General features: G+C 42.4%; 3 protein-coding genes across 3 annotated transcripts; 1 reads left to right on the top strand and 2 right to left on the bottom strand.

The window, feature by feature from the left end:
* Window positions 1–25,006: 25,006 nt before the first annotated feature.
* shcbp1 (SHC binding and spindle associated 1) lies at window positions 25,007–52,672 on the bottom strand. The gene is made up of 15 exons (XM_033036423.1): window positions 52,634–52,672; window positions 52,449–52,576; window positions 43,766–43,819; window positions 40,813–40,980; window positions 39,612–39,727; window positions 38,055–38,263; window positions 36,270–36,365; window positions 33,888–34,121; window positions 33,377–33,551; window positions 32,036–32,156; window positions 29,463–29,594; window positions 29,022–29,140; window positions 27,979–28,065; window positions 26,927–27,071; window positions 25,007–26,405 (listed from the first exon to the last, which is right to left on the bottom strand). The coding sequence occupies exons 2-15, from the start codon at window positions 52,558–52,560 to the stop codon at window positions 26,050–26,052; spliced, it is 2,124 nt and encodes a 707-aa protein (XP_032892314.1). The 5' UTR covers window positions 52,561–52,576; window positions 52,634–52,672; the 3' UTR covers window positions 25,007–26,049.
* A 3,072-nt stretch (window positions 52,673–55,744) lies between these two features.
* Window positions 55,745–98,348, bottom strand: vps35 (VPS35 retromer complex component). The gene is made up of 17 exons (XM_033036422.1): window positions 98,240–98,348; window positions 85,064–85,162; window positions 83,696–83,792; window positions 82,738–82,861; window positions 81,757–81,939; window positions 78,893–79,106; window positions 75,756–75,839; window positions 74,768–74,877; window positions 73,001–73,097; window positions 71,333–71,481; window positions 70,981–71,188; window positions 69,524–69,679; window positions 67,670–67,792; window positions 65,641–65,820; window positions 64,896–65,135; window positions 59,664–59,807; window positions 55,745–58,778 (listed from the first exon to the last, which is right to left on the bottom strand). Exons 1-17 carry the CDS (start codon window positions 98,240–98,242, stop codon window positions 58,599–58,601), a joined length of 2,391 nt encoding a protein of 796 aa, XP_032892313.1. The 5' UTR covers window positions 98,243–98,348; the 3' UTR covers window positions 55,745–58,598.
* Window positions 98,349–98,578: 230 nt separating this feature from the next.
* orc6 (origin recognition complex subunit 6) lies at window positions 98,579–107,213 on the top strand. The gene is made up of 7 exons (XM_033036432.1): window positions 98,579–98,693; window positions 102,465–102,594; window positions 103,402–103,565; window positions 104,570–104,659; window positions 105,841–105,953; window positions 106,052–106,123; window positions 106,658–107,213. The coding sequence occupies exons 1-7, from the start codon at window positions 98,596–98,598 to the stop codon at window positions 106,780–106,782; spliced, it is 792 nt and encodes a 263-aa protein (XP_032892323.1). The 5' UTR covers window positions 98,579–98,595; the 3' UTR covers window positions 106,783–107,213.
* The last annotated feature ends 1,399 nt before the right edge of the window (window positions 107,214–108,612 follow it).

Here is a 108,612-nt window from a genome sequence, read left to right as displayed (position 1 = left end):
TCATTTGTAGGATGTACAAAGTTGAATACATTTTGGAGCGATATATTTGATATATTTACAAAGCTCTTCAAGTCAAGAATAGAACCCAAAATGGAATGGATTATATTTGGAATAATAGGAGAAGATACCAATTTAAATAAAGACCAAAATGTTTTTTTTAATTATGGGTTAATAATTGGAAAGAAATTGATACTTAAATTTTGGAAAAATACAGCTATACCAACTGTTAAAATGTGGATTAGGAATATGATGGACATAGCACGCCTTGAAGAAATGAGACTCCGACTAATAGATAAATATGACCAATTCTTAAGGAGTTGGTCTCCTTTCATCGACTTTTTGGAATCATGTGATGCAGCGGTACCATAAGGATTGCTGATTTCAGTTCATGACGTGGATAGATCTACATCTCCGAATATAGATTTGAAAAATTCTCTTTTAAGGGGCCTTCTCTTCTATTTCTACTTTCCACTTTTTCTTTTTTATTTTATTTATTTATTTTTTATATACACACTTCACGTTTTTCTATTCTCTACCATCTATTTTTCCACTTTTTCCCCTTTCTATTGTTTTCTTTTTCTTGTCTTGCTTACTTCCTTCTCATAACATAAAACTAGAGGTTGTACATGGAATGGATTACGGTATGACATAGTTGGCACCTAAAATTAGGTTCCACTGTATTGTTTTGTATTGTATTAACTTCTAATAAAATAAACAACAACAAAAAAAAGAAGAAAAAAAAAGAGACTTTTGGACAGGCACGTGGATATGCAGGGAACGGAGGGATAGCATGTGCAGGCATCAGTTTAGCTTGGCATCATGTACAACATGGGCATTGTGGGCCGAAGGGCCTGTTCCTGTACTGTTCTGTTCTATGTTCATACAATAGTGGGAGGGAAATCCATTCTAATTTAGGTAGTGTAACCACATTCACAAAGTAATCATTAATCAGTTTGAGAATGTGATATTTATGTAAACAGTTTTATGTGACATTTCTCTTATTTTAAATTTGGAAAATATTTATAGATTTTTTTTAATCATCCCACTACATAGTAATAGAAGTAATTTCAAAGTTAGCCTTTGTTATCCCCCGTGATCCTTCCTCCGGCTTCACAAATCGTTCCTCTTCTCTCCTTATCTCACGATTTTTGTCTTTTCATCTCTTGCCTTTATCCACCCATCTGCCAATCACACCCCCCCTCACCTGTATCCACCCACCTGCCAATCACACCCCCCCTCACCTGTATCCACCCACCTGCCAATCACACCCCCCTCACCTGTATCCACCCACCTGCCAATCACACCCCCCTCACCTGTATCCACCCATCTGCCAATCACACCCCCCTCCCCTGTATCCACCCATCTGCCAATCACCCCCCCCTCACCTGTATCCACCCACCTGCCAATCACACCCCCCTCACCTGTATCCACCCACCTGCCAATCACACCCCCCCTCACCTGTATCCACCCACCTGCCAATCACACCCCCCCTCACCTGTATCCACCCACCTGCCAATCACACCCCCCTCACCTGTATCCACCCATCTGCCAATCACACCCCCCTCACCTGTATCCACCCATCTGCCAATCACACCCCCCTCACCTGTATCCACCCATCTGCCAATCACACCCCCCTCACCTGTATCCACCCATCTGCCAATCACACCCCCCTCACCTGTATCCACCCATCTGCCAATCACACCCCCCTCACCTGTATCCACCCATCTGCCAATCACACCCCCCTCACCTGTATCCACCCATCTGCCAATCACACCCCCCTCACCTGTATCCACCCATCTGCCAATCACACCCCCCTCACCTGTATCCACCCATCTGCCAATCACACCCCCCTCACCTGTATCCACCCACCTGCCAATCACACCCCCCTCACCTGTAGCCACCCACCTGCCAATCACACCCCCCTCACCTGTATCCTCCCACCTGCCAATCACACCCCCCTCACCTGTATCCACCCACCTGCCAATCACCCCCCCCTCCCCTGTATCCACCCACCTGCCAATCACACCCCCCTCACCTGTATCCACCCACCTGCCAATCACACCCCCCTCACCTGTATCCACCCATCTGCCAATCACACCCCCCTCACCTGTATCCACCCACCTGCCAATCACACCCCCCTCACCTGTATCCACCCACCTGCCAATCACACCCCCCTCACCTGTATCCAACCACCTGCCAATCACACCCCCCTCACCTGTATCCACCCACCTGCCAATCACACCCCCCTCACCTGTATCCACCCATCTGCCAATCACACCCCCCTCACCTGTATCCACCCACCTGCCAATCACACCCCCCTCACCTGTATCCACCCACCTGCCAATCACACCCCCCTCACCTGTATCCACCCATCTGCCAATCACACCCCCCTCACCTGTATCCACCCATCTGCCAATCACACCCCCCTCACCTGTATCCACCCATCTGCCAATCACACCCCCCTCACCTGTATCCACCCACCTGCCAATCACACCCCCCTCACCTGTATCCACCCATCTGCCAATCACACCCCCCTCACCTGTATCCACCCATCTGCCAATCACACCCCCCTCACCTGTATCCACCCATCTGCCAATCACACCCCCCTCACCTGTATCCACCCACCTGCCAATCACACCCCCCTCACCTGTATCCACCCATCTGCCAATCACGCCCCCCTCACCTGTACCCACCCATCTGCCAATCACACCCCCCTCACCTGTACCCACCCATCTGCCAATCACGCCCCCCTCACCTGTATCCACCCATCTGCCAATCACACCCCCCTCACCTGTATCCACCCATCTGCCAATCACACCCCCCTCACCTGTATCCACCCATCACTTGCCACACTCCTGCACACTGCATCTTTTTTTTTGTAAACCAGCATCTACAGTTCCTTGTAAATTCACACGTGTATGTGTTATGTACACTCCGGCCTCCACCTCTCTTCCAGCTTTCTTAACCCCCCCCCCCCCCCCGATCCTCCCACCACTCACCCCGATCCTCCCACCACTCACCCCACCAAGAAGGGTCACAACCTGAATCATCACCTATCCATGTTCTCCACAGATGCTGCCTGACCCACTGAGTTACTCCAGCACTCTGTGAAACGTCACCTATCCATGTTCTCCACAGATGCTGCCTGACCCGCTGAGTTACTCCAGCACTCTGTGAAACGTCACCTATCCATGTTCTCCACAGATGCTGCCTGACCCGCTGAGTTACTCCAGCACTTTGTGTCTTTTTTTGTGTAACCCAGCAACTGCATTTTCTTCCATCTCTCTGTCTGTCATTGTTCCTTTTGCCTTTCAAAGTACCTGAGCATCATTGATCGGTGGAACTCTGGCATTGCAACCAAACAGGTTTTAAATATAATCATAATAGCAACATCATAATCTGAGCATCACTGTGATAGCAATGGGCAGCACGGTGGCACAGCGGTAGAGTTGCTGCCTTAAGGCACCAGAGACCCAGGTTCGATCCTGACTACAGGTGCTGTCTGTGTGGAGTTTGCACCTTCTCCCCGGGTCACAGTTTAAGGATAAGGGGGAAATCTTTTAGGACCGAGATGAGGAAAACATTTTTCACACAGAGAGTGGTGAATCTCTGGAATTCACTGCCACAGAAGGTAGTTGAGGCCAGTTCATTGGCTATATTTAAGAGGGAGTTAGATGTGGCCCTTGTGGCTAAAGGGATCAGGGGGTATGGAGAGAAGGCAGGTACGGGATGCTGAGTTGGATGATCAGCCATGATCATATTGAATGGCGGTGCTGGCTCGAAGGGCCGAATGGCCTACTCCTGCACCTATTTTCTATGTTTCTATGACCTGTGTGGATTTTCTTTGGCTGCTCTGGTTCACTCCCACACTCCAGAGACGTGTGGGTTTCGACATGCTGAATCTCCGTAATCTCCTTCGGAAGTAGATGCGCTGATGTGCTTTCTTTACGATTGCATCAGTGTGCTGGGTCCAGGAAAGATCTTCGGAAATATGCACGCCTAGGAATTTGAAGTTTTTGACCCTCTCCACCATCTGTTGATATAAACAGGACTGTGGGTCCTCATCCTTCCCCTTGGTCTTACTGATGTTGAGAGCCAGGTTGTTGTGCGTGCACCATTTGGTCAGACACTATCCAACACACACTAGGGACAATTTACACTTATACCAAGTATACAAACTCAGGCCAATTCACCTACAAACCTGCACGTTTTTGGGGTGTGGGAGGAAACCGAAGATCTCGGAGAAAACCCACGCAGGTCACGGGGAGAACGTACAATCTCCGTACAGACAGCGCCCGTAGTCGGGATGGAACCCGGGTCTCTGGCGCTGCAAGCGCTGTAAGGCAGCAACTCTACCGCTGCACCACCGTGCCGCCCTGTTGCCACGACCTGCGCCTCCCAAAGAATAACGAAAGGGCAAGATGTTTAATTGTCATCGGACTGAGAGCAACTCGGCAACTGTAGCGCAGATTTCACTGATATACACAAGGGGCGGCACGGTGGCGCAGCGGTAGAGTTGCTGCCTTACAGCGCCAGAGACCCGGGTTCCATCCTGACCACGGGTGCTGTCTGTACGGAGTTTGCACGTTCTCCCCGTGACCATATGAGTTTTCCCCGGGATCTCCTGTTTCCTCCCACACTCCTAAATCATCCAGGTTTGTAGGTTAATTGGCTTCTGTAAATTGTCCCTAATGCATAGGATGGAACTAGTGTGAACGGGTGATAGCTGGTCGGTGCAGACTCGGTGGGCCGAAGGGCCTGTTTCCACACACTATCTCTACACTAAACTATACAGATACAGCAGAGAAACAGGCCCTTCGGCCCACCAAGCCCATGCCGACCATCACACTGTTATCCCACATGAAGGGCAATTTACAGAGGGCCAATTAGCCTACAGACCTGCACGTCTTTGGGGTGTAGGAGTAAACCAGTCACATGGAGAACATGCAAACTCCACACCGACAGACAGCACAGGAAGTCAGGATCGGACGCGGGTCTCTGGCCCTGTGAGGCAGTGACTCTACGCGCAGCGCCACACTGTCGTCTGTGTGCGTCGTGAATCGACAATCTTCTAACGGTGAGGCAAATGCATTTACACCTGATCAGAGGCTGACAGAGTCTTTAATCTAAGACTGTGGCCCCCTTGTTAAGAATTATCTTGAAGGCATTAAACTAAAGGGCCTGTCCCACTTGCAATCGATTGCGTGCGTTTGGTGCGACCAAACGGAAGCGGAGTTCACGCTAAGTTCGCGCGTGACGTCATTTGCGTCATGCTTACCAATCAGCTGGGCAGGAGGCGGGCGGGCCGACTGAATTTGGGCGTCGCACGGCGTCGTGCGCTAGGCGTACGCCGTCAAGACGCTGCGTTCTCCGTCAAGACGCTGCGTACGACCACAATGCGCCTGCATGCCGACAGGCCGTTGGCGCGCAAAGATTTCGGCCACTGCAAGAATTTCGGAGTCCCGCGCGATGTCGGGAACAGTCCCGCACAACTCTGCGCTTCTAAGTGGGACCGGCCCCATACGGCCATTCGGTGCCCGTACGCCTCAAGCGACCACGAGGTCGCGTAATTTGCAAACCAAGGTCGCGTAAGTGGGACAGGCCCTTAACTTCAAATTGTTCCAGCGCCTTCATTCACACTTTAAAGAGCAGGAAACTCCATTCATATGATGGGTCCTTCAATGCCCAAAAGCACCTTGTGGCCACATGACCAAATGAATGTTGGCCAAGGCCCACAGCATGATTAATGACCAACAGAGTTACATCTTAAAAGGGAAAAAATAAATGTGAGAGATGGTGGAGATATAAGGTGCCCAATCGTTTAACTTATGAAGTCTATTCATTTATTTTACATTAGAGTGTGTGATTCGTATAAGGGGGTGAAAAAAGCCGCAAGAGTTCTTGTTCATTAATAAGCAGGCAGTGGCCAGAAAATTGAAACGTAATTGCTGTATTTCCAGCAAATTGCCCAGCGCAAATTGGAGGAACAGCACCTCATATTTCGCTTGTGCAGCTTACACCCCAGCGGTATGAACATTGACTTCTCTAACTTCAAGTAACCCTTGCTTTCCCTCTCTCTCCATCCCCTCCCCCTTCACAGTTCTCCCACCAGTCTCACTGTCTCCGACTGCATTCTATCTCTGTCCCACCCACTCCCCTGACATCAGTCTGAAGAAGGGTCTCGACCCGAAACATCACCCGTTCCTTCTCTCCAGAGATGTTGCCTGTCCCGCTGAGTTACTCCAGCATTTTGTGTCTACCTTCAGTTTAAACCAGCATCTCAAGTCAAGTCACTTTTATTTCTATGGCACATTTACAAAACAACTCTCGTTGGCCAAAGTGCTTTACATTGGTGGAGGTACTAACGTTATACAACATTGGTTCATAGATTACGTACGTACATAAATACACACATATAGCCCTCACTTAGAGGACGTCAAGAAAGGCTTGGGAGTAAAGATGAGTTTTAAGTATCGACTTAAAGGAGTCGATGGAGGGGGCAGTTCTGATGGGGAGAGGGATGCTGTTCCACAGTCTAGGAGCTGCAGTTATATCCCACACACTTGCTATATTTCCTGTTTGTTTATAACTGGAGAACTGGGCGATAATAAAGTAATAGAGAACTTTATGTTTTTCTGCCACATTATATGGAACAGCACAAATTTAGTTATAAATGAAGGACATTTTAAAATCACGGGACGTACACCAGAACTCCCGCCTGGTTTTACGAAGCTCAAAGTTGTTTTTTAATGTTCTAATTCTCAGTGGATATGGACTTTAATCTATAAATAGCCACACACTACTAACAAAGCCCGTACAGAAGAGGAATGGATTTCAATCACTTCTCACTGCCTCTTGGTGTACAATATGCAAACTTTTGTTCTTACGGCCTTGCCCTATCAGTTCTAAAGGTTGAAAGAGCATTGGACATTAATCATCGTGATTCAGTAGTCAATAGACGATAGGTGCAGGAGTAGGCCATTCGGCCCTTCGAGCCAGCACCGCCATTCAATGTGATCACGGCTGATCATCCCCTATCAGTACCCCGTTCCTGCCTTCTCCCCATATCCCCTGACTCCCCTAAAGCCAGTAAAGTCCGATCAAGGATAGTTTGAGGGTCCCCGATGAGGTAGATAGTAGTTCAGGGCTGGTTGTAGTTGGATGGTTCAGTTGCCTGACTTCTCAGATGAGAACACAGAACAGGCCCTTCGGTCCACAATGTCCATGTTGAACATGATGCCAAGTTGAGCTAATCACCTTGCCTGCACATCAACCACATCCCTCCATTCCCAGCATATCCATGTGCCTGTCTAAAAGCCTCATAAAGGCCCCAGTCATATCTGCCTCCACCACAACCCCAGGCAGCGCGTTCCAGGCACTTACAACTATCTGTGTAAAGAAATACTGCACATCTCCTTTATACTTTGCCCCTCCCTAAAGCTACACCCTCTAGCCTTTGATATTTAGACAGATGCAAGGATAGGAAAGGTTTAGAAGGATATGGGCCACACAGGGCAGGTGGGACTAGAGTAGATGGGGCATCTTGGTCGGCATGGGCAGGTTGGGCTGAAGGGCCTGTTTCCATGCTGAATGAATCTACAACTCAATGCTCCTCTTTGTGCCAGGTGCTATACTAATGCAATGGGTTGTTGTGAATGGTGATATTCCACATTGAACACTAAAGGGCCTGTCCCACTTAAGCTATTTTTAGGCAACTGTCACAGTTGTAGCAGGTCGCCGAAAATCCAGCCATTGGACCCCCCCCCCCCCCCCTTCGACATAAAGTAATTTCAAATTTTAATAACACCAAAAAACCCAAAGTCAGCAACCTCCGTCACGTGGCGACAACCTACGACAACACCTACCTACGTCAGGAGAAGTCAAGCTTCGCTCATTGCCGTCAAACCCACTATCGCCGAAACATTTTCAACATGTTTAATATCCAGCGGCGACCAGAAAGACGCTACAACTCTTTGGGCGACTGAGGAGACGACTCACGACCATACAGGCGACACCCCGGCAGACGCCTAAAAAAATCCTCTAAGTGGGACAGGCCCAGAAGAACATTTCTCAGGTAATGCCTTGCCTTAAATGCCGGCTTTTTCACAGATAGAAATTTAAATGCTGATCGTAGTGTACCCTGGGGAGTTGATTATTGATTTGCAATCATTAATAATTCATGGCAGAAAGAGCCATCATTCTTAATAATGTCTAACATTGGAAGCAATGTCCTGCAACATTACAGTATCATGGGGCAGTAATAACAGCTCATTGACCAGAGATGGCATTCAGCTGTTCACAGTGCGAGCAATCAAAGCAAGTCCACACACACACACACCAAGCAATGGACTGGAGACGAGATTCCCAAATCATGGACATTTCAAAAAACAATTTCATTCCCCTCACCGTTCCTTATTCTATTGTTATGCCTCTGAGCAGTTGGCTGGATCTGTGGTATTGTACCCCATAGAACACTTAAAGTGTGTAGAAAGGAGTTGTGGATAGACACAAAATGCTGGAGTAACTCAGCGGGACGGGCAGCATCTCTGGAGAGAAGGAATGGGTGATGTTTGGGGTTGAGACCCTTCTTCAGACTCAGACCCATTCCTTCTCTCCAGAGATGCTGCCTGTCCCGCTGAGCTTGATAGGGTTCGCTACTGCCAATAACACAATGGGTTAAGGCAAACCAAACAGGCTTTCCTTTCATTTCGTCAGATAGGAGTGGTCGGGATTACTTCAATATTATTCAAGAATATTTACCACAAAGGCTTGGTAAATTGTCCCTAGTGAGTGGAGACTAGCGTTAATGTGCGGTGGTGGCTGGTCGCTGGTCGGCACGGTCTCGGTGGGCCCAGGGACCTATTTCCGCGCTGTATCTCTAAACTAATCTAAACTGAACTCTATTGCCACGATCTTCGTGGTTGTGGCCGCTATATTACACATAGGCCCTGGGCCAATATGAAAACGGAGCAGAACGCTGAGGGACCTGGTTCACATCATTCACAGTCTTCTCCTCGCTCTGAGGAGCTTGGCACTGCAGCAGAACATGTCACAATCCCTCCCATTCTCAATAATTCACCTTAAATAGCCGGAGCAGGCTCCGAGCTGTGTGAATGTTCCACGGAAACTATCCCTGCACTCGACTTTCAAGCAGGATTTGATATCAGCTGTTTCATTAAAGACCTCTAAACTAGCAACCATTGCTAAACTAATGTGTCGGAAGGAACTGCAGATGCTGGGTTACAACAAAGGGGGTCAGGCAGCATCTCTGGAGAAAAAAGGAATAGGTGATGTTTTGTGTCTGAAGAAGGGTCTCGATCCCAAAACATCACCTATTCTATTTCTCCAGAGAAGCTGCCTGATCCGCTGAGTTACTCCAGCACTTTGTGTCTATTCTCAGTGTGAATCTAGTGTTTAGAGTGGGTGGGAGAATCCAGGACCAGAGGGCACAGCAGCAGAATTAAAGGACGTACCTTCAACAACGAGATGAGGAAAACATTATTTAGCCAGAGGGTGGTGAATCTGTGGAATTCATTGCCACAGATAGCTGTGGAAGCTAAGCCATTGGGTATTTTTTACGCGGAGATTGACAGATTCTTGATTAGCACGGGTGTCGATGGGGAGAAGGCAGGAGAATGGAGTTAAACATAGAACATAGAAAATAGGTGCAGGAGTAGGCCATTCGGCCCTTCGAGCCTGCACCGCCATTCAATATGATCATGGCTGATCATCCAACTCAGTATCCTGTACCTGCCTTCTCTCCATACCCCCTGATCCCCTTAGCCACAAGGGCCACATCTAACTCCCTCTTAAATATAGCCAATGAACTGGCCTCAACTACCTTCTGCGGCAGAGAATTCCACAGACTCACCACTCTGTGTGTAAAGGGAAAGATAGGCCAGCCATGATTGAATGGTGGAGTAGGTTTGATGGGGCAAATGGCCTAATTCTGCTCCTATGACTAATGAACCTATGAAAATACATCTTGTCAAACTGCAGATGCTGATTTACAAAATAAAAGACACAAAGTGCTGGGTTGTGGGAGGAAACCGGAGAAAACCCACGCGGTCACAGGGAGAGCGTGCACACTCCCTACAGACTGCACCCGTGGTCGGTCAGGATCAAACCCAGGTCACTGGCGCTGTGAGGCAGCAACTCTACCTCTGTGCCGTCCTTCAAATGAGAGATTTTGTTGCCATAACAATTGTGAAAGGATTTATAGTGTGCATTTATATGAACGCAATACAACTCAAAACGCAAACCTGCTCTAAAAATATATTGTTCCACATTAATTCATCTCCTATTCCACAACAACCTTCTACAAATCAAAACCGCTTTAATTTTACAAGCTGAATGAATAAAGCTTACCTTTAGTGAACATCTGTACAACAGTAAATCTGACATTTATTTCCCCCCACGCTACATTATCAGATGAATTTTACTACATCTGGAGCCCATGTACAGAACTAATTGGCAGCACTAAAGTGTAAGTAAGTAAGTAAGTAAGTTTATTGGCCAAGTATTCACATACAAGGAATTTGCCTTGGTGCTCCGCCCACAAGTAACAACATGACATGCAGTGACAGTTACGAATGACTCAGAAAACACTAAACATTAATAATAATAAAACATTCATGATAAAACACCATTGATCAAGCATGTGAACCAACAAAATACCAGATCAAAGGGAGGCTACAGATTTCTGGCTGTTGAGTAGAGCAACTACTCGTGGATAAAAGCTGTTTTTATGTCTGGCTGTGGCAGCTTTGACAATCCGGAGTTGCCTTCCAGAGGGAAGTGATTCAAAGAGTTTGTGGCCAGGGTGAGAGGGGTCAGAGATGATCTTGCCCGCTCGCTTCCTGGCTTGAAGCTAACAATGTAAGAAAAACTCAAATTCCAGTCACTGTTCACTATTCACTATTACTGGTCAGACTGCAAGCAAGTTGACGATTCGCAATAACAATAAACTCACATTTATTTGGGATCCATTTCTACGAAATTAATCGTGCTGGCTCGAAGGGCCGAATATAATAATAATAATAATAATAATAATAATAATAATAATAATAATAATAATAATAATAATAATAATAATAATAATAATAATAATAATAATAATAATAATAATAATTTGTTTTTATAGGGACAGTGCATATTAATGAACATTTGCATGTAAATATGCGAGATTGTAGCCAATCAGTAGCTAATTTCCGTCTCTAGTCCCAGGCAAAGGTAGGTGAAGTGTCTTGCCCAAGGACACAACGACAGTACACACTCCAAGCAGGATTCGAACCGGCCACCTTCAGGTTGCCAGCCGAACACTTAGCCCATTGTGCCATCTGTCATCCTATAAAATAGGAGAATGGCCTACTCCTGCACCTATTGTCTATTGTCTATTGAAATGCAAAGAAAAGCATTCCGTTTCTCATTAAAGTGTAAAATATTTTGCTGATTCCAAGAATATTCTGTGTCCAACACGTGACAAACATCCTTCATACTTCAAGGTCATACATGGCAGTAATGTAGTAATCTTCCAGCATCAAATGTAAGTTGCAACACAGCCCTTGAGGAGTATGGACCTCCGAGCAGGCTGAAGGACTCGATGCCAATTCGAGCATGTTGTAAATGTGAACTTGTACCTCACAAGGGATCGCACGCTGCAGTTGCCTGAGGGGTATCCTGTGCTGGCTCCTTAAGAACACCCAAACTCAGTCTCGACTTTCTAATATAGTCTCAGAGCAAAGCAGCTGCATTTTGATCAATTGAGGCTTGATTTAATTATTGTGCAGATGCAACTTTAGAACTTGTACATTTCAACATTATGAAGTATTTAGTCTAGTTTACTGTCACGTGTACAGTGAAAGGTTTTCTTTCCAACCAGTTTAGCTTAGTTTAGAGACACCACGGAAACAGGCCCTTCGGCCCACCGAGTTCGCACCGACCAGCGATCCCCGCACACTAACGCTATCCTACACACACCAGGGACAATTTACATTTTACACCAAGCCAACAAATCGACATACCTGCACGTCTTTGGAGTGCGGGAGGTAACCGAAGATCTCGGAGAAAACCCACGGGGAGAACATGCAAACTCCGTACAGACAGCACCCGTAGTCGGGATGGAACCCGGGTGTCTGGCACTGAAAGCGCTGTAAGGCAGCAACACTCCCGCTGCGCCACCTTGTTGCAGTCTGCGGAAGGACAACACACGATTACAATCGAGCCGTCCACAGTGTACAGATACAGGATAAAGGGAATACAATTTAGTGCAAGATAAAGTCCAGTAAAGATAGACCAATGAGGTAGATAGTAGCTCAGGACCGCTCTCTAGTTGTTGGTAGGATGGTTCAGTTGCCTGATAACAGCCGGGAAGAAACTGTCCCTGAATCTGGAGGTGTGCGTTTTCACACTTCTGTACCTCTTGCCTGATGGGAGAGGGGTGAAGAGGGAGTGGGCCGGGATGGAGACTGGTTCTTGATGCTGCTGCTGGCCTTGCCGAGGTGTAGATGGAGTCAATGGAAGGGAGGTTGGTTTGGAGTCAGTTATACAGCATGGAAACAGGCCCTTCGGCCCAACTTGTCCATACCTGCCGGTTTATGTCATGGCATGAAACTTTAATATTACAAAACACATGCCTTCAACACTGCCTCGTTTCAGCAGACCATGAGAACTGATTACTTTTCAAGATGAGTTCAGATCTGAAAGCAGCTGACTGTACTAAACTAGCTTTCTTTTTTTTTTTTTTTTTTTAATATTTTATTTTATTAGAAGTAAGTACAGTCATATGGCACCAAAGTGCCTAATATATATTTTCATAATACATTTTATGTACAACTTCTTTTTTTTTTTTGTTACACTGAAAAAAGATTAGAATAAGAAAAAGAAGTTAGATAGTAAAGGATAGAAAGATGTGAAATATATAGTGTGTGAAAAAAGAAAACGAGTAAATGAAAAAAGTTGAGAGAGAGAATAGAGAGAAGAAAAGAAAAAAAAAAAAAAAAAAAGAGGAGATCATTATTTATAGTCTTGACCAACCCTCGTCCAGTCCTGAAACAGTTATTTTTTACTAGCTTTCAAGCTGAAATAAACGTTTCCTTGGAATTCACTTGGTGTCTGCCTCTGTAGCTGATAATACAAATAAATATGTTCAGCTTTACAAGCCGTCTGCTTCTGAGCGCTTCTCGAAGGCAGAGGGACACTTGGTTGAAGTCAATCAGCATCAGAGATTGAAAACTGGTTTAAACAAATAGCTGGGAGTCTCTAACATTGAAATAGATTTTGATTGGGACCCTTGATAAAGTGAGTCAATTATTCTATCCAGCCTGAAGAAAGGTCCTGACATCAAAAGTTGCCTATCCATGTCCTCCGGAGATACTGCCTGACCCGTTGAGTTACTCCAGCACTTTGTGTTTTTCACAAGATTCCAGCACCTGCAGTTCCTTGTTTCCCAATTATTCTAATCAGGTTGTTTTGTTTAAGAGTGTCCAAATGTGGGCGAGATATGTCAGCTGTTCTTGAACTGTTGTCCCCATTGGAGGTTGTAGTAGCCAGTTAGCTTAAAGGGCCTGTCCCACGAGCATGCGGTTGCGTGCGTTTGGCGCGACCAACCGGAGGTGGAGTTCAAGCTAAGTTCGCGCTAAGTTCGCGAGTGATGTCATTTGCGTCATGCTTACCAATCAGCTGGGCAGGAGGCAGGCCGACTGAATTTGGGCGTCGCACGGCGTCGGGCGGTGACGTCATCATGCAACGCCACGCCGGGCGGTGACGTCATCGCGCAACGCCACGCGCTAGGCGTACGCTGTCAAGACGCTGTGTACGTCAAGACGCTGTGTACGACCGCAATGCGCCTGCGTGCCGACAGGCCGCTGGCGCGCGAAGATTTCGGCCACTGCAAGAATTTCGGAGCCCCGCGCGATGTCGGGACCAGCCCCGCACAACTCCATGCTTCTAAGTGTGACCGGCCCCACGTGGCCATATGGTACCCGTACGCCTCAAGCGACCACGAGGTCGCGTAATTTGCGAGCCATGGTCGCGTAAGTGGGACAGGCCCTTAACTCAGTATGTTATAGTTATAACCAGTTACCTTTAATTTTATCCGCCTGTAATTACGTGGGTGGGATTTCGTCTTGGGCGTGGTTTGTGGCTACGATTCTGGCGCAGACTCCCAAGGAGTTTAGTTTAGTTTGATGAAGATCGTATGGAGAGACATAGTTTTCGACAGTGCACGAGCATGAGGAGTATGATTGAAACGTCCTTGTACACGAAGAAGCTTTGATGAATTATTTTACTGCTTTGTACTTCAATAAAAAACTATTCGTCAAGAGTTTAAGAAAGAACTGCAGATGCTGGAAAAATCGAAGGTAGACAAAAATGCTGGAGAAACTCAGCGGATGAGGCAGCATCTATGGAGCGAAGGAATAGGTGACGTTTCGGGTCAAGACTCTTCTATCAGTCTGAAGCTTTTTTTTCCCAACCCTTCCCACTCACTAACACCCTCTAATGCAGGCATCATTCTGGTGAACCTCCTCTGCACCTTTTCCAAAGCCTCCACACCCTTCCCGCAATGGGGTGACCAGCACTGCGGAGTTACTGCACCACTATTTAGAAAGAGCTTCCCAATGCAACAGAATTCAGTCACCGTTCATATTACTTTTAGAATATAGATACAAAGTGCTGGAGAACAAGTTTCTCCAGAGATGCTGCCTGACCTGCTGAGTAAAGGGTCTGTCCCACTTTCACCACCTAATTCACCACCTTTCTTACTCGTGGATATTTTTCATCATGCTAGAAAAAACGCCGCGACCTACTTGATGCCACGAGTACCTACGACTAGCACCACGACCTGCTACTACCTACCTACGACCTCGTGACGACCATGCTGCCAGTATGAGTCAAGGGCAATAGACAATACACAACAGACAATAGGTGCAGGAGTAGCCATTTGACCCTTCGAGCCAGCACCACCATTCAATGTGATCATGGCTGATCATCCCCAATAAGTACCCCGTTCCTGCCTTCTCCCCATATCCCCTGACTCCGCTATTTCTAAGAGCCCTACCTAGCTCTCTCTTGAAAGCATCCAGAGAACCTGCCTCCACCGCCCTCTGAGGCAGAGAATTTCACAGACTCACCACTCTCTGTGAGAAAAAGTGTTTCCTCGTCTCCGTTCTAAATGGCTTACTCCTTATTCTTAACCTGTGGCCCCTGGTTCTGGACTCCCCCAACATCGGGAACATGTTTCCTGCCTCTAGCGTGTCCAAACCCTTAACAGTCTTATGTTTCAATGAGATCCCCTCTCATCTTTCTAAACTCCAGAGTGTACAAGCCCAGCTGCTCTCAGCAGACTCTGCAGAGGTCGTGAATTAGGTCGTGAAAGTGAGACAGCCCCTTCACTCCAGCACTTTGTGTCTATCTTCGGTATAAACCAGCATCTGCAGTTCCTTTCCACTCATTTTATTTTTGCTGCATGCAGGCATTACTCATTGGTGTACGAACACTCAATATTCAAGACCCTGTTATCTGGTGCTGCATGGGGACTTAATTTGATTAATGTCTCAATTGTTGTTTGATAGCTAAATCTTTTACTCCTGCTTTCACTGGAGATAGCAAAAAGGCATTTAACAGTTTGGGAACGTACATCTTAAGGACTGATGCATATTGAAAGATTTAGTGTGAAATTTTTATCATTCAGTTTGAACATAACAAAATCTCAAGGAAAGAGGAACGCATCAGAGACAAAGCTGTTAAAATATATATTGTTTAAGAAGGAACTGCAGATGCTGGAAAATCGAAGTTAGACAAAAATGCTGGAGAAACTCAGCGGGTGCAGCAGCATCTATGGAGCGAAGGAAATAGGCAACGTTTCGGGCCGACACCCTTCTTCAGACTTCTTCAAAAAATATATTACTTTCATGCAGGGGGTGGCACAGTGGTGCAGCTGGTTGAGCTGATGCCTCGTAGTGCCAGAGACACAGGTTCGATCCTGACCTCGGGTGCTGTCACAAGTTTGTCAGGCATAGGAGCAGAATTACACTGCAGTCCATTCAGCCCATTGAGTCTGCCACTCCGTTCGATCATGGCTGATCTATCGTATACAAAAAAGCTGGAGAAACTCAGTGGGTGAGGCAGCATCTATGGAGCGAAGGAATAGGTGACGTTTCGGGTCGAGACCCTTCTTCAGACTGATGAAGGAATAGGTGACGTTTCGGGTCGAGACCCAGAAGGGTATCGACCCGAAACGTCGCCTATTCCTTATCTCCATAGATGCTGCCTCACCCGCTGAGTTTCTCCAGCATTTTTGTCTACCTTTTGTATTACTGAATGATCCGAAACGTCACCTATTCCTTCTCTCCATAGATGCTGCCTCACTCGCTGAGTTTCTCCAGCTTTTTTTAGCTACCTTCGATTTTTCCAGCATCTGCAGTTCTTTCATAAACACGGCTGGTCTATTTTTCTTTTTGTCTATGTGGAGTTTGCACATTGTCCCTGTGGTGCAGGGGGTAGAGTAGCTGCCTCATAGCGCCAGAGACCTGGGTTTGATCTGAATTACGGGTGATGTCTGTACGGAGTTTGCACGTTCTCCCTGTGGGTTTTCTCCCACATCTCAGACGTTTAGGTTTGTAGGTTAATTGTGCTCCTCCAACCTCATCTATTGCATCCGCTGCTCTAGATGTCAACTGATCTACATCGGTGAGACCAAGCGTAGGCTTGGCGATCGTTTCGCCGAACACCTCCGCTCGGTCCGCATTAACCAACCTGACCTACCGGTGGCTCAGCACTTCAACTCCCCCTCCCATTCCGAATCCGACCTCTCTGTCCTGGGCCTCCCCCATGGCCAGAGTGAGCACCACCGGAAATTGGAGGAGCAGCACCTCATATTGGGCAGTCTGCACCCTAGCGGCATGAACAATGAATTCTCCCATTTCCGGTGGCCCTTGCTGTCTCCTCCCCTTCTCAGCTTTCCCTCAGCCCTCGGGCTCCTTCTCTTCCTTTTCCCTTTCTTCTCCCCCTCCCCCCCCCCTGATGGATTAGAGGGGTGTAAGCTGGTAGAAAATAGAGATATGGGGAAAGGGAAGGGCTTGCTAGTAATAGGTGGATCCAGGCAAGGCGGGGGTTGATGTACAGATGAGTGAGATGGGGGGGGGGGGGGGGGCGGGGAGGAAAGGATGGAGGTGATGTGGGAAAGATGAAGGGCTGAAAAGCAAGTACGTTTATTGGCCAAGTATTCACATACAAGGAATTTGCCTTGGTGCTCCGCCCACAAGTAACAACATGACATACAGTGACAGTTACGAATGACTCAGAAAACACTAAACATTAATAATAATAAAACATTCATGATAAAACACCATTGATCAAGCATGTGAACCAACAAAATACCAGATCAAAGGGAGGCTACAGATTTTTGGCTGTCGAATAGAGCAACTACTCGTGGATAAAAACTGTTTTTATGTCTGGCTGTGGCAGCTTTGACAGTCCGGAGTCGCCTTCCAGAGGGAAGTGATTCAAAGTGTTTGTGGCCAGGGTGAGAGGGGTCAGAGATGATCTTGCCCGCTCGCTTCCTGGCCCTTGCAGTGTACAGTTCATCAATGGAGGGAAGGTTGCAGCCAGAAATCTTCTCTGCTGATCGGACGATTGGCTGCAGCCTGGTATCAGGTATCTGGCTGCAGCCAAATGGTGGTCGCTGAAAAGAAAGGAAGGTGTTTAGCTTAGTTTTATTGTCATGTGTACCGAGGTGACGGTGAAAAGCTTTTTAGGTGCCTGCTATCCAAACAGCGGAAAGACTATACATGATTACAATCAAGCCGTCCACAGTGCATAGTGTATTAGTGTAAGATAAAGTCCAGTTAAGTCCGATTAAAAATAGTCAGAGGACTTAATTGTCAAATCAGAGGGGGAGTAGGAGCGGAGTCGGAGGGAGCTGGGTGGGGTTACACAGAGGATGAGGAAAATGAAGAGAAAGCAAAATATTCTGCCCCACATTTTTGCTGAATCAAGAGTCATCAATGCTCTTAGCAGGAAATGCCATTACCTAAAAATGATATTGAATTGGTATGCAGAGCAGAAACGTTTTTGTTCTAAACAGCACTTAAACCATTACTTGAAATTCAAGCTAATTTGATCTCACTTGGAAAAAGCCAATATTTTCTTCATCATCAATAAATCATTTTAACAGCTGCCGAGGAGAAAACCTTCAATAAAAATGCAGAATATTAGAGATACAAGGAACTGTAGATGCTGGAATCTTGGGCAGAACACAACTCAGATGGTTTAACACAGAGGCTGGTCGTATTTAAGTCTTCCAAACACTTGCTGGGTGTATTGTTTAAAGGAATACGAGTACCCTTGATACAGAGTGGAGCAACTGGGCATCACGGTAGTGCAGCGGGTAGAGCTACTGCCTTACGGATGCCAGGTTCGATCCTGACTACAGGTGCTGTCTGTACGGTTTGTACGTTCTCCCCGTGACTGCTTGGGTTTTCTCCCACACTCCAAAGTCGTACAGGTTTGTAAGTTAATTGGCTTGGTATAAATATAAATTGGCCCTAGTGTATGTAGGATTGTGATCATGTGCGGGAATCGCTGATCGGCAGGCACAGAAATCGCTATCAAAACATGGGAGGGGAGGGACACAATTTCTTGGCGCTTCAATCGGCCCGTTCGCGGGTCCTTTCATCGAACGGCGGGGGCTTCAACATCGGGAGCCTCGATCGCCTCGATGCAGCTGTTTGATTTTAAGCCGCGCCGAGCGCTGAAAGGCCCCGCAAACGGGACGATTCAGCCCTTAGAAAGCATCTGATAAATTCCGGATGACAAAGCATGGGGGGGGGGGGGGGGGAATTGTCCCTCATCTCTCAAAGCAGGAGGTCGTGCTCCCCGTCCCCTCCAGGATTTCCGCCCATGCTGATCGGTGCCGGCTCGGTGGGCCGAAGGGCCCGTTGCCGCACCATATTTCTAAACTAAACTAAATACTGTTGCCTCAGAGCGCCAGAGACCCGGGATCGATCCTAACTTCGGGCGCTCCCTGTGTGGAGCTTGCACGTTCTCCCTGTGACCACGTGGGTTTCCTCCCACATCCCAAATATGTGCGGGTTTGTAGGTTAATTGGTCTCAGTAAATTGCCCTTAGTGTGTAGGGAGTGGATGCGAAAGTGGGATAACATAGAACTAGTGTGAACGGCTGATCAATGGTCGGCATGGACTCTGTGGGTGAAGGGCCTGTCTCCGTGCTGTATCTCTAAAAGTATAACTCAAAAACATTGACGTGAGGACTCAGTTAATGTAAAGCACCATCTACACTGATTGAATTTCCTTTACGTATTTATTTTTTTGGTAAATTATACTTTGGAACTAAAGAACACTAAATAAAAGCAGAGGGCTTGCAGGAAATGAACATTTTCCATCACTGGCATTTTGGGAAAATCTTCAGGCAGATGGGTTGTTGAAGATTGCAATTCCAGTGACAAAACAAATCACATCATTCTAGTTCCAAAATGATGCAATCTGAATGAAGGATCAGACATATTTAAGCACAAGAAGACAGACACAAAATGCTTGAGTAACTCAGCGGGACAGGCAGCATCTTTGGAGAGAAGGAAAGGGTGACATTTCGAGTCCGCCATTCTGTCTCTGGTACTTGCCTCGCTGAGTTACTCCCGCATTTTGTGTCTATCTTCGGTGTAAACCAGCATCTGCAGTTCCTTCCTACATATTTAAACACAAGTTGACTCTGCCGAAGTACCATTAAGTACCATCACATGTCACATAGCTGTATAGTAAATTAAATATATTTTTGATCATACAAGAGCATATTCACAGAAACAAATGATTGAAATATCAATGTCCAATACAATTTATATACCGATGTGCTGAATGCCAATGCATGTTTATATTTTATATCTTCTTGTAACCAATTTTGAACAAATTCAAACTGAAATTTGCCTGCCTGCTTTATGGCCCTGTCCCACGGTACATGTTCCAAGAGCTCTCCCAAGTTTAAAGAAAATCAAACTCGTGGTAAGCACGGAGAATGAACGTAGCGGGTACGTCGGAGCTCGGGGACGTCTCTTAGCGGCTCGTAACGCTAACGGCAGGTACTCGGGAAGACTAGCTAATGGCAGGTAAGCTCGGAAAGACGCGTGAAGATTTTTCAACATGATGAAAAATGTCCACGAGAGCCCTGAGTACCGACGAGTGGCCATTACCGTAAATCTCCGAGTTCGAATCAGGGCAAACTCGGGAGAACTCTTGGAATGAACTCGTACCGTGGGACAGGGCCATTATTCTATGGCGGATACTGATGGAGACTTTAATAGAGATAGGGTTAGTGGAGATAATGGGATTGATAGATTTGGGATTATTAGGGATACTGAGGTCAATAGTGATTGAACAGAGATAATGGGTTTAATAGAGATGGGGTTCCATGTTACAGCGGCTTTTTTGAACACATTATTTATACCATCAGCTCCCTTCAATGTGAATTTGAACGTGATCACAGAAGTGCTGGAGTAAATTCTTACATCTATTATGAAACCAAAGAACAAGTGGCAGGCATTTAAATGGTGGACTATTGAAATTACTTATTTTAACAAGTCACGATACATTGTACACAAGTTGCAATGTACAATACAGAGGAGAACTGCAGATGGTGCTTTACTCAATGGCAAGATTCTATAAATACAACTTATTGGTTCAAATGGTTTTGAAGGTTTCCTTCAGAAAATGCAATGTCTTTACAAAACATGCAAAGTATCGAATATATGCTAGACCTTACTTAAAATCTTTAGGTTCCATTCACTTAAACTTCCATTGATAACTTAAACTTGGATACAGTTTGGGAATAACACCAAATTAGAGTTTATGGCAAATAGTGGCAGATCAGAGAGGATACTGGAAGATGTAGACTTCTAATGCAATGGGCAAATAGGCAGTAGATGTTGTTGAAGGCAGAGAGTAGAATACACATAATGGGGAAGAAAATAAGAAATATTCTAGACTTTACACACATAGCAGTGACAATGTATAAAACGTTGAATTTCTACATGACCTTGCTTGGACCACAGTTGTACTATTATGCGAGGCCCTTTATAGTAAGATTGAAAGGAAGATCAAAGTCATAAATAAAATTATCAGAACATGAGGATATAGTTATGTAGGATTTTTTTTCATGGATAGGGCGACAGTGGCGCAGCGGTAGAGTTGCTGCCTTACAGCGCCAGAGACGCAGGTTCAATCCTGACGACGGGTGCTGTCTGTACAGAGTTTGTATGCTCTCCCTGTGTCCGCGTGGGTTTTCTCCGGTTGCTCCGGTTTCTTCCCACACTCCGAACATGTGCAGGTTCGTAGGTTAATTGGTTTCGATAACTTGTTTAAAAAAAAATTCCCTCGTGTGTAAGATAGTGTTAGTGTACGGGGTGAACGCTGGTTGGCACGGGTGTCAACAGTTATGGGGAGAAGGCAGGAGAATGGGGTTAAATGGGAAAGATAGATCAGCCATGATTGAATGGCGAAGTAGACTTGATGGGGAATGTGGCCTAATTCTGCTCCTATCACTTATGTACTTATGGCTTCGATGGGCTAAACGGCCTGTTTCCGCGCGGTATTTCAAAAGTCTCAAGTAATGACTAAAACAAATCTGGTGCTGGACACAGAGGACCTATGAGAGGTTTGATTATGAAACGCTAAATGATGTTTCTGAGAGTTGGCGAATTAGAAACGAGGCATTATTGACTGTTGATTACTAAAGGGGAGGTGGAAAATAAAAACTAATAATTAAAACAAATTTTAATCAGTTTTTAAAGCAGACATATAGCAATTAAACACAAAGTGCTGGAGGAACTCAGTGGGTCAGGCAGCATATGTGGAAGATTTGGGTCAGGACCCTTCTTCAGTCTGAGTTAAAACAAGCTGAGTTACTCCAGCACTTGGCGTTTAACTCAAGATTCCAGCATTAGCAGTTCCTTGTGTCTCTAATATGACAACCAACATGGACTTATACAAGTAATAAAGTATATATAATACAAGAAAATAACATGGAAGAGAAATTTGGTTAAGTAGCAAATGAATTGCTGGTGGAGTCATGAATCTCAGATAGTTTCCTTCTCTGCTGTAATGTCTATAATTCAACATGACACCTTTATAGGAAGATTGAACTGTTATCTTGTTTTAACTTTCATAGTGAAGTCATAAATACCCATCTCAAATGCAAAGTACTAAAGCAAACATTACAAAATGTCTTGCAGATCTCAAATTTAAGATGTAACACAGGATGTAATCACGCATATTTATAAACTTCAACTAGGTGTACTTGAAAGCTAATTTATTCAGATTTTAAGATGCACATTTTAAGTCACAAAACCAATAAGCTGTTTCTTGCTAATTTACATTCAGAAATCAGTAGAAATGAGACAGCGTTTTAGTCTCAAGCTCCCACATTTTTTAGCATATTGAAAACCTTGCAAGCATGACAAATTGAATCCTTTTCCAACTTGTGTTATAGAATTTTAAAGATGCTGCACACTACATGCGGGTATGAAAATAGTTACGTAAAAAAATCTAGTCCATCACTCCTTCTTTCCCATATGGTTTTTACAAGAACCCCTTTCACAGATTTCTAGCTTGTTCTTAAATATTCCCACTGTTTCCTATTCAATTAGTTTTATTATCATCATCGTTGAAAACATTAGTGACGCAGTGGTGCTGGTTTCCGCCAGACACGGTGACGGACGCACTACACATCTCTGTCCTCCGTGCATCTGGCAAGCTCCTCTTTTGTCTCTACACGTGCGTCTTCCATCAACGTATTCAGCATCGTCTTGATTGGCCGTCCCGGGTCACGTCTTCCATGGGTGGGGTTCCCACAGCACAATCTTGTTCGCTGGAATCTCTGGGTGGCGGTGGCAGTGACCACAGTGAGCCTCATCCTTCTCCACCTGATCTTCTCGGTCAGAGGTGGAATCTCCCCATAGAGCTGGGGAGATTCACCAACTCCAATTATACATTTCATGTTCTTTGCGGATTAGATTGTTTTCTCTGGACCATCGGAGGCCAAAGGGAGATCTGATAGAAGTATATACAATAATGAGCACAGATAGAAAGCCAGAACCTTTTTCACCCAGGATGGAAATGTCCATTACTAGAGGCATAACTTTAAGGTCAGAGGGGCAAAGTTTAAAACAGATGTACATGTTTTTGTTTTAAACAGAGGATGGTGGGTGCCTGGAACATGCCGGTGACGTTTAAGAGGCACATGGATATGCAGGGAATGGAGGGATTGTGGATGTGTAGGCAGATGAGATTGACATCATGTTCAGTTCAGACATACTGAACGGGGTATAGATTGTGGACGATCAGCCATGATCATATTGAATGGCGGTGCTGGCTCGAAGGGCTGAATGGCCTACTCCAGTACCTATTGTCTATTGTCATGGGCCAAAAGACCTGTTGCTGTACTGTTCAATGTTCATCACCAATGTACTTCCCTTGTCATTTTCCCCGGCACAAGTTTATTTCCATGTTAAAGGAACATTACGCACACTTATGCACACCCAAGTTTCTGCCTGTTGTAAGTGATCATTGTTTAACTTCATTACTTTTCTGTTATCAAGAGAACTTGCAACATTTTTACAAAGACGAACATTAAGAAATTTACTTCCTTCATTGCTCTTAACTCCTTGCATATAAAACAATAATCTAAACTGTATACTTACGGTTTAAGCCGTGATCATCTTGTGCTACATTTTAAAATCATTAGATTATTGATTTTCATCACGTTTAATATTTTCATTAATAATAATTACTTACCAGGAATTAGAATTAAAATGCTGGAGTAACTCAGTGGGGCAGGCAGCATTTCTGGATAAAAGGAATGGGCGATTTCTTCCCATTCGGGTCGAGGTCGAGACCCTTCTTCAGACCGAGTGAGAGGAGAGGGAGATACAGAGATAAGGACGTGTCAGGTGTGAAAACGAGCCAAAGGGGGTGGAGATCACGGAAAATGTAGAATAGATCATTGTTAGCTTGGAGAAGATAATAACGAAGCATACGGAGATAAATTTTAATCAGGGGGACTGTCAGACTAGTCGGAGAACTGGGAAGGTGGGGGGGGGGGGGGGGGAGGATGGAGATAGAGAGAGGGAAGGCAAGGGTTACTTGAGGTTAGAGAATTCTGTAAGTTGCCCAAGCGGAATATGAGGTGTTGTTCCACCAATTTGCACTGGGCCTCACTCCGACAATGGAGGAGATCCAGGACAGAAATCTACCTGATCTCCCGGTTGCTAAATACTTTAACTCCCCCCTCCCATTCCAACACTGACCTTTCTGTCCTGGGCCTCCTCCATTGTCAGAGTGATACCCAGCGCAAATTGGAGGAGCAGCAACTCATATTTCACTTGGGAAGCTTACACCCCAGCGGCATGAATATTGACTTCTCTAACTTCAAGTAACCTTTGCCTTCCCAGTTCCCAGGCTGGTATGACTGTCCTCGGTTACATTTTATGTGTTTGCTTTGTTGTTACTTTCTTCTAGCTAACAATGATCTATTCCACATTTCTTCAGCTTCATTCCCTTCGTCTCGTTTTCACACTACACTTCCTTATCTCTGTATCTCCCCCTCCCCTGACTCAGTCTGAAGAAGTGTCTCGACCCAAAATGTCAACCCATTCCTTCCATCCAGAGATACTGCCTGTCCCGCTGAGTTCCTCCAGCATTTTGTGTCCATCTTTGGTTTAAACCAGCATATGCAGTTCCTTCCTATAACATTAGAACTAAAAAATATCGTGAATCTTTCAAACTTGCTGTCAAATATAATTGCAAATCAATTAAAAAATTAGTTCTAAAAGAAAACCAATTGAATACTTAAAACTTTATTCTGAATAAGGATCTCAGTAATTAAACCAATACAAATTTGTAATCAATTGCAGCAGGCTGTAGTAAAAGTATGAAGTGAAATAAATAATTGTTGACTAAGTAAATTGGTCACATTTGGAAATAAAAGCATAAATACTGCAGAATATGTACTTTCATGTTTATTTCAACTTTATGTACCACATAAGTGTGACAAGGAATCAATTTAATGTTAATGCAAAATTACATGATTTCACCCGAGGTTATGTGGAATCTTCCTTCCTTCAATACAAATATAAATTCATGCATGCAAATATAAATATAGGATAATTGTGCAATGAGGATAAATAAAAATAAATTGACAGGAACTACTTCCAGCCACAAATGGGATATGTCGGTTATGTGATAAACTATTCTCAAAACATCGGCCCCGAACCACATCAGGGCAGATGGAATATAGCTAAATGAATGCAGTTTTAAATAAACACATTAAAAATTAATGAAGTCCCAAGAGCCTATAGAGGCTGTAATCTGGAGCATATGGCAAGCTACTGCGGGAACTCAGCAGGTCAGGCAACATTTGCAAAGCAGGGGGGGGGGGAGGGGGATGGCCGGCGTATCAAATAGTTTTCCTACATCAGGATTAAGGCAGGGTTCTTGACCCAGAATGACAACCAACCCTCTGCCTCCACAGAAGCTGCCTGACTAACAAACATCCTCCAGCATTGTGTTTTTTCCTCCAAAAATTAAAAATATAGAAAGGAAGTGCGGATATAAAATAACCGCTTAACTGTTGGCTCTTTAGGCACGTTGGAGCTTTTGAGCAAAGAAGCTGTCTGCCAAGTGCTATACATTTTGGGGCTTAATGTTTACAGCAATGACATGTCATAAATTCTGAGATTAACCCCTTGTAATCTTTATAGAAATTACATTTTACACAGCTAAATGACCTGTGACAAGAAGTGCCATTTTGTGAAGAACTGTGGGCTGCAAGCATTTTTAATTGAACAGATAGGTTCATGGCTAAACTAATTATACATCTGCCGATAAATATTTACCGCCAAGACAGCTCTTGGACTCCAGGACTATCGAGAATGGAAGCACTTTTTCATTTGCTGGGAATTGTGAGTGCGATTTTAGAAATACACATTTTTAAAAGCAGCTGTACAATGTCTGTACAAATATATTTCATATATAGGATAGGAAATTAACAGTATACAATTCCAAAACTTCCTTTGCCATTTTTCTTAAAATGATTACCTACAATTGATGGGAATATTTCTTGTGGCATGACATTATCCATCTCACTGTCTATGGTTTCATTCAATCTACTTCTGGTCTGTTCCCTCTTTGTTGCAGAAGTGGAAATGAGTTCATTAGTAATTGCCTCATCACATTCAGCCGTGTTGAGGGGGTTGAAGACCACTATTTCTTCACTCGCAGCAGGATCACACTCCTCGATTAATAAATCTGGTACTTGCTGCGAAACGCAACTGCCAGAATCTAACTCCAAATTTTGTTCATTTAAATCACATTGTAAATTTGTCGTTGGCCCCACGTCACCTACAGAATAGAAAAACAAACGAACCGTTAGATTTATTTTGTTGCTAATTTTGCATTTTCAAGCTATGATAAAAGACCACAGTAATTCAATATTAATTTTTAAGTAATTGAGCTGACTTTTCAACAGGTAAACAAGGATGCTTGAACTTTTATTTCCAGACGATAATTAAACTACAAAAAACAACTTGGCATTGAGGAAGTACTCAATAAATTATACCAATAATGAAACATTAATTCCCCAAGCATTCAGAAAATATTGCTGTACTGTGGAAAACTAATTTGAAGAATAATCAATGGTATGCAGTGGTTATAAACTTCAAATAAACAAGTCCACCTATTGTTTTTGCCCAAATGCAGGTTCCATATGGAAGAATTCTGACAATAATAAAAGAATTTAAAACATCTACCCAGAGATGCTGCCTGTCCCGCTGAGTTATTCCAGCATTTTGTGTCTATCTCTGGTGTAAACCAGCATTTGCAGTTCCTTCCGACACAACTTACAAGCATTCTTTTCCACTTACTTGTATGATGCAGTACAAAAAATGGTTTCTTTTTTGTGAAGTTTATTGCAAATTTAGACATTGTAATACCATAGTCTTCGTGATTATGTATAAGATTGTTCATCATTGTAATTTTTGGCACCTCGTATAGTTCTTCCATGAAATTCTGCAACATTCAAATAAATTACATTAGGATTCTTGTGCAACATTTTATTCCACATGTACATGTTACATCCAATTTCAGGACACCTAGTTATCGGACACTTTCTGGCACATACCAAACCATTTTCCAAACAAAGTATGGATATGCAAGGACTTATTTATTTTTCCTTCAAAGGACTTTTATTGTCACATGCATTTTAACACATACTATTTAAACACAAAGAAGGAAAGGACAGACAGACTGTTGGCGAGGCAGCCATTGCTGGCGCCACCCGGTGGTTACTTGACGTGTTCAAGTAACTATTTCAGAAGTTACAAAAATAAGGTTTTGAAACCGCTGGGGCATAAAAACAGTAACGGGTTGATCACTGAAATCACCCTATTGAAATGAAGATGAAAATGATATTTCACTAATGCAGACGGCCAATCCACAAAGAGCACTGCTCAATTGGCAAGTTGAAAAATGATTTCATGATATATTAAACAAAAATGCAATACTTTCATTGCTAATGATAATTGTTTCAATATATAACAATGAGCAGGAACAGAGATAAGGATTTTTTTTAAATCTGCCACATTACCTATGCACAATATTGACAGTTTTAGGTAGTAATGCCAATATATTGCTATCATACCATGGGTTGTTTCAATAGTGCCTGCCTCATTATGAAACCATTTCTATTTGTTGATTAATTCCAGCTGCAACCATAGAACATTTCCCTACACCCTCTTTTTCTATCATTATCTATTGCCAGCACATTTTTTGGTCAAATGTCTGGCCAACTATCTTCTTTTATTTAAATCTCTCATCTCATTTCTATTTTGTGCTTGGATTGCTTTCTTCATATTTAATTATTATATAATTGCATGTTACGACTGCTGTACTGTTCATTAAGTACTACTGAACTTACCTTAATAAGTATTCCCTCCTTGCAGTGATGTATATCATTGCCAAACAGCTCACATATACTGCTGGGATAAATTTCAATGCCTGCCCCCTGTGGAAAATGACAATGTTAATCTTTTGCTTTGGCGGTGACAAAGCCTTGCAGCTTAGATGCATTCAAACTTTCAATTCACACACATTTATATGTCTCATATAGTACTCTTTTCTTACATTTTATTTCAATACCATATGGCTGAATGCAACAGAGTTAATGAATATTGCCCTTAACAACTGTGTTCTTTTACATCTACTCTTGTTTAACTTTTGGAGAGAAAAAATCCTAATCTATTGGAGTTTTGGTTTTTGTGACCTAGTTCTTCCTTTGACTGGTGACTATTGGAATTAAATGAGGTGGCATGTACTTAATTTTGAGGTGCTAAATAGTAGGGGAATGTTGCTATTTGTTTTTAAACTCATTCCTCAAGACAGCATTTTTTTTAAAAAGTTAATTGATCACGGAAATATTTTGAGAAATTAAAAATTAACCTCTCCACTTCCTTTAGAAAATAAGGCCAAATAGGAACTGATTTTATTTCCGGTCTGAACAGTTCCTCTTCCCATAACGGATTTCCTATTTGTACAAGTTATTCATATATATTTCCTTTGGTTAAAATACCATTAACAAATTTATAACTTGTTTTCAAGAATACCATTTTTGAGTCTGCATGTAACATGCAAATCCATATTTTTTGTAAAAATATACAGAAGAACTTAACACTTTTATGCTTCCTCACATAACTTCAAGATCAAAAGAACGGAGGAAGAAGAAGAAAAGCAGATTAGGTTAATCTACACCACACTTGTCATGTAAGATACATCCATCTCATCTCTTCATATAGTAGCGCACTACTAAATTACTATTTGAAAACCACAAATTGTATTAAAATCAAGATTAGAACGGTATTTTATACTTTAATCAAGTTGAAATTTCCTACTGCAGCACAATATGTTGAAAGCTAAAACAACGTTGAGATAGTTACACTTCTGAAGTATGCAATTAGACTATACCTTTGCTCCATATACGTCACAGTTTTTCATATGCAGTTGTGCTGAGGTTCTCAACACAACCCCTGTAGAATCACATTGTAATACACAGCCTTCAAGAATAGTTCGGCCTTTACGGACACCTAGGTAGTTAAAATAGCGAAGTTAGTTGAATGCAAGACCAATATTTTTCAGCAGAGTCTAAAACTAAAATACATGTTTCATATTTCAATGATAATAATCGAATAATCAATGTTATTGGTAAAAAAAATAACATGAAAATGTTAATATGTTTAAGACATAAGAATAATCAAGCATCAATCATGAAACAAATTAACGCCTTTGTAATAAATAGTTCAACTGAGCAGAATTAAAATATTGGACATCTAGTAATCATTTAATATTGTTTAAAGTCCTAGATTCTTCTGCCCTTACACACATTATGCAAAATTATATCATACTTACATAAAATACCTTCTGTAGCATCGTGCTGAATAATTTTCAAATTGGATATTTTGACACAACTTGCTGTGCAATCAACAAAGGCATCTCCTTTGCCTTCTTTCACTAGAACAATGTCATCAGGAAGTCCATACCCTGGGCAGTGGGAAGGAAAACAGAACCAAATGTCAGTTAATGGAATAAAGGAACAACATATTTGTATGATAGAAACGGTTCTAAAGACCAAGGAAACACCACAACATTCATGGTGCAGGACTACTTGCTTGAGTAGCAAAGAATTTCGAAAATATTATGCTTCCACTTCATGCTATTCTGCTCTATGCAAATCGTGAACTACCATTTTGTAAAAGTTGATAAACAAAATTTATTTAAAACTATATTAAAATTCAAACGATCTACTCGTACTGAGTTGATAGCGCATGCCTGTTTGCAGGTGGAGGTTTGTGTACTTGAGGTTCCTGCACCATCACTCTTCAGATGGTTCACTTCCACCAAAGCCACTAGTTCCAACAAAGCTCAGTGCAATCTTTGTGAAAATTAGATGGAATACCACACTCCCCCTCCCAGAGTTCTAATCCCCAAGGATTTCTTCTTTTCCATATGACTTGAGCATGTTAAACAAAATTCATAGACCATCTATCACAGATGATATCTACGACCTTTGCCTCCAGACCCTAACCCTCTAGTCCTTGCTTTCTCTTCAATATACACTGTATCAATCTCCTCAGAGCAAAATAATTTCCCTTGTCTGCATGTTTAAGAAATAACTGCAGATGCTGGGAAAATCGAAGGTAGACAAAAGTGCTGGAGAAGCTCAGTGGGTGAGGCAGCATCTATGGAGGGTCTCGACCTGAAACGTCGCCTATTCCTTCGCTCCATAGATGCTGCCTCACCCGCTGAGTTTCTCCAGCACTTTTGTTTGTCTGCATTATTATTTGTTATTTCAAAAATATTCACTTTAAAATTAGTGTTAATATCCCAGTATTAGTGGATTTTGTTCAGAAGATTAACAAAATGACACAAGCAAGCACATGATTCCTCTGGCATGCAAATGAGCAAGACAAAAGATCTTATACATCACAACCACAATCCCAGGAAAACGATTGCAGTATTAATCATGAAAGTATATCAAGACAAATGTCACTGCAAAAAAAATGATCCATTACAATAATATCATTCTAACATACATAGCTGGACACAAGTTGAAAATAATTGGTGATGGTCATGTTCATTCATTCATGGAAAGCTAATGTAGGACTAAACTTACTAAAAAAAATGTAAAAGTCAGACAGGGTTTGAAGGACAGAAAGGCAAGTACAAGTATAAAAATAACCACAATCATGACTTTGATGAATAGGACTAAAGAACATTGACATGGAAAGCAACAATCAAAACAAATTGACCAGGAGTTTAACCCTTTTGATTTCATTGATATCTGTAAGTTTGTGTTTTATCACTCGATGCACAAGCACAATGATAGCAATGGTGTTATAGTCACAGAAATACAAATACAATTGATCTTTGCATGAATAGTAACTCGTACTACTCTTACCACTGATGTATCAGATAGATTTCTCCAACTAATTCAATTATATTTCCAAATAATATCTTCCCAAATATAACAAACCATACCTTTCAAACACTACCTCCTCAAAACTATTCATATTTAGCTGCAGTTATTGAATTAATATCAGACCTGTAGAAAGCTAATTCATATTAATTTATGGAAGTACTTTGAGAAAATCACCCAGAGATTTTTAGAAATTACCATATAAATGTAAGTATTTGGGATCTTCAGAGTTGTATGTGACCCAAATTGGTGCTGAATATCTTTAGTGTGCGGGTACGCACACAACACCCAGCTCTACCACAGCTGCCTCTCAACTAATTAGCTTGTTTTAAAATGATCAAGCATTTAATCAGGTGTGCAACAATGATGAGCAACAGTTCTCTCCAACTAAAAACTGGGAGACGGATGCAATAGATTTTGTCCTCCATCACAAATTACTTTTGCCAGCTGTTGACACATCCTCCATCCATTGTCCAAACAGGAAGCAGGCTGTTATATTTCCCCTATGCTCTATCATACTTGAGTTTGACTTGATGGTTTCAATTATCTTTTTTGAGTTTAGTTTAGAGAAATAGTGGGGAAAACAGGCCCTTTGGCCCATCAAGACCAGCGATCCTTGTTACACTAGCACACACTAGGGACAATTTATAATTTTTACCAAAGCCAATTAACCTACAAATCTGTACGTCTTTACAGTGTTGGGAAAACTGGTGAACACCGGGGGAAAACCCACGCAGGTTACAGGCAAGACCTACAAACTCCATACAGACAGCACCAATAGTCAGGATGGAACCCGGGTCTCCGGCGCTGTGAGGCAGAAACTCTACCGCTGCACCACTGTACCACACCCTATCTGTTTGGATAGCATGCAAAACAAAGCTTTTCACTGTACCTCAGTATGTGACAATAATAAACCCAAACCTAAATACATATTATCATCCCTTTCCTCGTATATGTGGTAGAGAGAACCTGCTATGGTGCAATATATTTTTCCTTATGCCCTTACCTTCTACTTGAATAGAATCAGCAATTGTGAAATAGCCATTCACGCTGTAACGACCAGGACAGATAATAACAATATCTCCTTCATAACATGCATTTATTGCTGCAAGTGGGTCGCTATGAAACTGACAGAAGGAAAAGTAGTTAAAGTAAATCATTTACTTGTACATTCAGAACATATTCCACGTCAATATTAAGCATTTCCTATACCAGTAAGCTTCAGGCTCCCTTCATTAGGCAAGTATCACGTGGCCCTTTGTTCCTTTCAAATTTATTTATACTAACCCTGGGTGATATATTTTCCTGAAGGCTCTAAAATGCTGAACATTTGATGATTAGACCTACAAATGAAAGAAACATCAAATACTTCCCAACAAAGCTATTTGGCATCAGAGGATGTTGGAAAATGCCAACCGTTCCACTGCCAACATTTAACCCTGATTGACATTGACATCTTCACAGCGTGCACACAGCAAAGGCATGCTGAATTTGCGGAGGCCCGACAAAGAAAACAAGCTGGCTGAAGTATCCAGTATTTTTGCTACCGCCAGGATAGAGTTAGTGTAGCAGCAGCAACAATCGATGAATGGAAAGTATGTTTGTTTTGATGTTTTTAATTATTTAAATGCATGCAATTTTAAAAATATTTTAATTTTTTCTTAATTGATCAATGATCTTGAATATTCCCGAATGTCAGGGACAAAGCTGGTGATGGGGCTCTGTTGGTTATTTTCCCTACAGCCATTTTGGAGGCAAGTCTGACTCAAATGACACAACTCTATAGCAACATCATGTCACCCGATGTCCTACTACAAACTATGTTATGCTTGTTTGGTTAAAATTGAAATGAATGAAAATGTTAAATAATTACAAATTCATAAGCATTACCATTACAGGATCATTCCAATTTTAGGCTATGCCATGCAATTTTTGAACCTGTATGCCACTTAACTAATTAAACACATACTGTAATCTGTTTTGGGTGAAAATTAATTAATCAACAAGTCAAATTAAATAAATTCACTAAGACAGTTATGAACTTGCCACTTACATGAAATTCTTGCCAGTTAAAAAATTGCTAAACTGTCCACTCAAGTGTTTCCGAATTTTAGTAATCTATAAATCAGTTTGTTAAAAACAATATGGCATTGGCACCTACATAACAACAGTATAGTCAAAGTAAATACTATACAACTATCGGACATCCTTCTGGTGCCAAAGAAATACTATTTTAAACTGTTTCACAAGGCTAAGCACTTTACATTATAATAATCAAAATCAATCACTCAACGTTTGTTTATTCAACTAAAATTGCATTGCCTCAATGGTCAGTGAAAATCATTACCTCCATTGCTTGTTCCTGAATAAAAGAGTCTGGGTTTAGTTTCTCCTTCAACAAAGACTTCAGTAGAGTAATAGTCATGGAGCTTGAAACAACATGAATGATTTTTTCACCTGATGGACGAGTTCCTTTGGCCTGCTTTCCTGGCAATCCATAGCCATCTTGGCGTAGCACATACCTAAAAGATCATTTTTCTTAAAGGTTACTGATTTCAGCTACGCAAAGCTTTATACACATTTCTCTGTTGTGTTTACCTAACCATTCTCTTTCAATGTCAATATTTTGAAATCAAAGATTTTATATTATTCCCTTTGTGCGATACAATATCTAATCATATACATGTTATTATTAAATGGAATGCAGGTTTGAAGACTGCATGACGTAACAAAAAATTGGCATTGCATGATCTTGGGGTGGTAATACTTATATATTTGTAATTATTTAAAAAATGTATGACCAATGCCAACTGGAAAAGCATATCGTTTGTAGAAGACTGAATCAAAGTAAGGGTTACCTGTAAAGTGGAGACTCCATTATTCGAAGTTTATATTTTAGCTTGTCCAGCTCTTCGCAAAGTTTAACACCTTCCACCATAGAAACATTGTTCAATTCAGATTCAGAATCACTAGCAGAGATATCATTTCTCACTTTTATAAATTCTTTGTACGTCTCCTCAGACTTAGACAGCAACTGATTATATTCAGCGATGAGATCAACAGGAACGCGATCCTCAAGAATATCATAATACCTGAATTGAAAAGAAATTAATGCTGTCTCCATTAGTACAGATTATCTTGTGTTACCAGTACTGAACAAAAACACCTACATGCCTTTATTACTGCAGTAACAAATATTTTCAGTTTATTATTATTAGGTTACCCTTTAATTGATATAGTAAAACTTCAATAATTTAGTATCAGACTACTAAGGGCCTGTCCCACTTAGGCGATTAGTTTGGCGACAGCTGAAAAATACGTTGTCGCCACATGGTCGCGGCGTGACGCCTGTATTGTCGTGAACGGTCTCCTCAAGTGTTGCTACTTATTTATTGTCGCTGCTGGATTTTGAAATCTTCAAAACTACTCTGCGACATTGGGCTTGGCGTTGCCTGCCTTCTCCTGTCGTAGGTGCTGTCATAGGTTGTCGCCAGGTCATGAACTTGGGTTAAAACATATTAAGTACATTGGTGCAATAATAGAAACAATATCCATTAGTTTGATAAATCTGCTAGTCCGTAGACCCCATTGTGCCCGATTAATTGTACATTATTGAATATTATTGTACATTATGTGAATATTGCAGAATGCATATTCAGTCATTCCAATGCAACTAAGTTTCAAATGTTTCTAAATGTAAAATTGCAACAGTTTATTTTTATATTTCAATGATGTTTGCTGTGTTTGTTGATCAAGTTCAGGTGCCAACTTCTGCAATCTTGTTTCCATATAAAGACACAATTTCATTGAATTGATTAAGTGAGGAAACGAGCCACAAAATAAACAAAACCAATTCAACCTTCCATTTGCTTGAAATTAGCCTGCATTGAAGATTGTCAACAGTAGAACAAGCTACAAGCAAGACCACACAGCCAGCTAACATCAGCTGCTGGATATCAATACATGGATGGGCCAGCACACGATGTCCACTGTCTAAAAACACTGTTAAAATTCATTCCCAAACCTTAAATAAGAACATAGGACAGAGCCAGATACATATGGCTCTGGGATAATGTGTCATGGCCATTTTCACAAGGATAAAGAAAGAAAAAGTTGGTGTCAGAGTGAAAAACAACAGATAACATTATTGAAGCAAAATACAGAAATCCTGCAATTCATTTATTAAAATCCCCTTTAATCAGGCAGGTTAAAAATAGCCTTGTCGTCAAAAGCAGATCAAATTTCAGTTTGCTTAGAGCACCATCTGGTGTCAAGAATCAGTCAAATTACAAAATAGCTAACGAACAGTGAAGCTCACAATGGTGCAGCAGAGTTTGTGACTCCGAGTGGAATGAGATGTAGACTGCCAGAATGTGGAGAATATAATGTACTGTCAATACAGCTATGAATTAATTATAAAGTTCACACAAAGCAAAATTCATTCCATCTATTTCACCAACAGGTATACTTAAGTACAATTGGTTAACATTTAAATATTAAACAAAAAAAAGACTAAATTCAAATTCAAGAGTGATTGTATATAATTGACAATGTTCAAAGTTTCTTTCAAATTAACCATATACAAAGACGATACAGAAAGTGGCATACTATATTTGAATGTACTAAATGTATGTAATATTTACGGTACAGTGTAGGTGACCTATAGTGGGGAAGTGCAGATCCTGGCACCTCAGTTAATTGATTTCTGCCCTGTAAGGAATCAGAGCAACTTTACTGTGGGATTTACAAATTTGAACCCATTTCGAGGTTACAACACCTTAGTGGTTACGTCATACGATTAGTATCGAGAAGCTCGACTATTGATCTGGAGACACAAGTTTCAGTCCCAGCACATCAGTGGGAATTTGAATTCAGGTAATTCAATAAATCAGGTGACTGTGAGGTAACACGTGTTGATAAATACCCATCGGGTTCACTTAAGTAACTATACTCTCTAAATGCAGGAGGAAAGTAGGCATAGGCAATAAACACCGACTTTGCCACCAACAACCTTGTCCCTCACAAATATATATATATTTTTTTTTAATCAAGTTTACAATTTCCATTTGAACCAAGATGAGAAATCATAATCACAATTCCTAAAAACTATTCCAAACTTTGAGATAATTTATCCAGTCATCAGAAATAGCATGATATAATATAATCACTAAAATAGCTGAATAAATTCTCAATATCTGGCAACATATAGCCTACATTAAAATTAGACAATATATACCTACAGCTTTAATCTTGGTTCACAACATCTGAGAAAGTAATCAAAATCATCATCATCGTCATCTTCATCCCAGATTCTCCAAATATGTTGGAAGAAAAATCTGCAACGTATAAAACATTACGCAATTCACACTGTGTAAGAAGGAACTGCAGATGCTGGTTTAAACCGAAGACAGACACAAAACGCTGGAGTAACTCAGCAGGACAGGCAGCATCTCTGGAAAGAAGGAATGGGTGACGTTTCGGGTCGAGACCCTTCTTCAGACCAGTTAGGGATAAAGGAAACAAGAGATATTGACAGTGATGTGGAGAGATAAAGAACAATGAATGAAAGATACGCAAAAAAGTAACGATGATAAAGGAAACAGGCTGTTTGTGGGGTGAAAATGACAAGCTAGTGTGACTTGGGTGTATGAGGGAGGGATAGAGAGAGGGAATGTCAGGGCTACCTGAAGTGAGAAAAATCAATATTCATACCAATGGGCTGCCAGCTGCCCAAGCGAAATATGAGATGCTGTTCCTCCAATTTGCGTCTAGCCTCACTACGACAATGGAGGAGATCAAAAACTGAGAGGTCTGTGTAAGAATGGGAGGGCCCAGCAACCGGGAAATCAGGTTGGTTCAGACGGGCTGAGCGAAGGTGTTCCACGAAACGATCGCCCAGTCTGCATTTGGTCCAGTGTTATGAATATTGCTTTCTCTCACTTCAGGTAGCCCCGGCATTGCCTCTCTCTACATTGCCACGCCCAAGTTGCACTAGCTTCTCATTTTCACCCTACAAACAGCTTACAATCCTGTTTCCTTTATCATAGTTACTTTTTTGCATATCTTTCATTCATTGTTCTTTATCTCTCCACATCACCATCTATATCTCTCGTTTCCCTTATCCGTAACCAGTCTGAAGAAGGGTCTCGACCTGAAACGTCACACAGTCCTTCTCTCCACAGATGCTGCCTGTCCTGCTGAGTTACTCCGGCTTTTTGTGTCTAAACAATTCACACTACTTGCAATTAATTATATTAAATACATAAACTAATTCATTGATAGGCTGAAAACATCAAATTGATCATATACGGTAGTTTTGATTCTTCTACTTTGAATAGTTTGAACTGATTCTCTTACTTTGATTCTCTTACTTGAAGAACCCGTTCCTGAATCTGGTGATGATCTTTTAAGCTTTTTGATCTTCTGCCCGATGGGACAGGAGAGAAGAGGGAATGGCAGACTTAATGACTATGAGATGTTTTTTTTTGTAGCCTCTGCCTGACCCTCCACAGGGGATGGTCTCCCCTGCCATTAATATATATATATATATATATAGGTATAATAATATATAGTTTAAATGGACTGCAACACGGAAATAGGCTGCCCATCGTGTAATATGGGCATTGGCCACTAGATGGCGCTTACTTTCCCGATCTCATTTTCTAATTAGTTTAATTAATTAATGTGCAACTTTCGGCAATGACGAGTTATGACATCCTTCTCAATTATATTTCATCTAAATCTGTGGAAAATGTCATGTAGTTCTGTGATTTGGGTCACGAAAACTGATTTCTAGACACATTTTTGGTGCTCGGCCCACAGCCTACATACACCACATTTAACATGTATAATGAGCCTTTGTTAAAATAATACAGCTCTTCTACTGACCAACAAGCAACTGAATATATTTTGATAATTTTCCAATAATGGCTCAAATTAAAGGGAGAGACTGATCACAAATATTCAATGGTTTGAATACTTGTTTGTTTGGAAAATGTAACAATAAATTTAATTAAATCTATTACCTGAGATGCTCAATAGCGAGGGCCGTTTGTTCGAATTCTCCTGATTCATCAAAAGCCACGTAGAGTTCTTGTAGAGGGACTTGGTGATTTTTTGCTTCAAGGAAACTTTCCATTCCTTCCATGTTCAGAGAATATGTTTCAGACTCATAACGGAATGGTTCTGTTAGTTTCACCACTGCTCTGAGGTTTGAAGTCTCCAAATCAGTCACCTGAAATTATTTTGATGCAAACTAAGTGTATTATTTTCTAAATATGTTTAACCAGCATGAATTAGAATGCAAAATTATGTTTTTGATTGTGTAATGGTTAATATAAGTATCATATATTTGATCACAATGACCAAATCAAGTCAAAATGATGGACAATGCTGAAGTCTCTCAAGGTGCAGAAGATAGTCTTCTAAGTGAAGTATAAATTGGAGCCAAAAATGATAATCTAATCCCAGGGAACATGATAAAGCGAAAAGATTTTGTCTTTTAGTTTATAAGTTTAGACTAAAACTAAAATTAGTGTCATTATTAGTATCGTGTTTGTGAATGTTTGTAGTAAACTGTTTTAGTTTCTAAGCAAAAAATCCTTTCAACTTAATCTTTCAGTCCAAACTGTATTTTGAATGCTTTTGCTTCTATGGAAACCCTCTAGTTAACCTTATTCCCCAGTCACCTTTTTGCCAAGCCCAGGGGTAATATTAAACCCACTTCATAAGTCTTTCAATGAGATTAAAACCACATAATTCACACAATGAGCAACACACACCATCAATGTACGTTCTAAATAACTCTGCATTTGTCAGCACTGTGACAACTGTAAAGAAAAATTGAGTTGCACCTCCTGAAGGGAAATTCACAGTTCAAGTTATACATCCCGGCGATATTCCTGCTTTTCGGATTGTACTCGTACATAAGTGTTATTTTCTGCTTCCGATGAGAACTGGAGAAGATGCCAAGCAGGTACACAAAATTGCTGGGGAAACTCAGCGGGTGCAGCAGCATCTATGGAGCGAAGGAAATAGGCGACGTTTCGGGCCGAAACCCTTCTTCAGGCGCTCCATGCCAAGCACTCCATTTACTTCCAGGTCAAAAAGAGCAGTATGATAGTGCGTTTCACAGTACAGTCTTTGCAAGGTTCGAGCATCTTTCTATGGCAGGAAAGTGACGTCACAGTAAAGGAAATGGCAATTTAAATTAAAGGGCGACGCGGTGGTGCAGCAGAAGAGTTGCTGCTTTACAGCGCTTGCAGCACCGGAGACCCAGGTTCAATTCCGACTACAGCTGCTGTCTATACGGAGTTTGTACATTCTCCCTGTGAATGCGTGGGTTTTCTCCAAGATCTTCGGTTTCCTTCCACACTTCAAAGACATACAGGTTTGTAGGTTAATAGGATTGGTATAAGTGTAAATTGTCCCTAGTGTGTGTAGGATAATGTTAATGTGTGGGGATCGCTGATCGGTGTGGACTCCGTGGGCCGAAAGGCCTGTTCCCTTGCAGTATCCTGCTTCGTTCTACTAGAAATATCAAAATGCAGTAGTTGCCACAAAAATTCCAATGAGTTATTTACCTCAACAAGCACCTCAAACATATCATTGGACCAGATTGCTTGCCATCCATATGGTTCGAGAACTTTCTCCAAATATTCTGCTATGAAATCCTGTACTTCTGATGGCTTTGTATCACCTTTTGGTTAAAAGAGTGACAATCAACTACTAAATAGTAGATTCTCAATTACTTCAAAATTTTGAATAAAAATTATATTTTATTTCAAGACATGTTGCAGTGTGAGAACAATTGAGAAATAAGTATTGACATAAGTAACTGGATGCCATTTTTCTAATCCATCTCATTTATTTTGTAAAATGCATTTTAATAACAGATATCACCCAATTATTAAAAATGATTAATTTTTATATTTTAAATCTCTTCTCAGTCTCCAAAATATCGACTACATATTTTGGGACATCTTTGCAGCCCAGATAACTGTATTTCATCAGCATAGGAGCATCAGTGGCCCACAGAACTTCACATCACTTGGATGTACACTTTAGGACAAAACTCACAATTCCTTTCACTACCAGATATGCAACTCCGCAACTGTCAAATTATTTAAGCGTTTCTAATTACTGATGTAAGAACCATTCTCCCTTCTGTTGCTTTTAACTGTCATTATTGAGTTAAACACTGCCCAGTAGCTACAGTCCATGTTTTCTTTTTAAAGATCTAGATCTCAATGTAGCATCAATTATACCTTGTGTTTAAGAAGTCAATCAATCAAATCAACCAAAGACTTTACTGTCATTCAAAAATACACCAATGATGCAAGCCTGAACAAAATGTTGTTGCCATCTGGCTCACCGTGCAACATAAAACAACAAAAGGATAAAATGGCTAAAAAGATTAAAAAAGATATAATAGATAATAGTGGCGGCACATTATGTGGAATTCAAGTCTGATGGCTCGGGGGAAGAAGTTGTTGCAGAACCTGGCCGTTCTGCTCCTTATACTGCGGATGCTGGAAAATCGAAGGTAGACAAAACTGCTGGAGAAACTCAGCAGGTGAGGCAACATCTATGGAACAAAGGAAATAGGCAACGTTTCGGGCATCAGTCTGAAGAAGGGTTCAGCCCGAAACGTTGCCTATTTCTTCGCTCCACAGATGCTGCCTCACTCGCTGAGTTTCTCCAGCATTTTTGTCTACCATCAATTGTACCGTACTACTTTTAGAATTTAAAAAGTTTGAAATACAATTGAATGCGATTACATACCCAAGATGTAGTCCTGGTAAGCCTTATATCTTTCATAGTATGACAGTTGGGTTGTCTCAACAACTTCCGGAAAACTCGACCTTCTCCCATTGAGAATTCTTTTCAAAGTTATGCCTTTATTAGAACTGTCACAATTGACAAGACTTTCCTTTTGACCTTGAAAAAGACCTGAATATAATTAAAAAAACATTATTTACTCTCAAGCACATACTCACATACAGTTGGAATGAATACATAGATGGTCCAAAACACAACAAGCTCGAGGAACTCAGCAGGTCAGGCAGCATCTGTGGAGGGAATGGATCAGTGATGTTTCGGGCTGGGACCTTTCTTCAGACTGATTGTAGTGTGGGTGTGGGAGGGGTGGAAGAGAAAGCTAAAAAAGAGAAAAGGTAGACAAAAATGCTGGAGAAACTCAGCGTGTGCAGCAGCATCTATGGAGCGAAGGAAATAGGCGACGTTTCGGGCCGAAACCCTTCTTCAGACTGATGGGGGGTGGGGGGGGAGAAGGAAGGAAAAAGGGAGGAGGAGGAGCCCGAGGGCGGGGGGGATGGGAGGAGACAGCTCGAGGGTTAAGGAAGGGGAGGAGACAGCAAGGGCTAGCAAAACTGGGAGAATTCAACGTTCATGCCATCCGGACGCAAGCAACCCAGGTGAGGTGCTGTTCCTCCAATTTCCGGTGTTGCTCACTCTGGCAATGGAGGAGACCCAGGACAGAGAGGTCGGATTGGGAATGGGAGGGGGAGTTGAAGTGCTGAGCCACCGGGAGTTCAGGTAGGTTATTGCGGACTGAGCGGAGGTGTTCGGCGAAACGATCGCCCAACCTCCGCTTAGTCTCCCCGATGTAAATCAGCTGACATCTAGAGCAGCGGATGCAGTAGATGAGGTTGGAGGAGATACAGGTGAACCTTTGTCGCACCTGGATCGACTGCTTGGGTCCTTGAATGGAGTCGAGGGGGGAGGTGAAGGGACAGGTGTTGCATTTCTTGCGGTTGCAACGGAAAGTGCCCGGGGAGGGGGTGGTACGGGAGGGAAGGGAAGAATTGACAAGGGAGTTGCGGAGGGAGCGGTCTTTGCGGAAGGCAGACATAGGGGGAGATGGGAAGATGTGGCGAGTGGTGGGGTCACGTTGGAGATGGCGAAAATGGCGGAGGATTATTTGTTGTATTTGCCGGCTGGTGGGGTGAAAGGTGAGGACTAGGGGGACTCTGCCCTTGTTGCGAGTGCGGGGATGGGGAGAGAGAGCAGTGTTGCGGGGTATGGATGAGACCCTGGTGCGAGCCTCATCTATGGTGGCGGAGGGGAATCCCCGTTCCCTGAAGAACGAGTACATTTCCGATGGCCTGGTGTGGAACGTCTCATCCTAGGAGCAGATGCGGCGTAGGCGGAGGAATTGGGAGTAGGGGAATGGAGTCTTTACAGGCGGCAGGGTGGGAAGACGTGTAGTCCAGATAGCCATGTGAGTCAGTTGGTTTGTAGTGTATGTCGGTCAGAAGTCTGTCCCCTGCGATGGAGATGGTGAGGTCAAGGAATGGTAGGGTTATCAAACCAGCCGACAAGGGAGGTGCCGTGGAAATTGGAGGAACAGCACCTCATATTCCGCCTGGGTTGCTTGCGTCCGGATGGCATGAACGTTGAATTCTCCCAGTTTTGCTAGCCCTTGCTGTCTCCTCCCCTTCCGTAACCCTCGAGCTGTCTCCTCCCATCCCACCGCCCTCGGGCTCCTCCTCCTCCCTTTTTCCTTCCTTCTCCCCCCCACCCATCAGCCTGAAGAAGGGTTTCGGCCCGAAACGTCGCCTATTTCCTTCGCTCCATAGATGCTGCTGCACCCGCTGAGTTTCTCCAGCATTTTTGTGTACCTTCGATCTTCCAGCATCTACAGTTCCTTCTTGAACAACAAGCTAAAAAAGAGAGGTGGGGGCAGGACAGAGCAAGTGATGGGTGTGTATAGGCGAGGGCAGGGGGAGTTTGATGAGTGGAGTCGGTGATGAAGGTTAGAGGTGAAAAGAGTGTCAGATAAGGAGAGAAAATAAGTGAAATTTAGCCAGGGGGAGGTATATAGGAGGATGGGGAGAGTGTGATATGGGGGGCGGGGGTGGGGGGGGAAGAGAGCAGAAAAAAATGGGGGATGAAGGGGAAATGAAAGATTCTGGGACGGGAGATGAGTGTATGAAGGAGGGTAAAGGAGCAGGGTGACTTGGCAAGTGACGCCCTTGGCCGACAGGGCGTAATCGTTCAGCAAAACTGCCGCTTAGTCTATGCTTGGTCTTGCCAATATAAAGGAAGCTACATCAGCAGCACCAAATGCTGTAGAGTTGCAGTACTACCCAATGGTAATAAGCATTCAGTAAAACTATTCAAATAGATATACATAAATTAAAGTAGCAATTAAATTTAAAAATAAATACATTTCAGGATATCTAAAATTACAAACAAATAATTTGGACATTAAAATAAAGCAACATTTTTCACAAACTACCCCTCTCCACATTTTCTTCAAACCTTTCAAATAAATTGGGTTGCCTTGCATCCCAGGGATAAAGTTGAAGGTACTGTAGATGTTAGATACATCCAGTCATCTTCAGCATGCCACTGATTTACCCTGGACTTGATAACGTCGTGATGGTACAGAACAGGTCCAACTGCAATCAATAACCCATTTTTTCCTAAAATATTACAATATTAATGCAGCAACAGTATTTACCTACAGAGTCTGCCAAGAATTTTGTTTAGGAAATAACAGTTGCCCTTGAAACAGTAGCTGACTTTCTTTCTTCAGAGTGCAATCCGACTTGCTATTGCAGATGCTCAGCTTCTAAAGGTTTTTTTTTGCCTTTAGCTTGTTCTTTAAGCATGGCCGACATAAAATCTTGCAGAATCAACTGTTAAAATAATCTATACCTGAAAGTAATTTGCCTGAAATTCACAACTCCCCATTCTGCTTGATACTTACGTGTGGATACTTGATCAATAGATCCATTAGACTCATCAGGATCATCACAGTCAACTGCAGGAAATAGTTAAGAAGTTGCATTAGTATTCTCTAGCATTAATAAAAGAACATATTTTAAAATCAAAATGTCATAGTTCGAGGAATATCTGTAACCGTCACCACCCTTCTGTAACTAATGGGGACATCAATTCATTGAAATTGAAGGAGAGGTGTGAGAGCTAAATGGTCATTATCATTATCTTACTCAATTTGTTACGTGAAACCACTTTTCAGCATTAACTATAAAAGAACATATTAGAAAAGAACAGCTTTCAATACATAAAAATGTATATATTGGAAAGAGCCATGCTCTAGGATCCCCACCTGCACCCGCACATAATTGGAACAGATTTGGAGACATTTTGCTGAAGCATCTTTAAAGCCCTGCCCCACGGTACGAGTTCATTCCAAGAGCTGTCCCGAGTTTAAAAAAAATCAAACTCGTGGTAAGCACGGAGAATGAACCTAGCAGGTACGTCGGAGCTCGGGGACGTCTCTTAGCGGCTCGTACCGCTATCGGCAGGTACTCGGGAAGATTCGTTAATGGCAGGTAAGCACGGGAAGATTTGTGAAGATTTTTCAACATGTTGAAAAATGTCCACGAGAGCCCCGAGTACCGACGAGTGGCTATTACCATAAATCTCCGAGTTCGAATCAGGGCAAACTCGGGAGAACTCTTGGAATTAACTTGTACTGTGGGACAGGGCTAGTACACATACCCCGCAGCATGTTGTGGATGGTGACAAGGCTGCAGATGGCATAACATGGAGCCCATGATCCGAAACGTCATCCATTCCTTCTGTCCCGCTGAGTTACTCCAGCATTTTGTGTCTATCATCGGTGTAAACTAGCAACTGCAGTTCCTTCCTACACAATAAAAAAGAGCTGTTCTCTAACACCTCCTTTGGGCGTCAGTTTTCAGCCAACCAAGACAACTCACAGTAACAACCATCAATGTTATAAACTCCATCAAGCTCAAATTCACACAAAAAACACCATTGGATGATGATGATGCACCATCATCATCCAAATACCAGTAACAATTCTGCCTCTCATTTGTCCCACTACCATCTTAACAATGCACACCATCAATTTGGAATTAGCCATGCAATTGTTCCCATGCGTTTTGTTGCAACAATTTGACATTAGTCACAAGAGGCCACAGAAACAGATGTAATCCAAGAATGAGAAGAAGAGGAATGAGAGGAAGAGGCACTGACCCAGACATAAATATTGAGTCTGACCCAGTCACTGTCACACAGGGCCTTAGAACAGAGGCCGTGCTCCTAAGTTTGACCTAGGTATCATACAGATGTGTACACACAGCCTTGCACACATCGCTTACACACAAACACATTGAAGGACAGCGCAGAAGCACAGCTGATGGAGTTGCTACTTCACATGGCAAGCAAGCTAGGTTCAAATTTGATCTCAGGTGCTGTCTGTATGTTTGCACAATTCCCCTGCAACCATATGAAATAACATAGGAAAATTTACATTTACTTTGACAGTTAATGCATTTTTTTTTAATTATAACAAGTTAGCCAGAATTTTAATCATGCTGTTAAATAATCGAAAAGAGTACATGAATGACCTAAAGGAAAACATTTTTCTTTTGAATAGTTCAATGAAAATGCTTTGGCCCAATAAACTTTAAAAGTGTACGGCAAAATTGTCACAATATTCAAATTCCTCTACTGGCCTGCCCCATCCCATCTCTACAGTCACAAGCCCTTCAATTCTTGTTTGCTGCACATCAAAAATTCCCTTTGCCTCGCCCTTGGTGATCAACTGACCCGTTATCAAGCAGCTTGCTTACACTCATTACTCAGCTTGTGCAAATAAGAAAACATTAAGAGCTGTTAGCGCAAAGGGAGAGGAACGATGAACCAGTTTAGCAGGTTTGGGTGAAGTCATTATTTGACCATACCACACTCTCCAATCTTTCTCCCCACTCTTTGCTCCCTCTTGAACCTAAAAAATTATCTATGCTGATATCTCCTGAGCTTTTTCAGGCACAAACCTTTTCTCAGCCAGCAAATATATTTTGACATTTCAAAAGTGATTGACTACTACATAGACATAATTCCAGCCAGGTTTTAGTAAAGCAATTTCCAACATTAGAGATAGAAACATAGAAATTAGGTGCAGGAGTAGGCCATTCGGCCCTTCGAGCCTGCACCGCCATTCAATATGATCATGGCTGATCATCCAACTCAGTATCCCGTACCTGCCTTCTCTCCATACCCTCTGATCCCCTTAGCCACAAGGGCCACATCTAACTCCCTCTTAAATATAGCCAATGAACTGGCCTCGACTACCCTCTGTGGCAGGGAGTTCCAGAGATTCACCACTCTCTGTGTGAAAAAAGTTCTTCTCATCTCGGTTTTAAAGGATTTCCCCCTTATCCTTAAGCTGTGACCCCTTGTCCTGGACTTCCCCAACATCGGGAGCAATCTTCCTGCATCTAGCCTGTCCAACCCCTTAAGAATTCTGTAAGTTTCTATAAGATCCCCTCTCAATCTCCTAAATTCTAGAGAGTATAAACCAAGTCTATCCAGTCTTTCTTCATAAGACAGTCCTGACATCCCAGGAATCAGTCTGGTGAACCTTCTCTGCACTCCCTCTATGGCAATAACGTCCTTCCTCAGATTTGGAGACCAAAACTGTACGCAATACTCCAGGTGTGGTCTCACCAAGACCCTGTACAACTGCAGTAGAACCTCCCTGCTCCTATACTCAAATCCTTTTGCTATGAAAGCTAACATACCATTCGCTTTCTTCACTGCCTGCTGCACCTGCATGCCCACTTTCAATGACTGGTGTACCATGACACCCAGGTCTCGCTGCATCTCCCCTTTTCCTAGTCGGCCACCATTTAGATAATAGTCTGCTTTCCTGTTTTTGCCACCAAAATGGATAACCTCACATTTATCCACATTATACTGCATCTGCCAAACATTTGCCCACTCACCCAGCCTATCCAAGTCACCTTGCAGTCTCCTAGCATCCTCCTCACAGCTAACACTGCCCCCCAGCTTAGTGTCATCCGCAAACTTGGAGATATTGCCTTCAATTCCCTCATCCAGATCATTAATATATATTGTAAATAGCTGGGGTCCCAGCACTGAGCCTTGCGGTACCCCACTAGTCACTGCCTGCCATTGTGAAAAGGACCCATTTACTCCTACTCTTTGCTTCCTGTTTGCCAGCCAGTTCTCTATCCACATCAATACTGAACCCCCAATGCCGTGTGCTTTAAGTTTGTAAACTAATCTCTTATGTGGGACCTTGTCGAAAGCCTTCTGGAAGTCCAGTTACACCACATCCACTGGTTCTCCCCTATCCACGCTACTAGTTACATCCTCGAAAAACTCTATAAGATTCGTCAGACATGATTTACCTTTTGTAAATCCATGCTGACTTTGTCCAATGATTTCACCACTTTCCAAATGTGCTGCTATCCCATCTTTAATAACTGACTCTAGCAGTTTCCCCACTACCGATGTTAGACTAACTGGTCTGTAATTCCCCGTTTTCTCTCTCCCTCCCTTCTTAAAAAGTGGGGTTACGTTTGCTACCCGCCAATCCTCAGGAACTACTCCAGAATCTAAAGAGTTTTGAAAGATTATTACTAATGCATCCACTATTTCTGGAGCTACTTCCTTAAGTACTCTGGGATGCAGCCTATCTGGCCCTGGGGATTTATCGGCCTTTAATCCATTTAATTTACCCAACACCACTTCCCGACTAACCTGGATTTCACTCAATTCCTCCAACTCCTTTGACCCGCGGTCCCCTGCTATTTCCGGCAGATTATTTATGTCTTCCTTAGTGAAGACGGAACCAAAGTAGTTATTCAATTGGTCCGCCATATCCTTGTTCCCCATGATCAACTCACCTGTTTCTGACTGCAAGGGACCTACATTTGTTTTAACTAATCTCTTTCTTTTCACATATCTATAAAAACTTTTGCAGTCAGTTTTTATGTTCCCTGCCAGTTTTCTTTCATAATCTATTTTTCCTTTCCTAATTAAGCCCTTTGTCCTCCTCTGCTGATCTCTGAATTTCTCCCAGTCCTCCGGTATGCTGCTTTTTCTGGCTAATTTATACGCATCATCCTTCGCTTTGATACTATCCCTGATTTCCCTTGTTATCCACGGATGCACTACCTTCCCTGATTTATTCTTTTGCCAAACTGGGATGAACAATTTTTGTAGTTCATCCATGCAGTCTTTAAATGTCTTCCATTGCATATCCACCGTCAACCCTTTTAGAATTAATTGCCAGTCAATCTTGGACAATTCACGTCTCATACCCTCAAAGTTACCTTTCTTTAAGTTCAGAACCATTGTTTCTGAATTAACAATGTCACTCTCCATCCTAATGAAGAACTCAACCATATTATGGTCACTCTTGCCCAAGGGGGCACGTACAACAAGACTGCTAACTAACCCTTCCTCATTACTCAATACCCAGTCTAAAATAGCCTGCTCTCTCGTTGGTTCCTCTACATGTTGATTTAGATAACTATCCCGCATACATTCCAAAAAATCCTCTTCCTCAGCACCCCTGCCAATTTGATTCACCCAATCTATATGTAGATTGAAGTCACCCATTATAACGGTTTTGCCTTTGTCGCACGCATTTCTAATTTCCTGTTTGATACCATCAGGCTTGTTTTTACAACACTCTTACCCCTTATACAATTTTGTTGAAAAGTGGCCCTTTTTGATTTTTGCCCTGGATTTTCCGGCCTGCCACTTTTACTTTTCACCTTGCTACCTATTGCTTCTACCCTCATTTTACACCCCTCTGTCTCTACGCTCACACATTTAAGAAACCCTTTCCCTTTAACTCCATCCTCCACTAGCCCATTCGACACCCCACCCCCCTTATTCAGTTTAAAACCACCCGTGTTGCAGTGGCAAACCTGCCTGCCAGAATGCTACTCCCACACCTGTTAAGATGCAATCCGTCCCTTTTGTACAGTTCCCCCTTACCCCAAAACAGATCCCAGTGATCTAAGAATCTAAATCCCTGCCCCGTGCACCAGTTCCTCAGCCACACGTTCAGGTCCCGTATCTCCCTGTTCCTGCTCTCGCCAGCATGAGGAACTGGAAGCAAACCGGAGATAACAACCCTGGAGGTCCTGCTTTTCAGCATTTTTCCGAGCTCTCTAAAGTCACGCTGCAGAATATTCATCCCCTTCTTTCCGACATCGTTTGTGCCGACATGCACTACCACTTCCGGATGTTCACCTTCGCCCTTGAGGATTTTCTGCACTCTGTCCGTGACATCCTGGATCCTGGCACCAGGAAGGCAGCACACCATCCTCGCATCCCGTCTGTTGCCGCAGAAACCCCTGTCCGTACCTCTCACAATGGAGTCTCCCACCACAATGGCGTTGCCTGCCTTAGGCCTTTTTGGTTTTGGCTCAACAGCCCTATTCGCATCACAAGCCAGTCCTTCGCCCAGTGTAAACACCTCTTCTGTCCCGACAGCTTCTAAGTGGGTGAACCTGTTCACAAGAGGTACAACACCCGGGGACGTTGGCATTCCATGCTTACCTCCCGTTCTCACTGTCTCCCACCTTCTCTCTTCCAGTACCTTAGGTGTAACAATCGTACTGTAGGACTTGTCGAGGAACAACTCCGTTTCTCGGACGAACCGGAGGTCATCCACTTGCTTCTCCAGTTCCCCAACACGGCCCTTCAGGAGCTCTACCTGGATGCACTTCTCGCATTTGTAGCAGCCAGAGGCACCGGCGGTGTCCTTGACCTCACACATACTGCAAGCATCGCACTGAATCAGCTTGCCTGACATCTCCTTCTTTCGTCTCCTCTCCGAAGACTCTCGAGCCAAAGACTCACACTCACAGCAGATGTACCTGATCCGCTGAGTTACACCAGCGCTTTGTGTTTTGCACCATTTCCATAAGATGATGTGATAAGAGCAGTATTAGGCCATTCGGTCCATCAAATCTACTCCGCCATTCAATCATGGCTGATCTATATCTCCCTCCTAACCCCATTCTCCTGCCATCTCCCCATAAACCGTACTAATCAAGAATCTATTTATCTCTGCCTTAAAAATATCCATTGACAGCCTCCACGGCATTCTGTAGCAAATAATTCCAGATTCACCACCCTCCTCATCTCCTTTCTAAAGGAACGTCCTTTAATTCTGAGGCTTTAACCTCTAGCGTTAGACTCTCCTACTAGTGGAAACATCCTCTCCACATCCACTCTATCCAAGACTTTCACTATTCGGTAGGTTTCAATGAGGTTCACCCTCATTCTTCTAAACTCCAGCGAGTACAAGCCCAGTGCCGACAGACGCTCATCATATGTTCCTCACATGAAATGCCAATGCTGGAAGGCCATTATGGATGCTACTGGATGTCTGAGCAAATACTTAAAGACTCTAACCCAAAAATGGGTTTACCTACAAAATTACCAGCAAATAAGGAATGGCAAACGGAATTGGGCCAAAGGAAAAATCATGATCTTACTGAATGGCAGAACGGGTTTGAGTCTGCACAATCTATTCATGCTTCTAAACTTTTCTTTTCATAAGTGTAAACTGTCAGATTCAAAGGGCTATATTATTGAAGTTCCCTAGAGCAGCAATTTGCACATCTATAACTGGGTTGATAATAACTGTATATATTAAGAACAGCAGCCAACATATCTGGAATCATAGATGTACTGAAAATAAAATTTAAAATATATACTAAGAATAAGGCGATAGAAAATAATTTACAAGCAAATAAGAAAGTCTAGAAGAAATCTCAGCTTCTAATAAAAATTAAAGCAACTTTTATGATTAAAATCAACTTTTGTTTAAAATGATAAAACAGTGACATAAATCAGTAACCAAAATACACATTTTAATGAATGAATGAATTAATTAATTAACCAAAATACACATTTTAACGAATGAATGAATGAATGAATAAGTTTTTAAGAAGGAACTGAAGATGCTGTAAAATCGAAGGTACACAAAAATGCTGGATAAACTCAGCGGGTGCAGCAGCATCTATGGAGCGAAGGAGATAGGCAACGTTTCGGGCCGAAACCCTTCTTCAGACATGAATAAGTTTATTGGCCAAGTATTCACATACAAGGAATTTGCCTTGGTGCTCCGCCCGCAAGTGACAACGACATACAGTTAGGAATGACACATTCTGGATATGTTGGATAATGTTATATATTACATTATCCAACAGGCCATTCTACACAATCACAACATTGTAGCAATTAGAATAAACAAGCCTCGTCTTTCTACCAAAAGTGTTTCTTTTTCCTCCTGTTACCCAGATTACCCTGAACTCCAGGGATAATAACCACCCTCTCTGCTCAACGGTGTGAACAAGTTGCTCCCAAATTCCTTCTGGAGTTAAGACACAAAAAGCTGGAGTAACTCGGCGGGACAGGCAGCATCTCTGGAGAGAAGGAATGGGTCGAGACCCTTCTTCAGACTGAGAGACTGGGGAGTGGGAGACACAGAGATATGGAAGGGTAAGGTGTGAGAAGGAGACATCAAAGGGAATGGGGGTAAAGGAAATGTAGAATAGATCATTGTTAGAACTTAAGAATAAGGAGTAAGCCATTTAGAACGGAGACGGGGAAACACTTTTTCACACAGAGTGGTGAGTCTGTGAAATTCTCTGCCTCAGAGGGCGGTGGAGGCAGGTTCTCTGGATGCTTTCAAGAGAGAGCTAGATAGGGCTTTTAAAGATAAAGGATAAGGGGAGAAGGCAGGAACGGGGTACTGATTGTGGATGATCAGCCATGATCACATTGAATGGCGGTGCGGGCTCGAAGGGCCAAATGGACTACTCCTGCACATAGAAACATAGAAAATAGGTGCAGGAGGAGGCCATTCGGCCCTTCGAGCCAGCACCGCCATTCAATGTGATCATGGCTGCTCATTCCCAATCAGTACCCCGTTCCTGCCTTCTCCCCATATCCCCTGATTCCACTAGCCCCTAGAGCTCTATCTAACTCTCTCTCAATAGACATATTGTCTATTGTTAGCTACGAGGAGGTGACAACGAAGTATAAGTATAATATAACATTTAATCAGGGGGACAGACGGAGAACTGGGAATGGGGGGGGGGTTGAGAGAGAGAGAAAACAAGGGCTACTTGAAGTTAGAGAAGTCAGTAGTGTTCATACCGCTGCATAAGCGCAATATGAGTGTGTTGTTGTGTCTGATCGCCCAGCGGTGGAAACATCTGGGACAGCTGGCCGGGGGTGGGGCGACAGCTGGATGTGTGCCAGCTGTGTGAGGGAACATCACCGGTGCCCGCACCCACCCCCTGCACCCATGGGACCCCGCACCCACCCCCCTGCACCCATGGGACCCCGCACCCACCCCCTGCACCCATGGGACCCCGCACCCATCCCCCTGCACCCATGGGACCCCGCACACACCCCCTGCACCCCTGGGACCCCGCACCCATGGGACCCCGCACCCACCCCCCTGCACCCATGGGACCCCGCACCCACCCCCCTGCACCCATGGGACCCCGCACCCACCCCCCTGCACCCATGGGACCCCGCACCCACCCCCTGCACCCATAGGACCCCGCACCCACCCCCCTGCACCCATGGGACCCCGCACCCCTTGCACTCACCTCCCGCAGCTTCCACCGCCTGCTCTTCGCCGCCCAGGTCCACACACTCCGCTCGACTCTCCGCTTCTTCCCCGGACGGGGCGGCCGCTTCCTCCTCCAGCCGCTCGGACATGGCCGCGCACTGTCCCCTCCCGCCTCGGGGGCCGCGCACTGTCCCCTCCCGCCTCGGGGGCGCGCACTGGGCCCCTGACACGCGCTCCTGTGGCGCGCGCTGTTATCCCCCCTCTCCGCGCTGCCCCGCTCTCTCTCTCTCTCTCTCCGCGCGCTGCCGCCGGCAGTTGGGCCGCTTCAGATTCAAACTTGTCCCGCGCGGGAAGCCGTTGCCGCCCCGCCCCGCCCCGGACGGGCAGCCATTCGCCAGCAGGGGGCGGTAGAGGGCCAAGCGGCACTTGGCCGCGGGATGTCGGCATCTGCCACATTGACCATGATCCCATCCTTGGTTTCTTGTTCCTCCAAAATATTCCAAATTGGAATTTAAACTCTGTCCAAACCTCTGTCTCCATGTACCTATCCACAGGCCTTTTAAATATTGTAGGAAGGAACAGATGTTGATTTAAACCAAATGCTGGAGTAGCTCAGCGGGACGGGCAGCATCTGTGGAGAGAAGGAATGGGTGACGTTTTGGGTCGAGAGCCTTCTTCTTCAGACTGTCTGGAGAAGGGTCTCGACCCGAAATGTCATTCGTTCCTTCTCTCCACAGACACTGCCTGACCCGCTGAGTTAAGGGGCTGTCCCACTGCGGCGAACTAATCCGCGAGTTCAGAAGAGTGTCTTCGAACTTCAAGCTCGAGGGCACTCGCCTGGAAAACCTCGAGCTGGATCGACCATCAGCGATGAAACGGTCGCGAGCTGGATCAACCGACCGTCAGCGATGAAACCACGAGCTGGATCGAACGTCTGCGATGAAGCGGTGGGCTGGATCGACCGTCAGCGTTGAAACCGCGAGCTGGATCGAACGTCTGCGATGAAGCGGTGGGCTGGATCGACCGTCAGCGTTGAAACCGCGAGCTGGATCGAACATCAGCGTTGAAACCAAAGATCTTATAGCAGAGCAAGATAGACCACTCCTCCGAAATCCAATGGACTGACGTGTAGTACGTGACGGAACGTCACGGCCGCCATTTCTTTAAGCGACACGCGGGGAGAGAGGGATCGAGAGAAGGGAGAGGGATCGAGAGGGGAGAGGGAGAAGGGGAGAAGGGGGAAGAGGGAGAAGGGGGGAGAGGGAGGATGGAACGATAGCATGTTATAACGTTCAGCCGTCCCATTCCAACCAAAGATTATAGAGCAGAGCTCCTCTAGTATCTTTGATTGCAACCGCCGCCGCCGAACGCCACGGCCCACCATTGCACCCAGAGATGATAGAGCAGAGTTGTATAATCTTTGATTGCACCCTTCTTCACGGCGGGCTTGTGATCTTTGCTTGTGATGTCTCGACAATTCGAGGACTATAACGGGTAACAGCCGCCGCGTTCTCGGACTTGAATCTGAGCTCGAAAAATCTCGTGGTCACTGGGCCTAATGTGTCCCGCGGGCCATATTTTGGAGACCAATCCCTTACAAGAACAAAACCAAAAACGTACAGAAGTGTTAAAATTGTCTTTATTATAGTGGTAAGTAAAGATCTATTAAAAATAAGTCTACTAACTTTCTAATGTACCGACAAACCTAGTTTCACAATGGCCGTTGATGGGAGAACAGAAAATAACATTTTCACGACAGAATATCGACAAAAAATAATAATAATATTTTCGAACCTTTCTTTTTTATCGGGGAACCTAAAGAATGACAGGTCTGGTCGTTTAGATTTACGATTAGAACAATTGATAGCGGAGCAGTGAGATGAAGATTTAGATGAGGACGCCATGACAGCCCAATAAAATGCTCAATAAAATGGCGTCGACAATCACACACGTCATACTACGCGTTTTTCGAGGAGTGGTCTATCTTGCTCCTCTATAATCTTTGGTCTCAACTACTCAACAGAGCGTTTGACAGCACTGGGCTCACTGGAGTTGAGGAGGGTGGGGGGATCTCACTGAAACTTACTGAATAATCAAAAGGCATAGAGTGGACGTGGAAAGGATGTTTCCACTGGTGGAGAGTCCAGGACCAGAGATCATAGCCTCAGAATTAAAGGGCGCTCTTTTAGAAAGGAGGCGAGGAGGAACTTCTTTTGTCGGAGGGTAGTTAATTTGTGACACTCATTGCCAAGTCAGTGAATATTTTAATGGCAGAGATAAAATGATTCTTGATTAGAACGGGTGTCAAGGGTTATGGGGAGGTCGGAAAATGGGATTAGGAGGCAGAGATCAGCCATGATTGAATGGCGGAGTGGACTCAATGGGCCAAATTCTGCTCCTATGACGTGATGATGAGAGGGAAAGCAAGAGACACTTGAAGTTAAGAGACATCAATATTCATACCGATGGGTTGTAAGCTGTCCAAGGATAATAGGTGCTGTTCCCCCAATTTGCATTTGGCCTCACTCTGACAATGGAGGCGGCCCAAGACAGAAAGGTCAGTGCGGGAATGGGAGGGAGGGTTAAGCTATTTAGCAACCAGGAGGTTGCATAGGCCCAGGTGTACTGAGTCAGGGTGTTCAGCAGACGTTTGCCGAACCTGCGCTTGGTCTCGCCAAGGTATAAGAGTCCACACCTGGAGCAGCAGATACAGCAGATGAGGTGGGAGGAGGTGCATGCAAACCTCTGCCTCACCTGAAAGGACTGTCGGAGCCCTTGGATGGAGTCAAGGTAGGAGGTATAGGGACAGGTATTGCATCTCCTGCAGGAGTTGCGGAGGGGACGTCTCTACAGATAAGGGTGGAGATGGGAACATGTGGCTAGTGGTGGGATCTCCTTTTCTATCTCCTTCCTGTACTTTTAGAAAGGGTGCTGCATATACATGCACCAGATGAAAGATGTATTGGCATCAATCAGACCCCAGCGCAGGGCATGCCTTTTTTAATTCTGCAATTGACATAAGGATGCATTATAAAGGACCATTGACACATGCCAGCGCCCAGCATTCCCTCTCCCTATATCACTGTAGATTCTTAACTTGTGTCTCATGCCCTCGACACCCCTTTGACTCTTTTGGAACTGTGCTACGCTGAGGTGTAATTTACAGTAGGGGCAGCACTGTAACACAGATGCTGCCTCACAGCACCCAGGTTCGAACCCGACCTCAGCTGCTGTTTGCGTGGAGTTTGCACATTCTTCCTGTGACTGCATGGGTGTCCTCCCACACCTTTTGCATACTAATTCCCTAATATAATCTGCCTTCCAAAAGATGTGTGTTAGCAAGATTTTTTATTGTATCCGGACAATATTTCATGCAAAAACTGTACAGATCCAGTACTTGGTCAAGCATTTTAATAGCTTTTGTTGAATACATTGACCATAATACTTCAGTTAATTTACAAAGGAATTATAAAGCTTACAAGTATGTTACAGTGATTTCCAAAAGTATATTTCATTTCTCTAGTGGGAAATGAATACATGCTCAGTTGCAAGGATACATGTATACAAATACATCTGAATACAGGGAACAACCTTTTTAATCAATTTAGCAGCTCAAGTATGCAATGTGCCTAATTTTAGAATAGAGTTTTATAACTACGATAGAATTCAACACTACAACTATACCTATAGCAGAATATAAAGAGTAAGCATTCTAGGGAAGAAGCAATATCAATATCTAAAATAGACAATGCAAGAGTTTCAACATAGATTAAGGAAATTGACCAACAAATTTAGGAAGAACACAAATTAGGTCATGAACTCACCAAAAGCAGTGCGATTCATGGAGTACTTCTGATCCTGCTAATCAAGACTTTCCTATCCTTAAAATGCATTTAGTTTTTCACCCTAGATCACCCATGTAGCAGCTGTGTAATACAAGGCAGATACTACTAAAAGTGTGCCATTTGTAGACTTACAGACAATTGGAAAGCTTTAAAAGAAAAATAAAGTTGTTCTTTATAAGTTCAAACATGTGAATTACCCTGGTTTGAGAATTTAAGTGTCCATCAATGTTTCTCCTTGTTCAATTGGAGGCGATTTATCTGGTAGCTTCTTAAAGATGTAAAATGCTGAAACACATTTCTTATCTACGTAGTGAAAACATTTAGCATATTCGATGGGGGAAATGTTGCTTTACTTTGACTTTGTTTAAAGAGTGGTGTGCAGTTTGCTTTTATCTCATAATCACTAGGCAGGTCCCCTTTTCTATTTGGGTGACAAACCATAATGAGGACAAACAGAAACAATTGGCAGTTATGAATTTCTACAAAGAAAGGTACCTATAAAAACAAATGTACATGAAATTAGGCACCACCATATACAAAATAACTGCCTACCGATAGTCAAAGTAACCAGAAACAGAATCATGCATCTGCAAGCATAAAACAAATTGGTCAAAAGAATTGCATTTGAGTTTTGTATAATTTGGTTAGATTGATATTTACTGTAGCATGATTCAACCACTAAAGCAGGTAGAACTGTGACATATCTATAATGTTTGCACTTTCAAGTTCTTGAGATCAATAGAAAAGGACATTTGCCAGGCCCAAAGTTTGATTGTTGGATTTTCTTTTCCACTAGTTCTCTCAAATCTATAGAAACTATTTGTATTCAATTAATTCAATGTTGAATTAGAAAGTCAGTACCTTCCAGATTAAGACTTTATCATGACTGTGACATCGAACCTTACTAGTTTTAACACAGTTTGGATTATTTTGTTTAAAGTTATAATTTCCCCTTCCTTCATCCCTGTCAACTCTTTCAGTGCCACCCGCTCCTGTAAGAACTGTGATCCAAAGGGCATCAATGGCCATTGTGTATGTTTTGCAGGGCAAGCAACTTGCGGCATTGCAATCACACGCTCCATTCTCAAATGAACTCCAAATATTTCTATTCACAGCAGAGTCTATAGATTGCAAACTGGATCAAAAACCCTGCCTGATGTTTTACCCGAATCAATGGAGCCACAGTTAAAAAGTAGGAATTTACTTGTGTTCCAGTTTAAAAAAAGATGGTCCCTTTGGTGAAAACACTATTGGATAAAGATGCTGAACTTTGGGACTCTCCATTCCCAGATTATGTTATTCATTTTAAATGTTGGAAAGGAGATGAACAAAAAGTAAGATACAATGAACCAGACTTGAAAACTTCATCAAAGGCATGTCTCCTTGCCCAAAACAGTCTTCATTTCAATGTGAAAGTGTTCAACTGCATTTACACAATGGAACACAAAATACACCCTGTTTAATGAGAGTTTAAGAATTTTATCCTAGTTCCAGTGCACCGATTTGATTGGCTAAATTGTTTTGAATATTACAATATATTTTGTAAAATAGGAAAATGTTGCAACAATTGTGTTAAAAGATTATAAGGAAGGTCAACAAATAGTATGGTGATTATAAACACCCTGCTTCTAAAGAAGACAGCAATATCAATATATTATGAAGGATCGTTTACTAATTAAGTCAACATAAGAAACTTGCTTATAACACTTACAATGTGATTTGTGTTTTTCTATTCAGATGGGTGACGTTTTTCATTTTGTAAAAGTTACAATTTTACACTCTTTCCAGAGGTGACTGTACCAATTAACCACATTCATGTGATCTAATCCATAGACTTAATTCCTTAACAAACATTTACTGCTCCATCCAAGTAATCTGAATCACGAGAAAACATTTTGCTTGTGTAAATATCCCACTTCAGTGTTGACTTTGAAATAAAGTGGAAAAAACCGTAGTAAATCAGTGAAGGTTTACTTAGATTCTTAGGCAATGTTCAGGAATTCAACCAAAGAGATTTTGCAACTGGATTGTAATTAAAAAAATTAAAAGATCAATTTAGTCATCATGATTAATCTATGTTCAAATTGAAATGGACAGGAACTAATCATGTTATGAAAGATAAAATATCCTTTAATCACATCTTGAAATATTTTGAATTTTTCACTAGTTCTTCCTGGACAGTACTGGTTAATAGATAGAAAATAATATGATACAATTCAATGGCAATCCTATTGTCTTGGCATGTCTAAAAGGCACATTCCATAACCATCTACGACAGAGAAGGAGGTGTGATAGAGATTTAACTTTGTTTTCTGGAATCTATAATTTGATGTGACGCTAAGTTACAACACGAGACCTTCATAAATTGGTCCGTCGGCCTCAGGCGATTCCCTTCGCAGGCGCAGGTGCTCCAGTGTGTTGTGAAAGTGTTTGTTAATTTGTTCAGTTTCTTCACTGGATTCCAAGTTTGGAAGATCTTCCCTTATTTTTTGAATAAGCTGATTTAAGACTTGAATTGTCACCTGCAATAAAAGTTTGTTGGAAAAAGTCAGCTTTAGTTTAGTAGAGATACAGCGCAGAAACAGGCTCTTCGGCCCACTGAGTCCGCACCGACCAGCAATCCCCACACCTGGTAAAAAGTACAGATTTTCCTAGTCTACATAACACAGATGCACGAAGCATATTGAAACAGGACACCATCCATCCCTTTGGATGGTATTGCTTAGAGCAGAGGAAATAGCCCTAACTGATCCTTTGAAGTTTCCATGTGACCAAGCATGCAGTAGAATAGGAAGGAATGAATGAATGCTGGAGATTGCTGGCTAGGGACAAGCGTGGATTAGAACAATGCCCTGGGATTGGGTAGACGCAAAGACACTTCTGCTGCATTGGATGCTGGTAGTCAATCTTGATGTGGGATGGGAAAGTTAACAGTATCAAAGACTGCAGAAGGATGGATGACATGGGGCAGTACAGAGAGGATGAGATGTTTGATTTTGCTGTTGTTTTGATGCTGCAGAAGCTTCAATTGGTCAAACACAAACTCCATTTCCTGCACTAACTAACTTTGTAACCCAATCTGACCACTTAACCACAATGAGACCAACGACAAATCGAGCCAGTGTTCAACCTCGCGTACAACCCATCTCCATGGATATCACACATATCATGAGAAAATGTGGGCAACATCAATATATATTTGGTCCCCAAATTTCCAGTCTCTAATATATTCCAACAAATGCAATGTCACTCAATGAGTTAGATTAACCGATTAGACCTACAATAAAACATTTGTACTCAAGTCACCATGACTTATTACATCAACGATCCAGAATATCTGACTTTTTTTGTTGCACAAAGTAGCAATGAAACAAGTAGGTATTTAGATTAAATAAATGTAATCTTACCGCCTCATTTTCTTTCTCATAAAAATATATATATCGATTAAGGATTTCAGTGAACAGCTGAACTTGTAATGATGGATCCATGCACTGATTTGCAATCTTCAAAGCCTTCTTCAGGCATTCCATCACTCGCTTGCCATCATGGATCTTTGAGGGAAAGTGGAAAAAATGGTAATAATTCAATGTTAGCTTAAAGTTTAAACTATCTTTTTAACCAAGAATACTTCAACACACCACAACTGATCATTATGAGGCAAAGTTCAATGAAACAAGTGTTACTTTCAATGTCCTATTTGGAGTCAGAGAGAAATGGCCCTCAGGCCCACTATGTCCAAGCCAACAGTCAAGCACCCAGTTACACCATCTCCATACCAATCCCATTTTATTCTCGCCACATTCCCATCAACTCCCCCCCGGATTACATTACTCATCCTGTGCACCAAGGACAATTAACCTACTGACCCACACATCACAGACAATGTTTCATTTGTTTCAGTTTGACCATGATAAATTTCTATTTCAGAATTTAATTTCAGATGATCAATAATATTTAGGCAACTGTAATGGCACTGTCTCAATATTGCAGATTCCAAGTTGAATTTGGATTTAAAATACCAGTTTTCAGAGCATAGACTCATGTTATTTTGACAAATATGGCTCATCCAATCCTATGTAATTGGACAATAATTGAGATGAAGAATCTCATGCAAACTTTTCCCCTTGAACAAAACGTAAGCTAAATTGTTAACAGATGCTGGTTTACCAAAGAAAGAAAGTGCTGGAGTAACTCAGCGGGTTAGGCAGCATCTCAGACAACAACATGACATTTCAGTTCAGGACCCTTCTTCAGACAATTAGCAAATAGAGATGTAAATTGTGTAATGTGACAGGTTAAAAATACTTTAAGGGTTTGTACATCATAGATCTTCAAAGAATTAGTCTATAAATTTTACCAGGAAATGCTCAAGTCCAGAGCAGACTTCAATAAAAGCATTACATAGGTATGAGGGTGAACTGTCATCTGACCAGCCATCAGAGCCTCAGACCACTGATTCAGGGTCACAAGTTTGAATCCCACCATGGCTGCAGAGGAACATTAAAGTGCTGTTCTTAGTAACGGGAATCATGAAACTACTGGGATTGTTCTAAAGAACCATCGGATTCACTAATGCCCTTCAGGACAGGAATTCTCAAAGTCAGCGTGATACAGTGTGGAAACAGGCCCTTCGGCCCAACTTGTCCACACCGGCCAACATGTCCCAGCAACACTTGCCCCACCTGCCTGTGTCTAGTCCAATAAATATTAACAATTTAGACGAGGGAATTAAATGCAACATCTCTAGGTTTGCGGATGACACAAAGCTGGGTGGCAATGTGAGATGCGTGGAGGATGCTATGAAGCTGCAGGGTGACTTGGACAGGTTGGGTGAGTGGGCAGAAGCATGGCAGATGCAGTATAATGTGAATAAATGAGGTTATTCACTTTGGTGGCAAGAACAGGAAGGCTGATTATTACCTGAATGGTGTCAGATTAGAAGGGGAGGTGCAACGAGACCTGGGTGTACTTGTACATCAATCACTGAAAGTAAGCATGCAGGTACAGCAGCCAGTGAAGAAAACCAATGGCATGTTGGCCTTGATTGCGAGAGGATTTGCGTTTAGGAGCAAGGAGGTCCTACAGCAGTTGTACAGGGCCCTGGTGAGACCGCACCTGGAGTATTGTGTGCAATTTTGGTCTAATTTGAGGAAGAACATTATTGCTATTGAGGGAGTGCAGCATAGGTTCACCAGGTTAATTCCCGGGATGGAGGGACTAACGTATGTTGAAAGAATGGGTCAACTGGGCTTGTATTCGCTCTATTTAGAAGGATGAGAGGAGATCTTATAGAAACATATTAAATTCTTAGAGGATTTGACAGGTTATATGCAGGAAAAATGTTCCCGATGTTGGGGGAGTCCAGAACCAGCGGTCACAGTTTAAGAATAAGGGTCGGCCATTTAGGACTGAGATGAGGTAAAATGTTTTCACCCAAAGAGTTGTGAATCTGTGGAATTCTCTGCCACAGAAGGCAGTGGAGGCCGATTCACTGGATGTTTTCAAGGATGGCCAGGTTATAGTTTGCCAAGAAGTACTTAAAAGAGCAACCACAGTTCTGGAAAAAGGTCTTGTGGACGGATGAGACAAAGATTAACTTATATCAGAGTGATGGTAAGAGTAAAGTATGGAGGAGAGAAGGAACTGCCCAAAATCCAAAACATACCACCACATCTGTGAAACACAGCGGTGGGGATGTTATGGCCTGGGCATGTATGGCTGCTGAAGGTACTGGTGATACAACTGCTGATGGTAGTAGCATAATGAATTCTGAAGTGTATAGACACACCCTATCGGCTCAAGTTCAAACAAATGCCTCAAAACTCATTGGCCGGCGGTTCATTCTACAGCAAGACAATGATCCCAAACTTACTGCTAAAGCAACAAAGGAGTTTTTCAAAGCTAAAAAATGGTCAATTCTTGAGTGGCCAAGTCAATCACTCGATCTGAATCCAATTGAGCATGCCTTTTATATGCTGATGAGAAAAATGAAGGGGACTAGCCCCCAAAATTGTAATTGCTATTATTTCTACAGGGTGAAATCAAAATGTATAAAAATGCCCATTATTAAAATCTGACAATGTGCACTTTAGCCACATGTGATTTTTTTCTATTACAAATCTCAAAGGCATATAAATAAATGATGGGTCTTTGTCCCAAACATTATGGAGGGCACTGTAACTGCCAAGTTTGTGAATGTATAAGCTGGACAGTAGTAAATTTAAATATAATAATTCAAGGCAGAAGAAAATGTGGAACTACAGCCTGCTAGCTTGATATTAATCAACAGAAAATACTGAAATCTACAATTGCAACATGCTACGAAAGTAATTTTTCAAATTCAGATTGCAATTTGTAGGCAAAACCACAGGACAATATTTCTACTGAAAGATATGCTCATAGTCAGAGTGGTAGTGTGGAAACAGGCCCTTCGGCCCAACTTGCCCACACCAGCCAACATGTCCCAGCTATATTGGTCCCACCTGCCCGTGTTTGGTCCATATCCCTCCAAACCTGTCTTATCCATGTACCTGTCTAACTGTTTCTTAAATGTTGGGATAGTCCCTGTCTCAACTCCTCTGGTAGCTTGTTCCATACATCCACCACCCTTTGTGTGACAAAGTTACCCCTCAGATTCCTATTCTATCTTTTCCCCTTCACCTTAAACCTATGTCCTCTGTTCCTCGATTCATCTACTCTGGGCAAGAGGCTCTGTGCATCTATCCGATCTAGTCTCATGATTTTATACACTCAATTAGATATCATAAGAAGACTTGCTACACAAGGTTTCCTAGTTTAGAAGTAATATTCACAAAGATGGGGACTTTGTGTCCAGATGTTCCCGATGTTGGGGGAGTCCAGAACCAGGAGCCACAGTTTAAGAATAAGGGGTAAGCCATTTAGAAGGGAGAGAGAGAGGAAACACTTTTCCACACAGTGAGTTGTGAGTCTGTGGAATACTCTGCCTCAGAGGGCGGTGGAGGCCTGTTCTCTGGATACTGTCAAGAGAGAGCTTGATAGGGCTCTTAAAGATAGTGGAGTCAGGGGATATGGGGAAAAGGCATGAACGGGGTACTGATTGGGGATGATCAGCCATGATCACATTGAATGGCGGTGCTGGCTCGAAGGGTCGAATGGCCTACTCCTGCACCTATTGTCTATTCCAGAAATACAAGTCAATGGAAAGAATAAATTGATGAATTGGTATAAACATTGAGGCTTTGGTATTTACAAACTGTTAATGAATCATATAAAGGGACAGAGTAAAGGGAATACAAATTTGCAGATAATAAAAAACTTGGTTATAAGGGAGTATTTTGAAATCCAAAGGAGTATAGGTTAATTGAATTGACAATATGTGACATTTAGAATATTTATCACCATTATAGACATTAGGCAAAGCATTGTTTTTAAGTTGATAGTAAATCTTGATGTAAATGATTTGAATTTCTGGTAAATAAAACAGAGTAGTGTGGTAAGAAATTAATAACCAATGTGATAACTTTTACTGCAAGGTGTTTGGAGAAGGAGATTAAGCCAACATTGTTCCAATGTATATAACGTTGTTGAGGCAGCAGTTGGAAGTTGTGGGCAGTTAAGCTGCTGCCTTCAAGGAGGGTATTCTTGCCATTTAGGTTAGTGAAAGGTTTAAACAAACGATTCCTGGGATGAAAGAAGAGTTGACCATCAAAGAGATCGAGTAGAAGCAACTTGCATTTTCTTGAATTCAGTGGAATGACAGGGCTTCTGATCAAAACATGAGGGGCGACGAGAGATACAAAGATAAAATGCTGGAATTACTCAACCACAGAACTAACGTTTCCGGCCCACTACTGTTTCAGGAATGCCGAACCCCACTGTTCTACTCTGTTGAAGGGGTTTCCACCTGAAACGCTAGCTGTTCCTGTTCCCACAGATGCAACCTGTCCTGCTGTGTATTTTCAGCATTTTCAACTTTAGTTCAGATTTCCAGCATCTGCAGTGTTTCTTATTTTCATAGGCAATAAAGGGCTAGGCGTTGAGATAGTCTCACAGGGCTGGGTTTGTGAACCAGAGCAGAGGTTCACTGTAACAATAATGTCTTCATTCAGTTTCCTCATCCCTTTCAGTAAGGAATTCCAGAGTATCTAGACTCTGGTATTTGAGTGTGTACAGCTGATATTCTAAGAGGTCTTTGATTCCTAGAGAATTGAACACAATGGCAATTTATGGTAAAGTAGAAGAAATTAGTGATTTTATTTCACAGTAGAGCTGACTCGGTGGCTATATATAACTTCACATTTAAGGCAGATAGGCGCAAAGTGCTGGAGTAACTCAGCGGGTCAGGCAGCAATTTTGGAGATAAAGGATGGGAGATATTCCGACCTGAAATGACACCCACCCTTTTTGTCCAGAGATGCTGCCTAATCCGCTGAGTTACTCCAGCACTGCATCTATCTTCAGTATTTACCAGCATCCGCAGTTCCATTCTACACATTTCACATATAGGGCACCCAATAAACCTCCATATATTAAAATATAAATGTAGGTACCACCTGTTGTGAAACTACATTAGCATAAATATGAACACAATGTCCAAGTTGTTAAGTTTAACGAATAACTTGTAAAAATGTCACACGTTTAATATCACATGTTATTACCTCGTCACCATTCTTATCCGTGTTCCGTCCAGACCAGAATAGGTGCGCACAGATGCTGACGGCACGACACTGATCGGGCTTTTTAAGCAGCTTTGAGGCAGCCAATGCACACTGCGTCCTCAGAGGCTCGTGGTTCTCTTCACTAAAACACTTCATCCGCTCAAACGTTCCAATTATCAATGTGATTGCTGCCAGCTGGGCCTTGGAATCACTGATTTCATCTTCATACAATGAGAATGCCTGAAAAAGCACAATTTAAAAGTGTGTAAATGGTTTTGAAACTGGCATATCATCGTATTCAGAATGCAGGGCTTCACCATAAACTTACACATTAACGGTATTGCAATCTACTGCATCTCAGTAACAGACCACACCAAGTATCCTATTTTATTCAAAATAATATATTTTGGTAAGTCAGTAGGGGAAAGAGACTCAAAGAGTTGTATTAAAAACACATTTTTTTAAACGTGCGTTTTTAAATCAACATTAGAATCAATAAAGGACAAAGAATGGAGAACACAAAGAACTGCAGGTGCTGGAATCTTGAGAAAAACCGTGCTGGAAGTAACTAACCGGGTCGGACAGCATCTGCGGAGGGATGACGTTTCGGTTTGTGACCCTTTTTTAGACCGAGCCAAAATTGTTAATTTGCTTTAAAATAGGCACCTCCAAAACCCAAGCCTTATCCCTTACAATTTTTTTGTATAAAAATAAGTTATTACATACACAATCTGCCAATCCTCACCTGTGACATGAACTCGTACGCCACAGTTTCATGGTTCTCAAATCCAATGTCGCCGGCTGCAAGCGCCCCCTGCAGGAACAGGCGCAGAGGTAACTCTGCAAGCTCCGCTTTGATCAGCGCACTGATGGTTTGGTGGGCAAATGAAAATATCTTCTGGCACTTCTTTTCCCACTTTTCATCCTGGCAAAGATAACCAGAAAATATGTTTATTTGAGGAATCATGCCTTCTATTCAAAGTTTGGAACCAGTCATTTTACGAATGATGTTCGCATTGCATTTTTACTCTAGTTATGATTATATAAAAGCTAACCTTTAATTTTACTAGATTTAAAAACATGCATAATTATACTTTAAACGGTCCACTGAAATGGTCAAAATAAAACAGTACCGCACAAGAACAGGCTCTTTGGCCCACAATGTCTGTGCCGAACATGATGCCGACCAAATCTTATTTGCCGAAACATAATCCATATCCCTCTATTCCCTGCGTATCAAAAAGCCTCACATATCATGTGCCTTTCAAAAAGGCTCTTAAACCCCACTATGTATCTCCCTCAACCATTACCTACAGCAGAACGTATCAACCTCTCATCACCCTCTTAAAAAAATTGCCCCACACATCTCTTAAACTTTTCTCCCTCTTACCACCTACCCCTTACCTCTAACAATTGATTTTCCCATTCTGAGAGAAAATGTTCTGACCGTCTACCCTATCAATGTTATATACTTCTATCTTGTCTCTAGCAATCCAAAGAAAACAATCCATGTCTATCCAACCTCTCCCAGTAACTAATGCCCCCCAAGAGGAAGGCCATTCTTGCTATTGAGGGAGTGCAGCATAGGTTCACCAGGTTACTTCCCGGGATGGCGGGACTGACAAGATGATGAAAGAATGGGTCGACCGGGTTTGCATTCACTGGAATTTAGAAGGATGAGAGGGGATCTTATAGAAACATATAACATTCTTAAGAGGACAGGGTAGATGCAGGAATACTGTTTTGATGTTGGGGGAGTCCAGAACCAGGGGTCACAGTTTAAGATTAAGGGTAGGACTGAGATGAGGAAAATCTTTTTCACCCAGAGAGTTGTGAATCTGTGGAATTCTCTGCCACAGAAGGCAGTGGAGTCCAATTCACTGGATTTTTTCAAGGGAGAGTTAGATCTAGCTCTTAGGAATAAGGGAATCAAGAGATATGGGGGGAAAAGCCGGAACTGATTTAAGGTGATCAGCCATGATAATATCGAAGGGCCGAATGGCCTACTCCTGCACCTATTTTCTATGTTTCTAACCCAGGCATTATTCTGGTAAAAATAATTGAAACAAAGATCAGGACCCCGGAACACTTCACATGCTATTGACAAAGGATTAACACTGCAGGACTGTAGACTTTGTGGTCCATTGAAAGGCTTCAGCACCATGACAGGTTAAAATTATTACTACCCTGTGCAACATCCTAATTCCTCACGATATCACTACACACAGTAAATCATCTTCATGCAGCCAGCTTCAAGGACACACAAGATAAATATAGGAGAGGAGGTTAATACACAAAGATTTAAGTAGATTAATTTAATTTGTGTACATCTTTACAACCAAAATCATTCAGTCTTAACATTTTAAACTATTCTGCTTTCTGTTCTTGCAAAGTGGACATCCTCAGTTTTGCAGATTATATTCCATCTGCCTTGCCCTTGTTCACTTACTCCGCCAGTCTATATCTCCCAAAAGTCTATTTTCTCTTCACATTCCACACTGCCACCTAGCTTTGTATTATCAGCAGACTTGAATACTTTGCATTCCCTCACCTAAATCATAGCTACAGATAGTGATGAGCTGGAGCCTCAGCACCAATCCCACTGGAATTATACAAGGCTAAAAATAAACGGAGATAAATCTGTATATTGTACACATCTGGAGCAGCTGCTCTGAAACTAAAAATAAAATCTCAGTAATCAAAGCAGCACAACAAACTATTCACTTTCTTTGCTCAGATTAAAGTTTTATACATGTTAAAAGACTGCACCTTACCACTTTTGAATTCTCTTTATAGCAGAATGCTAGTTGGTAGGCAGCAAAAACTAATGGTGGTAAAGTATAACGTATGCGTTGATTTCCACCAGCACCAAAGTGTTTTCTGGCACTGTTTAAAATCTGATGGAAGAGAGATTAAGTTAAATCAAGAGTTAAGAGTGTTTTATTGTCATATGTCCCAAAATGGAACAATGAAATTCTTACTTGCAGCAGCATAACAGATATGTAAACACAGCACTGTGTGCAATCATTGAAATTATTCAGTATTCAGTATTTCTTTAATATCATTTTCACTGAGTACCCGCATACACAGAGGAAACGAAAAAACGTTGCTCGATCAGTTTCCATTCAGTGTAGTTAGTAAAAAAGGATAAATACATAGAGCTTTATTAACAAATTAAAATTACCATGTCTAAAAACAGGAAGTAGGCCTAAAATTTACAATAGAATAAAAACAGACATTCCGACCGACAGTGGCTTTACTTTGACAGGTGCCTAACTGTCAAAGTATGGACGAGGTTGATGAACGATATTTGGGGAGGGGACACAGTCCGTTAATCAGTCTTATTGCCTGTGGGAAGAAGCTGTGGAGCATCCTACTGGTTTTATGAGAGGGATAGACAGAGTTGACGTGGATAAGCTTTTTCCATTAAGAGTAGGGAAGATTCAAACAAGAGGACATGATTTGAGAATTAAGAGACAGAAGTTTAGGGGTAACATGAGGGCGAACTTCCTTACTCAGTGGTAGCTGTGTGGAATGAGCTTCCAGAGGAAGTGGTGAAGGCCGGTTCGATTTTATCATTTAAAAATAAATTGGTATGAAATACATTTAGGTTAAGATGCAGGATGGATTCTTAACTCCTACAGTATATTGCTAGCATATTTGAAGCATTGATGATTTTGGAAATAGAGAATTAACTTAAATCTTTGGACAGAGGCTTTTATAGTGATAAAGAATAAAAGGCTTCTGCACTCCCACCCCAGTTGTAACATTGACGCAGGTAAAAGAGAGATAAGCAGAGTTTGTATTTTCACTATAACATGAGAAGCTAACATGATCCTGTGCAAGCACTGTTCTAGAAAGTTCAGCCACGTGTTCGTGAACATTTGAAGCACTCGAGAGGGGAAAGGGATGTCCTCTAGTCATTATCATCAGTGAACTTGATCATTCATTTGTAATCAGTGAATTTCTTTGCCACGGCTGCCTCCTCATTAGGCAGCACAGGGATCTTTGCAAACCACATACACATCAATTCAATAATCAAGAATGAACAAGATAGGTCTTTATTCTTTGGAGTGCAGAAGGTTAAGGGGGGACTTGATAGAGGTCTTTAAAATTATGAGAGGGATAGACAGAGTTGACGTGGATAAGTTTTTTCCATTGAGAGTGAGGAAGATTCAAACAAGAGGACATGATTTGAGAATTATGGGACAGACGTTTAGGGGTAACATGAGGGGGAACTTCCTTACTCAGAGTGGTAGCTGTGTGGAATGAGCATCCAGTGGAAGTGGTGGAGGCAGGTTCGATTTTATCATTTAAAATAAATTGGATAGGTATATGAACGGGAAAGGAATGGAGGGTTATGGTCTGAGTGCAGGTAGATGGGACTAGGTGAGAGTAAGTGTTCGGCACGGACTAGAAGGGCCGAGATGGCTTGTTTCCGTGCTGTAATTGTTATATGGTTATAAGAGTACTAAATTCAGACACATAGAGATCAAAGTGAATTCTCTAAGAAAACCAAAACTGGGAAGTTATTTTAAAAAGTAAAGAAAGGCAATGAGGTATCCTAGAAATGAACCAGGTGTAGCTCAGCATTGGTCTTTTTGTTTGAAAACGGCAAGTTAACTTACAAGATATTGCTGGTCAGGATCCTCAGATTGAAGTAAGTGGATGAATCTACCAACAAGACTTTGTTCTTCACCAAAATCCTCTGGGTCAGGATCTTCTGCCGGCTGATCAGGCTGATCTTGAATCAGTGTCGATACCAGGTTCAGTATTGCATCCACCTATTTATAAAGAAAGCACAAAGACATAATTTTACAATCCACGCTGGCAGTAAGGACCGGAAGAGTCAAGAGTGTTTTATTGTCATGTCCTGAAACCGAACAATGGACAGGTATACAAACATAGTGTTCATTTGACATAATAATAAACAAAAAGTAGTTCAATAAATAAAAACAATATAGCGCTAAGATAAATACAATGCCCTCCCAGTCCCTAGTGCAACTAAGACAGTTTATTGTTCAGAGTTTAGCTGGAGTTCGTAGTGTTCAATAGCCTAGTTGTTGGGAAGAGGGTGTTACCGAACGTTAGTTTTCAGGCTCCTGTACCTTTATCCCAATGGCAGGAGTGAAATAAGAGCATGGCCAGGGTGGTGTGGGTCTTTGATGATGCTGGCTGCCTTCAAGCCAGTGACTGCCGAGATCCATATCATCAATGATAAAATCCAATTATTATCCTTGAAGATAAGGATATCCTTATTTTGACTAAGGTCAATGATCATTACGGAATGTTAGCTCAATACAGAAGATGATCAGAACAAATCTTTTTGACAACAAGTCAACAAAATGTGAACTCTTCCACTCCATCCCCACAACAAGTAAAATAAAAATTGTTACAGAGGCTTTGTAAGGTTAAAACTTTGCAGTAGGAATTTTCCTGGAAACCAAGTTCCACAAAAAGCACCAAAGCCAAAAGATTATTTTTCTTCCAAAATATAGATGTGTTAACAAATTAAACTTTAAATCGGGGTGGAAGATTGTGACCTTCACGTGGTCCGCCCTGTTTCGACTAATGCAATCAAGTCGACGTGCACACACAGAAGATCAAATAGAACAAGTTGTCCAACTTTAGGCTGTGCACGCCACACGAAAGAAGACAAAACTTTAAATCCCCAAAAAGTTTAAACAGTCCCCAAGTATAGATTTATCAACTAGCCATACCTTCAAAACCTTTAAATCAGCAGAAAATATAAATACTTTTCAAGATTCAGAATGCATTTCGAAAATGAGTCATCTTTTACATTATACCCAATTGCTATTACAATCATGCTGGAGAAACTCAGCGGGTGCAGCAGCATCTATAGAGCGAAGGAAATAGGCAACGTTTCGGGCCGAAACCCATCGTTTCGAAACATTGCCTATTTCCTTCGCCCCATAGTTGCTGCTGCACCCGCGGAGTTTATCCAGCATTTTTGTGCACCTTCGATTTTCCAGCATCTGCAGTTCCTTCTTAAACACAAATGCTATTACAATCAATTGTTTAAATACAGATTTTCCCCCATTGAAGATAAAATAAATGATCTCACCTGTTCCTGACCATTTATTTCTGTGTTGTACTCAAGAGCATTGCTCAGTATGTAACAGCTCATATTTTTGCGTGATTCATAGTCAAAGTATTCGAACAAAGGATGGAAGTGTTTCAACTTCAGGACAGTAAGTATATTATTGTAGGTGTCGATGGGAATCTTCAGAAGCCGTGTTAACTCTTTCGAAACTGCACTGCTCGTGGCAATACTATTGGCAGAGAGGAAAAGAAACGGAAAATTCAATCAAGGTTTTCAACACCTAATATATTTGTTTAAAGATCAATAGTTGGTTCTGATAATGTAACAGAATCTTCAATTATCAATTCCGCTACAAGCATATAAAAATACATACTGTTCAAGATTAAGTTTGTTGAAAATATCCACAGTGGTTTCAAGAACCTTATCAACATAGTCCACCCGTTCTGGATAACACTTCATGGCCAAGTTGATAAGAGACACTTGTAAAGACACCACATCCTCGGATGGCATATCCTGCCTTGACTGAAAATATAAACAAAGTCACAGAGCGTTGTTTTTTGGACAAGTAACTCCAAAGATTACTTTTTAGTAAATGGAAGAATGTCAAAGTAAGACCAAGATGATACCAGTTACTTATATTCTCCAAGTAAAATATTTACAACAAAAAAGTTATGATGTTTATAATTCTACGCCAGCATTTTAAAAGTGAATTTCAAAACAAATCTTATATCTTTGTAGCTTTACTTCAAAAATATGTCACTTCCTCATTCATGATACAATGACTCCTACTGTGAATAATCCCTAAAGGGAAGTTATCCACGCCTCAGCAAAAACATACACAAAGTGTAAACATTTCCATGTACTTTATAGGAATGGATTCAAAAATTGACATCAACACAAAAGGAACTGATGTTTGAGCTGGTGACAGAGCTAAGTTTTAAATGAGACAGAAACAGAGATTCAGGGAGAGAATTTGCGTTGAGTCTAGAAGATGCACGTCCACCATTGGTGAGACAAGATAAGGAGGGTTCAAGAAAGAAAGCGTTGGAAGATCAAGAAATGAAATGCCTGCAGAGGGATTGAGGGTCACAATTAATGTGCTAGAAAGGGGAGAACAATGAAGAGAATCTCATAAACACAACATTTGAAGCAAACATGTAAATGTCTTGTGTTGGTGAATTGAAGATTTCTCAACTACCCAGCCAAAGGTAATTTTGTTTACAAAATTTTCAAGAGATTTCTTAACCTTTCTCTGCTTCAGAAACACAGGATTACAAGTTTCACTCTGTAGTCATGGTTGATTGTGGGCAAATCTACACTTAACAATGTAATAGATACATTCAATGTATAAATCAAGAACTATTTCACCACATGACTGTGTTTTTCCAGTCACCTTTATTGAATTGTGTGCACCTTTGTGTACAAAAAAGCATCGGTAATTGTGGTGGATTTGCAGTGATTGTGAGGAAAAAACGTGCTCAAGGGTGTAAGCAATCAATGGATTGCTACAAGTAGTGAACGCAAAGATGCATTTGGTTGCGGAAAAATAACTTGTCCATCCACAAAATTATAGATATGGTGGCACGGTGATATAGCAGTAGAGTTACTGCCTTACAGCGCCAGAGACGCGGGATCGATCCGACTATGGGTGCTGTCTGTACTGAGTTTGTACGTTCTCCCCATGACCTACATGGGTTTTCTCCAAGATCTTCGGTTTCCTCCCACACTTCAAATACGTACAGGTTTGTAGGTTAATTGGCTTGGTATAAATTGGTGCGGCACAGTGGGCCGAAGGGCCTGCTTCCCTGCTGTATCTCTAAACTAAACTAAAATGCTGGTTGGAATGACTGATATTCTAGCAGTGTCAATTTATCGACCAGAGAAGAGCACATACACACGGTTTTATCCAAGTTAGCATTAGTGGGTTTAATCAAATTTTAAAATGGTAAAATTCTAACAATCATGAATAACTGAAGTAACCAAATAAGGATCCAAGGAACAGGAACCACTCTTCTAATAAGAACAGAGTTTTCAACCTTACCTGGATTACTGTGGCGACTTGTTGAGAAAATATGTCAAACAACTTTATATCAGCAGGAATCCCGGGACCGTCCTCACGATGCGCAAACAAAGCCAACCTAAAATTTGCAAAATGATTCAAAATTATAAGCACAAGCATTACATTTCTCTCAACGTCAGAACATTGCAAAATAATTTAAGGTTTATATGACCTCTGAAGTGCAGTCACTGTAGTAATCTTGAAATCTCAAAAGCCAATTTGTTTATAGCATGTTCTTATTAATTGCAATATAGTAAAAATCACAATATTTTGCGAATAAAGTACAGGCTTAACATAGAAAATAGGTGTAGGAGTAGGCCATTCGGCCCTTCGAGCCAGCACCATCATTCAATATCTTCATGGCTGATCATCCAAAATCAGTACTCTGTTCCTGATTTCTCCCCATATTCCTTGATTCCATTAGCCCCAAGAGCTATATCTAACTCTCTCTTGAAAACAAACAGTGAATTGGCCTCCACTGCCTTTCAGTGGACGAGAATTCCAGAATCACAACTATCTGGGTGAAAATATTTGTCCTCATCTCAGTCCTAAATGGCCTACCCCTTATTCTTAAACTGTGACCCCCTAGTTCTGGACCCCCCCCCCCCCCCCCCCCCCCCCCCCCCCCACCCCCCACAAACATCAGGAACATTTTTCCTGCATCTAGCTTGTCCAATCCCTTAAGAATTTTATATGTTTCTATTCTATAAGATCCCCTCTCATCTTTCTACATTCGAGTGAATGAAAGCCCAGTCGATCCATTCTTTATAAGCACAAAACTCTCCTGCTCCTCAAGTGTGACATCTTTCACAGCCAGCCTCAAAGACAAGCCAGCTGACAAAGCAGCATTCTCTCAATATTGCATATTCTCTCCTAGACTTACACGTCTATCACTGATGTGGATCTTTTTTATTATTATCTATTTATTTATTTATTTATCTGTTTATTTTTAGGATTATTTTTATTAGAAGCAATTGTACAAGGATAAAACATTCGGCATCTAAAATTATATAATTATTGTACAGCTTCAATTTTAACCTTTTAACCTGAAAATGAGAGAAAAGAAGAAAGAAGAGAGGGAAAAAGTGAGAAGTGAAAAGATAGCTCGAAAAAGCACATAGAAAAGACCCCTAGACTACCAAAGTAGTGTGGCCAAAAAGTGAATAAAGATGTAAGAGAAAAAAAGGAGGGAAAAAAAAGTGGAGATATACCTACCTGCCCCTCGTCCCCTCCGCCCACCTCACCCAACCCAGAATCGGATTTAAATCTAAATTTGTGTTGCGCCATACTATCCTTGTAAGAATTCGGTGAAAGGTGTCCATGTCTTGAAAAATTGATCTGGTTTTTCTGCCAAGACAAGCCTAATATTTTCCAAATGTAGTGTCTCGGACATGTTTGTAATCCACATCTTCACAGTAGGGACTTTCAAAATTGTGTGTTTCCAAAATGTAAGTATTGTTTTTTTGGCCGTTATCAGGCCATAATTAAGGAAACGTCTTTGAAATAATGTTAACTCAGAACTGATGTGGATCTTGCATGAAATATGATTCAGAAGATTTTAGCAGTAGCTAAACAGAGGTGCCAATTTCACAAATGAGTTCCCATGAATGGAAAAATAACCAGATAACATAGTTTTAAGCCGAGTTCGATTGAGTAGTAAATATTGGCCTGAAATCCACAAACATTTTTACTTAATTAAACTGTAATTGAACAAACTTACTGGGTTCCAATTCACTTGAGCAATCTTACCTGTCAATTAATGCAATGATAATGTTTTTAACATTAACAATTTGGTGGAGCTCAGCACAAGAACGAAGAAATGGGTTCAGCGTCTGCAGGTGAAACTCATCAGGAAACACCTGCAAAAAAAAACAAAATCTAATTTCTAAAAGGATTCACTTCACAAAATGCATGTGAAGACTCATTAGAAGTTATGTAAATAATGAGGGTGATACATTGGTAGTATTGCTGAGAAATCATTGATCACTACTCAAAGAACTAAAGGGGCTTAGATAGTTCAGAGGATGCTTAGCTTGTATATTTTAAAAAAAAATCACAGCTTAATCCTTGCAGGATCAGCACCTCATGTCCAAATACTGGAACTCAGTGCCAAGCCACTTTTCAGATTAAAAGGGGCCGCTTATCCGAGATCCTGTTTCCAATGTTAGATGGGCAACAGAATTCTGTTCAGTCTTTGACTTTTATTTCAATCAACTCAAATTAAAATGATGAACATAAATTGGTTATGTTCCTCTCCTGTTACCAGATTCTCTGTATCATCTGATGCTTTTGATATATTATTACCTACAATATTTAATTAGCACCCTAGGTCTTTATCAATCCATGTTTCGGTTATTTCACGTTCCTACTTCAGGTAGGACGTTTCTCTCATTTGGATTCTTTGTACATCGCTGTGGAGGCAGTCAACACATTTTAATAATTGTCCCTTTTAACAGATTTGCAAAAAGTTATTTCCTACTTCTACCGTTTTGTTGCATTTGCTCCCGACCAGTGACCGACACAAACTACATAATTAAACTGTTGCACTAAAAGAGCAAGTCATTATTCTGCCACTAAATTGCACCCTGCACAAACTGTTGTCTGCCACCATCTTGCAGCGGATCTGCAAATTTGAAACATGCAGAATCTGAGACACTGCAGTAACAGTTTCTTAAACTGCTTTTTTATTAAGCTGCAGCACATGTGAATAAAATTGCAAAAATAAAGAACACGCTACCTGAATAATACATTCCATGAGATACTCCTGAGCCAAACCATCCCTGCAGTTTACAACTTGTTCTAATATTCCAGTCAACACAATCTAGAGAAAAATAAATAACGATTAGTTAGTCAGTTCAAAGCATTCCCAACTCGAAGATTGTAGATTTGAGCCAAGTATTTAAAATCAAAACAGCCTGACATTCCAGTCCCAAGGAAGCAGAGTGTGACCAGAGGCAGATGAAAGTATAAACAGAAACACAATCTACCTGATCTAATAAGTCAGATTTAGTATTGGTTCCAGTGCTGCAATAATATTCCTCTCGCTCTTTACTACCCAAAAGACAAATATTTAATACATTATTTGTAGAATCTCACAAATGGCAAAATCGCTGCACCGTTACTTATAGAGGTCACTGCACTCTGAAGTGATCCTGGCTACGTAAGCACTGCAGAGTGCTTATGGGACGTGGTAAGCTACCAGATAATAATCTTCCAAAAACAAATTCCCACTGTTCCAGTAAATCATATCCTTTTATAACCTAGGATTCTACATAGGATTCAAATCTCAAATGTTCATCTTTCAAATTCAAATGTATTCTATTTAGAATGCCTCAGTGCTTTCTGCATTTAAACATCACACAGTATGATGCATAACTAGAGGCTGAAAGCAAAACCAGTATGGTCGCAGTAAAACCCCAAAAAATAGAGGAATATTCTCAAGCATTCTGCAACATTTAAAAGACACCAGGACAAGTACGCGGATAAGAAACCTTTAGAGGAATATGGGCTGAACACCAGCCAATGGGACTGGTTTAGATGGGGCATCTTGATCGGCATGGACAAGTTGGGCTAAAGGGCCTTTATCCATGTTGTACAACTCATAAATAATATTTCTGTCAGGTTTCAAAAACATTTTTTTTAGGTTTGGGCATTGTTGGCATTTATTGCTCATCTTGAAAATACTCAAGGTGGTGATGGTGACCCTCCTGTAGTCCATGTGGTGAGGATAGTTCCACAATGCCGTCGAGGGGGCAGATCCACAACTTGGATCCAGCAAATGATGAAGGTATTAGCAATACATTTACACCTCAGGAGGGCGTGTAACTTGAAAGGACCTATGCTGTGCATGATATTGCCACGGTGCATGTAGCACACATCTTTCTTGGCGGTGGAGGCAATGGGTTTGGGAGGTGCTCTCTGAGCTATATGGATGATTAAATGCAGTGTATTTTATACACATATTGCAGCCATTGTGCATAGATGTCATTGGTAGAAAAACTCGGGTCAGGCAACTGTGGAAAGATAAACAGTCAATGTCTCAAGTTTGTGACCCTTCATCGGTAATGGGATAGAGTTGGTTCCCAGTAGGACAAGAAGTGTGGGAGGAATATGTAGAAAAGGGAATGTCTGTAATATGCAAGTACTGCCAGTAAGCACATTTAACTTGTCTTTGAGATTTAACATCTGCAGTTTTGTTTGGAATTTCAATTACTGGGAAACATAGAAACATAACGGGTCCTTTTCACAATGGCAGGCAGTGACTAGTGGGGTACCGCAAGGCTCAGTGCTGGGACCCCAGCTATTTACAATATATATTAATGATCTGGATGAGGGAATTGAAGGCAATATCTCCAAGTTTGCGGATGACACTAAGCTGGGGGGCAGTGTTAGCTGTGAGGAGGATGCTAGGAGACTGCAAGGTGACTTGGATAGGCTGGGTGAGTGGGCAAATGTTTGGCAGATGCAGTATAATGTGGATAAATGTGAGGTTATCCATTTTGGTGGCAAAAACAGGAAAGCAGACTATTATCTAAATGGTGGTCGACTAGGAAAAGGGGAGATGCAGCGAGACCTGGGTGTCATGGTACATCAGTCATTGAAAGTAGGCATGCAGGTGCAGCAGGCAGTGAAGAAAGCGAATGGTATGTTAGCTTTCATAGCAAAAGGATTTGAGTATAGGAGCAGGGAGGTTCTACTGCAGTTGTACAGGGTCTTGGTGAGACCACACCTGGAGTATTGCGTACAGTTTTGGTCTCCAAATCTGAGGAAGGACATTATTGCCATAGAGGGAGTGCAGAGAAGGTTCACCAGACTAATTCCTGGGATGTCAGGACTGTCTTATGAAGAAAGACTGGATAGACTTGGTTTATACTCTCTAGAATTTAGGAGATTGAGAGGGGATCTTATAGAAACTTATTAAATTCTTAAGGGGTTGGACAGGCTAGATGCAGGAAGATTGCTCCCGATGTTGGGGAAGTCCAGGACAAGGGGTCACAGCTTAAGGATAAGGGATAAATCCTTTAAAACCTAGATGAGAAGAACTTTTTTCACACAGAGAGTGGTGAATCTCTGGAACTCTCTGCCACAGAGGGTAGTCGAGGCCAGTTCATTGGCTATATTTAAGAGGGAGTTAGATGTGGCCCTTGTGACTAAGGGGATCAGAGGGTATGGAGAGAAGGCAGGTATGGGATACTGAGTTGGATGATCAGCCATGATCATATTGAATGGCGGTGCAGGCTCGAAGGGCCGAATGGCCTACTCCTGCACCTAATTTCTATGTTTCTAAATGGCAGGAGTAGGCCATTCGGCCCTTCGAGCCAGCACCGCCATTCAACATGATCATGGCTGATCATCTAAAATCAGTACCCCACTCTGACTTTTTCCACGTATTCCTTGATTCCTTTACCTTAAGAGCTAAATCTAACTCTCTCTTGAAAACTTCCGGTGAATTGGCCTCCACTGCCTTCTGTGGCAGAGAATTCCACAGATTCACAACTCTCTGAGTGAAGAAGTTTTTCCTCATCTCAGTCCTAAGTGGCCTACCCCTTATTCCTAAACTGTGAGCCCTGGTTCTGGACTCCCCCAACATCGGAAACATTTTTCCTGCATCTACCCTGTCCAATACTTTAAGAATGTCATACTAATAAGTACGTGTTGAGAGTGGACTATAAGATCCCCTCTCATCCAAAATTCCAGTGAAACCACGTAGGATTCTGAAAATTCAGATGGAAAATTCAATTCCAAGTAAAAATCCTATATAACAGCACTTTATTCTATATTATATTAATAAACTGCGCAAATTTGGTGAATTGGTCACCTTTGGTAGATATCGAGAAAATTAATGATATTTAGACACAGAGGCAGAGCGTGTACCTGTTTGTACCGCTCCACATTAACGCCTTCCAGCTGACTAAGTCGGACTAGATTTGTACCGACAAGGATTCTTAGTTCCTGACGTTCTCGTTCACGTTTTTCGCGGTCTCTGCTATGACCCTGGTGCTGCATTCGCACCCAGAGTTTGTTCATTTCTGCAAAGTTCAGTAGCACAAAGTCCATAGAATCATTGATGTCTCCAGTTACAACTTCTCTGCAATTCAAAAGCACAAAGTTGAAAGCTCAGATGTAATTAAGATGACTATCTTTTGGATTACCCGTGAAATAAAATTCCCAAAACATCGGGAAAAGTACATTTTATAACAATTCTATTGCTTGGTAACAATTTGCAGAGATTATGAAAAAATCAGTTTATTTTCAGTAGTGTAAGAGGGAACTATTGGACATTTGTGTTTGGATTTTTTGATGTTTTTTTGATCAAGTTCTACATAGTTGAGGAGGTCCAGCCATGATCACATTGAATGGCTCAAAGGGCCGAAAGGCCTACTCCTGCACCTATTGTTTGTTGTCTATTGTCCAGCAATAATATTAGATCACACAGAATTGGAGGTAACTAATACAGATTGAATATTGGTTAATTGGAGAATACTGAATGAACGTATCTTTCAGTGTGGCAGGCTGTGACTGGTAGTGTACAAGGGAAGGTGGTCAAGTCCCAATTTTTAGCTAGTAATGCAAGAGACTTAGCCAAAAGATCTTATTTCCAATTTTGTCTAATATCTTCACCCATGGTAATCAGGTTCATCAGCCTTTAATAAAATCGCTCATCATGAAAATGCTGGCACTCAACAAATAATTTTGCCTTGATCAATTTATTCCAACATTACAGTCTGCCCATAGTTAGCAAACGTATCAGACTCAGGTTCCAAATAAAAGTCGTCCAGCCCTGCAGCATCACCCCAATTTGTCAACTGTTACAAATCTATTAGAGGGTTCTCATATCTATCTTGGCCTCCATTATTTCGGATGTAATCGAGCAAGACCAAGTCATTTGCTAACCTAACATGATGATAACATTGCTATATTCATCCTTTCCAAGTTATCTATTTTTCTAGGCACTGCACCACAGCCACTTTACAACATATTTACAGATTTAAGTTAAGGAAAACAAAGATAACTTATACCATGCCACTGTCGCACTTGAGACTTGTGCAACAGCACTCAACACGGCAGCAAAATTAACGACAATAAAAATGTTGATGGGAGATAGCTGTCCCAATGATAATGACTACCATGCATCTTAAATCCCCCTGATACAACAATTCAATCTAAAGACACCAATGTTGCCCTGAGATTTCAGCTCAAATTACATCCTCCACTCTCAAGAGGAAGGCTTTTCAAATTAACATCCTCCTGATACAAAGTGAAGGTCAGCCAAGATTGACAACCAGTGAGTAATTGGTCAATATAGATGAGAAACGTTCGATCCCCATTTCTCACCAGCAACGGCAACAATTATAGCTGTCTAATGGAAAGCAGGAAACCTGGGTAGGGAAAGGGAAAACATGTCAGGGTTCTACCTTTGAATAAGTAACCAGCTATCAGTGCTGGAAACGTGATGGGAGAATGAGCAAGATTGTTATTGGAACTTAAATAGCAGGAACAGGTCATCCAGAGCCAGCCAAATACATTACGAATAGTTAGGCCCAATCAAGGTTCTGCAGGCCTCACGAGTCATGGTCTCTCTGTTAACTGACAGGAACCCATTTATTCACAGTTTATGTTTTCCTTCTTTGATTCAACTCAATCCCCACTGGTATATTATCCCCAGTTCCATGTAATCCAATGTTTAGTTTAGTTTAGAAATACAGCCCGGAAACAGGCCCTTCGGCCCACAGACTCCGCACCGGCCAGTGATCCCCGCCCATTAACACTATCCTACACTAAGGACAATTTTTATATTTATACGAAGCCAATTAACCTACAAACCCATACTTCTTTGGAGTGTGGGAGGACACCGAAGTTCTCAAAGGAAACCCATGCAGGTCACAGGGAGAATGTACAAACTTCGTACAGATAAGCGCCCATAGCCGTTTAGCCAACATTCTGCCTTATGAAAATACAAAGATCAGATCCACCAATCCCATCTACTAAATACATATTCTCAGAATTTTGATAAGATTAGTCAAACATAATTTCCTACTCCTAAATCTATGCTGACTTGGTTATCCTATCATTCTTTTTGAGGTGTCTTCATTGATACATTTTTGCAGTTTTCCTATTATTATTAATATCCAGCTAAAAGTCAACAATCCTCTCCCTTCTTTCTTAAAGAGCAAGGTCATTTTGTTACCCTCCAATCCACACAATCCCACTTTTCAAAACTCCTCAAACTAGATCAGTTCTCTTTTACTTTTCAGACAATTCAGAGGTTATTCCTATCAATTCAACACAATTTTCCCCTAACTCAGCAAAATCACCTTATTTAAAAAAAAACTTGGATAAGCGCACTGCTGAATGCAGCATCTGTGGTTGAAAAGGGATGATCAACATTATGGGCCAAAGATCTTGTAGCAGGAATGTCGAGGGAGACAGCCACATTTGTGGTCCAGATTCCAGCAAGTGCAGACTCTCGTCTCTCACCTGGCCCACATTCTGAGGACAAATGCACTCGAACCACAGTACATCTGTGGTGATCAGCACGCACTCACCATCCATGCTCATATCTGAAGAACAGCAACATGGACAAAGGACTGAAGAGCAATCCACGAGTCCACTGCAAATAATACAACATATTTTAGGAAAAACAACCTAGTATTTATTATCGATGTTTTGTGGTTGCTTCAATTCCCTTGCAAACGCAAGCCAAAGTGAATCACCGGTTTAAACACAAGTATACTTACTCTGTCTCTTCCCCTTCATCAGGCAAAATATTTCTGGTACACTGAAGCAAGTAGTTCCTTAAGAAGAGCCCTCGTAATGGATGCTGTACGCCACGGCACATTTCTACCAGATCCTTAAGAATATCCTTCCTGGACTGCGAAAATGACTTGATGTAGACAACTCCAACAGTGATGAGCAAGTAGCTGAACACGTTGCAAAATAAAAACACACATACTCAGCATGGCTGAAAATCCAATTTGATGTGGTACTTCGAAAATAATTACCACATATTGTAGCAAAGTTTCACAACCATTAACTCAATAAGAGCTCCTTTCAGAAAAGATTAACTGATTTAGTTTAGTGCTTGAAACAAATATCAAAATGGAGCACTACATCTAACTTACAATGGCTATAATAAACTTGTAGAACATTTTATTCCACATTACTGGGTTGTAATTTAGCAGCAGGAAGAGCAATTAAAAATATTTTAGAAAAAAACAAGGGAACTTCAGTTAAGTAGATTTGTATTTAAATTCATAAGCCAGTCAGATACTGAACCATGATCAATGGTTAAAACCAGATGCATAAGCACAACAGGGTCGCAGACTGGCACACATAATCACCGTGGAAGGAGGCAATTAAATTGTCATTAACCTACAAAGTAGAATATAATTATAATAATAATAATACACTTTATTACGGACTCAAGGTCCAGACAAGGGGCAACATTACATAAAAATTCATTGCATATTAAAGAATATCATAAAGTACATATAAAATCTTAGTATATCACATAAAAGCACCATAGATTATATTTAAAAAAACACAATACATGAATTAAAAATCCAGACTAAAAGAATGATCAATGTCCTACAACGAGACGATACCAGTGTCTCCACAGCTGGGATTTGTAGCGTGTAGTGCTAACCCTTGTGTTTGACAAGACCACAATAATTACATTTTTACAGTCATTTATCCTGCAAATGAATTTATATACTTACAGCCTTGGAATAATATTGCCAGCGTACTGAACTAGTTCATATAGGTCAGCCACCTTCCTCCCTTTGGCAAATTCATCAGTCAGGTAAACTTCCAAATAATGCAATTCATCTGAAATTGCCATGTCTATTCATGAATTAAGGGTCATTGTACATTCAAAACTTTCCAGAAAAAGCATGGTAAAACTGAACATTTTTTAATCAAACAATCTTAAAACAATCATTGAATCTACTGACCACTGAAAACTGCAGAATGAAGCTGATACAATACATAATATATAGGAATGTAACACTGTTTTCTTGGAAGAATGTGATTATATGTAGGGCATGGTGGGGGAGGAAGAATCAATAATTCTGGACAATTGTAAAATAATTAATTTCTTATGCATTTGGGAATTTGATAGTACGAGTTCATTTTATGAAATGGTACATTTATACCAAGCCAATGAACCTACAAACCTGTACATCTTTGGAGTGTGGGAGGAAACCGAAGGTCTCGGAAAAAACCCACACGGTCACAGGGAGAACGTACAAACTCCATAAAGACAACACCCGCAGTTGGGATCGAACCGGGTCTCCGGCGTTGCAAGTGCTGTAAAGGGCCTGTCCCACTTTCACGACCTCTGCCAAGTTTGCCCTTGACATACTCTCAGCATGGTCGTCACAAGGTCGTAGGTAGGTCGTAGCAGGCCGTGATGCTAGTTGTAAGTATCAGATAGGTCGGGCGTTTTTCTAGCATGATGAAACATTTTCACGAGTAAAAAAGGTTGTGAATTAGGTCGTGAAAGTGGGACAGGCCCTTTAAGACAGCAACTTTACTGCTGCACAACCGTGCCGCCCTGTGGTAAAACATTTCTCATTACTTTCTCTACTGGTGTAATAAATAAACCATCGCGTTTCTCTAGCCTCCCCCCAACCACTTTCCTCACAATGTAAAGATAAATCCAGGATTTAAGGATACAGAGTTCATAATAACTCTTTGGTGACAACATGGAGGTTCGCAGTTCACCGAGCATATTTGAAGCATGTTTTAATGCATCCATCAACTTATTCTTGTCCTGAATCAGAAGAAACAATTGTCTGTTAGAGATATTTTACATAATAAACTGGAAGCTTTTAATGCGAATCATCTCTATAACTTAATGCAAAATAAACTGGCAATATCCAAGCTTTGTCATAGCCATAATAAACCAACAGCACATTCAGCATGGTTATTAATAAAATTGCTTTGACTATGCAAACATAAAAATGCGCAACAACTGGTAACGTTTGGACACATATATAAACCCAACCAATACCACCACTATTGACAAAAATTCAGAAGTGTATCTTCCAATTAGAAGCAGTCCTAATTTTACCATAAAATGACCATTATCCGCTAAACAATATCTCTGGAAATTCCCACAACAATCAAAGTTTATTCTGTGTTCTATTTATATGTAAAATGCTCCACTATTATGTCAATAATATATCAACCTTTCCCCCAGATAGTCACATTCGCTCAAAACTATGCTCTCTTTGATTTAAGCAAAATGATTCATTGTTGAACTGAATGATTTGGTTTGGCATCTCTGGTGAATCCTTGAATGATTAGCCATTGTTTATTCAGAATATTGCACCCCTCCACCCCCACCTCCAAATTCAACTTTGGAGAATACAGGCAATTCCTAATAGTCCACCCAACCCAAACTGCTAACTCAGCAGAAACATGGTTTCCAGTCCATCTTCATGGATAAAACCAGAGCCATCCATAAACCCATATGATGAGGGCACACTGACCGGTTGCAGTTCAGTAACTTGAATGCCTAAGGAAGGAAGTTACAGAAAGTGGTGTACATTGCCCTGACCATCTCAGCTATTGACCTCCTCACCAAAGAGGAAGTGTTGCATCAAGAAAGCAGCTAATATTTCCCTGAGGGGATCAATAAAGTATTTATTATTATTATTATTAATATCAAAGACCCACAACACCTTGGCCACACACATCTTGCTGTTACCATCGGGAAGCCCGAGGATTGTTGGCTTCTGGTTCAAGAGCACCTTCTTCCCTGCAAACAATCAGGGCCTTGAACCACCCTACTTCAGCTTTGAATCACCATAGACTGTGTACAACGGTTGATTATGTACTTTGATCTATGTTTACTTAGTAAAACTGTTCATTTATTTGTTATTTGTTATATTGTGTTTAATGTGCCTGTAAAGCTACATCAAGTAAACATTTCACTCTTTCAGTCCCGTCACATGTGGCAATTAAACATTTTTGATTCTTGACATTTTACTTCTTTCCTGCAACCACATTCAAAAATGTGCCAGAAAAACGGTAACTTACCAAGCATCGTTTCATTTGGAAAGACTGGACCTTAACAGTCTGAACAGCTTCATCAAGCAACTTTTCCTGCTCATCCTGAGGAGACTGCTGAGTCGTAGGCTGCCAAACAATAGAATGACCATTAAGATAAAAAAATTACAATCAACAAGTTCTGCTTCACAAAGACACACATGAACTCTCACCAGTTATGTTACCTTTTCACACTTATCTCCTCCTGTGAAGATTCTCAGATTTTCCTGATTGCAACCCATTTCCCCAAACTCAATGCTCACATTCTATTGACCCAAACCAATCTACTTTAGATGTATGGGGCTGACTTTGCAGACAAATACCAGGAATCCACAGTCAAGGTCTTGGATGAATGTAGCAACTCAGCAGATAAATGAGATAACATGGAATAACAGATCTAGTCCCAGTTACTGGAAACTTACCTAATCAAGTAACAGCCCTAACTTGGATATTTAAGATTCTGCTGAAAAGTCCTTAACCCAAAACTATCAAGGGATGTCCAACTTGCTGCATATTTAACTTTTATTTCAGATTTTCAGCATTGTCCTTGTGACTTTGTGCAGCCTAAGATTTTCGTGGTTTTCAAATACTCCTTTCATTCGGAAGCATTTAATTATGCATTTCATTTTAAAGCTTTTGAAAAATTACCAAAGCACTAAATTAAAAACACTATAGTATATAAATGAAGTTAACATAGCAACAAATTCAACAAAGGCTATGACAGGTGGAATGATAAAGTGAGAGATCATCCATTTTGGCTGCAAGAATAAAGATTTGATATTTTGATATACCAAGATTTGTTCAAGCATAGTTAGCATGGAGATAAAACAAGTGTGATATTGCCATTTGTTGCAAGGGAAAGAGTACAAAAGTAATGGAAGTATTACCACAAGTGTACAGGCCTGATATCACACCAAGTTCATGATCTGCACAAGGTTTTGTTCAACTTAAAAGAAGTATTTACATTCAAGACGATGTGATCAAGTTGATCATATAGGCATAAAGTAAGCACCTTAGGAGGAAAGATGAAGCCAGTCTTTTGCTTGCATGGGTTTCAAAGTAGGAAATGTGATTTTATTGAAACAATTTGAGGAAGTTGTTGCTGTACAGGGCATTTCCTCTGGGGAATTGGGGGATTTTCATTGGGGTTGAGGAGAGAAGGTGAATTTCACCCACAGAAGATGGGGGATTTATTCTCTCACAGCATGATGAAATACTGAAATTATGTGTCCACCTTGAGACCTTGAGGCTCCTTCATCGTGTATTCAAGGTCAAGATAGATGGATTTTACAAGTTTTGGGAGAATGCTAATGGGGAACTGGCCGGTGACCTGGATATGCTCAGTCATGTTATTGAATGCTGGAGCAGGTTCCATGTACTCGACAGCCTATTCCTGCTCCCATTCATTTACCTTTTCTCTGCACACCTACAAATGTCCGGTGCTAGATCTAATATGTTACAGGATCCAACAGCAAGTTGCTCAGTCCCCGTGCAAAGAAATCTTACCAAGCTTCTGCTACACCTCACGCAGAGAGCAGCTAAAGAGCACCGGTGGGAAATTAATAGCAGAGATTAGTCAAGTTCAGGACTTTTGCATTTTGCAGAATCCCCAAAGTGCTCGCACTTGTGTTTTACTTCCAGCAGCTACAACATAACTGCTAGCAAATTCAGACTATTATCTTTCTTTGGAATATGGCAAAAAATGGACTGCAATTACAGAAAAGGTGCTGGCAATTTGATACACCACCTCCTTGAATCTAAAACTGTGCCCAATTTCTGTCCTTGGTTGATCTCTTTCTACCCTTCTCTCCCCCACTGCCCAACTTACTTTAGGAGAGAATATATGAATGAATAATTGTTGCAATTCATGTCTTATCCATGACCTACCCAAGACAAATTACAGAAGTGGCTTGCTTTCATGATCCATGAGATCTACTGGGCGCCACCACATTTTCCTTTAAGTCAGGGTGCGGTGGAGGCAGGTACTCTGGATGCTTTCAAGAGAGAGCTAGATAGGGCTCTTAAAAATAGCGGAGTCAGGAGGCATCAGTCTGAAGAAGGGTCTCGACCCGAAACCTCGTTATTCCTTTGCTCCATAGATGCTGCCTCACCCGCCGAGTTTCTCCAGCTTTTTTGTCTACCCATTCACACAAGTTCTGTTATCACAATTTCCTCACCCGCTCCCTACACATTAGGGGCAACTTTACAGAGACAAGTTAACCTACAAAGCCAATGCATCTTTGGGATGTGGGAGGAAACGCACACGCTTGCAGGAAGAATGTGCAAATTCAACACAGACAGTGCTCGAGGACAGGATCAAACACAGATCTCTGGTGTGTGAGGCAGCAAGTCTACCAGCTGTGCCACTATATTTTGTTTTCCAACACACAAAATATTATACATTGATAACTCTGGTCACTAAAAAATATAAATTATCCATTTTCAGTCTTAAATTTCCAAGTGATGCTATGTCCCCCTTTACAGCTACTGTATGTTTTAATTCAGTTCAAGACTACAGGCAGTACATTGACCATAAAGTTGCTGCCTAAAAGTGCCAGAGACCCGGAATTAATCCTGAATATGGGTACTTATTTACAGCCAAGAACATGAGACCAGATTGCAATCAAAATGAAGGATTCAAAAATGGAGGAAAAAATTCTATCCTGCAATCAAGACCCCATTCGACAGTCAGGTTTCCAGGGTTCCTTGACACCAATTCAATTCAAGGGAAAACATAATGTGTGGAAGGAATTGCAGATGCCGGTTTAAACCCAAGATAGACACAAAATGCTGGAGTAACTCAGCGGGACAGGTAGCATCTCTGGAGAGAAGGAACAGGTGACGTTTCAGGTCAAGACCCTGCTTCAGACTAGTCAGGTAAGGGAAAGGAGAGAAATAGACAGTGATGTAGAGAGATATAGAATAAATGCATGAAAGATTGGCAGACAGGAAACAAAGAGTAGGGATTAACAGGTTCCTTTCAGAATGGCAGGCAGTGACTAGTGGGGTACTGCAAGGCTCGGTGCTGGGACCGCAGCTATATACAATATACATCAATGATTTGGATGAAGGGATTCAAAGTGACATTAGCAAATTTGCACATGTCACAAAGCTGGGTGGCAGTGTGAACTGTGAGGAGCATGCTATGAGAATGCAGGGTGACTTGGACAGGCTCGGTGAGTGGGTAGATGCATGGCAGATGCAGTTTAATGTGGATAAATGTGAGGTTATCCACTTTGGTAGCAAAAACAGGAAGGCAGATTACTATCGAAATGGTGTCAAGTTGGGAAAAGGGGAAGTAAAATGTGATCTGGGGGTCCTTGTTCATTAGTCAATGAAAGTAAGCATGCAGGTACCGCAGGCAATGAGGAAAGCAAATGGCATGTTGGCCTTTATAACAAGAAGAGTTGAGTATAGGAGCAAAGAGGTCCTTCTGCAGTTGTATAGGGCCCTAGTGAGACCACACCTGGAGTATAGTGTGCAGTTTTGGACTTTCTTGCTATTGAGGGAGTGCAGCGGAGGTTTACAAGGATAATTCCCGGGATGGCGGGACTGTCATATGCTGAGAGAATGGAGCGGCTGGGCTTGTATAATCTGGAGTTTAGAAGGATGAGAGGGAATCTTATTGAAACATATAAGATTATTAAGGGTTTGGACATGCTAGAGGCAGGAAACATATTCCCGATGTTGGGGGAGTCCAAAACCAGGGGCCACAGTTTAAGAATAAGGGGTAAGCCATTTAGAACAGAGACGAGGAAACTTTTTCTCACAGAGAGTTGTGGGCCTGTGGAATTCTCTGCCTCAGAGGGCGGTGGAGGCCAGTTCTCTGGATACTTTCAAGAGAGAGCTAGATAGGGCTCTTAAAGATAGCGGAGTCAGGGGATATGGGGAGAAGACAGGAACGGGGTACTGAATGGGGATGATCAACCATGATCACATTGAATGGCGGTGCTGGCTCGAATGGCCAAATGGCCTACTCCTGCACCTATTGTCTATTGTATGCAAAAAATTAACGATGATAAAAGAAACAGGCCATGTATAGAGAAATCAATATTCATACCACTGTCGAGACCAAACGTAGACTAAGCGATCGTTTTTCTGAACACCTTCGCTCAGTTCACCTGGACCTACCTGATCTCTTGGTTGCCAAACACTTTAATTCCCCTTTCCATTCCCATTGACCTTTCTGTCCTAGGCCTCCTCCATTGTCAGAGTGAGGCTAAACACAAATAGGAGGAACAGCATCTCATATTTCACTTGGGCATCTTACAACTCAGTATAACCCCTGCATTCCCCCTCGCTCCATGCTTCCCCTACCCAAGTCGCACCAGGTTCACGTTCTCACCTAGCAATCAGCCGACAATGGCCTGTTTCCTTTAACATCGTTACTTTTTTGCATATCTTTCATTCATTTGTTCTATATCTCTCATTTCCATTTCCCCTGGCTAGTCTGAAGAAGGGTCTTGACCCAAAACATCACCCATTCCTGCTCTCCTGAGATGCTGCCTGTCCCGCTGAGTTCACTCCAGCATTTTGTGTCTATCAAGGGAAAACATATCTGGTTGGCTTCACACCTGCAGAAAGAAAAAGGCATTTACTCATTGGAGCTCAGTCTTAGCCCACAGCAAGAGTTCTTTCGGCAGTGTCTCATCTATCAGCTGCTTCAGTGACCTTTGCACCAGAAAGTTAAAAAATGCATAAGTTCAGTAAAGATTCTGAAGTGTTGAGTTCCAAGCACAGCTCCACAGATAATTAAGCAATCCATGCTCTCATGTATCATGGTTTGACATCCAGACAATGGTTGATAAATGACAAACATCATTGCCACACAATTACCAGTTCTAACAAGAGATTATGACTAACTAGCCTTGACACCTCAGCAACAGCAAGCCCATCAAATGACACCATGGAATACCAAGAAGCCAAAGAAATCCAGTGCAGGGAATCAAAAATAAAACAAGATGCTGGAAATAAACAGCGGGATAAACCAGGTGACCTATTAGCAGAAGTGACTAGTCCTGATGAAAACTGAGAAAGGGGTTCAAAACAATAGTAAGTACACAGACATATGACTGAAAATGATGGAGCTAGAGAGACAAACGGTGGTAGTGCGTATTTCTATTCTCATTTGAGATTTCTGGTATTTGCAGTATTTTGCTTCAGTAAATTATATCCCATTCTACATTTCCATTACCTGCATCATTTAACTTGTCAAACATCCAGTTTTTTGATGAGTTACCATTTTATCTCGCTGACAATTGAAATGGCTCAGGTCATCACCCCAAACCATTCTATAAGCTTAGTTATTCCATTTCACCCCAACGTAGACACACCCTGAATTACGGTGACATCATCATAAGTTCATAAATGATAGGAGCAGAATTAGGCCGTTCAGCCCATCGTCTACTCACCACTAAATCATGGTTGATCTATCTTTCCCTCAACCCCAATCCTGCCTTCTCTCAATAACTCCTGACACCCATATTAATCAAGAGTCTAACTATCTCGGCCTGAAAAATATCCATTGATTTGGCCACCACAGCCTTCTGTGGCAATGAATTCCACAGATTCACTACTCAGACTATAGAAATTCCACCTCATCTCTTTCGTAAAGGAATGTCCTTTTATTCGCTGCTCCTAGAATCACCCACTAGTGGAAACATCCTCTCCACATCCACCCTATCCAGGCCTTTAAGTTTGCCAATTATACCACTTGGTTACTGGATCTACAACAACAATGCAATGAAGTACGGGAAAGAGATCAAGAACTTAATGTCTCATGGGGTCAAAACAATAATCAAGCCCTTAATGTCAGCAAGATGCTTGGGAGGAAGTGAGGGGGTGAACAAAACCATGTCCTTATCAACAGTGCTGCTGTAGAGATTCAAGAGAGTTTATAAAGGAATCAAATCAAATCAAATATTGTCATGTGTCCCAGATAGGACAATGAAATTCTTGCTTTGCTTCAGCACAACAGAATATAGTAGGCATAAATAAATACAGAACAGATCAGTGTGACCATATACCAATGAGTATATATATATACACACATAAATAACAGATAAAGTGCAATGGGCTATTTAACGATCAGAGTTTTGTTGAGTTGAGTTTAATAGCCTGATGGCTGTGGGGAAGTAGATATTCCTGAATCTGGATTCCTGAACTTGCAAATTTCAGGCTCCAGTACTTTCTACCTGAAGGCAGCGGGGAGATGAGTAAGTGGCCAGGATGGTATGGGTCTTTGATGATAAATATATACGATACATAAACCATGCGAAGAAAATCATCCGACGTTTTCGGAGGCTATACAAATTATTCAATACAGTCTACATACATTGCTCAAATTTCACAAATCTGTCCCCCACCCTTGTCACTCAAGTGGCCCACTGGGGTGAAATCCCTTCCCTTATTTTGAGGGGCGTCTCCACCATACCCTGCCCCCCATGTCCAGCAGCGGAAGGACCCTAGACTGTGGTCCTCCTCCACCGAGCCTTGGCGTTGGCTGCACCGAGCTTTAGTGCATCCCTCAGCACGTACTCCTGCAGTCTGCAGCGGGCCAGTCTGCAACATTCCCTGACGGACATCTCGCTCCGCTGGGTGGTGAACAACGCTCGGGCAGACCAAAGAGCGTCTTTCACCGAGTTGATGACCTTCCAGCAGCACACGATGTCAGTCTCTGAATGCGTCCCTGGGAACAGTCCGTAAATCATAAAGTCCTCTGTGACGGAGCTGTTTGGAATAAACCGTGACAGGGACCCTTGCATACCTCTCCAGACTCTCTTTGCAAATCCACACTCTGCAAAGAGGTGGGAAACCGTCTCCTCTCCATAGCAGCCGTCCCGAGGGCAACGTGCGCTGGTAGTGAGGTTCCGACGGTGCAAGAAGGATCTAACTGGGAGGGCTCCCCTCATCGCCAGCCAAGCCAGGTCTTGGTGCTTGTTGGTGAGTTCCAGCGATGATGCATTTTGCCAGACAAGCTGGGCAATCTGCTCTGGGAACCACGCTACCAGATCCATGGAGTCCTGTCCCTGCAATGCCTGCAGGACGTTCCGTGCTGACCACTGCCCGATGGACATGTGGTCACAGGTGTTGGTCCGGAAGAACCTTTCCACAAACGACAGATGGGGCGGCAATGTCCAGCTGACTGGCACATTGCATGGCATCTGCGTCAGGCCCATCCTTCGTAACACCGGGGACAGGTAGAACCTCAGCAGGTAGTGTCACTTGGTGCCCACGTGCCTTGGCTCTACATTCCGCCTGATGCAGCCACACACAAAGGTGGCCATCAGGGTGAGGGCAACGTTGGGCACACTTTTACCCCCGTTGTCTGCCGACTTGTGCATTGTGGCTCGTCACACCCGGTCAATCTTTGACCCCCAGATGAATTGGACGACGGCCCGGGTGATCCTTGTGGCGAGGGAGGGACAGGCCACACTTGCGCCAAGTACAGCAGCCCCGCGAGCACCTCACACCTGATGACCAAATTTTTCCCCGTTATGGAGAGGGAGCGTTGCCTCCACAGCTCCAGCTTCTTCCCCACCTTGGCTATCCGCTCCAGCCAATTCTTGTCACACGCTTCAGCCCCACCGAACCAGATCCCCAGCACCTTCTAGAAGTCAGACTTGATGGTGAAGTGGCGGAAGATCAGTCGGGCAAGTTGCCAAAGAGCATGGCCTCGCTCTTCCTGCCCTGGCTCCTGTGGCCGACTCAAACTGGTCGCAGATGCTGATCAATCTGCGGACCGACCCTGGATCCGAGCAGAAGACGGCAACATCGTCCATGTACAGGAAGGTTTTGACTTGAGTGCCCCCACTGCCTGGCAATGTCACTCCTCTTATGCTCGCATCCTTCCTGATGGACTCGGCAAAAGGTTCAATACAGCAGTCTAACAAGACAGGGGAGAGAGGGCAACCCTGCCTGACTCCAGATCTGACAAGGAAACTGTCTGATTCCCACCCATTGATTTGGACTTCACTACGGATATTGGTGTAGAGCAGTTTGAACCAATTTCGGATTCCCTCCCCAAAACCCATTTTGGAGAGCACGTCCCCCATGTACGTGTGCGATATCCTATCAAAGGCCTTCTCCTGGTCCAAGCTGACTAGGCAGGCATCCACCCGTCTATCCTGCATGTAGGCAATTGTATCTCTCAGCAGCGCTAGGCTGTCTGAGATTTTCCTGCCAGGTACAGCACAGGTTTGGTCCGGGTGGATCACCTGTACCGGAGCAGACCTGACCCGGTTGGCAATGGCCTTAGACAGGATCTTGTAATCAACATTCAACAACGTGATGGGTCTCCAATTCCTTATATCCTTCATCTCCCCCTTCTGCTTGTAGATTAGGGTGATGCTGCCCTTCCTCATGGAGTCTGACATGCTACCGGCTAGAAGCATGTCGTTGTACACTTCCAGCAGGTCCAGGTCCACCCATTCCCAGAGCCGAATACAACTCGGCCGGTAAGTCATCGCTTCCGGGTGTTTTACTCGAGTCAAAGGAACGGATGGAGCCAGTCAGCTCCTCTAGGGTCAATGGTTGGTGCAGACTCTCCTGCTTGCTGTCCTCCAAGACCTCCGTGATAGAGGACAGTAAGTTCTGGGAGGCGGTGCTGTTTGTGGCCTTTTTGTCGTACAAATCCGTGTAAAAGGATTTGCAGATCCTCAGCATGTCCGCCTGCAATGTTACCAAGCCGTCCTCCTCCCTAAGAATGTTCATCACAGAGCTCCCCCTGTGAACCTTACGGAAGAAGAAGCGTGAGCACATCTCATCCTGCTCCAACTGGCGGACCCTGGATCGGAAGATGATCTTGGAGGATTCAGAGGTAAAGAGCCGAGCTTGCCGGTCCTTCACCTCTCTAAGTTCCTCCCTCACATCCCCCCCTCTCGACTGCAGAAGGAGCAGTTGCTGCAAATCTGTCTGCAGTTGACACAATTCCCTTTAACTGTCTTGCTCTCTGAACCCCTTTAAATATGAAGAACCTCTTAATGTTCTCCTTGGTTGCTTCCCACCAGAGTGTCGGGGAGTCAAAGAGGGGCTTCACCGTTCTCCAACATGCGTAGTCCCTCTTTAGCTCCTCAATGTACTCTGGGGTCAACAGCTTCACATTTAACTTCCACGTCCCTCTGCCTGCCTTCCGGTCCTCCTGTAGGTGACAGGAAGCCTGAAGGAGGCAGTGGTCAGAGAAGAACACTGGCGTGAGGTTGGTGTGTCTGACCGTGACGGCCTTCGTCGTGAAGAGGAAGTCTATCCGGGACCGGACTGAACCGTCCGATCTCGACCAGGTGAAACGCGGCTGGGACCCGCCTGCAGGGTCGTTGAAGGCGTAGTGCAGTTTTGCATCTTTTACCGTTTCATCTGTAGTCAATGAATAACAGCCTGACATATGAGTTTTTGTTGTCCAAGGGGTCCAGAGCGGAGTGGAGAGCCAGCGAGATCGCATCCACCATTGATCTGTTGTGGCGGCAAGCGAGTTGATTTGCGCCATGATCAACCTCTCAAAGCACTTCATCACCACCGACGTTAGTGTCACTGGTCGATAGTCATTGAGGCACATCACCTTGCTCTTCTTGGGCACCGGTACAATTGATGCCCTTGGGCACCGATATAATTGATACGTTGATTCAAGATTTTCTTGAATCTTGAATCAATGTTCTTCAGAGATGCTGCCTGACCTGCTGAGTTACTCCAGCTGTCTTTTTTGTATAAACCAGCACGAGCGGTGCTTGTATTGCTCAATTATATCCTATTTCTCTTTTTTTCAAAAGTTTGCATATATTTAGAGTTCAAAATATTAGGTTTTAAAACCTTTTGCTATCATTTGGTAGTATCACATTTTTATTAATCCAATTAAGTACAAATCAACTAAACTATAGCATGCACAGTTCATTTCAAAAATGCTCCATGAGGAAATTACAATTGCATAATTACAACCAGCTTCCCTAGAAATTTGAAATTGTTCAACAGCCAAATCACCATAGGAGATATTATTGGCAATGATATTTTACCTTGTTGAAGCATCGTTGCTGAAATCAGTATGATTTTGCTTATTTACAACATTTGAAAAATATACAATTTTTCATCAAGTACAGCAGAATTGCATAAAAGCAGACAGCACTTTCTAAATAATTGAGGAGTCATGATTGAAAGGACATCTGAAGTAAATAAATCCAGCAGAATATGCTGGTGTGAACAGTTTACATACCAGCTCTATTCACTGACATCTATAATTCAACATAAAACAAATAACCCCATACTGCCAAACTTGTATTTATTGACCAGGAACAAACAGCACTCAGCATTACTGATGCTAATTCTTAGGTTCATGGGAAAGGAACCTGCAAATAATGCATATTATTTTGCCATTGTCTAAAAGTAATTACTTTCAAGCTAGAATGATTAAAGACAGACGAGTTCCATAAGAGTCAGCAAGAAGCTACAAACATATGGCGGCAGGTTGGGTGTTCCAACCCTCGTATGTCTTAATGATCTTAAGTGTAGCAAAAATGATGACATGGATAATAAACATATGCATAATAAATCTCACACACATTGAGCGGACGGTGCTGGGGCTGGTCCTATTACAAACCAATCTGCTACACATCTTGTTTAAAGAGATGCTACTATGAAGCAAATATAATCTAGTTAGACATTAGCTGCTGTTACTGGGGATTGAAGTATACTTCTAAGATTCCTTCCTGCATGCAGATTTACCATTCAAACTCTTGACATTTGCATTTGGAATGGGTGCAACATCTGCAAGCGTGCATTTGATGCAATTGCAGGTCTTTAGACATACGAGAGTGCAGCAAAGAGAACAAGAGAAAAAGAACATTCTGCCAGATATCACTCGTTTCAAACCAACTACTTAAAAGTAGAGAAATACCTGGCTCCCACTCACTCTGCATAGACAAACTTACGAAGTACAAAAGCATGAAAATCCCACAAAGTAACTGCAGTTACTGGTTTACACAAAAGGACACAAAATGCTTTAACTCAGCAGGTCAGACAGCATCTCTAGAGAACATAGAATGGTGGCGTTTCAGATCAGAAACCTTCTTCAGTCTGAAGACAGGTCCAATCCAAAACGTCAGCTGTCCATGTTCTCCAGAGATGCTGCCTGATCCACTGAGTTACTGCAACACTGTGTCTTTTCCAATAAAGGAAAGCTGTTTTGACTGCAATCCAACTTCTAATTTGAGTATGAAATTATTCAATTTCTGTTTAAAACGTCTTAACAAAACATTTAAAATTCAACCTGCATCTCATTTCTAAAGCAACATCGTTATCTGGGAAGAAACACTAGTTTTGGCATCTGAAAACCTTGGAAACAACTGTTTTTAACATCCGCAAACTACAAATGTTTGCAAGTCCCAATTCAATATATGTCAAATGGGAAAGGAAAAATATAGAAACAATTATAAAATTGCCCTACATATAGGAATGTTTAATACATCAAATATTCTTCAAACTTTCATTTCAAATTGGGTCTAATTAAATGTTCTTTTACTTATGTCCAATTATTATTTAATGGATACATTGCAAATTCTATATAGTGAAGAGTCAAATTGAATGTTCCAAACCAACATGTACATACAAGGCGTTTCGGCCCGAAACGTTACCTATTTCCTTCGCTCCATAGATGCTGTTGCACCCGCTGAGTTTCTCCAGCATTTTTGTGTACATACAAGGAATTGGTTTAGAAACATAGAAAAATAGGTGCAGGAGTAGGCCATTTGGCCCTTTGAGCCAGCACCGCCATTCAATATGATCATGGCTGATCATCTAAAATCAGTATCCCGTTCCTGCTTTTACCCCATATCCCTTGATTCCTTTAGCCCTAAGAGCTTTTGAAAACATCCGGTGAATTGGCCTTCACTGCTTTCTGTGGCAGAGAATTCCACAGATTCACAACTCTCTGGGTGAAGAGGTTTTTCCTCATCTCAGTCCTAAATGGCCTACCCCTTATTATTAAACTGAGATCCCTGGTTCTGGATTCCCCCAACATCAGGACCATTTTTCCTGCCCAATCCTTTAAGAATTGTATACATTTCTATAAGATCACCTCTCCTCCTCCTAAATTCCAATGAATACAAGTCCAGCCAACCCATTATTTCAACATATGTCATTCCCGCCATCCCTGGAAATAATTTGGTGAATCTACGCTGCACTCCCTCAATAGCAATAATGGCCTTCCTCAAATTAGGAGACCAAAATTGCACACAATACTCCAGGTGCAGTCTCACAAGGGCCCTGTACAACTGCAGTAGGTCCTCCTTGCTCCTAAACTCAAATCCTCTCGCAATGAAAGCCAACGTGCCTTCTTCACTGCATTTCTTCACTGTGGTTCATCTACATTCTACACACAATAGCGAAAGTGTTAGCGGTGGACAATAACTCACATTGGTAAGTGATAATCCCACAATCATTCAATTTGACATGGTTCAGATGCTGACATTTACTAGACAGGGTGAGCAAAGGTTCAAACGTGACATACTTCTGCTGTTTATGAATTAATAACACTTTAAAATACTCAAGATGACCCAGACATTTGTTTACTCTAGTTGCACCTATGATGAATGCCAATATTTGGTATTCAAATGCACTAAGACGTAATTAACGCCCACTTTGAAACAGACTGTAGTTTCTGTATGAGCCTGTACCAAATTACAGAATGTTGTGTCTCAACGAAGGGGACATTTAAGATGAGGGGAGAATAAAAGACTTGCAGGTCAAGCTTGAACTAAATTCCCATCAGAATTGATGACACATAAGGAGCAGGTTACCTATAAAGGCCAAATAATGCCAGATTAATCCAGGAGTCCTCTTAGTTCGGAAAATACAATCAATTTAACCCTTCCTCTTTTATCACCGTCGTTTAATCAGCTGCCATTTGGCTTCCTCGTTTATAAACCCAGTCACTCACTCACTATCCCCGGCGGCCTCAGCTGCTGTCAGCAGCGAGCCCTGAAGGTGCAGGCCGAGGCCGGGCCCAGCCCAGCAACGCCCATTCACCAGGTTGAGTGGCGAGAGCTCGGAGGGCCGGCGGCTGCGGCGGCTGCTGCTTCCCCCTTCAGCCCGGATCAGATCAGAACAGGGCCCGTCATTATCGAGAGAGAACCCCGGCTCCACAGGCCTCGGGGTTAATGCGCCAACACACACACACTCACTCACCATGGTCGCGGTGCTGAGCGGAGCGGGCGGGCGAGCGCGGCGCCAGTCACCTGACACTCAGCGCCTCAGGCCCAAGCCGGAAGCCCCCGCCCATCCACCCCGCCCCCCCCCTCGGATGATTGACGCGCGCACCGACCATTCACAGGCCGCGATGCCCACGCGTCACCGCCACCGCGCCAATCAGCCGCGGAGGGGAGAGGGGCGGGTGCAGGATACCCAACGGCTTCCGGTGCCTGCCCCCGCCTGACCAATGGCGGGTCAGGCTGCGGGTGATGGACGGCCGGCGCGTCCAATGGGCGGCCAGCGGCGTTTGGGCGGGAGATCACGGCAGCGGGCGGCCGGCGGTGTGTGTGTGCATGTGTGCGCGAGCGGCTGTGAGGCGGCGGCAGATGGAGCGGGACGTGGTCGGGCGACTGGCGCTGCGGCTCGGTCTGCAGGCCCGTAATGTCGTGGGGTGAGTGCCGGACGTCTCGACCCGAAGCGTCACCCATTTCCTTCGGCCCAACCTGCCCATACTGACCAACCCGCCTGCGTTTGTCCCATATCCCTCCAAACCTGTCCTATCCATGTACCTGTCTAAATGTCGTTTAAAAGATGGTCCCTGCCTCAACAATTCCACACGCCCACCTGTTGCCACACTGGTGTCACTGTCACCTGCTGACCCATTTGAGTTTAGTTTAGTTTATTGTCACGTGTACTGAGGTACAGTGAAAAACTTTTTTGTTACGTGCTATCCAGTCAGCGGAAAGACAATACATGATTACAATCGAGCCGTCCACAGTGTACAGATACATGATAACGGTATGATGACCTGAAACATCACCTATTCCTTCGCTCCATAGATGTTGCCGCACCCGCTGAGTTTCTCCAGCATTTTTGTCTTCCATGATAAAGGAATAACGTTTAGTGCAAGGTAAGGTCCAGTAACGCCTGATTAAACATAGTCCGAGGGTCTCCAACGAGGTAGATGTGAGATCAGGACCGCTGACATCCATGTATCCCGGAGAGCTGCACGTGTGGAGAGAGTATCCTTGGGAGCCGCGGCATGTAGACTGAGGACCCGCCCGGCAGGCCCCGCCCGCTGCGGACAGAGGACTCATGCCGTTAACCGGAACCTGCACAGAAAGCCCAGCTCGCCCGCCGTAGATCGAACCACAACTGGAGGGCCGGTAAACAGACCGGCTGTGGAAGAGTGCATCGACAGGGGAGTGGACCGCTGGAGGCCCTGCAGCTGCCTGGGGCTTGGCTGGACCGGACGCCGCTCCAAGAAGCCGAGCGTGTGGACGGCACATGGCCTACCGCAGTGGAGCAGATGCGGAGTGTCAGATCCTCGCCGTGAACCGAATGTAATAAATGCGCTTCGTGGACGCTGAACATAAACGCCTTGTTTTATTCGTCTGCCATTCCTTTACATCCTGGCAACATGAGTCCTCTGACCTTTCTGACTCATAGTAACACATAATGCACTTAAATACAACGTCAGTTACCATGACATCCTTCCCTTACCAAACAAAAAGTATATCCGCATCATCATACTGTAAACTGAACATTCCAACATCATTTGGGATATGGTATTCGTTACATTGATAACACATAATTTTCACATGTCGATAGTCCTCTTATCTCTTGGGTGTTGGAATGTTTTGGTCTGACCACTGCCTCTGTTTGCACTGGTACTGAATTCTGATCTGTTCCACCAGTTCATCATCTCAATCTGGTTTCGCATAGTCTCCTAGTTGCACAGACTCGTACATTCTTGGTGCTCAATTTGATAGTCCTGTGTCTGATCCTCCACAGTCTTAATTTTTAAGAAGGAACTGCAGATGCTGGAAAAATCGAAGGTAGTTAAAAAATGCTGGAGAAACAGCGGGTGAGGCAGCATCTATGGAGAGAAGGAATAGGCGACGGGTACCATGAATAATGATATCATCTGAGATGTTTGCAGATCCAGAAATCCCTTGAATTACCTTGTGAATTTCATATTGTTAAATCTCTGGTGTGGAATTGACTCCGAACAACAACCTCATATCGGTAGAGTCTGCAATGTGTGACAAGGTCTATCTCATGTCCACGCAAAGCCTTATCGCTCCGTTTGGTTTTGGTACTATTACAACTTTTCTGTGGGATGCCACAAGGCTCCATCCTTGGCCCCATTCTCTTTTCTCTGTACATGCTTCCCCCTCGGCCAAGTCATTCAAAGGCACGGCATTTCTTTCCACTGCTATGCAAATGACACACAGCTCTATCTCCCCCTGAAACCCAACAACCGGTCAAATTTAAGCAGCCTCATGCACTGCCTTGGGGACATAAAATGTTGGATGGCACAGAACTTCCTCCAACTAAACGAGAGCAAGTCTGAGGTCATCCTACTCGGCCCCTCCGACTCCATCAAAACGATAACAGGCAGCCTTGGAAGCCTAACCTCCTTAGTCAAACCGCACGTCAAAAACCTTTTCTCCTTATCCAAATGGAGTTTTTCCTCAATGGTTGTGCTACAGGCTTTACATCCTGGCAACATATGTCCTCTGACCATTCTGACTCGTAGTAACACGTTATATTTACCATGTCAGTTACCATAACATGGAGGACACCGCGGCTACACTTGCCCAGGCTGACTCTGCAACGCCGCCAGGACAACAGGCCTTCATGGTCAGATCAAGATCCCTGCACTTGCAACAACGGGGTCGTGAAAATGGCACCAAACTGGCGACTTCATTTCACTGCACTTTATGTGCAAGTGACAAATAAAACTTGACTTGTATACTGTCTCAGTGTCCTACTGCTATAAACCTGTACTGTCTCTGAGATGCTTATCTAATATGTATTTGCTTATGTATAGTGATACTTGTACTGCACTGTACAAAAATGAATTTCACTGTATCCTAGCACATGTGACAAATAAAGTACCATACCATTCCATAGTTGATGATAGGATGGTTCAGTTACCTTGTTAATCTGAAGGTGTCTCTGAATCTGAAGGTGTTGTTAACTCGTGCCTGATGGGAGAGTGAAGAAGAGGAAGTGAGACTCATCCTTGATTACCACATCCTTTCCACACCAGGGCATCGGAAATGTCCTCGTTCTTCAGGGAACGGGGATTCCCCTCCGCCACCATAGATGAGGCTCGCACCAGGGTCTCATCCATACCCCGCAACACTGCTCTCTCTCCCCATCCCCGCACTCGCAACAAGGGCAGAGTCCCCCTGGTCCTCACCTTTCACCCCACCAGCCGGCAAATACAACACATAATCCTCCGCCACCTCCAACGTGACCCCACCACTCGCCACATCTTCCCATCTCCCCCTATGTCTGCCTTCCGCAAAGACCGCTCCCTCCGCAACTCCCTTGTCAATTCTTCCCTTCCCTCCCGTACCACCCTCTCCCCGGGCACTTTCCGTTGCAACCGCAAGAAATGCAACACCTGTCCCTTTACCTCCCCCCTCGACTCCATTCAAGGACCCAAGCAGTCGTTCCAGGTGCGACAAAGGTTCACCCGTATCTCCTCCAACCTCATCTACTGCATCCGCTGCTCTAGATGTCAGCTGATTTACATCGGGGAGACTAAGCGGAGGTTGGGCGATCGTTTCGCCGAACACCTCCGCTCAGTCCGCAATAACCTACCTGAACTCCCGGTGGCTCAGCACTTCAACTCCCCCTCCCATTCCCAATCCGACCTCTCTGTCCCGGGTCTCCTCCATTGCCAGAGTGAGCAACACCGGAAATTGGAGGAACAGCACCTCATATTCCGCCTGGGTTGCTTGCGTCCCGATGGCATGAACGTTGAATTCTCCCAGTTTTGTTAGCCCTTGCTGTCTCCTCCCCTTCCTTAACCCTCGAGCCGTCTCCTCCCCTCCCCCCCCCCCCCGGGCCCCCCCCCCCCCCCTTTTCCCTCCTTCCCCCCCCCCCCCCCCCCCCCCTATCAGTCTGAAGAAGGGTTTCGGCCCGAAACGTCGCCTATTTCCTTCGCTCCATAGATGCTGCTGAACCCGCTGAGTTTCTCCAGCATTTTTGTGTACCCTCATCCTTGATTATGTTGGTGTCCTCTATAGTTGGGTGTTTTAGTAAATTTAAGGAGGTTGTGTGCAAGTATTATTCTGTGTATATTACTGACGCTACTGTGAAAGGTCGGATTTGGCTTGTATTTGCATTGCCGAAACAGGCACGCACAGTTATTGATTCTCTATTCAAATGGTATGAAAATAAACTTTTGTGTCTTATTCCTCAGGAAAGCAGAAGAGTACTTGCGCTTGTCTGAGGTGAAATGCACAGGGTTTTCTGCACACGTGACAGCAACAAGTGGCGCCGCAATGTGTCTTGATCTTGCAGCAACTTCACTTAAACATCCGCTTGATAAAGTAAGCCTTAAGCATTTAAACCTCAAATAGGGATTCAGCATAAAGATAGTAGATCAATTACATGGCACCCCTCATAATCTCACTCTCCCAAATGAGTGTACAGCTCTGGATTTTTTAACGTGCAGCTAGTGATGTAGTATGGAAAGTAGACAAAATTGCTGGAGAAACTCAGCGGGTGCGGCAGCATCTGTAGAGTGAAGGAAATAGGCAACGTTTCGGCCTGAAACATTGCCTATTTCCTTCGTTCCATAGATGCTGCCGCACCCGCTGAGTTTCTCCAGCAATTTTGTCTACCTTCGATTCTCCAGCATCTGCAGTTCCTTCTTGAACATGTCGTATGGATAACTGAGACTAATTTGCGTACAGAAAGCTACCATCAACAACAACAAAAATAACTGATTGCAAATTTTCAGCAATGGTTGAAGAATAATTCCTCTGCTGGTAACAGTGCAATAGAATAGTTAATGTTTACTTGAAATATCCTACTGGGAAGAAAGGTAATTTATTGTGTAAAATACAAAGTGCTGGAGGAACTGCTGCCCACGGCTCTGGCAGCATCTGGGGAGGGAATGGACAGACAATGTCTCTGAACGGGACCCCTCTTGTCTCCAGTCTCCACTGTAGCGTTGTCCTGTGGGTGAATGCATCTCAGACAGATCTATAAAGAGTGAATATTCTATTGGATTCATAACCAATCAGTTTTAATAATTCCTTTTATTTCAATCTTGTCAAGCATGACAATGCAGTGATTATTTGTTGTTTGTCACTGAGAAGGAAATGATTTGTAATTTCTTATTCTTTGTCAAGGATTTTATCATTAAGCTATCTGGATTGAACAAGACAGTTTACCAGAGCCATCTGAAAGCCTTGGAAAGTATCCTTGGTCTTCATACTCAGCTAGGAATCCGAGATCTGGCAGTGCAGTTCGGCTGTATCGAGGCAGTGGATGCATCCAGTAAAATACTGCAGAGGTAGAATTTCTTCTTTGTTAAAAATATCCTTTGCGCAACGTTCTGAACCTCCTGACTGCAGGCCTCCTTAAGTAATGTCTTTGATAATTTAAAACTTGTCTTATTTGCACTGGTACAGATATTTAAGCCATAATGTAATCTGTTTGGCTGGTCTCCAAGTTTGTTTGTAGCCAATCTGAGCTACTTGCCGTTCTCTTTTGGGTAAAATGTGTATGACTGTTTAGCATGCATCCAGATTTTTTTTAAAGTTCATTGTTTGAATGCAGGAAACTGGCCTGTTACGTTGTAAGATCCCAACGCGTGGGTTATCATGAGCTTGACGTTGACCTGGAAAAGGATAAAAGAAATGAAACCGGTTTATGAAAAGAGAATGCAGTTCTTTTGATGTTTATAATGAATAATTATGTAGCTAGAGGCTGCTATGTGAATGGAAAAAGCAGTCTTCATCCCTTGCAAATGTAAAACAGCGGTTTCATGGTAGCCAAATTAGGCCTGCCTTTGGGGTTTTGTGTTATTTATGCTGTTTGGTGTTGTACTGCAAGATGATTAAGGGAACTCAGTTCTTCACAATTCTTTCAAAGAATCCGTATTAATTATATTTAATTGAAATGTACTCGTATATGACCATTCTCTATCATCGCATCGGGAAGTGGGAAGTATTGCTTTATAGAATTTGAGGAGACATCTCCCAAAATGTAGATCCTCACAATGAAAGCATCACATTACGGACTCGTAGTTGTAAGTTTTAAGATAGATCTTTCTCACAACAAATTCAGATTGAGAATTAGAATCTGCCAAGAAGGCTGTTTCTGACTACATTCAAAATTGGGATTGCTAAATTTTAAGATATTAAGAGAATCTGGGAATGAAGTTAAGGAAGGTTAATTAAGTTACAATTACTGCAGGACAGTGAGACAGGTATTGAACATTGGAGCAGACTTTGGAAGCCAATTGACATATTCCTGCTTTTCTTTTTAATATTTCTTATATTTATGCTCCTTCAGATATGAAAGCAGTCTGTCAGAAGCTCAACAAGATGAGCTTGATTTCTCAAAGCCCCTTTTCACTACTGCGGCTCTATATACTGCATGCAAGTGAGTATCATTGTTGAGGCCCTAATTTCGCAATATGTTTTACATATGTTACACTTTCTGTCTGATATGTCTATATTGTTGATTGTTTATGGAAGTCTAACAAAGGAGCAAAATGTAATCTCAAATTATTTTAATGCAAATTTGCACATCATGTGTAGTTTGTTAGCAAATGGTTATGTTATCATGCCAGTAATGCAATAGCTTGGTCATTTATTTAACTATAGTTGGCTAAAGTTGCTCTAAGGATGGCTCTGGGCATTGAGCTTATCGACTGTGGGTGAATTTACAGTCAACTGGGGCAAAAGGCACGGATCGTGTGGATCCTCTGGATTTGAGGGGAAATTGGGTTCAGGTTGGGTGGAGTGGGATAATAATCCATACATGTCATTAGACATTTACTTTGATAGACTTGCTGACACTGCTTGGAGATATGTGGACACACAGCTGGTCAGCTTAGCACGATAAATCATCCTCCATTTTATTTCCCCCAATCATTTCTGCTCTATTTTCACCCAGTGTGTTATCTTTCGAACATTAACATAGAAACATAGAAAATAGGTGCAGGAGTAGGCCATTCGGCCCTTCGAGCCTGCACCGCCATTCAATATGATCATGGCTGATCATCCAACTCAGTATCCTGTACCTGCCTTCTCTCCATACCCCCTGATCCCTTTAGCCACAAGGGCCACATCTAACTCCTCCTTAAATATAGCCAATGTACTGGCCTCAACTACCTTATGTGGCAGAGAATTCCAGAGATTCACCACTCTGTATGAAAAAAACATTGTGTGGTTTTACAAATAAGCTAGGGTTACTAATTGCAACTAAAGCACAATTAAACGCAAAATGTTTTTGATTCCATCATATTTTTGAAGCCTTGTCAAAAATGTTATTTCACAACAGTATTTGTGAATTTGTCAATGGTACCAAACTAAATTGTAGATTATATTTTAAAATATACTGGATTCACTCAGCAGGTTTGGGTGTAATAAACAAAATTAACATTTTGGGTTGAACACTGTTCATCAGAAGCACTTGACCAGTTCTGATGCAGGGTCTTTGACATAAAGTGTTAATCCTTCCGCAAATGCTGCCTGTACTGCTCTTATTCCAAATTTCCAGCCTCTGGTGTTTTGTTTTTAACTTTTACTAATATTGTGGATTGGTTTGATGCTCTTTAGATGTTTGAAAATCAAGATTGATAAGATCAAGCTTGTTGCTTCATCTGGTGTGAAGAAGGCCATCTTTGATCGACTCTGCTCTCAGATGGAAACGTTTGGGAAAGTTGTTTGCAGTGAGTTTTGAGCACTACTTTGTTAGATTATTTTAAGTACAGTCATTACAACAAAGGTAATAGTGTTTGATTAACAATTGTCTAATTATTCTTCAAAGATGAATCTGCTGAAAAATCTAAACAGAATAAAAGGCAGAGGACATTCCTAGAATTATTAGAAAAGGAGGAAGGTAAGAAATTGTAAACTTTTTTTTTTCTGAGAAATAAAACTCCAAAGTGATTTCCTCACCCCAATCCTCTCAAGAAAAGTCATTTTTACTAGAAGATATGTTTGTCTGTTCATTGAGAGTTATGGATAATGCACCATATTACTATCTAAAGTTTGCATCGGAAAATAGTTAAAGCCTGAATTCTGCTGTGCTGTGATCTTCTGGATTGCTGTTGTGTTCTACATTGTATATGCATCTGAATAGGATCACTGAGCTGTGTGCACTGCTATGAGCAAATCATTTACTAATCTAGCCAGGTTCAAATGGAATCTCGAGCCATGCTTGAAGAGACCAATTATTTATTTTTGTGTCTATCCAATCATTTCTTTGTCCAGTGTATATTTTCTTCAAGCTGACCTGTCGAGTTACTGAACTTACCGTGACATTTCATTACTCATTTTCAATAAATTAAGAGATACTGTTAAAATACTACTTACAATGAATGAACCATTATTTTTGCAAAAAAAAGAATAAAGCTGTTCTAATTGTTAACAGATGAAGAACCAACAGAACCCAAACGGGAAAAAGCCGAACCCGAAGTCACAAAAAAACAGGATTATGAAGACTGGAAAAAGCGAATTCTAGAAAATGCAGCCAAGGCCAAGATGATGAATTCTTAGTTTCTCAACTTGCGTTCAGCTGGAATGCAGCAATTTTACATGGAATAACCTACTGGGTATCAGGGAAGATGCCGATTGTTTTATGACTGTTGACTACATTTTAGAAACCAAGCTTTCAAACTATGACCACATAACTTGTGCAATCCAGTCTGTGGATAGGTTGGCTCGCTTCAATTACAATCATCGTCAGGATACGTAGATTAAAGGGACTTGGCAAACTTTGCAGTTGTGGTTTCACTGCTCAAGGAATCTGTGTAAGGAAGACTTCAGATCCATCTCCTTCTGAAAAATTATCTTTACAATTTTAATTTGCCTTGTGTGCTTTTTAAGAGCCTGCCTGATTTAATATTATTCCTTCAGTTTTATTGATTTTTCAAATTATGTTTTAAATTTAATGATATTTTCAGAGAAATAAAATGGTTTATCATGTCCATGTTTGGGATTCACATGCTGGAATTCTGGAGAAAAAGCATCGGAATGCTCAGCTGGTCAGGTGGAGTGTCTGAAAAGGAAAACGCTCTTCCCCATCTGCATTTGTATTCCACCTTTTTTGTGGAGAGTTAATGTCTCGAGTCAATGACACCTCATTAAAATGCCTGACAACTTATGATATACCTCAGAGAGCGGGAGTGCAAGGAGTGAGCTGATTGCATAGAAACTGCTAGACTTTGTTGCGATCATCTAACAATGTGGTCAAAAAGACCGAACCTGGAGGCGTCCTGTCTTTGTGTGTTGCCCTCGGCACACGCAGTAGTAAACTCACTGTGTCCCCCTCTGTGGTTCCTCCTGATCTTCACCCATCTTCTGAACGGGACTCGTTCCCACAACCATGTGTGTATCCTCTCTCCTGCACCGCCACCTGGTGCAACTTGGCTTCCAGGCCCATAGGAGATATTTATACGCAGATGGTGGTGGGTGCCTGGAACATGCCGCCAGAGGTGGTAGTGGTGACAGATATGATAGTGGCATTTACGAGGCGTTTAGATAGACATATGGAACGGCAGGGAACGGACAGATAGATATGCAACGTGTGCAGGCAGAGATCAGTTTAACTTGGAGTTGTGTTCAGCACAGGCACTTTGGGATGAACAAAGGAGAAGCACTGACTGAAAGTTATTGCCTTCCATCACAGTGAAGAATGTTGATTCCACTGGTGGATGTTCATGTTATATTCTATTGTGTATTGTGCTCTTCCGATTGTGTGGCTGCATGGTAAGTCAAACTCCACTGTACCTTAATCGGTGCATGTGACAATAAATGTGAACGTGATCAAGAAGGAACTGCAGATGCTGGAAAATCTAAGGTAGACAAAAGTGCTGGAGAAACTCAGCGGGTGCAGCAGCATCTATGGAGCCAAGGGGTTTCGGCCCGAAACGTTGCCTATTTCCCAAGGTTTTCGGCTCGAAACGTTGCCTATTTCCCTCGCTCCATAGATGCTGCCGCACCCGCTTCTCCAGCACTTTTGTCTAAATGTGATATTGAAGGGCCTGTTCATATGTTTGTGCTGCCATGTGTTAATAGCTTGTAGGATGGTATGAGATTTCAACGATGACATGACAGGCGCTAACTGTTTATATCAACTCTTATCCATGGTATAACTTGGAAACCTCAGCCCTCCAAGTGAGTGCCTTGAGGGGTTTCATAGTTCTGAATTAGCTTTCTCTTCTTTGAAATAATAGTCCCCTCAACTGTGTACATCCAGTGTATAGAGTTGTAAAAGTGCACTTAAAAAGATAGACAACGTACAAATTCTTAAGACTATACAAAGCTTTAATTTAACGTCCGACGGGTGTGGACCTAGAGACCCAGAGGCAACCGTTTTACCTCCAG

This window comes from Amblyraja radiata, chromosome 17, assembly GCF_010909765.2.
Source record: "Amblyraja radiata isolate CabotCenter1 chromosome 17, sAmbRad1.1.pri, whole genome shotgun sequence".
Classification (NCBI taxonomy): domain Eukaryota; kingdom Metazoa; phylum Chordata; class Chondrichthyes; order Rajiformes; family Rajidae; genus Amblyraja; species Amblyraja radiata.
The sequence above is the reverse complement of the archived record's forward strand: the minus strand, read 5'-3'. Positions and strand labels throughout refer to the sequence as shown.

Coding starts and splice junctions, on each gene's coding strand:
- orc6 (XM_033036432.1), top strand. CDS start 98,596: ATGTGTGCGCGAGCGGCTGTGAGGCGGCGGCAGATGGAGCGGGACGTG. Junction 104,660..105,840: donor GCTCTATATACTGCATGCAA/GTGAGTATCATT, acceptor GATGCTCTTTAG/ATGTTTGAAAATCAAGATTG. Junction 106,124..106,657: donor ATTATTAGAAAAGGAGGAAG/GTAAGAAATTGT, acceptor AATTGTTAACAG/ATGAAGAACCAACAGAACCC.
- vps35 (XM_033036422.1), bottom strand. Junction 82,862..83,695: donor AAAGAGTTATTATGAACTCT/GTATCCTTAAAT, acceptor ATTCATGAATAG/ACATGGCAATTTCAGATGAA. Junction 75,840..78,892: donor ATGTGGAGCGGTACAAACAG/GTACACGCTCTG, acceptor ATTTTTCTCTAG/ATTGTGTTGACTGGAATATT.
- shcbp1 (XM_033036423.1), bottom strand. CDS start 52,560: ATGTCCGAGCGGCTGGAGGAGGAAGCGGCCGCCCCGTCCGGGGAAGAA. Junction 40,981..43,765: donor TATTGATCAAGTATCCACAC/GTAAGTATCAAG, acceptor AATTATATTCAG/GTCTTTTTCAAGGTCAAAAG. Junction 29,141..29,462: donor TGCTACAGAAGGTATTTTAT/GTAAGTATGATA, acceptor TTAACTACCTAG/GTGTCCGTAAAGGCCGAACT.